A 140,062-nucleotide genomic window follows, 5' to 3' on the forward strand; every position below is an offset into this window, starting at 1 on the left:
CGTGGAATGTACCAAGTGTGCTTCTCCCCCCCTTCCTCCCTCTTCGCGCTGCTCTCATTCCAACCCTAGAGCTGGACCCTAGAGCTAGCAGGGCAGAGGAGCGCAGCAAGATGCACGTGGGGATGCCGCGGGTTCGATCCTGGACCTTGAGGCTGGAAGGGTTAAGGATCACGTGTTGTCCTTTTCTGCTTCTTTGGGGATTTCAGCAGATTCCCGGCGGGAGCCACAGAGGATGAAAGGCTTCAGTTCCTGCAGATGTGCAGGCTCTCTTTTATTTCGAGATGCTCCAAACTGGGCCTGGAGCTTCTGCAACGCGGTTGCCTTTCTTTGCCATCGACCGTCCTAAAGCAAGAAAAAGAAGTGGCTTAGGAATAGACAAGAGAAACAAGTTGCTATGCGATATTATAGAACTACTGGTTACACTGGATCTTGTGTAGTAGTAGTAGTAATAATTAATAATAATATATTTATACCCCGCCCATCTGGCTGGGTTTCCCCAGCTACTCTGGGCAGCTTCCAACAGAACACTAAAACACAACAACCTATTAAACATTAAAAACTTCCCTGAACAGGGCTGCCTTCAGATGTCTTCCAAAAGTCTGATAGTTGTTTTTCTCTTTGACATCTGGTGGGAGGGCATTCCATAATAATAATAATAATAATAATAATAATAATAATAATAATAATAATTTATTTGTACCCTGCCCATCTCGCTGGGTTTCCCCAGCTACTCTGGGCAGCTTCCAACAGGACACTAAAATACAATAACCTATTAAACATTAAAAACTTCCCTGAACAGGGCTGCCTTCAGATGTCTTCCAAAAGTCTGATAGTTGTTTTTCTCTTTGACATCTGGTGGGAGGACATTCCATAATATTATTATTATTATTATTATTATTATTATTATTAATTTATTTGTACCCTGCCCATCTCGCTGGGTCTCCCCAGCCACTTTGGGCGGCTTCCAACAAAGATTAAAAATACATTAAAATGTCACACATTTAAAACTTCCCTGAACAGGGCTGCCTTCAGATGTCTTCTAAAAGTCAGGTAGTTTTTTATTTCCTTGACATCTGATGGGATGGCGTTCCACAGGGCGGGTGCCAGCACCAAGAAAGCCCTCTGCCTGGTTCCCTCTAACCTCACTTGTCGCAGGGAGGGAACCGCCAGAAGGCCCTTGAAGTTGGACCTCAGTGTTTGGGCTGAGCAATGGGGGTGGAGACGTTCCTTCAGGTATACTGGGCCTTTGAGGCCATTTACGGTTTTCAAGGTCAGCACCAACACTCTGAATTGTGCTCGGAAACATACTGGGAGCCAATGTAGGTCTTTCAAGACCGGTGTTATGTGGTCTCGGTGGCCGCTCCCAGTCACCAGTCCTGCTGCCGCATTCTGGATTAGTTGTAGTTTCTGGGTCACCTTCAAAGGTAGCCCCAGGTAGAGCGCATTGCAGTAGTCCAAGTGGGAGATAATCAGAGCATGCACCACTCTGGCCAGACAGTCTGCAGGCAGGGAGGGTCTCATCCTGCGTCCCAGATGAAGCTGGTCCTTGAGAATAAGCCCAATTACACATAAACAGGGTCAGTTTGGCTTTAGGTCTTTATCTTTGCTCCTTTCAGGGTGTGTGGCAAAGGCCTCTGGGCATGCTGAGAGGTACTCTGCTTTTTAAAAATTTTTAATACATGCAGAGAGCATTTTGCTCAGGGCCCTTCTCTTTCCCCAGAGAAATGCAGAGCTTGCCAGCAAAACTCCATAAAGGGAGCCCACTGACTGAATTCCTATATTAAATGCTCTAAGCTACTTTTTGGTATGAGTAATTCACAACCGACCACTTCATTTATCAATGAAATGCTTGTTTTATGTTTAGGAAATACAACCGGACAGCTGTCGCTATTCAATGTACAGTGATACCTTGGGTTAAGTACTTAATTCGTTCCGGAGGTCCGTACTTAACCTGAAACTGTTCTTAACCTGAAGCACCACTTTAGCTAATGGGGCCTCCTGCTGCCGCTGCGCCGCTGGAGCACCATTTCTGTTCTCATCCTGAAGCAAAGTTCTTAACCTGAAGCACTATTTCTGGGTTAGCGGAGTGTGTAACCTGAAGCGTCTGTAACCTGAAGCACATGTAACCCGAGGTACCACTGTATCGTTCTTCTTACGAAGGTGCAGGAAGAAAATAGAGAAAGCATGTTGGTATCAGTGGATGTGAAAAATAAGCCTGTTTGGCTGACTTTGGTTAAACAGAGCACACATACAAGATATTCCCTTTGGGCTTTCCCCATTTCCTTCCTCCTTGCGAGGAATATTTGAGGTCAATTTGGGAGAGTCGAAATGGCTTCAGGATTGCTCTCCTGTTCTATTTCAGACACCTGGTTTATATACATATGTATGTGTTTGCCTTTTACTTTATGAGCATTTATATTTGAGACCTTAGAATTCTTACAACAGTACCCTCACCTTGAAACCCTAAAAGTGGCAGGTGGCTGTCCCCCCCCCCCCGCTCAGCCTCTCCTACAACCGCCCCCCCTCCATGGCAGCCATTTTGTGACCGGCACACATGGCACCCCCCCACCCCCTGGGGGACCTGCCTGGACCCCACCTCACCAGCCGGGAGCATATGGGGCAATGGCCCTGAGAGGGGAGGAAGAGACTTGCTAGGATAGACCGGGCCCAACAAAAGCAGCTTCCCATGAGGTCAACACTGTAACAGGGAACACTGGCGCCTCATGAATCCTGAGGTACGGGCCGAAGATAACCCCCCGGGCATGGCTAGAAATATACCCCCCATGACCATTTGCTAATCCCATAGCTGCTAGACAGTATCCCATCCCACGCCTAGCGGCAGAAGGGGTCCGGTTCCAGATTCTTCTTTGCTTTCCCCTTCGTTAACAAACAAACACAGTGCACCCCCACTGTCCCAGAAACTGGATAATCCTTTGCTGAATGGTTGGCAATACTTTGTCTCTAGTAATCATTTTGTGTGGGAAGACTACGGCCCTGATGCAACAATGGTTGTTCAGCATACGGAATAAGGTTTCTCCCAATGATTCAATCTCATCTGTTCTTGCTAAAGGCTGTTGCAGCAACAGCACAGGACGGCTTGTATCTTAAGACTGTTTCTCAATTCATGCAAGTAGTAGGACATCAGTTTTGCGTGCTTATCTCTTGGCTGCTATGTCATCATCCTGAACTGCTGGTCATACTGCCTGGAGCTAATTAGGAGCTACAGATGTTGTAAATTAAAAATATGCCCTTTGTTACCGGATAACTTGGAGCAAAATAGCAGCCTGTAGGCTTGGCCTTTATTGAACTGTTGCAACAGGGTGTTCCCCTCACTTGCGAGAGAGAGGAAAGACCCAGAAAGATGGTGTGCAAGACCTTATAAAAACTTTCGAAATTCCCATCCTCTAGGTCAAGCCCACCCCCAGAAACATCATGCATACATTACAGAAAGGAGGAGTTGACATCATGCATACATTACAGAAAGGAGGGGTTGAGGGAGGAGTTGTGGTGGTAACCTGAGTGTCCTGTCACCTGGCTGGTTCCTCCTTTCCCCCTCCCCATGAGTCACTTCCAGGAGACAAAGGGGAGTTGGCAGTTTCCTGCCCCCAGAGGGAAGATCTGATCATTGTCCTTTGTTCCAGTCCATGCTGAATCCACTCCCATATGCAAGTTCTTTGTGATCTTGATGGTCTTCTGTCTAGGACCATCAGGGTTGGCATAGCAACTGGGCAGGGCTCCTGTGGATGTGCTGGGATGGTGAAGGGATTATGGCTGACCAGAACCAAGCCACCCCCCTTTGATAGTCCTTGTCATATGGAGTAAAATAAAAATGGAACAGTGCAAATCCGATGTATGGTTGATTTTTCTATGAATTTATAACAGAAGTGTGGCGTATGTAGTGTGTGAGTGTGAGTGTGTGAAGTTTGTACAAACTGAATGATTGGGGTGGGGGGTTCCTGCTACACCTTTTCCCTTATGGGGTATCCAAGAGCCCATATAGAGTCCTTACATAGGTTCCCTATTGGTAGGCGAAAATAACAGAGGCCAAGTAGAGAATATTGAGAAGCAAAGCAGCTAGTAAGCTTGATCTTTATTGATCTGTTGCAACAGGGTGCTCCCCTCACCTGCAGGAGAGGAGGAGGACCCAGAACAGTGGCGCACAAGGCCTTATAAAGAATTTTGAAATTGCCACCCTGTAGATCAAGACCACCCCCAGAAACATTATACATACATCACACAAGGGGTGTAACCTAAGACCACCCCTCAGATACATCCCATCTACATCACAGAAATTTAAATGTTGTTTTTCTCTTGTCCTTGTTTATTTCCTGTCTGGCAGGTTACTTGATTGGATTGCCTTGGGAGCCTGGCCAGTCTTTTGTAATGATAAGGCTCACACCCTTATTCAAACACAGATTAAGACAGGATTTGTGAAGGAAGAGACAATGGGGAGGCTTTTCCATTTTGACTTTGCAGAGAAAACATTTGGTCAGTTTAGGAATCAAAATGGTTCCAGGTTGGTCTTCCTGTGTTGATCTAGGTATGTGCAGTTATGAATATTACCATATATCTAAGACCATAAAATTCCTATCACACAGCCCAACAACATAAACCCAGAAGACCAAAGTTTACCCACCCCATGCTCTAAGCAAGGACCTCAAGAGTAACTTCTTTTAAAAAAAGCAAGCGAAAGTTTCCTGGGAACTTTGTCAAAGTTTTATTTTCAGCTGCTGTTTCACTCTGGAAGGGACATGGCATGCTCACATCAAAAAGCTGCTCCAACATGAGATTTTGAAACCTTGCCAGTCACAATGGAACACCCAGTTGCTCCTGCAAGAACTAGACTTGCGCCACTCTTTCAGGGGAGGGTATTTGTGTGGGACATTCAATCAGGGAATTGCGCCCCAGCCCGATTCGTTATCTTGCCACCTGGTAGAGCTCCACCCGGAGCCTCCAGGAATCACCTAAAGCCTCCCCCTGGCCCAAATAACCTACTAGGTAATAGATAAATAGATCCCTGATCCCAAGTGGTGCAGATAGGGCTGTGGGTGACTATGGCTTTGGCCATGGTGGTATTTTTACTGCCTCTGGCCGTCAGCGTGCCCACACCCCTTCAGGTGACCAAGCAGCTAATGCGGGAGTGGGGTGCCCACAACACAAATAATAAATGGCTGAAATGGGGGCTTATTCTGCAAACCGAACCAATTGCACGGTCTGCACTCATAGAATCATGGAGTTGGAAGAGACCACCAGGGCCATCGAGTCCAACCCCCTGCCAAGCAGGAAACACCATCAGAGCACTCCTGACATATGGTTGTCAAGCCTCTGCTTAAAGACCTCCAAAGAAGGAGACTCCACCACACTCCTTGGCAGCAAATTCCACTGTTGAACAGCTCTTACTGTCAGGAAGTTCTTCCTAATGTTTAGGTGGAATCTTCTTTCTTGTAGTTTGGATCCATTGCTCCGTGTCCGCTTCTCTGGAGCAGCAGAAAACAGCCTTTCTCCCTCCTCTATGTGACATCCTTTTATATATTTGAACATGGCTATCATATCACCCCTTAACCTCCTCTTCTCCAGGCTAAACATGCCCAGCTCCCTTAGCCGTTCCTCATAAGGCATCGTTTCCAGGCCTTTGACCATTTTGGTTGCCCTCCTCTGGACACGTTCCAGTTTGTCAGTGTCCTTCTTGAACTGTGGTTCCCAGAACTGGACACAGTACTCCAGGTGAGGTCTGACCAGAGCAGAATACAGTGGCACTATTACTTCCCTTGATCTAGATGCTATACTCCTATTGATGCAGCCCAGAATTGCATTGGCTTTTTTAGCTGCCGCGTCACACTGTTGGCTCATGTCAAGTTTGTGGTCAACCAAGACTCCTAGATCCTTTTCACATGTACTGCTCTCAAGCCAGGTGTCCCCCATCTTGTATTTGTGCCTCTCATTTTTTTTGCCCAAGTGCAATACTTTACATTTCTCCCTGTTAAAATTCATCTTGTTTGTTTTGGCCCAGTTCTCTAATCTGTCAAGGTCGTTTTGAAGTGTGATCCTGTCCTCTGGGGTGTTAGCCACCCCTCCCAGTTTGGTGTCATCTGCAAATTTGATCAGGATGCCCTTGAGTCCATCATCCAAGTCGTTGATGAAGATGTTGAATAAGACCGGGCCCAAGACAGAACCCTGTGGCACCCCACTAGTCACTCTTCTCCAGGATGAAGAGGAACCATTGATGAGCACCCTTTGGGTTCGGTCAGTCAGCCAGTTACAAATCCACTGAGTGGTTGCATAGTCAAGACCGCATTTTACCAGCTTCTTTACAAGAATATCATGGGGCACCTTGTCAAATGCCTTGCTGAAATCAAGGTAGGCTACATCCACTGCGTTCCCTTCATCTACCAGGCTTGTAATTCTGTCAAAAAATGAGATCAGGTTAGTCTGACATGACTTATTTTTCAGAAATCCATGCTGACTATTGGTGCTCACAGCATTCCTTTCTAGGTGCTCACAGACTGTTTGCTTAATGATCTGCTCCAGAATCTTCCCTGGTATTGATGTCAGACTGACTGGGCGGTAATTATTTGGGTCCTCTCTTTTCCCCTTTTTGAAAATAGCGACAACATTTGCCCTCCCCCAGTCTGCCGGGACTTCGCCTGTTCTCCAGGAATTCTCAAAGATGACTGCCAGTGGTTCTGAGATCACATCTGCCAGTTCTTTTAATACTCTTGGATGCAGTTCATCTGGCCCTGGAGACTTGAATACATCTAAACTAGCCAAGTATTCTTGTACTATCTCCTTAGTTATTCTGGGCTGTGTTTCCTCTGCTGAATCATTTGCTCCAAATTCTTCAGGTCGGGCATTGTTTTCTTTATCGGAGAAGACTGAGGCAAAGAAGGCATTGAGGAGTTCAGCCCTTTCTGTGTCCCCTGTATGCATTTCACCATCTTCTCCTCTGAGTGACCCCACTGTTTCTTTGTTCTTCCTTTTGCTACGAACATACCCATAAAAGCCTTTTTTGTTGCTTTTAACCTCTCTAGCAAGCCTGAGCTCATTCTGTGCTTTAGCTTTTCTGACTTTGTGTCTACACGTGCTGGCTATTTGTTTGAATTCCTCTTTGGTGGTTTCCCCCCTTTTCCATTTTTTGTACACATCCTTTTTTAATCTTAACTAGTTAAAAGTTCTTTAGATAGCCACCCTGGCTCCTTTAGGCACCTTCCATGTTTCCGTCTCATTGGTATTGCCTGACGTTGTGCTTTTAGTATCTCCCTCTTAACAAACTCCCAGCCATCATGAACTCCCTTTCCTTTTAGTATTACTGTCCATGGGATCTCACCCAGCACTTCCCTAAGTTTTATGAAGTCGGCTTTCTTAAAGTCAAGAAATTGAGTCCTAGTATGCTTGGCTGCTCCTTTCCGCTGTATAGTAAACGTCAGAAGAGCATGATCACTCGCGCCTAATGATCCTTCCACTTCTACCCCACTAACCAGGTCATCAACATTGGTTAGGACCAGATCTAAAATGGCTGTTCCTCTTGTTGCTTCTCCCACTTTCTGGACAATGAAGTTGTCTGCAAGGCCAGTGAGGAATCTGTTTGACCTTATGCTCTTGGCTGAGTTTGACATCCAACAAATATCCGGGTAATTGAAGTCCCACATTACTACTATCTCCGTTCCTTTTGCATGCTTGGCCATCTGTTCCAGGAAGGCATCACCTATGTCCTCCGTTTGGCTTGGGGATCTATGGTAAACTCCCACAATGAGGTCACTGTTATTCTTCTCTCCCTTAATTTTGACCCAAATGCTCTCACTTTGGCTTTGAGGTTCTAAATCTTGGATCTCTTCACAGGTATACACATCCCTGACATATAACGCCACTCCTCCTCCTTTCTTGTCTGGTCTGTTTCTCTGAAATAGATTGTATCCCCCCATTATTACATTCCAATCGTGGGACTTATCCCACCAGGTTTCAGTGATGCCTATTATGTCATATTTAGTTTGCTGTACCAAGAGCTCAAGCTCATCTTATTTCCCATGCTTTGCGCATTAGTGTACAGACATTGAAGTCCATTAATCATTCCCCCGTGACTCTTATTTAAGGATTTCTGGGATTTCTGGGACCTACAGATGCTTTGGGAGGAATGCCCCTCCTCCCTGTGCCTTGGAATGAGTCCTCAGTTACGGCCCCAATTTTTGGCTTCCCCCCTCTGGGAAACAATTCTTTTTTATGGAACCATTCTATCCCTTTTCAGGTTCACCGAATTCCTGGATGGCTGTGTGTGAACCAGTCTGAGGGCGCCAGTAACAATCTGACGTATGTGGGGACCTCCCGTTGCAATCGTACCTTCCCAGCCAAGACAACCGTGACTGAGTCCGCACGAGGAACTCTTTCTGGCTGTACTCTAACTACGTGCCCGACGCACTTGGCAAGGGCTTCAGAAGCGGGAGGTAGTGTGTATGATGTGTATTGGGTGTGTGGAAATGCCACAACCACAGCCCTCCGGTTAATCGCCACCCAGTCCTTCAGCTCCGCTTAGGGCTGGACTTTCTCCTGGCGCGACAGGGCGGGTTTTGTGTGGCGTTAAATTTGACAGGAGGGGCCTGTTGCTTTAACATCTCTGACCATGCTGAAGCTATTCGAAATTTGGCAGCAGAAATTGAAAAAGTGGCCTAGGGTGGTTTTGAGGACTTTTAATGATGTTACTAGGCCCATTGATAATTTTGCTTCTTTTCTGCTCCTGTGTACCTTGCTTCTTGCAATGCTTGCAAAATATGATGCATAAAATGGTGTCACGAATGGTTCGGCCCCAGAATATAGCACTAGCCCAAGAATATCAGCCAGTGCCTCCATGGGGCAGAAGGCTGTCCAAAATAAAAGGGGAGGGGAATGAAGGGACAGGATACCCAAATCCTGACTGTGTGGTCACCCCAATTAGTGTGTAGTCACCCCAACTAGGCCTCAAGACTTCCCTAGGCCTCAAGACTTCCCAAATTCTTTCTTTGGGGATGCAAACCTAAAATGCATTAGCTCTGCTGTATAACACAAAGCTTAACACAAAGTAGCTGAAAGGAACAAAGCTTTCTCCTCTTCTCAGTAAAAGATGACCTAGCCGCCAGCAGCGCATCCAGCTGATCAGCCTTCTCGCAACTTTCTTGGCTCGCTGACAGGAGCAATGCACATCCGACCCGTGGGAAAGGCCTGAAAGGCTACAACCCAATGCAAAAATCCTGAGGATCCATGTGGATCTGTGCTTTGTAACCACGTTTTTGCCACATTGCGGCCCCACAGAACAGTGGGTGCGTGATTTTTGGGGTGCAGGCTGTAGTCACGGACATGCTATGTGATCTGGTGGTGAATTTGGGGTGACCCAATGCTAAAATCCTGAGGATCCATGGGCTTTTACCTCCCCCCTCCCAGGCAGCCTCCGCTAGCGTCCCTTATCTCGCTCCCGATCGCTTGCCGATCAGCGGCTTTGTTTCAACACCCCCTTCCCTCTTTCAAAAAAAGAAGCATGATCTGCTTTTTGCCCCTGGGCAATTCGGCTCCAGGGACCACACATTCGCTCCGTAAGACGCACAGACATTTCCCCTTACTTTTTAGGAAGAAAAAAGTGTGTCTTATGGAGCGAAAAATACGGTAAGTGGAAATCAGTCTTCCCCCTACTCCCCCCCTCTTCCTTAAAAACCCTGCTCTTCCTGGCTGGGGTCTCTTTCCTCTCTCTCCCCACCCCCAGCCAACCCACCTCCCCATTCCTGGGTTATGGGTTCGAGCCCCACGCTGAGCCAAATATTCCTGCATTGCACGGGGGGGGGTAGACTAATGACCCACCCCTTCCAGCTCTGCTATTCTATTATTGTATATATGGGCAACTTATGAACACTGATAGGATTGTAGAGCTGGAAGGGAAGCCGGGGGGTCATCTAGTCCAACCCCCCCCCCCCGCAATGCAGGATTCATCGGAAGAATCAGGAGCCAGGAAGAATCAAATTTCAATAAAGAATGGGGAGAGTTTAAAATGCATTTGAAAAAAATTATTGTAAATAACTACAATCCTTCTTAGGTTTGACAGAAAACGTGTAGTAAAAATTCAAATCATGGATTGGAGTAAGGACTTATAATAACTGGAGTCAGTGCGGAGATGCAGAACAAAAATTATAACCTAAGGGTCCACAAGGGGGGGGGGGATTCAAAGGAAATATGATGTTTGCGTTTTGATTCTTTGTAAAATTGAAAATGAAAAAATGAAAAAGAGGAACCTTTGGCCCAGCATGGGCTCGAACCCGCGACCTTGAGATTAAGAGTTTCCTGCCATACCCTCCAAGTGTCTTGATTTTCCAGGGACGGTCCCAGAATTTCGAAGGCCCTCCATGCGTCTGATGTTTATTTGTGGATTTTAATTGTGGATGTTCATGTTTTCATTGGATTGTTTTGATTTTTTGATATATATTTTTTGTAAACCACTGTTTTACCTTCTGTGGCTAATGTGCCATTAGATTATAAACTACCATATTTTTCGCCCTATAGGACGCACTTTTTCCCCTCCAAAAATGAAGGGGAAATGTGTGTGCGTCCTATGGGGCGAATGCAGGCTTTCGCTGAAGCCTGGAGAGCAAGAGGCATCGGTGCGCACTGACCCCTCTCGCTCTCCAGGCTTCAGGAAGCTATCCGCAAGCCTTGCGAGCCCGGCGGGAGTTCCCGCGGGCTCGCAAGGCTTGCGGATAGCAGCCTGTTCTGGGGGCTGGGATCAGGGGAAGCTCGGGCTTCCCCCACCCCAGCCCTGCGGCTGGGGGGGGGGAATATATATTTTTTATTCATTTTCCCCCAAAACCCCCAAGGTGCGTCCTATGGGCCAGTGCGCCCTATAGGGCGAAAAATACGGTACGTCTTATACAACCAAAAATAATATTGGGCTCCGATACAGCAGTATAGAAAGGGATGATCTACAAGGACGTCTTGCTGGAGGTGCCAAAACGAGAATGCCTCTTTGAAGCGTCTCCTTATGCAATGTCTGATGCTTACAGATTTCTGGAGGAAAATATTTGGATATATAAATGCTAATTTGTAGAGAGGCTGCCCTGCCCTGAGGCAGGAAGCAATGTCATTGCCAGGAAAGGTTTGCGTAATTTCTACCTTTGCCCCCCCCCCAGGGTCAGGTCATATTGGACCTCACTGCCCTGCCTGGCAGGAGACGGAGGAGGAGGAGGGGGCAACCTTTTAACTGCACCCAACACCCCCACCCACAGGGTGCTTCAGAAACCCTGTGATTTCTCACCCTGTCTTTCTTCCAGGGGCACCTAAAGGCCATCAGGAGGAGCTGCGCTTGGTCCCTTTGAAAGGTAGGCAGCTGCAACTGCGGATCCTCAGAGCACTCTTCACCTGCTCAGAGGCACTTTCTTCCCTAGAGCTACCGTGCCACCAAAGCTGCGATTCCTGCCTTGCAAGGGGTTGGGCTGGATGACCCCTGGGGGTCCCTTCCAACTATACCGCTTTATGGTTCTACCGTAAGTCCCACTGTTTTTGAAACGCATCAGTTGTTTTGAAAATGGTTCTTCCCTGCTTTTTATTGCATTTTATGCTGCTCTGAGCCCGGCTTTGGCTGGGGAGGGTGGGAAATAAATAAAATTTGATGATGATGATGATGATTATCTCCTCGAGAGCAGCTTCCTCCGTTCTCCGTGGTTTGGAGAAGGGAGGCAGGCAGATGGGGCAATCCATCCTGGCACCCCAACCTTTGTCTTGTGGGCCAAGAAGGCGGGGCGACCCTGGGATGAGGGCCAAGGGGAGGGAGCTGAGGGCCAGCAAGGCAGGTGCCAGGCAGGGCTGGGAGTCAAAAGAAAGGAATCTGACACCCCTTGTCTCCTTTCGGAGGAGAGCTCAGCCAGGTCCCCTTTGCCTCCCCTGGGTGACAGCAGCGTCCTTATTGCAGGCCCACCTGGGGTCCAAAGCTTCCTGAGACCCAGGGTCAGAAGATGGCGCTGCAGAAGTACCTGGAGGCTCTTAGCGTCTTCCAGTGGGTCCTCACCTTCTTCTTCTTTGGTAAGTTGGGTGGGTGGGAGAGGGGCAGGGGGTGCTCAGGGAAGAGGGGCAGCTTGGCCTCCATCTCTTCCTGGGGCCATGGCCCTTGGGAGGTCCTCTGGCAGGCCAGGCCCCTGTAATAAACTTAAATCTTCCCTTATTTCCTTATGGGGGACACAAGAGCCCATATAGAGTCCTTTGCAGGTTCTCCATCAGTCGGAGAAAAGAACAGAGGCCAAGTAGAGAATATTGAGAAGCAAAGCAGCTAGTAAGCCTGATCTTTATTGAACTGTTGCAACAGGGTGCCCCCTTCACACGCAGGAAAGGAGGAGGAGGACCCCGAATCAAGGTGTGCCCGCCCTTATATAGACATTTTAAATTGGCCGCCCTGGAGTCCAAGACCACCCCCAGATACATCATGCCTACATCACAGAAAGGGCGGTCTACAGCAGAAATCTGAGTGCGTTGTTTACCTCCTGTCTGGCAGGTTACCTGTTAATGCTCACTTGATTGGATACCCTGGGGAGCCTGGCCAGTCTTTCGTGGTGACAAATGCTTAGTTCCTGGGCCAGGTCACAGGCTCACACCCTATTCAAACACAGACATACCCTTAAGACAGGATTTGTGAAGGAAAAGACAATGGGGAGGTTTTTCCATCTTCCTTCGACCTTGCAGGGAAATCGTTTGGTCAGTTTGGGGGTCAAAATGGTTTCCGGGCTGTTTTCCTGTGCAGCTTCAGACATGTGATTCATATATTTATGTACGTGTTTGATTGGTACATTTATGAACATTTATTATATACAAAAGACCTTTTTTTTTTTTATTTCACATCCTTCCCCCAAAAGCCAAACCCCCTCTTTTTTTCAAAGCACCTTTCCGCCAGGTGAGTCTGGACTAGGGAGTCAGCACCGCAGGGGGTTGGGCTAGATGGCCCTGGGGTGCCCCTTCCAACCTAAAATGTCCTTCTAGGTTTAGGGGGGCTTCGGATCAAACCCTCGGGGGTCCCGTGAAATCGGGGTTGTGGTCCCAGGCAGGGCCTCTGAATCCCAGTGAGGGGGGAGCGCTGCTCTTGCGCTCAGAGTTGGGCGAAATATCGATATATCATCCAAAACCGGTTTGAAGTCCACATTGTGATATTGTTTTTTTAAAAAAATAAATTTATTTGGTTTTTCAAATCAGAATTTTGCAATGACATATGCAGCATACAACATAAAAACAAGAATCCACAGAATCTCCAGGACTTCTTCCCTCTCCCCCCCCCCCAGGTGCCTTCTTCTCCGTTCTCCTGGCCTACCTGCTCTTCACCTCCTTCTGGCCTATCAGCGCCCTGTATTTCGCCTGGTGGATATTCGACTGGGATACGCCACAGAGAGGTGAGTTCGATTGCCCCAACCAGGGCCAGATTGGGGTTTGATGAGGCCCTAAGCTACTGAAGGTGATGGGGCCCTTTATATGTCCAGCTGTCTTTTGTCCACAACAAACTGTCACTGTTTTTTGTGTTGAATATATGCTATAAGGTAATTGACGGGCCTAACACAATGGTGCCTCGCAAGACGAAATTAATCCGTTCCGCGAGTCTCTTCGTCTTGCGGTTTTTTCGTCTTGCGAAGCACGGCTATTAGCGGCTTAAACAAAAAGGAAACAAACTCGCAAGAACTCGCAAGACGTTTCATCTTGCGAAGCAAGCCCATAGGGAAATTCGTCTTGCGGAACAACTCAAAAAACGCAAAACCCTTTCGTCTAGCAAGTTTTTCGTCTTGCGAGGCATTCGTCTTGCGGGGCACCACTGTAGGTATCTAAAGCCATGCAAACAGTCCATGCAGATTATAAGGTAAAGGTAAAGGGACCCCTGACCATTAGGTCCAGTCGTGGCCGATTCTGGGGTTGTGGCGCTCATCTCGCTTTACTGGCCGAGGGAGCCGGCGTGCAGCTTCCGGGTCATGTGGCCAGCATGACTAAGCTGCTTCTGGCAAACCAGAGCAGCGCATGGAAATGGCGTTTACCTTCCCGCCAGAATGGTACCTATTTATCTACTTGCACTTTGACGTGCTTTCGAACTGCTAGGTGGGCTGGAGCTGAGACCGAGCAACAGGAGCTCACCCCGTCGCGGGGATTTGAACCGCCAACCTTCTGATCGGCAAGTCCTAGGCTCTGTGGTGTAACCCCCAGCGCCACCCGCGTCCCAGATGCAGATCGTAGGTACCCTATATATAGAAATGAGCAAACCAGGGATAATTAAGGGAACAGGCTAGCAGGCGGGGCCCGTGACTTACATCACAGGAGCCTACACAACACAAAACACTCTTCCTGTAGGTAGGTTTTATTTTATTTGTTTTTTATCTTACATTTCGGATATGTACATCCAGGTTTTTTCCCTTTAAATCTTTTTGGGGCCCCCAAGGGAGTGGGGCCCTAAGCTAGAGCTTGTTTAGCTTATAGGTAAATCCGGCACTGCCCCCAACCCTACCCGGAGGTCAGGTGAAAGGCGCCTCTCCTTGTCTGAGAAGGGTGCTGAGCCCCACACCCAGACCCACACAGCTGGAGCTGCTGCCTCGCCCTGCCCCTCCTCCTCCAGCTCACCCCCTTCCGCTGGGGCAGCTTGCAACCATCCCAAACCTGTTTTCCTCACTGCTATTTACTATTAGCTATTTTCCAAGACAGTTTCCAATAAATGACACAATGGCAGAAGGCATTTCATCTCTCTCTCTCTCTCTCTCTCTCTCTCTCTCTCTCTCTCTCTCTATGGAGGGCAGAAAAATCAGCTGCATTTATTTATGTATTTATCATTACTTATTAAATTTTGCTATAAAAACACACACGAAATCCTGTAATTGACACAAATCAAAAGAACCCTCCCCAAAATATAACATGGAATCAGAGTTGGAAGGGACACCAAGGAGCATCTTGCTCCTCATTATTGATTGATTATAATTTTATTTATAATCTGGCTGGGCTGCCCCAGCCACTGTGGGCAGCTTCCAACATACACACACAATAATAATAAAACATCAAGTATTAATAGTAACAATCAGATCCTACATAAAAAGTCACAATAACTTTGAAATAACTTACACCAAGTAAAGCAATATGCAATAATCCATTAGAATCTAATAATAAACACTAAAATTAAACATCAGCACGTCATAATTAAATGAATTTTTAAGCAGAGGTCGGGTTGTCACCTGCCAGGGATTCCTCAGCTGCGATTCCTGCATTGCAGAGGGTTGGGCTGGATGACCCCTGGGGGTCCCCTTCCAACCCCACAGTTCTCTGACTCCGTCCCCTGCCTGAACCTTTGCCTTTGCAGGTGGGCGCCGCAGCGACTGGGTGAGGCGCTGCAGAGTCTGTGAGTTCCACCGGGATTATTTCCCCATCAAGGTATGAGAAGGGGCTGGCAGGGCTCCTGAAGGATGCTCAGGGTCTCTGGAACACCCGGAGACCAGATCACAGAGAAGCAGGAGGCGGCGGCCGTCAAAGGCTGCTGGCCTCTGAATGTGACATTCAGCTGGGGGTCCAAATGCCAAAGGACTCGCCCCTCTTGCCTTGCAGCTGGTGAAAACGGCCGAGCTGCCCCCGACGCGGAACTACATCCTGGGCTCCCACCCCCACGGGATCATCTGCGCGGGTGCCTATTCCGCCTTCTGCACCGAGGCCACGGGCTTTTCCCGCACCTTCCCTGGCCTCCGCCCCAGCCTGGCCGCCCTCGCAGGGCTGTTCCGCATACCAGTCTACCGGGAGTACATGATGAGCTCAGGTGAGGCCAACGGGGCGAGGAATGGTGGGGGTGGGGAAGTGGGGTGACCCCTCCCCTAACGACCATCTTCAAGAACCCTGCCTGGCCCATCCAATGGGAGGAACCACCCCAGTCTCAGGAATGCCCTCCCAGAGCCCCTGGGAATAGAATTCCCCAGCAAAAATGTCTGTTTTTCCTGCAATTCTTGCTCCCTAAAGGGGCGTTTGTTTGTGCAAATGATGATGGTGATAATTATTATGTATACCCCCCCCCCATGGGGCTGAGTTTTCCCAGCCACTCTGGGTGGCTTCCAACAGAATATTAAAGACACGATAAAACACCAAACATTAAAAACTTCCCTAAACCTTCAGATGTCTCCTAAAAGTAAGATACCGTAGATTCTGGCATATAAGACGACTTTTTAACACCGGAAAATTCCCCAAAAAGTCAGAGGTCGTCTTATATGCTGGGTATGGGTTCACCGGGCAGCGGCAGCGAGTGGCAGGCTCTGCGCCGGGAGGAAGCTGCCCAGCAATGCTAAGCTGGCTTTGCTGGGGGGCTTCCTCCTGGTGTGGAGTGGAGCCCGCCGCCCACTGTTGCTGCCCAGCAAAGCTGCCGCGTATAAGACTGGCCATATAAGTCAACCCCCCGAATTGGCAGCTGCCCAGTCGCCTAATACACCGTAATCTACGCTAATTGTTTTTCTCTTTGACATCTGATGGGAGGTCGTTCCACAGGGCGGGCACCACTACTGAGAAGGCCCTCTGCCCTGTAGCTTCACTTCTGGCAGGGAGGGAACCGCCAGAAGGCCCTTGGCTCTGGACCTCAGTATCCAGGCTGAACGATGGGGCTGGAGAAGCTCCTTCAAGGTATCCTGGACCGAGGCCATTTAGGGCTTTCAAGGTCAGCACCAACACTTTGAATTGTGCTCAGAAACGTACTGGGAGCCAATGTAGGTCTTTCAAGACTGGTGTTATGTGGTCTCCCAGTCACCAGTCTGGCTGCTGCATTCTGCATTAGTTGTAGTTTCCGGGTCACCTTCAAAGGTAGCCCCATGTAGAGCGCATTGCAGTAGTCCCGGCGGGAGATAACCAGAGCATGCACCACTCTGGCAAGACAGTCTGCAGGCAGGGAGGGTCTCAGCCGGTGTACCACATGGAGCTGGTAGAAAGCCGCCCTGGACACAGAACTGACCTGCGCCTCCAGGGACAGCTGTGAGTCCAAAATGACTCCCAGGCTGCGCACCTGGTCCTTCAGGGGTACAGTTGCCCTATTCAGGACCAGGGAGTCCCCCACACCTGCCTGCCGCCTTTGCCCCCCAAAACAGTAGTTCTGTCTTGTCAGGATTCAACCTCAATCAGTTAGACACCGTGTCTCCTCCAACCACTTCCAGACGCGCTGATCCTTTGCCAGCGACCCTTTTGCCCTTTAACCAACTCGCAGAATTTCAGAGTTGTAGGAGAATCGTGAGGGTCCTCTAGTCCAACCCTCCGCAAAGCAGGGAACCCCTGGAGATGTTTCACACCCACAAGAATGTTTGCTTCCTCCCACTTCCAGGGATGGTCTCAGTCAACAAAAGGTCCCTGGACTTCCTCCTGAGTGGTCCCCCCGGGCACGCGGTGGCCATCGTGGTGGGGGGCGCGTCCGAGTCGCTGGACAGCGCCCCCGGAGAGCATTGTGTCCGCCTTCAGGGGAGGAAGGGCTTCGTGCGCTTGGCGCTGCAACACGGGTAGGGGCACCAAGGGGGCAAGGGGGGGTCCGGGGGGGCGTGTTAGGCGCAGGTCAGCAATATCTCGGGCCTAGTGAGCATGGCAGTGCTTCCTGGTGGATTTTGCCCCAATGAAGCAATTGCGAGAACAGAAGGTCCCTGTCCTTCCTATGGAAACTGCCAAATGACGTGACGTTGCATCTCTCTCAGTTCCCCTGGGACCTTTCCTTGCGTTCCCATGCCGGGCCGTTCCCTTAATCTGGTTGCCCGGGGCAACGGTCTTGGAGGCATTCTGTGCAGCTTCCTTGGGACTGTTTACGCAGGTGGGTTTCCGAGCCACAACGATAACGTCTCGTAGCAAAAGCCTTCACGGTGTCCTCTTTCACTGCCCCCCACTCTTGCAAGCAGGACTGCCTGGGCCAGCGCGTGCCCCTCTCTCTGCTGATGTTTCTCCTCATCGCATAGGCGACCTGAGACAAACTGCAACGTTAGGTCGGCAAGGGGAATGGCTTCTAGAGTTAGGCACGAATTGTCATAACTCTTGTCTAGTGAGCTCAGAAGAATGTAAACTTTCAAATCTTCTGGAAAATTCACGTTTAACTGTTTCAGTCGGTTAAACACAGCCACCATTTTTGTCACATGTTCTCTGATGCTGTCCCCCGGACGTAGCCTCAGCTCAAACAAACTTCTGGCGACATTGATTTTGGCTCCTGCTGTGGTTCTGTGATGGACCCTCTCAAGAGTTTGCCACATCGCCTGGGCGGCTGACTCCATAACCTGTGAGTTATGAGCCATAACCTGTTTTGTTGAACGTCTGTTTCGGCTGCAAACAGCTGAAGTGCTTTGGCGTCCAGCACTCTTCCGATACGCCGCTCTGCTCCTCCTGGCTTAAACAGAGCATAACAGATAGCAAGTGTGTGTGTAGGAATCTGAGGCATGCAGAGAAACCCTCATACACAGCTCCTTCTAATCTAAGAAGTGATTTATTGTACAGCAGCAAAATAAATCAACGACCCGGGAGAGCGCAGCGACATGCTGTCTCTCCCTCTCTCAAAACAGAAAGTAAATTCTTCCTCCTCGCAGGGCTGACCTGGTGCCCGTTTACACCTTTGGGGAGAACGACATTTACCGACAGATCCGGTTCCCTGAGGGCAGCTTCGTTCGCCGCCTCCAGCTCGGTTTCAAGCAGCTGACCGGCTTCGCCCCTTGTCTCTTCAGCGGGAGGGGCCTCTTCTCCAGCACCTCTTGGGGGATCCAGCCTATGGCTGCTCCCCTCACGGTGGTGGGTAAGGACCCACAAGGCTCCCCGTTCCTTCCTTAGCCTTCGCCCTGCACCCCAAAATCTCCCCAACTCACCAACCTGATTGCAAAGAGCCACAAACTCTTCAGCATCGTATAAAACAGCAGGTTCTGGTGCATCTCCCTTTCGCCCTCTCCTAGAACTGAATCGGAGACCTGTGGAGTTGAATGGGACCCCCAAGGGTCATCTAGTCCAACCCCTCTGCAATGCAGAAATCAAACGAGCCGCCTCGTTTTATGGGGCTTGCTATGGAGGGAGCTGCCATTGTGTGCGTGCGTGCACACACACACCGACTTCCTTCTCCCCTTCCTTGGAGGTTTCTAAGCAGAGGTTGGTTGGCCATTAATCAAGGGGTTGGGCTAAATGACCCTTGGGGTCCCCTCCATTCCTGCACCTAAGCCACCCTAAAACCCAAGGCCAGGGTGCAAAGCTGCTGGGGTGGGGAGGCCCTGGCTGCCATGGGGTGGGGGCGAGGGGCAGAGCAGACCCCCCCCAACCACCCATGTTTCCTCTCCCTCCTGCAGTGGGGAAGCCTATCCCAGTCCCGCTCCGCCCGCGCCCCACCGAGGACGAGGTGAACAGCTTCCACGCTCTCTACGTCGAGGCCCTGAAGGAGCTCTTCGATGCCCATAAAGAATCCTGCGGCCTCCCGGCCTCTCAGCAGCTCCTCATCACCTAGACGGACCCAGACTTGACCCGAAGCAGCATCAGGGGACGCAAGGTTGTGATGGGGGGAGACACACGGGAGACTTTGTTCCTCCCATCCCCGTCTGTATACACAGTTTCCAATAAAAGGTGCCGTGCCTGATGTCTGATCTTGGGTCCTTGGTGCGCAAACCCCCTTTTTGTGCCCGCCAAGGTTGGTTGTCTCATTCACATGTGCATTATTAACCCGAGGTTTGCAGAGCCCGGCAGCGAAAAAAGCAGGCCGTGGCCCTGGATCTGTGGTGCAGGTTTGAGGGGGCTGCCCACATGCCCCTCAGGTGAGTGGTCAGGAACTTGTCTGCCTGCAAGAGAAAAGATCATTCGGACATGAAGGCCCAGCTTACTCGGAAAATGGGGGCCCTGCTCTTATGGTCCAGGAAAAAGAGGGAGGGGAAGCAGGACTTGGGGATCTGTTTGCCCGAGTGGCTAGAGGACCCCCTTCTCTGACTGCAGGAGCAACACAGGACATGCCTGGGTTGGGTGGAGGCAGGGTGTGGGGGGGTGCCAGGAGTCTCAGGCCAAAGGGGGATGGGAGAGAGGGCCCGCGGTTCAGCATTCCCCTTTGCCCACCCATCGTGTGTACTCTGTGCATGCCCCAAGGCAACTCCCAGTTTGCACCCTGCTGAAGAATAGCTTTGGTTCCTTTTGGAATGGAAATCTGGGCATTGCTGGTTGCAGTGGACAAGTTATCCCCAGAGGTCCTCGTGCAGGTCAGAGAAATAAATGCCAGCAAAAAGCGGCTATTCAGCCCCATCGTCCTTTCGTGGTTGCAAAGGTGACTTGAAATCTGGGTATCCCTGGTTGCAGTGCGCCCCGCGAGGTCCTTTCACCGGTCAGGATAAATCAAGAAACCACAGCCAGGTATAGGAAAGCAAGAAGCAGCTATTAAGCCTTGTCTTTATTGTTGCGATAAGCTTTCAACCTCTAAGCCAGGAAAGAATAAGCCCCAAACAAAGGCATGTAACTCCTTTTAGAAGTTACATTTCCCCTCCACAATTCATTTCAGAGAAGCTTCATTCAAATCTCATGCCCTGCCATAAAACAGGTGGAGTGAGAGACAGTCCTTTGAGTCCATGACCTGTCACCTGTCAGTCAAGGTGTCAGTGTATTGCCTGCCTTTTCCTCTCGGAGCAAATATTTTACGTTCCTTTTGGCATTACAGTTACGTCAGCTCAGTTCTGCTCATCCAGTCTCTTGTGCCAATATTGTGATTATACAGTATGATTTTCTGTCTTTCCCTTTATCAGGTCTGGTGGCCCATTGACAGCTGAGAGGAAAAGGTCCGAGTTGGTGCCCTTCTGCTTCTGGGATTATGGCCACCCCTTCTCTGCCCATCACTGCGGCTCAGAAACACTTTATTTATGCTTTTGTATTTCTTGCTTTACCCTCCTGTACAAAATAAAACAGTTTGTTTGGATATTTACAGTGTTTTTCCATTGCTTTCCATTCATACAACAGGGTTTTATTGACTTAACTGATGATTTCCACAAACCTGGGAAGGCTCAGTCGGTAGAGAACGACGTTAAATAAGTTGGAGTTCTTGTTATTAAATATACCAAGAAAAAAGCACACCATGAACTCTGGCCAGTATAAGTTTCAGTAGTGGGAGTGGTCCCTACTCACAAGTCAACAGTCAATAGTAACAAAAACTAATCCATTCAAAAGTAAGTATTCTGACAAGGATTACAAACACAAATAGAGATTACGAACTGAAACAAAGATTACAAACTCAAACTCATAAGGATATGTATAATACAATGATTCGTTACAGTATTAGAGATAAGAATTTATGAGTAGAGAAAAGTTCACGTGAGTGCATAGTCAGATTCGACGTGAAGATCTTAGTTTCAATCACTGAGCAGAAGTCAGAAGTCAATTATGGATCAGAGACCAGGACAGGGCCGTGTTTCGACGTATTCACCTTCATCAGCTAATTTTTAAAGGGTCGCCTAAGTTTGAAGAATTCGTGTAAATATATCCTGTTATTTTCTACATTTCTCAGAGATAACAACTAAATGTGGGCAGATCAACCTGTATCTTGAGCTTTTCTGTAAAGCAAAAGATTCCCGTGTTGCACCGGGTTGGACTAGACGACCCTCGTGGTCCCTTCCAGCTCTACAGTTCTATGATTTTATGGTTCAGTTTTAAGCCCTGCTGTTTGATGGGTGAGATGTTGACCTGCTCTTTGCAGAGGGTTTTTCTGAGCGCTGCAGAGTTCGCCTGCTATTTACGCAGCTCTTCTTATAAAGGCCATTGTCCATTAAGGGGATTTGAAGTTTAAGGGGCTGCCAACACTGTTTCTGATTGGGTGGCTGTCAAACGAAGTGGCGCCTGATTGGTCAGTTTTCAGGTTACAAGGGAAATGGAGGTTTCTCGCCTTATTTTGGCAGAATGTTGTGAATGCACCTGTCTTTGTATTGTTGCAGGAATTTATGTATAGGTGGGGGGGGTGTTGCCCCTCCAGCAGATATCCTGCACATGCAGCCGACTACCAAAACCAGCACAATCACTTTGGTGACTTGTCCCAACAAAACACTTCATCACAGTTTCTTCCTATCTATTCAAAGAGCCTTTGCTGCACGATACCAAATGTAAGAATTCACTGATAAATGACAGGTGCACAGGCCTGGGCAGTGTGTCCGGAGGTCCTTGGCCTCCAAAGGAAAGTAGGGGAAGCTGTCTGGCACCAGCTGGGCTGCAACTCTCTGCACGCCACCCTGCCAAGGAGGGCACAGGGCACGCCAGGCCCTGTTGCAGGAATTTATGTATAGGTTGGGGGGTGGGGGTTGCCCCTCCAGCAGATATCCTGCACATGCAGCCCACTACCAAAATCAGCACAATCATTTTTGTGACTTTTGTGATTTGCCCCCATCACAGTTTCTTCCTGTCTATTCCAAGGGCCTTTGCTGCACGATACCAAATGTAAGAATTCACTGATAAATGTACCTATGTACTGGCTCCCTTGGAAAACTTCAGAAATTCATCTAGACCTGTGAGCTCAGCTACTCAGCAGCCCCTCTGCCTGAGCGATAATCCCTGGCCTCCCGATACCTGAGTGCCAGAGAGGTAGCCATTCCAGAAATAACAAACCCAGATGGAGACAAAAGGGTGGGATTAACTTGGCTGGGAAACAGGGAAATGTAAATGTCTCTTTTGCTACACTTGATGGGTGTTTGGTGGAGGGCAAGGGGAACCATGGGGCAGGGTCCAGGATGCTCAGATTACGGCCACCAGACCTTCCCTTTCATGATGTAACCATGATGTAGTTTGGGGGGGATGTAACATGGGGATTAAAGGTAAAGGGACCCCTGACCGTTAGGTCCAGTCGTGGACAACTCTGGGGTTGCGGCGCTCATCTCGCTTTACTGGCCGAGGGAGCCGGTGTACAGCTTCTAGGTCATATGGCTAGCAGGACTAAGCCGCCTCTGGCCAACCAGACCTCCCCTTTCATGATGTATGAGTGATGTAGTTGGGGGGGTGTAACATGGGGATTAGCAGCTAATAAAAGTTTGGGTTCTCTTTTGTTGGGGGCTTCCATCTTGTTCCACCTGGTGGCAGGTGGGAGTCCTGTGGCGACAGTCTTCAATCAAGCCCAAGCCGACTGGCTGCTGTTTGGCTCTGGGATTCCTGGCAGGGGTCCTTGTTTTTTGTCCAAGGAGCCCTCAGATTTCTCCGTTCACAATTACTCACTGTGTGCGTTTGCAACACATCCCTGCTCCCCATGGAAGAGTGACGGGGTGGAGGTTGTTGCTCCCCGCTCCCCGTTTCTGGCCTGCCCCCCCCCGCCTCCTCCCCCTCCGCGCCCCCCCAGACCACGCGGGAAGAGGCCCATTCTCGCGAGAGGACGGGCTCCCTCAGGTATTTCTCCTACCTCGGCGTCCCTGCGCTTCTCCGCGCGGAGCCCCCGCCCCCCCCGCCCCCCCCGCCGCCAGAGGCCTCCGAAGGAAGCGCTTTCTTCCCCCTCAGCGGCGGCGCCTTGAAAGGCCGGGACAGACCATCTCCGCGGAGGGGGGGGGAGACAGCGCGGAGCCCGGGATTCTTCCGAGGGAGAGACGAGCCGGCGGAGGCTGCGGGAACCCGGCTCCCTTCGCTCCCCCTCCGGGCCCGCGCCTCGCCTCGCCCGTCTGCTTCCCGCCTCCCCTCTCAGCCCCATCTCCCCCCCCCCCGCCTTACTCACTTGGTTGGCTCCGCCGCTCTTCCCGCGCTTTTCTCCCTCAACCGCCACTTCCCTCGCGCTCTTCCGCTTCCGGCCGCTTCTTACAGCCTCCGCTCCGGGCCAAACCATTGCTGGGGGTGCGGGGGGGGGAGAGAGAGGGAGAGAAGACCAGGCCAGGCCGCGCCATTCCTTGATTTCTTCAGGAACCCGTCGTAGCCCAGGCGGGCTTACAAGGCCTGGCATAGATACCGAAGGCGCACCCGGGTCACTGGTCGAAACAGGAGGACGTGGAATGTACCAAGTGTGCTTCTCCCCCCCTTCCTCCCTCTTCGCGCTGCTCTCATTCCAACCCTAGAGCTGGACCCTAGAGCTAGCAGGGCAGAGGAGCGCAGCAAGATGCACGTGGGGATGCCGCGGGTTCGATCCTGGACCTTGAGGCTGGAAGGGTTAAGGATCACGTGTTGTCCTTTTCTGCTTCTTTGGGGATTTCAGCAGATTCCCGGCGGGAGCCACAGAGGATGAAAGGCTTCAGTTCCTGCAGATGTGCAGGCTCTCTTTTATTTCGAGATGCTCCGTAACACACCAAACTGGGCCTGGAGCTTCTGCAACGCGGTTGCCTTTCTTTGCCATCGACCGTCCTAAAGCAAGAAAAAGAAGTGGCTTAGGAATAGACAAGAGAAACAAGTTGCTATGCGATATTATAGAACTACTGGTTACACTGGATCTTGTGTAGTAGTAGTAGTAGTAGTAGTAATAATAATAATAATTAATAATAATATATTTATACCCCGCCCATCTGGCTGGGTTTCCCCAGCTACTCTGGGCAGCTTCCAACAGAACACTAAAACACAACAACCTATTAAACATTAAAAACTTCCCTGAACAGGGCTGCCTTCAGATGTCTTCCAAAAGTCTGATAGTTGTTTTTCTCTTTGACATCTGGTGGGAGGGCATTCCATAATAATAATAATAATAATAATAATAATAATAATAATAATTTATTTGTACCCTGCCCATCACGCTGGGTCTCCCCAGCCCTCAGACAGGCTGCAATGCACTGCGAGTTCCGAGACTTAGACGATGCCCTGAAGGATCGAATCATCTGCGGGGTCCGGGACATCCATCTGCAGCGGCGTCTCCTCGCCAAGCCAGACCTCACGCTACAGAAGCCATTGACGAGGCTGTGGCCTCGGAAGGAGATCTGCAAATCCAGCAGCCCGCGTCTTGCTAGGAAGCCAGTTCCAGTGCATCATGAAGAGGCTGGCAGTGATGAGGCATCCTCCAGTGAAGACGATGACGTGCACCAGACAAAGCGGGAGCGCAGGAAGTTCCAACAGAAGTCCAAGGGCCAACCGGAATGTGCCGGCTGCGGAGGCAACCATTCCCGTGCCAAGTGTCGATTCAGAGACGCCATCTGTCGGAAGCGTTCCAGAAGGGGCCACATCGCTAAGGTCTGCCGATCGGCTCCGTCTGACACCCCCCCTTCACCGACTTGCAAGTCCAAGTCTTCACTCCAGTCCGCCAAGAAAAGCAGTTTTGCTCTCACCAACTGCTGCTGCCCGTCTGGAACCACGATTGGCCAAACCGACTTGCCTACGCGACGCAAGCTGAATGTCACGGTGCTCATTGAAGGAGCTCCATGTGACATGGAGATTGACACCGGGTCTGCCCTGTCCATCGTGTCTTGGAGCACCATCAAAAGACTGGTACCCAGAGTGTCCAAAAGGCAACTCGACTCTCACCGCGTACACCTGAGAGACTACCAGGGAAACGACATTCCCGTGGTAGGCGTTGGCCGGTTCCGGATCGCCTTCAAGGATTTTTCGGGCCTGCTCCGGTTGGTGGTGGTAGAAGGTCAGCGGCCAAGCCTCCTAGGGCTAGACTGGTTTGATGCCCTCGGCCTGGAAGTCACTGGCATCAACTGCATCTCTAACGCAGAGACTGAGGGTCTGATCAAAGACTTTGCCGAGGTTTTTGACGGCACTTTGGGGCAATATACAGGTACGCCTATCTCCTTTAGCCTTGATCCACAAGTCGCCCCCATCAAGCTAAAGCCACGCCGGCTTCCATTTGCTCTCAAGGCTAAGGTGGACGAAGAACTGGACAAGCTGATCGCCCAAGGAGTTTTGGAGCCGGTTGACCACGCCAAGTGGGAAACCCCCATCGTCACGCCTGTCAAGCCAGACGGGTCGATGAGAATCTGCGCTGACTACAAGTGCACGATCAACAAGGCACTTCAGCAGCACGCTTATCCGGTTCCTGTTGTCCAACACCTGCTGCATTCCCTGGGTGAGGGTAAGGTCTTCGCTAAGCTGGACCTTGCCCAAGCCTATCAACAACTGCCCGTCGATGATGCCACTGCTGAAGCCCAGACGATCGTCACCCACCGAGGGGCATTCCGTTGCTGCCGGTTGCAGTTTGGGGTGAGTGTGGCTCCTGGCATCTTCCAAAGCCTTATGGAGCGTCTCCTGCAAGGGCTTCCAGGCGTGGTACCATATTTTGATGACGTCTTGGTGTCCGCAGACTCACACCAGCAGCTGTTCGAGTGCCTCCGCACCGTGCTGACCAGGTTCCAAGATGCCGGGCTCAAGGTAAAGAGGGAGAAGTGCCAGATCGCCATTCCACAGGTGGAGTTCCTGGGCTATTTATCGATGCCTCCGGCCTTCACCCGACCACATCCAAGATCCACGCTATCCAGCAGGCCCCCATCCCAAAGAACAAGACGGAGTTGCAGGCGTTCCTGGGGCTGCTGAACTTTTATAACATGTTCCTTCCCCACAAAGCCACAGTGGCTGAGCCTCTTCACCGACTCCTCAGCACAAAGACGCCTTGGTCCTGGGGTCATCGGGAGACGGCGGCCTTCAACGCGGTCAAGGCTCTCCTTTCATCGGACAGTGTGCTGGTACAGTACAGTGAAGCCAGGCCGCTGGTCCTTGCCTGTGATGCCTCACCTTTTGGCATTGGCGCTTTCCTTAGTCACCGTTTTCCAGACGGAAGAGAAGCACCGCTCGCCTACTTTTCCAGGACGCTATCTCCGACGGAACGGAATTACAGCCAGCTCGACAAGGAGGCACTGGCACTTGTGGCTGGAGTGAAGAGGTTCCATGAATACCTCCACGGCAGGACTTTTGACCTCATCACTGACCACAAGCTGCTCCTGGGCCTCCTCGCCGGTGATCGTCCAACTCCACCGGTCCTCTCGCCACGCATGCTGCAATGGACTGTTTTCCTGGCTGCCTACCACTACCGGCTCGTCCATCGCCTGGGGAAATCGAAGGGCCATGCCGACGCCCTCAACCGTTGCCCTCTTCCAGCGTTTGTGGAAGACCCGGCTCCAGCTTCATCGCTCCTCTTGATTGAGGATCTTCCGGCAGCGCCTGTATCGGCTGCCACTGTGGCCTCCGCATCTGCCCAGGATTGCACCATCAGCCGTGTACTCAACTGGGTGTGGAGGGGGTGGCCACAAGGGCCTTTTGCACCGGAGTTCCAGCCCTTCACAACCAGACAACATGAACTCTCGGCTCATCGCGGCTGTCTGCTGTGGGGAGACCGCGTCGTGATTCCCCAAAGACTCCGTCAACGCGTCCTGGAGGCTCTGCATGTTGGCCACCCGGGAATCGTCAAAATGAAGGCGTTGGCTCGGTGTTACGTCTGGTGGCCTAACATGGACGATGCCATCACTGCCTGGGTGTCCGCCTGTCAAGCGTGCCAAGAATCGAGGCCTGCACCACCGGCAGCTAAGGGACACACCTGGGAGACGCCAAAGACACCCTGGTCAAGGGTGCACATTGATCTGGCTGGCCCCTTTCACGGCCGGACCTTTATGGTAGTGGTGGACGCCTATTCCAAATGGCTGGAGGTGGCCCTGATGCCCTCCACTACTACCGAAGCTGTCATCCAGGTGCTGCGAGGCCTCTTTGCGACGCATGGGGGTCCTGATGTCCTTGTCTCCGACAATGGACCGCAGTTCACGTCAGGCACTTTTGAGCGGTATCTTTTGGGACTGGGCATCCGCCATGCCCTAACGGCACCCTTTCATCCCTCCAGCAACGGGCAAGCGGAGAGAATGGTGCGCTCAGCAAAAGAGGCAGTGGGGCGCCTGGACTGGGGAGACTGGAACGAGCGGGTCACCGAATACTTGTTCGTGCAACACATCACCCCTCATGCGACCATAGGGCGGAGTCCTGCTGAACTGCTTATGGGCCGCCACCTCAGGTCACCGCTCGACCGGCTGCACCCGGACTTTGCCGTGGCCAAACCCCCAGGCTGTGCCAACGCGCCACGGTCATTTGTTCCAGGAAACCAGGTCTTTGCCCGGAACTATGTGGGGGACATTCCTTGGGTGCCAGCCACAGTAGTGGGAGTCACTGGACCTTGCTCGTACCAGGTGGCACTCGAAGACGGACGCTTGTGGCGCCGACACATAGACCAGCTTAGGCGCAGGGTTGGGGACTTGGACACTACCGTGGTGCCTCCAACTGCGCTTGTGGCTCCGGAAGAGACACTTACAGATGGCGAGGCTCCACCTACACCTCTCTCACAAACTGCGGGCGTGGAGCCGAACCAAGCCGCTTCAGAGGGTCTGCCAGACTTACCACAGACTCAGACCACTCCACTTGCGGAGGCTCCACCCACAGCAGCAGATCCAGGGGATTTGGTTTCAACGCCACCTAGGGTCGCACCACAGCCTCAGCAAGAATTGGGTGGGCCCCCAGACTTGGCTACCAGTCCCCGGCGGACTGACAGAGTTTCCAAGCGCCCAACTTATTTAAAGGACTATGTTGTTGGACATGTATCACTGTTGGTCTAAGTATGGGAAATGTAACCGATATGCTTTTGTGCCTAATTGAACCATTACGTGTAGTGCTGTATGTAAGGAAACCATTATGGTTGTAACTAACGCCTTATCTCGGTGGCGAGGGGTGTTATGTACTGAAGTTCTCACCCTGGCCACCAGGAGTATCGTGTAGATAGTTTTCACTCAGGTCCACGTCAGTTATTTTAGGCGGGAAACCCTGGGTTGTTGTTGCTACAATGTTGACAGCCGGCTGCCTATAAAATCAGGCCGGCTGAGCTGTTTGCTGTTCAGTTCTGTTCCAGCTTACAAATAAAGAGCTGCTTTGGAGAAATCGCTGTGTCGTCTGCCATGTCTACCCACTATTCTACAATATAGACATTTTAAATTCCCTGCCCTGGAGCACAAGACCACCCCTCCATAAATCATACATACATCACACAAGGGGTGTAACCTAAGACCACCCCTCAGATACATCCCATCTACATCACAGAAATTTAAATGTTGTTTTTCTCTTGTCCTTGTTTATTTCCTGTCTGGCAGGTTACTTGATTGGATTGCCTTGGGAGCCTGGCCAGTCTTTTGTAATGATAAGGCTCACACCCTTATTCAAACACAGATTAAGACAGGATTTGTGAAGGAAGAGACAATGGGGAGGCTTTTCCATTTTGACTTTGCAGAGAAAACATTTGGTCAGTTTAGGAATCAAAATGGTTCCAGGTTGGTCTTCCTGTGTTGATCTAGGTATGTGCGGTTATGAATATTACCATATATCTAAGACCATAAAATTCCTATCACACAGCCCAACAACATAAACCCAGAAGACCAAAGTTTACCCACCCCATGCTCTAAGCAAGGACCTCAAGAGTAACTTCTTTTAAAAAAAGCAAACGAAAGTTTCCTGGGAACTTTGTCAAAGTTTTATTTTCAGCTGCTGTTTCGCTCTGGAAGGGACACGGCACGCTCACATCAAAAAGCTGTTCCAACACGAGATTTTGAAACCTTGCCAGTCACAATGGAACACCCAGTTGCTCCTGCAAGAACTAGACTTGCGCCCCTCTTTCAGGGGAGGGTATTTGTGTGGGACATTCAATCAGGGAATTGCGCCCCAGCCCGACTCATTATCTTGCCACCTGGTAGAGCTCCACCCGGAGCCTCCAGGAATCACCTAAAGCCTTCCCCTGGCCCAAAGAACCTACTTGTTGAAATAAATATTTAATTGCCTCCCCAAGGGGCCCCTGCCTCAGAAGGAGGACCAGGGCCTTGGAAGGAGCGCAAATGAAGGCTCTGTACCGGTCGGGAAAAGACAGAGACCACACCAGGATTTGGAAAAAGCAAAGCCTGATCTTTATTGAAAGAACAGAAAAAAAAACACAAAAAAACTGTTGCAAAGGGTCTCGCTCACGCAATGACATGGAGTCAGAGACCCTGAACAAAAGGACTGCCTTGATTCTTATACCTTTTGATTTTCATTCAGATCAATAGCAAGGAGGTGGGGGGAAGCGACATGAGTGGTGTGAAGAGTGGATTAACATAATGTGAGCAGGATGTTGAAAGACTTTCTGGGGGTGTCAATTTGCTGAAGGGCTCAGGTGATATGTGTCGATCTTCGTGGTATTTAATTTTGGATCTGCTTAAAATGGCTTTTCCTTTATCTACAGGAAAACCTCCGCAACTGCTGATAATCAGCATGCAGATGTGAGGCTGGATGTTTGAGAAAATGTTCAGGAAATGACTTAAATGTTAATGTGAAATCCTATTCTGCATTGCTATCAATTCGGGTGTCATAGCCTGATGTTTGCATACTTTTTGGAAAATAGGACTGCTTTATTTTGAGCTCATATCTGTGTGTATTCATGGAATGGTTTGCAGACCCAGTAGGAGGCAGTGTGGTGGATTGAGTTTTGGCAGCCTTTTGGATACAATATTGAGTAAAAACTACATTTTGAAATATTTAGATTGTTACATTCTTTAAAAACTACATTTTGGATATATTCAGAAAAGTACAGCATAGTACAGCATTTCATTAAAGATACATCCACGAATACATTTTAAAAGGATAGCTTCATGGAGAAGGAGGTACTCAGGAATGGCAACAGGCACGTCACGTTAAGATGATGCATTAAAAAGGCACACATCATATTACACTCAATGATACGTGAAAAGACACAGTAAGATGGCATATTCCCAACAATGTGTTCTTTAAGGCACAGTTTATTATTGTTGTGGGACTTTGGGGTAGGATGATATCATTAGGATCATTTTTCCTTTATTCCCCTCTCTGACCCTGATTCTCTTATGACGTTGTTGTTTAGTCGTTTAGTCGTGTCCGACTCTTCGTGACCCCCTGGACCAGAGCACGCCAGGCACTCCTGTCTTCCACTGCCTCCCGCAGTTTGGTCAAACTCATGCTGGTAGGTTTGAGAACACTGTCCCACCATCTCGTCCTCTGTCGTCCCCTTCTCCTTGCGCCCTCCATCTTTCCCAACATCAGGGTCTTTTCCAGGGAGTCTTCTCTTCTCAGGAGATGGCCAAAGTCTTGGAGCCTCAGCTTCAGGATCTGTCCTTCCAGTGAGCACTCAGGGCTGATTTCCTTCAGAATGGAGAGGTTTGATCTTCTTGCAGTCCATGGGACTCTCAAGAGTCTCCTCCAGCACCATAATTCAAAAGCATCCATTCTTCGGCGACCAGCCTTCTTTATGGTCCAGCTCTCACTTCCATACATCACTACTGGGAAAACCAGAGCTTTTACTATACGGACTGTAGCAGGACCCCCCCCCCCCCATCATTCAGTTTGTAGAAACTTCACACACACTCACACACGACATACACTACGCTTCTGTTATAAATTCATAGAAAATCAACCATACATCGGATTGGCACTGTTCCACTTTTATTTTACTCCATGAAGGAAGGACTACAAAATGGGGAAGGTTTGATACAGGGCAGCCATAATCCTTGAGCATGCCAGTACATCCACAGGAGCCCTGCCCAGTTGCTATGCCAACCCTGATGGTCTCAGACAGAAGACCATCAACAACACAACGGACTGCATACACGAGTGGATTCAACACGGACTATAACAAAAGAACAGTGATTGGATTCCCCCTCAGGGGGCAGGAAACTGCAACTACCTTTTGTCTTCTGAAAATGACTCATGGGGAGGGGGAAAGGGGGAACCAGCCAGGGGACAGGACACTCAGGTTACCACCACAACTCCTCCCTCAACCTCTCCTTTCTGTGATGTATGCATGATGTTTCTGGGGGTGGTCCTGATCTACAGGGTGGGAATTTCAAAAGTTTTTATAAGGCCTTGCACACCATTTTTCTGGGTCCCTCCTCTCTCCTGCAAGTGAGGGGAGCACCCTGTTGCAACAGTTCAATAAAGGCCAAGCCTTTATTGAATTTGCTCCAATTTACTCTGGTTGGTGTCTTTGTTTTTGTCCAAGGGAGCCCTCGGATTTTTCTGGTAACAGGACCTTTGTTGGCAAGGTGATGTCTCTGCTTTTTAAGATGCTGTTAGGTTTGTCATTGCTTTTCTCCCAAGAAGCAGGCGTCTTTTAATTTCGTGACTGCTGTCACCATCTGCAGTGATCATGGAGCCCAAGAAAGTAAAATCTCTCACTGCCTCCATTTCTTCCCCTTCTGTTTGCCAGGAGGTGATGGGACCAGTGGCCATGATCTTCGTTTTTTTGATGTTGAGCTTCAGACCATATTTTGCGCTCTCCTCTTTCACCCTCATTAAAAGGTTCTTTAATTCCTCCTCACTTTCTACCATCAAGGTTGTAATATCTGCATATCTGAGGTTGTTGATATTTCTTCCGGCGATCTTAATTCCGACTTGGGATTCATCCAGCCCAGCCTTTCACATGATGAATTCTGCATATTATAATAATAATAATAATAATAATAATAATAATAATAATAAATTTTATTTATATCCCGCCCTCCCCAGCCGAAGCCAGGCTCAGGGCGGCTAACAACAATAAAACAGTACAAAAGTACAGCATAAACAACAGTCTAAAATCATTCATTGTAAAATTAATTAATTCAAGCCACTGGCAACCATTGGGCCAGAGCTCCGTGAAGATTGCCAAGGGAGGGAGTCAGGCTGTGCCCTGGCCAAAGGCCTGGTGGAACAGCTCTGTCTTGCAGGCCCTGCGGAAAGATGTCAAGTCCCGCAGGGCCCTGGTCTCTTGTGACAGAGTGTTCCACCAGATCGGAGCCACAGCCGAAAAAGCCCTGGCTCTAGTTGAGGCCAGCCTAACTTCTCTGTGGCCTGGGACCTTCAAGATGTTTTTATTTGAAGACCGTAAGTTTCTCTGTGGGGCATACCAGGAGAGGCGGTCCCGTAGGTACGAGGGTCCTAGGCCGTATAGGGCTTTAAAGGTTAAAACCAGCACCTTAAACCTGATCCTGTACTCCACCGGGAGCCAGTGCAGCTGGTATAGCACCGGATGAATGTGATCTCGCAGCGAAGACCCCGTAAGGAGTCTCGCTGCAGCATTCTGCACCCGCTGGAGTTTCTGGGTCAGTCTCAAGGGCAGCCCCACGTAGAGCAAGTTACAATAATCCAGTCTGGAGGTGACCGTCGCATGGATCACAGTGGCTAGGTCAGGGCGAGAGAGGTAAGGAGCCAACTGCTTAGCTTGGTGGAGATGGGAAAATGCCGCCTTTGTTATAGCTGCAATCTGCGCCTCCATGGAAAGGGAGGTGTCGAAGATTACACCCAAACTCTTAATGGACGGTGCTGGCACTAATTGCGCCCCCGCAAGAGATGGGAGTTGCCCCCCCAATCCCATATCGCCCCGTCCCAGCCACAGGACCTCTGTCTTCGAAGGATTTAGCTTCAACCGGCTCCCACGTAACCATCCAGCCACAGCTTCCAGACATCTGGTCAGTGTGTCTGGGGCCGAGTCAGGATGGCCATCCATCAACAGATAGAATCATAGAATCATAGAGTTGGAAGAGACCACAAGGGCCATCGAGTCCAACCCCCTGCCAAGCAGGAAACACCATCAGAGCACTCCTGACATATGGTTGTCAAGCCTCTGCTTAAAGACCTCCAAAGAAGGAGACTCCACCACACTCCTTGGCAGCAAATTCCACTGTCGAACAGCTCTTACTGTCAGGAAGTTCTTCCTAATGTTTAGGTGGAATCTTCTTTCTTGTAGTTTGGATCCATTGCTCCGTGTCCGCTTCTCTGGAGCAGCAGAAAACAACCTTTCTCCCTCCTCTATGTGACATCCTTTTATATATTGGAACATGGCTATCATATCACCCCTTAACCTCCTCTTCTCCAGGCTAAACATGCCCAGCTCTCTTAGCCGTTCCTCATAAGGCATCGTTTCCAGGCCTTTGACCATTTTGGTTGCCCTCCTCTGGACACGTTCCAGTTTGTCAATGTCCTTCTTGAACTGTGGTGCCCAGAACTGGACACAGTACTCCAGGTGAGGTCTGACCAGAGCAGAATACAGTGGCACTATTACTTCCCTTGATCTAGATGCTATACTCCTATTGATGCAGCCCAGAATTGCATTGGCTTTTTTAGCTGCCGCGTCACACTGTTGGTTCATGTCAAGTTTGTGGTCAACCAAGACTCCTAGATCCTTTTCACATGTACTGCTCTCAAGCCAGGTGTCCCCCATCTTGTATTTGTGCCTCTCATTTTTTTTGCCCAAGTGCAATACTTTACATTTCTCCCAGTTAAAATTCATCTTGTTTGTTTTGGCCCAGTTCTCTAATCTGTCAAGGTCGTTTTGAAGTGTGATCCTGTCCTCTGGGGTGTTAGCCACCCCTCCCAATTGGGTGTCATCGACATACTGATGGCAACCCAGCCTAAAACTCCGAACAAGCTGGGCGAGGGGGCGCATAAAGATGTTGAAAAGCATCGGGGAGAGTATCGCACCCTGAGGTACTCCACACACCAAGGAGTGGTGCGATGACAATTCCCTCCCAAGCGCCACCCTCTGTCCCCGACCAGAGAGAAACGAGCGCAGCCATTGAAGGACTGTGCCCTGGATCCCCACGTCGGCAAGGCGGTGGTCCAGAAGTTCGTGATCGACCATGTTGAAAGCTGCTGACAGATCTAGAAGAATCAGCAGCCCCGACCCGCCTCGATCCAGCTGTCTACGAAGATCATCTGTTAGGGCAACCAGAGCCGTCTCGGTCCCATGACCAACGCGGAAGCCGGACTGGAATGGATCCAGAGCCGATGTTTCATCCAGAAAACCACCAAGCTGTTCAGCAACCGCTCTCTCAATCACCTTACCCAGGAACGGAAGATTCGAAACCGGGCGGTAATTGGATAGATCTAAAGGATCTAATGATGTTTTCTTTAAGAGCGGGCGCACCACTGCCTCCTTCAGTTCCCCTGGGAATGTCCCCGTGCCAAGGGACAAATTGATGATACCCCCCAGGAGGGCCCGCACCTCGTCTGGACATGCTCTAATCAGCCAAGACGGGCACGGGTCGAGAGGACAGGTGGTGGGCTTTCCAGCTCGGAGGAGTCTGTCCACATCGGCTGGGGATATCCAGTCGAAGTGGTCCAATACTGGACCCGAGGACAGTCGAGGGGCCTCCAGTTCCTTTATTGTATCCAAATTGGCCGGGAGGTCATGGCGGAAGCAGGGAGACAATATACAGCCTTGCCGTACTCCTTTCCCAATTTTGAACCCATCAGTTGTTCCATATCCCGTTCTAACTGTAGCTTCTTGTCCCACATAGAGATTTCTCAGGAGACAGATGAGGTGATCAGGCACTCCCATTTCTTTAAGAACTTGCCATAGTTTGCTGTGGTCGACACAGTCAAAGGCTTTTGCATAGTCTTTTTTTTTATATATAAGATATTTATTAAAGTTTCAGCATATTACAAAAGTAAGAGAAAAGAGTAAAAGAAAATTAAAAAAACAAAAATAAAAGACAAGGTAAAAACAGTTAAAAGCAAGTCAGTCTTTCCATATCTTATCTTTCATTTGCTTGTTTCCCTGACCTCCTCACACCTCCCTTTTTTGTATTCCAGTTCAATTAGTTAATTCAGCAATTCCTTTCCCTCTTTGATTTTATCTTAATCTTTTATCTTAATATATTATAGCTTTAAATTATCACCTGTTAACAATCCATTTTTACATATTCCTTTATAACATTGCTGCTAAAAACCACTTAACTTCAATCCAACATCATTCTAACATTCATTAATTTTGCAGTATTTCTGTAGATAGTTTTTAAATTTCTTCCAATCTTCTTCCACCGACTCTTCTCCCTGGTCTCGGATTCTGCCAGTCATTTCCGCCAGTTCCATATAGTCCATCAACTTCATCTGCCATTCTTCCAGAGTGGGTAAATCTTGTGTCTTCCAATACTTTGCAATAAGTATTCTCGCTGCTGTTGTAAAATACATAAAGAAAGTTCTATCCTTCTTTAACACCAATTGGCCGACCATGTCCAGGAGAAAGGCCTCTGGTTTCTTCAAGAAGGTATATTTAAATACCTTTTTCATTTCATTATAAATCATCTCCCAGAAAGCCTTAATCCTTGGGCACGTCCACCAAAGGTGAAAGAATGTACCTTCAGTTTCTTTACATTTCCAACATTTATTATCGGGCAAATGATAGATTTTTGCAAGCTTGACTGGTGTCATGTACCACCTGTAAATCATTTTCATAATATTCTCTCTTAAGGCATTACATGCCGTGAACTTCATACCTGTGGTCCATAACTGTTCCCAGTCAGCCATCATTATGTTATGTCCAACATCTTGTGCCCATTTAATCATAGCAGATTTCACCGTTTCATCCTGAGTATTCCATTTCAACAGCAAGTTATACATTTTTGACAAAATCTTGGTTTTGGGTTCTAACAGTTCTGTTTCCAATTTTGATTTTTCCACCTGGAAGCCAATTTTCTTGTCCAAATTATATGACTCCATTATCTGATAATAATGAAGCCAATAGGCTTTTGCATAGTCAATGAAGCAGAAGAAGATGTCTTTCTGGAACTCTCTAGCTTTCTCAATAATGCAGCGCATGTTTGCAATTTGGTCTCTGGTTCCTCTGCCCCTTCGAAATCCAGCTTGCACTTCTGGGAGTTCTCGGTCCACATACTGCTTAAGCACCTACGAGGTAAGAACCTACTAGGTAATAGATAAATAGATCCCTGAGCCCAAGTGGTGCAGATAGGGCTGTGGGTGACTATGGCTTTGGCCATGGTGGTATTTTTACTGCCTCTGGCCGTCAGCGTGCCCACACCCCTTCAGGGGACCAAGCAGCTAATGCGGCAGTGGGGTGCCCACAACATGAATAATAAATGGCTGAAATGGGGGCTTATTCTGCAAACTGAACCAATTGCACGATCTGCATTCTGGGACCTACAGATGCTTTGGGAGGAATGCCCCTCCTCCCTGTGCCTTGGAATGAGTCCTCAGTTACGGCCCCAATTTTTGACTTCCGCCCAAATTGTTTCCCAAACAATTCTTTTTTATGGAACCATTCTATCCCTTTCCAGGTTCACCGAATTCCTGGATGGCTGTGTGTGAACCAGTCTGAGGGCGCCAGTAACAATCTGACGTATGTGGGGACCTCCCGTTGCAATCGCACCTTCCCAGCCCAGACAACCGTGACTGAGTCCGCACTAGGAACTCTGAAGGAGATTTATTGCTCAGATAAGTCTGGCGTCCGGCCCGCTTTCGCTGCGTAGCTACTGGCCAGGCCTCTGCATTCCAAACTCCACATTCCGATGCTCTGAGCAAAAGCAGAGATCAGCAGCGGTAAGAGAAAGCTGCAAAACTCCAGTGCATTCTTCAGTGTGCTTAAATAAAGTCCACTCAGGATATTAGCAGCTAGAAGCAGTTTTTATTTACAGCAGACTATCCATTGTCGAACAGCATCGTGAAAACACGTCCACTCTCCTCAAAAGCGAAAGTAGAGAGAAAGAACAAAGGCTGGAGGCTCTCGGATATGATGCAGAAGTTCCCCCCTCCCAACAGTAGGCAGGGCGTACACTCTGAGCTGTTTAACCCTGTAAGCTCATGTTCTCCTCACAGGAACTCTTTCTGGCTGTAATCTAACTACGTGCCTGACGCACTTGGCAAGGGTTTCAGAAGCGGGAGGTAGTGTCTCTGCTCAAGGACATGATGTGTATTGGGTGTGTGGAAAGCTGGCTTATCATATCCTGCCAAAGGGATGGTATGGAGTGTGCTTCCCAGCCTCTTTAATTCCTCCCATGTGGATTTATGAGCCAATTGCCACTGCACCCCGTAGGAGGAGACACTCGGTTGACCTAGTATCATTTGCAGGAGGCAGCTCCCAAAATTGGGGTAAGGATCAGTGGCCTCCAGAAATCACCCATTACGATCCAGCCTCATGGAATCGGGGAGAAAAAATCACAGGGGCAAGGGGGCCAATTTATAATTTAAACCGCATAATAAGACTCCAAGCGGTAGTAGAGATTGTCGCCAATGCCACGGCCACAGCCCTCCGGTTAATCGCCACCCAATTAGATGAGACACACACAGCAGTCCTTCAGCTCCGCTTTGGGCTGGACTTTCTCTTGGCGCGACAGGGCGGATTTTGTGTTGCGTTAAATTTGACAGGAGGGGCCTGTTGCTTTAACATCTCTGACCATGGTGAAGCTATTCGAAATTTGGCAGCAGAAATTGAAAAAGTGGCCCATGTCCCTGTCCCTACTTGGAACGGATGGGACATGTTCTGGTGGACTGATTGACTTCCAAACCTAGAGGACTTTTAATGATGTTACTAGGCCCATTGATAATTTTGCTTCTTTTCTGCTCCTGTGTACCTTGCTTCTTGCAATGCTTGCAAAATATGATGCATAAAATGGTGTCACGAATGGTTCGGCCCCAGAATATAGCACTAGCCCAAGAATATCAGCCAGTGCCTCCATGGGGCGGAAGGCTGTCCAAAATAAAAGGGGGGGGGGAAATGAAGGGACAGGATACCCAAATCCTGACTGTGTGGTCACCCCAATTAGTGTGTAGTCACCCCAACTAGGCCTCAAGACTTCCCAAATTCTTTCTTTGGGGATGCAAACCTAAAATGCATTAGCTCTGCTGTATAACACAAAGCTTAACACAAAGTAGCTGAAAGGAACAAAGCTTTCTCCTCTTCTCAGTAAAAGATGACCTAGCCGCCAGCAGCGCATCCAGCTGATCAGCCTTCTCGCAACTTTCTTGGCTCGCTGACAGGAGCAATGCACACCCGACCCGTGGGAAAGGCCTGAAAGGCTACAACCCAATGCAAAAATCCTGAGGATCCATGTGGATCTGTGCTTTGTAACCACGTTTTTGCCGCATTGCGGCCCCACAGAACAGTGGGTGCGTGATTTTTGGGGTGCAGGCTGTAGTCACGGACATGCTATGTGATCTGGTGGTGAATTTGGGGTGACCCAATGCTAAAATCCTGAGGATCCATGGGCTTTTACCTCCCCCCTCCCAGGCAGCCTCCGCTAGCGTCCCTTATCTCGCTCCCGATCGCTTGCCGATCAGCGGCTTTGTTTCAACACCCCCTTCCCTCTTTCAAAAAAAGAAGCATGATCTGCTTTTTGCCCCTGGGCAATTCGGCTCCAGGGACCACACATTCGCTCCGTAAGACGCACAGACCCTTACTTTTTAGGAAGAAAAAAGTGCGTCTTATGGAGAGAAAAATACGGTAAGTGGAAATCAGTCTTCCCCTCCTCCCCCCCCCTCCTTAAAAACCCTGCTCTTCCTGGCTGGGGTCTCTTTCCTCTCTCTCCCCACCCCCAGCCAACCCACCTCCCCATTCCTGGGTTATGGGTTCGAGCCCCACGCTGAGCCAAATATTCCTGCCTTGCACGGGGGGGGGTAGACTAATGACCCGCCCCTTCCAGCTCTGCTATTCTATTATTGTATATATGGGCAACTTATGAACACTGATAGGATTGTAGAGCAGGAAGGGAACCCGGGGGGTCATCTAGTCCAACTCCCCCCCCCCGCAATGCAGGATTCATCGGAAGAATCAGGAGCCAGGAAGAATCAAATTTCAATAAAGAATGGGGAGAGTTTAAAATGCATTTGAAAAAAATTATTGTAAACAATTACAATCCCTCGTAGGTTTGACAGAAAACATGTAGTAAAAATTCGAATCATGGATTGGAGTAAGGACTTATAATAACTGGAGTCAGTGAGGAGATGCAGAACAAAAATTATAACCTAAGGATCCACAAAGGGGGGGGGGGAGTCAAAGAAATATGATGTTTGCATTTTGATTCTTTGTAAAATTGAAAATGAAAAAATGAAAAAGAGGAACCTTTGGCCCAGCATGGGCTCGAACCCGCGACCTTGAGATTAAGAGTTTCCTGCCATACCCTCCAAGTGTCTTGATTTTCCAGGGACAGTCCCAGAATTTCGAAGGCCCTCCATGCGTCTGATGTTTATTTGTGGATTTTAATTGTGGGTGTTCATGTTTTCATTGGATTGTTTTGATTTTTTGATATATATATTTTGTAAACCACTGTTTTACCTTCCTAATGTGCCATTAGATTATAAACTATGTCTTATACAACCAAAAATAATATTGGGCTCCGATACAGCAGTATAGAAAGGGAGGATCTACAAGGACGTCTTGCTGGAGGTGCCAAAACGAGAATGCCTCTTTGAAGCGTCTGCTTATGCAATGAGGCTTACAGATTTCTGGAGGAAAGTATTTGGATATATAAATGCTAATTTGTAGAGAGGCTGCCCTGCCCTGAGGCAGGAAGCAATGTCATTGCCAGGAAAGGTTTGCGTAATTTCTACCTTTGCCCCCCCCCCCAGGGTCAGGTCATATTGGACCTCACTGCCCTGCCTGGCAGGAGACGGAGGAGGAGGAGGGGGCAACCTTTGAACTGCACCCAGCACCCCCACCCACAGGGTGCTTCAGAAACCCTGTGATTTCTCACCCTGTCTTTCTTCCAGGGGCACCTAAAGGCCATCAGGAGGAGCTGCGCTTGGTCCCTTTGAAAGGTAGGCAGCTGCAACTGCGGATCCTCAGAGCACTCTTCACCTGCTCAGAGGCACTCTTTCTTCCCTAGAGCTACAGTGCCACCAAAGCTGCGATTCCTGCCTTGCAAGGGGTTGGGCTGGATGACCCCTGGGGGTCCCTTCCAACTATACCGCTTTATGGTTCTACCGTAAGTCCCACTGTTTTTGAAATGCATCTGTTGTTTTGAAAACGGTTCTTCCCTGCTTTTTATTGCATTTTATGCTGCTCTGAGCCCGGCTTTGGCTGGGGAGGGTGGGAAATAAATAAAATTTGATGATGATGATGATGATGATGATCTCCTCGAGAGCAGCTTCCTCCGTGGTTTGGAGAAGGGAGGCAGGCAGATGGGGCAATCCATCCTGGCACCCAAACCTTTGTCTTGTGGGCCAAGAAGGCGGGGCGACCCTGGGATGAGGGCCAAGGGGAGGGAGCCGAGGGCCAGCCAGGCAGGTTCCAGGCAGGGCTGGGAGTCAAAAGAAAGGAATTTGACGCGCCTTGTCTCCTTTCGGAGGAGAGCTCAGCCAGGTCCCCTTTGCCTCACCTGGGTAACAGCAGCGTCCTTATTGCAGGCCCACCTGGGGACCAAAGTGCAGGCGGCAGAGAGAGACTTGTGCATTGCAGCCGCGGGCAAGACAACGTCTTCTCCTGGACAAGTGAGCCTCTTTCCTCCTCCTCCTCCTTCTTCCACCTCCTGCTGCCCCCTTCCCGAGGGCACGGCTGAAGGGGAGCAGCTGGGCTTTGGGATGCAGGTCAGAGGCCACCTGTGCTGAACACACCTGCGTCTTCACGCTCTCCCTTCTGCCAAGGCAGGGGCCCCTCCTGGCTGGAGTCCTGCTGCACATCCCCCCCCACAACTCCCCCCCCCGTGGATTTTCTCCCCAGGATCTCTTCCTCTTCCTCTTCCTGAGACCCAGGGTCAGAAGATGGCGCTGCAGAAGCACCTGGAGGCTCTTAGCGTCTTCCAGTGGGTCCTCACCTTCTTCTTCTTTGGTAAGTTGGGTGGGTGGGAGAGGGGCAGGGGGTGCTCAGGGAAGAGGGGCAGCTTGGCCTCCTCCTCTTCCTGGGGCCATGGCCCTTGGGAGGTCCTCTGGCAGGCCAGGCCCCTGTAATAAACTTAAATCTGCCCTTATTTCCTTATGGGGGACACAAGAGCCCATATAGAGTCCTTTGCAGGTTCTCCATCAGTCGGAGAAAAGAACAGAGGCCAAGTAGAGAATATTGAGAAGCAAAGCAGCTAGTAAGCCTGATCTTTATTGATCTGTTGCAACAGGGTGCCCCCTTCACACGCAGGAAAGGAGGAGGACCCCGAACCAAGGTGTGCCCGCCTTTATATAGACATTTTAAATTGGCCGCCCTGGAGTCCAAGATCACCCCCAGATACATCATGCCTACATCACAGAAAGGGCGGTCTACAGCAGAAATCTGAGTGCGTTGTTTACCTCCTGTCTGGCAGGTTACCTGTTAATGCTCACTTGATTGGATACCCTGGGGAGCCTGGCCAGTCTTTTGCAATGATAAATACTTACCGTAGTTCCTGGGCCAGGTCACAGGCTCACCCCCTATTCAAACACAGACATACCCTTAAGACAGGATTTGTGAAGGAAAAGACAGTGGGGAGGCTTTTCCATCTTCCTTCGACCTTGCAGAGAAATTGTTTGGTCAGTTTGGGCGTCAAAATGGTTTCCGGGCTGTTTTCCTGTGCAGCTTCAGACATGTGATTCATATATTTATGTACGTGTTTGATTGGTACATTTATGAACATTTATTATATATATAAGACCTTAATTTTTTTAATTTCACATCCTTCCCCCAAAAGCCAAACCCCCTCTTTTTTTCAGAGCACCTTTCCGCCAGGTGAGTCTGGACTAGGGAGTCAGCACCGCAGGGGGTTGGGCTAGATGGCCCTGGGGTGTCCCTTCCAACCTAAAATGTCCTTCTAGGTTTAGGGGGGCTTCAGATCAAACCCTCGGGGGTCCTGTGAAATCGGGGTTGTGGTCCCAGGCAGGGCCTCTGAATCCCAGTGAGGGGGGAGCGCTGCTCTTGCGCTCAGAGTTGGGCGATAAATCGATATATCATCCAAAACCGGTTTGAAGTCCACATTGTGATATTAGTTTTTTTAAAAAATAAATTAATTTATTTGGTTTTTCAAATCAGAATTTTGCAATGACATATGCAGCATACAACATAAAAACAAGAATCCACAGAATCTCCAGGACTTCTTCCCTCCCCCCCCCCCCCAGGTGCCTTCATCTCCGTTCTCCTGGCCTACCTGCTCTTCACCTCCTTCTGGCCTATCAGTGTCTTGTATTTCGCCTGGTGGATCTTTGACTGGGATACGCCACAGAGAGGTGAGTTCGATTCTCCCCAACGAGGGTCGGATTGGGGTTTGATGAGGCCCTAAGCTACTGAAGGTGATGGGGCCCTTTATATGTCCACAACAATTTGTCACTGTTTTTTGTGTTGAATATATGCTATAAGGTAATTGATGGACCTCATAGGTATCTAAAGCCATGCAAACAGTCCATGCAGATCGTAAGGTAAAGGGACCCCTGACCATTAGGTCCAGTCGTGGCCGATTCTGGGGTTGTGGCGCTCATCTCGCTTTACTGGCTGAGGGAGCCGGCGTACAGCTTCCGGGTCATGTGGCCAGCATGACTAAGCCGCGAACCAGAGCAGCACACAGAAATGCCGTTTACCTTCCCGCCGGAGTGGTACCTATTTATCTACTTGCACTTTGATGTGCTTTCAAACTGCTAGGTTGGCAGGAGCAGGGACCGAGCAACGGGAGCTCACCCCGTCACGGGGATTCGAACCGCCAACCTTCTGATCGGCAAGCCCTAGGCTCTGTGGTGTATCCCCCAGCGCCACCTGCGTCCCAGATGCAGATCGTAGGTACCCTATATATAGAAATGAGCAAACCAGGGATAATTAAGGGAACAGGCTAGCAGGCGGGGCCCGTGACTTACATCACAGGAGCCTACACAACACAAAACACTCTTCCTGTAGGTAGGTTTTATTTTATTTGTTTTTTATCTTATATTTCGGATATGTACATCCAGGTTTTTTCCCTTTAAATCTTTTTGGGGCCCCCAAGGGAGTGGGGCCCTAAGCTAGAGCTTGTTTAGCTTATAGGTAAATCCGGCACTGCCCCCAACCCTACCCGGAGGTCAGGTGAAAGGCGCCTCTCCTTGTCTGAGAAGGGTGCTGAGCCCCACACCCAGACCCACACAGCTGGAGCTGCTGCCTCGCCCTGCCCCTCCTCCTCCAGCTCACCCCCTTCCGCTGGGGCAGCTTGCAACCATCCCAAACCTGTTTTCCTCACTGCTATTTACTATTAGCTATTTTCCAAGACAGTTTCCAATAAATGACACAATGGCAGAAGGCATTTCATCTCTCTCTCTCTCTCTCTCTCTCTCTCTCTCTCTCTGTATGGAGGGCAGAAAAATCAGCCGCATTTATTTATGTATTTATCATTACTTAATAAATTTTGCTATAAAAACACACACGAAATCCTGTAATTGACACAAATCAAAAGAACCCTCCCCAAAATATAACATGGAATCAGAGTTGGAAGGGACCCCAAGGAGCATCTTGCTCCTCATTATTGATTGATTGATTGATTGATTGATTATAATTTTATTTAAACCCTGCCCATCTGGCTGGGCTGCCCCAGCCACTGTGGGCAGCTTCCAACATACACACACAATAATAATAAAACATCAAGTATTAATAGTAACAATCAGATCCTACATAAAAAGTCACAATAACTTTGAAATAACATACCAAGTAAAGCAATATGCAATAATCCATTGGAATCCAATAATAAACACTAAAATTAAACATCAGCACGTCATAATTAAATGAATTTTTAAGCAGAGGTTGGGTGGTCACCTGCCAGGGATGCCTCAGCTGCGATTCCTGCATTGCAGGGGGTTGGGCTGGATGACCCCTGGGGGTCCCCTTCCAACCCCACAGTTCTCTGACTCCGTCCCCTGCCTGAACCCTTGTCTTCGCAGGTGGGCGCCGCAGCGACTGGGTGAGGCGCTGGAGAGTCTGGGAGCTCCACCGGGATTATTTCCCCATCAAGGTATGAGAAGGGGGCTGGCAGGGTCTCTGGAACCCCCGGAGACCAGATCACGGACAAGGAGGAGGTGTGGCTGTCAAAGTCTGCAGGCCATGGAATCTGCGCATGCCCACCAATGGAAAGCGGGGCACGCCTCTGATTGTGACATTCAGGTGTGAGAAGGGGGCTGGCAGGGCGACGGAGGGTCTGCCTTCCTCCGAAGGATGCCCAGGGTCTCTGGAACCCCTGGAGACCAGATCACAGAGAAGGAGGAGGCGGCGGCCGTCAAAGGCTGCTGGCCATGGAATCTGCACACTGACATTCAGCTGGGGGTCCAAATGCCAAAGGCCTCGCCCCTCTTGCCTTGCAGCTGGTGAAGACGGCCGAGCTGCCCCCGACGCGGAACTACGTCCTGGGCTACCACCCCCACGGGATCATGTGCACGGGTGCCTTTTCCGCCTTTTGCACCGAGGCCACGGGCTTTTCCCGCACCTTCCCTGGCCTCCGTCCCAGCCTGGCCCTCCTCGCAGGGCTGTTTCGCATACCCGTCTTCCGGGACTACCTGATGAGCTCAGGTGAGGCCAACGGGGGGAGGAATGGAGAAGGGATTAGGGGCAGGGAGTCCACAGGGGGTCGAGACATCGGTTGGGGTGGGGGTGGGGAAGTGGGGTGACCCCTCCTCTAAGGACCATCTTCAAGAACCCTGCCTGGCCCATCCAATGGGAGGAACCACCCCAGTCTCAGGAATGCCTTCCCAGTGCCCCTGGGAATAGAATTCCCCAGCAAGAATGTCTGTTTTTCCTGCAATTTCCTGTGCAAATGAAAAGGGGCGTTTGTTTGTGCAAATGATGATGGTGATGATGATTATTATTATTATTATTATGATTACAGTGGTGCCCCGCAAGACGAATGCCTCACAAGACGGAAAACCCGCTAGACGAAAGGGTTTTCCGTTTTTGAGTTGCTTCGCAGGACGAATTTCCCTATGGGCTTGCTTCGCAAGACGAAAATGTCTTGCGAGTCTTGAGATTTTTTTTCCGCTTTCCCCCCCCTTTATCTAAGCCGCTAAGCCTTTAATAGCCTTTTAGCAGCTAATCCGCAAAGCCGATAAGCCTTTAATAGCCGCTAAACCGCTAATAGCGCTAATCCGTTAAGCCGCTAATAGGGTTGCTTCGCAAGACGAAAAAACGCTAGACGAAGACACTCGCGGAACGGATTAATTTCGTCTTGCGAGGCACCACTGTATTATTATTATTATTATTATTATTATTATTATTATTTATACCCCTCCCATCTGGCTGAGTTTTCCCAGCCACTCTGGGTGGCTTCCAACAGAATATTAAAAACACGATAAAACACCAAACATTAAAAACTTCCCTAAACCTTCAGATGTCTCCTAAAAGTCAGATACCGTAGATACCATATAAGACGACTTTTTAATCCTGGAAAATTCCCTAAAAAGTCAGAGGTCGTCTTATACGCTGGGTATGGGTTCGCTGGGCAGCGGCAGCGGGTGGCAGGCTCTGCGCCGGGAGGAAGCTGCCCAGCGATGTTAAGCCGGTTTTGCTGGGCGGCTTCCTCCCGGTGTGGAGTGGCCAATTTAGGGGGTCATCTTATATGCCCAGTTGCCTAATACGCCGTAATCTACGCTAATTGTTTTTCTCTTTGACATCTGATGGGAGGTTGTTCCACAGGGTGGGCGCCACTACTGAGAAGGCCCTCTGCCCTGTAGCTTCACTTCTCGCAGGGTGGGAACCGCCAGAAGGCCCTTGGCTCTGGACCTCAGTATCCAGGCTGAACGATGGGGGTGGAGACGCTCCTTCAGGTATTCTGGGCCTTTGAGGCCGTTTAGGGCTTTCAAGGTCAGCACCAACACTTTGAATTGTGCTCAGAAACATACTGGGAGCCAGTGTAGGTCTTTCAGGACTGGTGTTATGTGGTCTCCCAGTCACCAGTCTGGCTGCCGCATTCTACATTAGTTGTAGTTTCCGGGTTACCTTCAAAGGTAGCCCCACATAGAGTGCATTGCAGTAGTCCAAGTGGGAGATAACCAGAGCATGCACCACTCTGGCAAGACAGTCCAGGGGCAGGGAGGGTCTCATCCTGCGTCCCAGATGGAGCTGATAAACAGCTGCCCTGGACACAGAACTGACCTGTGCCTCCATGGACAGCGGTGAGTCCAGAATGACTCCCAGGCTGCGCACCTGGTCCTTCAGGGGCACAATTGTCCCATTCAGGACCAAGGAGTCCCCCACACCTGCCCGCCGCCTTTGCCCCCCAAAACAGTAGTTCTGTCTTGTCAGGATTCAACCTCAATCAGTTAGACACCGTGTCTCCTCCAACCACTTCCAGACGCGCTGATCCTTTGCCAGCGACCCTTTTGCCCTTTAACCAACTCGCAGAATTTCAGAGTTGTAGGAGAATCGTGAGGGTCCTCTAGTCCAACCCTCCGCAAAGCAGGGAACCCCTGGAGATGTTTCACACCCACAAGAATGTTTGCTTTCTCCCACTTCCAGGGATGGTCCCAGTCAACAAAAGGTCCCTGGACTTCCTCCTGAGTGCCCCCCCCGGGCACGCGGTGGCCATCGTGGTGGGGGGCGCGTCCGAGTCGCTGGACAGCGCCCCCGGAGAGCATCGTGTCCGCCTTCAGGGGAGGAAGGGCTTCGTGCGCTTGGCGCTGCAACACGGGTAGGGGCACCAAGGGGGCAAGGGGGGGTCCGGGGGGGGGCGTGTTGGGTGCAGGTCAGCAATATCTCGGGCCTAGTGAGCATGGCAGTGCTTCCTGGTGGATTTTGCCCCAATGAAGCAATTGCGAGAACAGAAGGTCCCTGCCCTTCCTTGTTGTATAATTTTTTATTACATTTTTCTTACGTTTTCACAATAACCTTCCTAACAAATAATTCCACTGTTCCATAAGTTGGCTTCCCACCTACACAGTGTTTTTACTCAAAGCTCTTCTACTGTGCTGTATCTTCATCTATTACAAAAAAATTAGTACAGTTATTTTGTCATTTTTCTTCTGCTGCTTTTATCTTGAAATCTGTCCGTGATTTCATTTGCCTGTAATATTTTTTAAGTAATCCACAAACGGCCTCCACCCTTCTGTAAAAAGTTCATCATTCTGATCATTTACTTTTGCTGTGAGCTTTGCTGTTTCTGCCTAATCCACTCCTTAGTTGGGACCTTCTCTTTTTCCCAATTAAGTTTTCTCTTAATGTATAACAGGCCGTGAATTCCATATGCTAAGGTCCCTGACTTCCCACAGCCTAGCCTACCTCGCAAGGTTCTTGGTTGGATTAAATGCTCTCCTTGACCCGACATTCCATCTGTGAGTTATGAGCCATAACCTGATCTGCTGAACGTCTGTTTCGACTGTGAACAGCTGAGTGCTTTGGCATCCAGCCCTCTTCTGATGTGCCACTCTGCTCCTCCCGGCTACACAGATAGCGTGTGTGTAGGAAACTGTTGTAGGAACGATTCAGAGTGAAATTCGCCATTTTCCAAGCTTCCGCCCAGAAGCGTTGTGGTAAGCCTGAGTCAGAAAGCATCGCTTCCACCGCTTCCTGGAGCATTCTGTTCCGCCTTTCTGCCATCCCGTTTTCCTGTGGTGAGTGCAGAACCGCCAACCTGTGACGTATCCCTTTCTGGCGAAAGTAATTCTGCAACGCAAACCCAGTGAACTCCCCACCGCGGTCTGATTGGAAACTGCAAACCCTCAGTGAGAATTGGAGTTCCACTGCGGTGACCCACTCCCTCAGCACGGTGGCAGCTTCACCCTTGTCCTTCAGAGGTATCACCCAGCTGTTTCTGGAGTAATCATCTGTCAAGGTTAAAACCCAGACTTGCAAAAAGGCATAGGGCCACAAATATCTACATGAACCAACTCAAAAGGTTTCTTGGTTACCCTGTCAGACCTAGAATAACTGCACGTTTTTACCTTTGCCTTCTTGCATGCTCTGCAATCCAGGAACTTGGCACATGACTTCATTTTGCATCCCTCAGTGCACCCTGGTATTTTTCTCACATATCCCCAATTGCAGGGGGACATCCTCCTGTGCCACAAATGATGACACATATTGTGAGTGGGAACATTTGCACACTGTGCCTGTGCTGACCCAGTGTTACCCTTACCTGCTTGAGATGTTTCCAGAATAGCCTGTTCTGACATTCAGCACTGACCAACTGGTTCCCACCCCTGGAACTAGAGCATACATTATTCTCAAAGCAAACCTTAAACCCATCTCTAACTAAAGAAGACACAGACCATAGACAGCATTTCATCCCTGGGACCACAAATGCTTCCAGTTCAGCCTGCAAAAAAGGAAGAAAAACAGAGCCAACAGTTGTCAGCTATCTCTTGGATCCATCGGCAAGCGTGACTGTTTTTCCTTTGGAAACAGCTCTGCAGTTCCGCATTTGGCCACCAGATGGCAGCAGATGATGACTGGCTCCACTGTTGATCACCCAGCGCTGTACGTTGCTCTGGTCGCTGTCCTTCACTGTTGCTATGGAAACTGCCAAATGATGTGATGTTGGACCAAGGCCATTGCCCCGGGCAACCAGATTAGGTGCAACTGCTGGGTGACCTTGGGCCAGTCACACTTCTTTGAAGTCTCTCAGCCCCACTCTTTTTTTTTTTAAAAAAATGATATTTATTAAAAGTTTAAGAATTACAGAAAAAAGAGAAAAAGAAAACAACAAAAAAATTAACAAAACATACATTACAATACATAAAAAGAAAAGCATAAAAAACAATACAACAATACAGCAAAAAAACAATAACATTAAAACACACATCCAATGTTCCATATCTTTATCTTTCGTTTACTTGTTTCATCGACCTCCTCACACCTCCCTTTTTGTATTCTAATTTAATTAATTGTTTCGGCAAATTCTTTCCATCTTTCTCAATTTTTGTTATATAATTTATCTTAACGATCTAACCTTTTAATTAACTCAACAAATCCTTTCCATCTTTCACTATATTCTGTCATTCAATTTACCTTAATTTATTTAACCTTATCTTACCATAAAAAAACACCTTAAAACTTAAAACTTAATACTTATTTGTACATAACTCCTTATATCATTTCTACTAAAGCCAAATAGTTTCATTCCAACATTTTTCCTAATACTCATTAATTTTACACTAATTCTCAAAATAATTTTTTAAAAAAAACTTTCTTCCAATCTTCATCCAACGTCTCTTCTTCCTGGTCTCGGGTATTGTCAGTCCTTCTTGTCCATTCCATCTAGTCCATCAACCTGGTGATCTTATGTCCAAGGCTCTTAAGTCTTTTCCATGTCCCTTCTGCAGGTCTTCTTCTTGTTTATACCTGCCTTTTACTTTGCCTTTTGTTGATCTTTTTCTTAATTTCTTTCCTTTCTCATTGGGGGGTAGGTCTCGGGAGGACTCCAATCCAAAAATATCTCCATCTCCCCTCAGCAGATCAGCCCATTCCCCACAGTCCCATTCCCCATAGTCAACATTGTAATCCAGGAAATATTTAAAAGCATGTTTCAAAGTCCTTCCAAAATTAAGAGCCCTCACAACTCCAGATCCCCCCCCCCCGGTCCACTCCAGATTCAAACTTCAAGAACAGCGGCTTATGCTCCTGCAAGGCCTCGGATCTCTCCATTTGTGTTACTTGAGGTTCAACAGCAACCTCCTCCATTATCTTCTGCACTTGCGCTTGCCCTGTCAAAACAAGTTCCTGGGCTGGTTCCTGAATGGTTTCTATATGAGTATTCGCCGTTTGTCCAAAGTTTTTAACTGCAGCAGTCATCAAATCCATCTTCTCATGCATCTGCTCCAGCAAAGCACTTGTCTTGCAAAAAGCAAGCACCAAAACTTCTTCTAAACACATTTTTATTCAAGGTCAGAGTCTGGTCTCACGATCCTAATCTTACAGCTGTGAAATCCCCAGATCAACTCCAGCAACAAATTAACAAGCTCCCTCTAGAGGAGACAATTTCTATTTGTATCCATCTTTTGAAAGCAGGACCAACAAAAGGAAATTACTTTCATTTTTCAAATATTTTGTTTCTTTTGAATGCAAGAGGCAACATTGGAGTCAATTTGTTTCTCTTTTTTTTACTATCTGTCAAAAGGCGTTCCATTCACAGTCGATGAACTTCCCCATAAATTTCTGTCTCTGACACCCCGTTCCCAGGTTTGAGACGGTAGAAATTTATCTTTCTTTACTCTCTCTCCTGCAGGCTTAAACAGTCAAAAATTCCCCCCCTTTTCTCCTGCTTCCAAGAGGGGTTTTGGTGGTGATAACTGACGGAAATTTAGACCTTTATATACGACTTTCCAGACTTTAGCTTACAAAGTTTTGCTTCAATCTATTTACAAAAATGGGAGGCGGACTTCCTGTTTTGAGCCTTCCCGCTTCAGTGCCAAATTAAAATGTTTCTGTTGGTACTAAAGGGTTAAGAGGTAACAAGTCGCTCTAATCACTGAGCAGCTGGAAGTCATTAAGCATCCAGGAATGTGAGTTAGTTTGTATAAATAGTCAGTTCACCCGTGTGTTCTCTCTCTCTCTCCCCCCCTTGACCTGACTCGCAGACTCAGTTTGTGGCCATGGGTGTGTTTGCTAATATTAAGAGTTAAGTTTAGAGTAAAGTTTTCTTTATGCCGGAGATAAAAGCATGTGTGCTTTATCACCAGGGTTTTTTCTTTTGTAAATAAAGTTTTTTTTCTGAGTTCCAAAGTGCTTGCTCCAGGATTCTTCATTGAAAGGTACTGACTCTCCTGCCTTCTTCAACCGCTGCACGAAATTCTCTGCTCAGATAAGACTTATGGCGTTGGAAGCGCACTGGACGTTTACTTAACATTAAACTAATTAAAGTTTAATGGACAGGTTATGGGTGTTTGTACGTCAAGAAGGAGATAAGGAGTGCAGTTCAGAGTGATTTATGAAAGGAATGGAGCAAAGACAGAAGCGGTTGCCGACAACGAAAGCCTTCAAAGCAGCTTGAGTCCTGCAACGTGCCTAGAAAAAGTTTTAAACAGGCACTGCGCAGTTTGTACTCGCTGGAAGACATCTTATTCCTCAAGGAGCCACCTCAGCAGCTGGGAGACGGTCTACAGGTGTGTGAGTATCGTTCCTAAGCCCCAGGGAGGATGGCAGAGTCCCAGGAAAGTTTTGCTGTCCCGTTTACGCGACTCAATGGGAAAAATTGGCAAGACTGGAAGGCTAGAGTAAGGGTTTGGCTGCAAGCAAAAGAGTTGTGGGGTTGTACTGAAGCACCGCCTTTACAGGCAGCTGCAGACGCGTCTGCAGAAGACAAAGCAGCAGCAGCAGCTTCACAGAAACGCGACAGGAAAGCCCAAGGTCTATTAGTTTTGGCAGTGGGACCAGAGCAAATGCCTTATGTTTCTGAGTTAAAGAACACGCATGAGGTCTGGACGGTTCTGCAGCGGCTAAATTCCAGAAACACTGCGGGGCTAAGATCCATGCTACAAGATGTTTGTTTGATTTACGTCTCCAACCGGGAGCGTGTGTGAAAGAACATATTGCCAAAATGGTGTCTGCCTTTAATCAACTAAGACAGCTGGACATTCCTTTCTCTATGGAGCAGCAGTCATACATATTGTTGTCTTCTCTTGATAAAAGCTATGAGACTCTAGCTTTAACTTTGGAAGCTATGCCTTCAGCTGAATTAACCCTTGAATACATTTCTTCTCGGCTTGCAGATGAACAGGATAAAAGGCAAAGAGAAAGAGGTTTGTCTTCAAAGGGGAGTTGTGCTGTGCCTAAGAGTGGGGATGCTGAGTTTGAGAACACATTAAATGCTTTTGCAGCTAGACACTGTTTTCGCTGTGGTTCCTCTTCCCATTTAATCAGGAACTGCACACGTGAACCTGGTCAAGACAGCACCAAGGCCGTTACCCCTAGTTACCAGACAAGCAGTTCCAGGGGACATCGAAGAAGAGGAGGAGGTCGTGGCTACTTCCACAGCACACAGCACATGGCTTCAGCAATGGCGTTGATGCAAGGGCGTGGCCAAGGCAGCAATCTACGCTGGTTGATCGACAGTGGTGCATCTCACCACCTGGTGGCGCCATCTAGTGTCCGTTTGCAGAATTGCAGGCATTTGCAAACCCTTAAAGTTGTGACAATGGCAGATTCAGCTAAACGTTCCTTAGAGACCGTAGGCACAGTGTTCTTGAATTGTTTGCATACAGAAATTGATCCCTATGTGCTAAAGGGAATGAAGGGGTGTATTTTGTCTGTGTCAGAACTTGATAGAGATGGGTTTAAAACTGTGTTTGAAAATGGGGTTTGCACTATTTCAAAGAATAACGTATCTCTTTTGCAGGTGGAATGCAGAAATGGGTTATATTATTTTGAGACAAGTCCAGATGAAGTTGAACAGGTTCATGCTGGTTGTGTGAACTCGCCTACCCATAATTCTTGTTGTCAGAGCTGGCTCCAGGTCCCAGCTCACAGAGGACCAACGCTAGCCGGCAGTAATGTACAAAAGTCTTTATTGAAGTACAGTTTCCATTTTCAAGCCGCAGCGCCCCAGCTCTACGTCTAGGGGTTAGATCGGCGAAGCTCCATCTGAGTCTCCGCCCCCTGTACACCAGTTTAAGATTCTAGCCTTACTCCACCTCTTCCGTCTCTCCTTTCTCCTCTGGGTCCTGCTACCCCCCGGGGTCCCTTCCTTCCTGGATTCTTCTGACGCTGACGTTGACCCCCCTGACTCCTCCCCCTCTTTTCGGCGGGCTTTGGGACCTGGCTCCCTATCCGGGCTGCCAACTGCGCCTCCCTCCTGTACATTTGAACTTGGCGCGCGCGCCCAGCCTTCAACCTTCCTCTCGACCGTTTCCTCACTCCCCGATGGAGGCGTGGCCAATCCTGACTCATGTCCTCCCACTGGCAGTGCGCCGCCTGATCCCGATGCCTGGGACTCCTCCCCCCTACTGCACTCTGGTGTGGACGCTGGTCCTGATTTCCAACTGCTGCTCTCTGAGTCCCCTCTGGCCCCTTCTTCCTGGGGTGTCCCCCTAGGCACCCCCCTTGCTCTGACCATGGGAGCCCCTTTCTGTGAATCTTCCGATTCGCTGGAAAGACTCAGAGACCTCGGACCGCTGTCATCGCTAACATTTCCTTCGGACTCCTCCCCCTCGCTCTCTATTTCCTCCCTTTCCTGTGCCTCTGCTCCTGAACCCCTGACATCCATCCCCCCCTCGAAGCCCCCCCTTCCCCCCTCCCCTCCTTCAGGTGTGGGTACTGGGTGCTCCGTCGTTGTGGGGGTGAGTGCCGGATACAGTTCGTCCCCCGTGGCGTGCATCCAGCCGGATAAGTCCGGCTCGTCCTCCGTGCTCTCGCCGACCTCAATTTCCTCTGCTTCCATCTCTTTGCCGCCGTGCTCGAACCCAAGGTCCTCCCCCAACACGTCCATGTCCGTCTCTCCCCCGGTCTCCTCCGGGGACGTTGCCTGCCAAGGACCCCCCAGCCACTTCCTACGCCACTGCTCCTCTGGTCGATCGTCCCACCAATAGGAACGGTCTGAGGCAGACCCCGAGGGTGATCCCTCCGGGGAACGTGTTTCTAGTGCCGGTTCCTCGGCCGAGGTGAACCCCTGGAATGTGCTGGCTGAAAATGTGGGTGTGAAAAGCCAGTCGTCGAAATACTCGGCTGGCATGGGCCTGTGTGGGAAAAGGGCATGAAACTCGTCCTTGAGAAGAGGTTCGTCCAAGGCATAGTCTGGCACCCAACTGTTGGCGCTGGCCGGGGTACCTTCTCTGGCGAGAAGATATTCTACTCCCTCTTCCCCCCATCTCGAGTCTAAAATCTCTGTGACCTCGTTGACGGGTTCCCGCCTTGGCGACCCCCCCCTTGTGGGCGTCTCCCTGAACGGGTCTGATGCCGTGCCTGGCTCCTGAAATCTATGAGGTGCTTTGTAGGGCGTGAGCACTGATCTATGGAAAACTGGGTGCATTCTGGATCCCTCCGGCAGTGTCAACCGGAAGGCCACTGGATTGACCTGTGCCTCGACTTGGTAAGGTCCTAGCTGCTTATGCCCTAGCTTCTTCTTCGCTAACGATCTGGCCGGTACTGCCTGGGCTGCTAACCAAACCCAGTCTCCCACCTGTATGTCTTCCCCAACCCTTCTGTGCTTGTCAGCCTGCAGTTTGTATGCGTGCTTTGCTAGTTCTAACTGCCTCCGAAGCTGTTCGTGAACCTCCTGCAACTCTGATGCTAAGGCTTCCGCTGCCTGTGGCTCCCCCTCCCCCGCTCTCGCTAATCCCGGGAAGGTTCTGGGATGCCTCCCGTTGTTGGCGAAGAACGGTGTCACCCCCGTGGACACGTGCTTCGTGTTGTTGTAGGCGAACTCAGCGAGCGGCAGGTAGTCCACCCATGTTGCCGGCTGCTGATTTGCGTAGCATCGCAGGTACTGCTGCATGATGGCGTTGACTCGCTCCGCTTGTCCGTTCGTCTGCGGGTGTCTCGCCGACGCTAGGTTGATCTTGACGTTCAGGAAACCCATCAGCTTCTGCCAGAAGTTCGAGATGAACTGTCGCCCCCGGTCGGACAGGATAGACCGTGGCAGACCGTGAACCCTGAACACGTGGTCTATGAACAGTTTGGCGGTCTGTTCCGCCGTGGCCACCTTCGCACACGGAATGAAGTGGGCCATTTTGGTGAACATGTCCACCACCACTAGCACTGCCGTCTTGCCCCTCGAGCTGGGTAGATCCGTGACAAAGTCCAGGGCCACCCTCTCCCACGGTTCGAGCGGTGTCTGCAGCGGTTCGAGCAGTCCCGCCGGCGGTTTGTGCACTGACTTGGCCCTTTGGCAGGTGTCGCACCTCGAGACGTAATCCGCGACTTCCCCCCGCATCTTGGGCCACCAAAAATCTCTGGCTACTAATTCTACCGTCTTCTCTTTGCCAAAGTGCCCGGCGGTGGGTGCGTCGTGCAACTGCTGCAGTACTTTCGCGCGGAGGTCGTCTCCCGGTACGTAGAGGGCCCCTCTGCGGATGAGCAATCCGTCGCGTATCTGGAACTCGTCGTCCTCCGCCGTGCCCCTGTGCACCTCCTCCATCTTGGCTTGTGCGAAGGGGTCCTCCTGCAGTGCTCGACGTACAGCATCCAGGTCCACGGTTGCTGAAGAGCACGTCCACACTTTTGGTGCGAAAATGTGCTTGGCCGCTGCTGGTGCCGCCTCCTCGAGGTATTGCGGCTTTCTGGACAGTGCATCCGCCATGATGTTGTTGTCGCCTGGGATGTACTCTATCCTGAAGTCGAAATCCGCAAAGAACTCCGCCCATCGTATGTGCCTCTGGTTCAGGAACCTTGCCGTGCGCCAGTACTCCAGGTTTTTATGGTCCGTGCGGACCTGCACTGTGTGTTTGGCTCCAATGAGGAAGTGCCGCCACGCCTTGAATGCTGCATGAATGGCCAGCAACTCCCTGTCCCAGATGGTGTAGTTCTGCTCTGACTTGCTGAGCTTCCTGGAGTAGAAGGCACACGGTCTCCAGTCCCCATGCGGGTCTTGCTGCAACAGTACTGCTCCCACGGCTCTGTCTGAGGCGTCCGTTTCAACCCTCATCGGTCTGCTGGGATTCACATGCAGTAGCTGCTCTTCGGACGAGAAGAGACGCTTGAGTTTCTGAAAGGACTGCTCCGCTTGCTCCGTCCAGATGAACTTCTTCTTCTTGGAGCTGAGCGTGTCGGTAATGGCCGCCGTCTGCATCGCGAACCCCTTGATGAACTTGCGGTAAAAGTTGGCGAAACCGACAAACCGCTGGACCTCCTTCCGATTGCGCGGGCTCTTCCAGTCCAACACTGAGCGAACCTTGGCGCTGTCCATGGCGAGCCCCTTGTCCGACAACTTGTAGCCCAGGAAATCTACCTCCTTCATGTCGAACTGGCACTTCTCCAGCTTGGCGTACAGCCTGTGCTCCTGCAGTCTCTGCAGAACTTCCTTGACGTCTCCCTCGTGGGTCTCCTCTGATTCTGAAAATATCAGGATGTCGTCCAGGAAGCAGACGCATTTCTTGTAGAGGAGACCCGCCAATACGTGATGCATGAAGGCTTGAAAACAGTGGGAGCCATTTTGTAATCCAAAGGGCATAACTCTGTATTCATAGGTGCCCAGGGGCGTGAACATGGCAGTCTTCCATTCGTCGCCCTCCCGTATGCGAATCAGGTTGTACGCCCCTCGCAGATCCAACTTTGTGAAAACGCGTCCTTTCCTCACCGTTGCGAGCAGGTCATCTATCTTGGGCATGGGAAAGGCTGTGGGCTTGGTTTTCGAGTTCAAAATTCTATAGTCCACCACAAGCCTTTTTTGGGGCGTGTCCTTCTTCTTCACAAAGAATACAGGACTGCCCCCCACTGCCTTCGACTCCTGGATGAAACCGCGCTTCAAGTTGAGGTCTATGAACTCCCTGAGTTCCTGCAGCTTGTCTTCAGACATGGAATACAGTTTCCCGGTTGGCAGCGTCGCCCCTGGCAGGAGGTCAATCTTGCAGTCATAGGACCTGTGGGGAGGCAGCTTGTCCGCTTCCTTCTCGCAGAAAACCTCCAAAAACGCTGCGTACTTGAGTGGCACTGCTTGCAGCGTGCCTAATTGTAGCTGCGGGTCATCCTCTTCCCCTTCCGGGCTAGGCAGAATGCAATGTTCCGCACAGTATGAGGAGCCGAAGGTCAGTTGTCGCTGGTACCACGCCAATGCTGGGCTGTGCCTGTGCAGCCAACTCATGCCTAATACTATAGGCGTGTCCGACAGTTGGGTGACATTGAAGCTGATGACTTCTCGGTGATTCCCAATTTGCATCACCATCGGAGGCGTTTGCTGCACCACCTGCCCCCCCAGCAATTCCCTGCCATCCACCGTGACAACCTTCAGAGGCAGCGTGGCTGGCAGGAGTGCTATGTTGTGCTCTTGAATGAAATCCAGTCCTATGAAGTCTGCGTTACTACCAGAGTCAATGGTAATCGGCACTTCCATAGTGAGTCCATTGGGTAGTTGGAGCGATGCTGTGAGCTGCACCACTGGTTTGGGCGGGAGGGGGTCTGTGGGCTGCAAAATCTCTGGGGACGGCTTCATTGACTTGTCTGGCTGGGCCCCAGTGCCTCTTCCTCCAACCAGACTCTGTCGTTTCCCTGCTGTGGTTCTCTCTGCTGAGTTGCGTCTGTTACTGTTGCTGAGGCTGCAGTGTGCTTGTGGAGCCTCTGGGGACACTCTTTCGCCACGTGCTGAGCACTGTCGCAGATGTAGCACTTCCTGTTCCCTCTAGGAGGCTTCGCTTTGACTGCTCCCGGTGTTAGGGCTCTGGTTGCTGACTGAGCCCTGGCGCCTCCAATTTCCATCGGTTCCTCTCCCCCTCCCTGCGGAGGTGTGGATTGCGCACGCGCTGCATCCTTGGGAAAGAGGGGAGGTGCTCTCACTGGCGTACGTCCCCAACGTCCTTCTTCTCTGTTCCATGGACGTTCTTCCAGACGCACCCCAATTTGCAGCGCCCGCCGGACAACCTCCTGAGTGCTCTTTGGTCTCTCCCCCCTTGCAATCTCATCTTTCACATTTGCATTCAAGCCTTCCCAAAAAAGGTCTCTGGCTGGGGCAGAATCCTTCTCCCATCCCAGCGCATGGACTAATGCAAAAAAGCGGGAATGGTACTGCCTTACACTGGCTCTGCCTTGTTTGAGCCCATGTATGTCTTTTCTGGCGATATCAATGTCTATATTTGATAAAAAACACGAATCCATCGCTTTAATGAATGCATCCGCATTTTGGAGCGCCGGATCCTTATCTCTCCACAGATTGCGCAGCCACGCTTTAGCTTCCCCATGCAAATGGGACAAGATAAACCCCACCTTCTCTTGCTCATCTCTAAAGTCTTTATCCAGCAGTTCCAGCGCAAACAGCACGTCTGCTCGGAAGTTAGGGTACTGCTGCAAATTCCCATCGAAATGAGATACCAGGCTGCCTCCTCTTTTCGCCAGCCCAATCCCCTCTGATTTGGGTCCCGGTTGCCCCTGCTTAGCAAGCACTTCCAACCTGGCTTGGAGATCCCTGCAGGCGGCAGCCGCTTCCTCTTCCCTTTTCCTGGATGCGAGTACCTCCGCGTTGAGTTGTGTCACTGCATCTTGCAGGGCTGCTAGTTGCTGTTCTGTAGTCATCTTGCCTGACTTTTGTGAGCTCGCGAAGCACCAATCTTCTTCCCTCGCTGCGTCCACTCACGTTACGAGGTTTTTGGTGCAAAACTTTTGGTGAGATGGAGCTTACTGTCAGAGCTGGCTCCAGGTCCCAGCTCACAGAGGACCAACGCTAGCCGGCAGTAATGTACAAAAGTCTTTATTGAAGTACAGTCTCCATTTTCAAGCCGCAGCGCCCCAGCTCTACGTCTAGGGGTTAGATCGGCGAAGCTCCATCTGAGTCTCCGCCCCCTGTACACCAGTTTAAGATTCTAGCCTTACTCCACCTCTTCCGTCTCTCCTTTCTCCTCTGGGTCCTGCTACCCCCCGGGGTCCCTTCCTTCCTGGATTCTTCTGACGCTGACGTTGACCCCCCTGACTCCTCCCCCTCTTTTCGGCGGGCTTTGGGACCTGGCTCCCTATCCGGGCTGCCAACTGCGCCTCCCTCCTGTACATTTGAACTTGGCGCGCGCGCCCAGCCTTCAACCTTCCTCTCGACCGTTTCCTCACTCCCCGATGGAGGCGTGGCCAATCCTGACTCATGTCCTCCCACTGGCAGTGCGCCGCCTGATCCCGATGCCTGGGAATCCTCCCCCCTACTGCACTCTGGTGTGGACGCTGGTCCTGATTTCCAACTGCTGCTCTCTGAGTCCCCTCTGGCCCCTTCTTCCTGGGGTGTCCCCCTAGGCACCCCCCTTGCTCTGACCATGGGAGCCCCTTTCTGTGAATCTTCCGATTCGCTGGAAAGACTCAGAGACCTCGGACCGCTGTCATCGCTAACATTTCCTTCGGACTCCTCCCCCTCGCTCTCTATTTCCTCCCTTTCCTGTGCCTCTGCTCCTGAACCCCTGACACTTGTGTTCATTTATGGCACCGCCGTTTGGGACATATTAATTTTCAGTATGTTAAAAGGCAACCTGAATTATCAGAAGGGTGCGAAATGAACAAATGTACTAAGTATTTGGATTGTACTGCATGCAAAAGGGCGAAGGTTCATAGATGCAGCTATCCCAGTTCAGATAGGAAATCTGACAAAGTATTCCAACTTGTGCATATGGACCTATGTGGCCCAATGCCTGTTGCTAGCATGGGAGGTTCGAGGTATGCACTGTGTCTCTCAGATGACAAAACAAAAGTCGCATGGTTTTTTCCTCTCAAAACAAAAGCAGATACTGCAGAAACAGTTAAAAATTGGGTTCATGCAGTAGAACTTGAATTCGGTACTAGAGCACTTGCTTTTCAGACAGACAGAGGGTTAGAATTTACCAGGTCTGTGTTGCAGAATTTCTTTAAGAAAAAGGGAATTAAGCATCGTCTGTCTACACCTTATTCCCCCCAAGAAGGAGGCGTGGCCGAACGCAAAAACAGGGTTCTGCAAGAGTTGACAAACTCTATGTTGTTTGATTCTAAACTCCCTCAAAGTTACTGGGCGGAAGCCTGGCAGACGGCTACTCATATTCTGAACCGAGTATATAATTCGGTAATTGATACTACGCCATATTTTGCGTTATACGGGAAGAAGCCCAAAGTTAATTACTTTTAGGTGTTTGGATCTCAAGCCTATGTACTTATCCCAAAAGCGTTAAGGAAAAAGGGAAGTCCAAGGGCTAGGAAACTCATCTTTTGTGGGTATGAACCACACGCCAAATCTTGGAGGTTCGTGAACCCAGATGGGGATACTACAAGAGTGGTCATCAGTAGGAGCGCTGAATTTTGTGAGCAATCCGGATGGACTCACTTACATGCTAACCCTGACATTTTGAGAGATGATTTAGGCATTTATGCTGAGAATGAAAGTCCAGAGGGTGGTGAGCCAGAAGGGGATGGTGCACATGGTTCAGATGCAGATTCTGACCAGGCACAAGGTTCTTCTCCTAAGGTAGAAAAGCCAGAATCTAGGAGTGTTCCAACATCGCCAGTCAGTAGGCCTAGCAGGACAGCAAAAGCGAAGCAGGTCGTCTGCAACACCAAGCCCAAGGGAGGTATCTAAACGGAGATCTTTATCCCTAGGGGCGCATCCAGATATAAAGTCTGAGACAGATTCTGACAGCCAACGGTCAGAGGGGGCACAAGAGGAACAATTGCGCAGATCAAAACGTGCCACAAAGGGCAAACCACCAGAGCGGTTTAAGGTGACAAGTGTATACGTAAATATGGCACAGTGTGAGCCAGATAGCTATATAGAGGTACAACAGCTTCCAAGCTCAGAAGCCGTAAAGTGGCAGGAAGCAATGGAAAAAGAGATGGCTTCAATGAAGTCTCTCGGTGTGTTTACAAGTACAGAGCTTCCGAAAGGGCAACAAGCTGTAGGTTGTCAATGGGTATATCATTTAAAGCCCACAACTACTGAGGAGTTGCAATATAAAGCCCGACTAGTTGCAAAGGGATTTTCGCAGCGCAAAGACGGTTTTCCAAAAGCTTTGAGTCCGCAATCTCATAAATGTTTCTGTTCAGGTTTAAATTTGAATTAATGTTGGTACAGCTCAGTGTTACGAGCGAGAGGGGGTGTTGGTACTAAAGGGTTAAGAGGTAACAAGTCGCTCTAATCACTGAGCAGCTGGAAGTCATTAAGCATCCAGGAATGTGAGTTAGTTTGTATAAATAGTCAGTTCACCCGTGTGTTCTCTCTCTCCCCCCCCCTTGACCTGACTCGCAGACTCAGTTTGTGGCCATGGGCGTGTTTGCTAATATTAAGAGTTAAGTTTAGAGTAAAGTTTTCTTTATGCCGGAGATAAAAGCATGTGTGCTTTATCACCAGGGTTTTTTCTTTTGTAAATAAAGTTTTTTTTCTGAGTTCCAAAGTGCTTGCTCCAGGATTCTTCATTGAAAGGTACTGACTCTCCTGCCTTCTTCAACCGCTGCACGAAATTCTCTGCTCAGATAAGACTTATGGCGTTGGAAGCGCACTGGACGTTTACTTAACATTAAACTAATTAAAGTTTAATGGACAGTTTCTTAATCCAATTTTCCGTTCTACTCACAGGTACTTGTTTAGAGTCCAATTGTCCACAGGAAAAAGTCAGCGCTCTCCGGCAACGGCTGTGCGGCTTCACTCCGTAAAAGTAGCGGTTGATTCAAAACACCGCGCCACTCACCCCACGTCGCTTCGTATCCCCGAAAAAGGGTTTCCCTGCGAGTAGGGGAGGCGCTCCTGGTGTCAGCCGAATCCCACGTTCCCAGGCTTCCTCCGCCTGGGATTTTTAGAGGGCCTCCGCCTTCGCCGCGGCGGCAAGACCCGATTTTCACAGAGCGGGTTCCTCTCGGTCAGAGGAACTCCGCCATTGCCGATGGCGCTAACCCCGGAAGTCCTCTCAGCCCCACTCACCTCACAGAGTGTTTGTTGTGGGGGAGGAAGGGAAAGGAGAATTTTAGCCGCTTTGAGACTCCTTAAAGGGAGTGAAAGGCGGGATATCAAATCCAAACTCTTCTTCTTCTTCTAAGAAGCGATTTATCGTACAGCAGCAAAATAAATCAACGACCCAGGAGAGCGTGGCGAAATGCTGTCTCTCCCTCTCTCAAAGCAGAAAGTAAATTCTTCCTTCTCTTCCTCCTCGCAGCGCTGACCTGGTGCCCGTTTACACCTTTGGGGAGAATGACATTTACCGACAGATCCGGTTCCCTGAGGGCAGCTTCGTTCGCCGCCTCCAGTTCGGTTTCAAGCAGCTGATCGGCTTCGCCCCTTGCCTCTTCAGTGGGAGGGGCCTCTTCTCCAGCAGCTCCTGGGGGATCCAGCCCATGGCTGCCCCCCTCACGGTGGTGGGTAAGGACCCACAAGGCTCCTCGTTCCTTCCTTAGCCTTTGCCCTGCACCCCAAAATCCTCACCAACCTGATTGCAAAGAGCCACAAACTCTTCAGCATCGTACAAAACAGCATGTTCTGGTGCATCTCCCTTTCGCCCCCTCCTAGAACTGAATCGGAGACCTGTGGAGTTGAATGGGACCCCCAAGGGTCATCTAGTCCAACCCCTCTGCAATGCAGAAATCAACGAGCCGCCTCGTTTTATGGGGCTTGCTATGGAGGGAGCTGCCATTGTGTGCGTGCGTGCACACACACACCGACTTCCTTCTCCCCTTCCTTGGAGGTTTCTAAGCAGAGGTTGGTTGGCCATTAATCAAGGGGTTGGGCTAAATGACCCTTGGGGTCCCCTCCATTCCTGCACCTAAGCCACCCTAAAACCCAAGGCCAGGGTGCAAAGCTGCTGGGGTGGGGAGGCCCTGGCTGCCATGGGGTGGGGGCGAGGGGCAGAGCAGACCCCCCCAACCACCCATGTTTCCTCTCCCTCCTGCAGTGGGGAAGCCTATCCCGGTCCCGCTCCGCCCGCGCCCCACCGAGGACGAGGTGAACAGCTTCCACGCTCTCTACGTCGAGGCCCTGAAGGAGCTCTTTGACGCCCATAAAGAATCCTGCGGCCTCCCGGCCTCCCAGCAGCTCCTCATCACCTAGAGGGACCCAGACTTGACCCGAAGCAGCATCAGGGGACGCAAGGTTGTGATGGGGGGAGACACGCGGGAGACTTTGTTCCTCCCATCCCCGTCTGTACACACTGATACGGAAGGGGGGCATATCTTCTTCACCCTTTCGCCGGTCACCAGAGGGTCCGAGGCGATGACCTCAAGGGCACCCAGCCCCACATGGACCCCTCAGCCCCCACACCATTGCACAAGCACCACACTTTACCCCAAGCCCCATAAATAAAGTGCCTTTCCCCCTTTTCCTACACTGATCCGCTATTACGGGCAAAATAAGCCCAAAGTCTTATGCCCTCCCTCCCGCTCTATTTTTGCTATGGGTAGACCATATAAAGTTGTACTTCCTATCTGTTGAATTGGTGCGTTCTACCCAATCAGAACCATGCATTCGCCTTGCAGAGCTAGTTCAGCGAGCTCCTGTACGCCTCATTTAACCCCTTGACAAGCTGCTGATGGCTCCCCGCTGGGAGAACAATGGAACCGAAACTTGTGAACTCATAAAACTGTCAAATCTCGCTACAATGTATCCACTTTGTTTCTGATTCCAATTGTCAATATAAAACGGGCTAAAAATCTCTAAAAATTCATATAAAATCAACCGCAACACCAATTTTCTTGCTTTTGGTGCCAATCGGCTCAATGTCTCTAGGACTCCATGACACCTCCCCTGTCCTCCATAATCCCTCAAGCGAGGGATTCTCAGGAAGTACTCAGGAAGACCCTAATCCTGTCAAATCACTCTGCCAAGCCTTTCCTCTGGTCAATGCCAGGTGGCAGACTATGGATACATGGACCATTGTCTTCTCATCACCGGTACTCAGGATATGCTTATCTGCGCATATCTCCAGCTCTGCATACTCCCCCTCCCTCTTCCATATGTTAATCCTGTGTAACCCAACCTCTTCTTAATGTATTCATGATGTAACCTGTGTAACCCAACCTCCTCTTAATGTATTCATGATGTAACTGTGATGTATTTTGCACTGTATTCTGGGACATGGAGGGAAGTTTTAAAAGTTCATGTCACCCCTTTCCCGCTGTTCAATCTCGCCTTGAACCTGTTGCGCAATAAACTTGGATCTTCTGCATCTTGCTCCTGTCTCCGGCTGAGCTCATTTTCCTCCGCAGGGACCCGCGGACTTAGTCCGACGAGCTGGGTGGCAGAGCAGCCTCGCACCCAGATTTTACCGTAACAACACCATTTCCAATAAAAGGCGCCGTGCCTGATGTCTGATCTTGGGTCCTTGGTGCCCGAACCCCCTTTTGGTGCTCGCCTGCGGAGCCCAAGGCTGGTTGTCTCATTCACACGTGCATTATGAAGGCAAGGTCTGCAGGGCCCGGCAGCCAGAGAAGCAGGCCGTGGCCCTGTTAGAATACCTGCTCCATGACTGCAGTCATGGGATTGTTGTCTTTCACATATGTTTTGACTCCACAGAGTGGGAAGTGACGGAGACAGGATGTTTGTGTTCTGTGAAGTGGGACTATTGTCCTTTGTTCTTTTTCTCTTTGCTGTCTGATGCTGGAGAGAGAGGGAGCCATGTTGCAGTGCTCCGTGTGTGTTTATATGTAAATAAAGTAGATTAGCCAAAATGCTGAGTTCTGTTACGCATGATGTGCATACTCTGCAGATCCCTAAGTGTGCCCTTGTCGGTTGGCATCGGTCCGGGCTGAAGAAAGCTTTTGAAGCTCCCGAACGATCGATCAGGAGGGAGAGAACATACCAGTCGGGCATGTTTCTCTGCCAGGGTCCTACTCGGGTGTAGGCGCTGGATCCATGGCGCTGGCTTGAGGGGGCTGCCCACATGCCCTCCGGGTGAGCAGCTAGGAGCTTGCCTGTCTGCAAGAGAAAAGATCATTTGGACATGCAGGCCTAGCTCTTACTCGGAAAATGGGGGCTGTTACAGAAATTATGGGGGGGCACATCTTTAAACTTAAATATTACAAATATTATGCCTGAATGTATCTTTTCAACTTGACAGCTCAGGGAAGTTACCTAGCTTTAAAATAATATAAAATCACCTCCTTTCCCAGTTTCCTCCATTCCAAAGCTATTTTCCCCTTGCAAAAGGACTCCAGGAAGTTCCCAGAGGTGACAATTGCTGGGCTCATTGTTAGCCAAGGGAAGCCAAATCTCATCACCTGACTCGCCTCAGCCTCCAGACATGCAAAGGAACTTCTATTGTACTTTTGTCTATGCTAATCTTATACCTGAGTCTTGCCCTGCCATGTCTGCTTATGCTAATCTGGTACCAAGGACTTGTCTGGGCACGTTTGCCAAGGTTAAGCCCTCCCCTTTTGTGACATGTCAGTGATGTAGCAATGATGCTGTACGAACTGTATTCTGGGATGTGGTGGGAAAGTTTTAAACGTCTTTGTCACCCCATCCTCGGGCTTCAAAATTTGCTCTTTGAACCTACTGCGCAATAAACTTTGGTCTACAGCTATTTGCTCTGGTTGGCTGGACTCCTTCCTTTATTTCCCAGGGACCCGCGGGCTCTGCCCGACCAGCTGGGGGACTGAGCAGCCTCGCACCCAGATTTTTCCTTAACAGGGGCCCTGCTCTTTGGCCAGGAAAAAGAGGGAGGGTAAGCAGGGCTTACTGCCAACCTAGCAGTTTGAAAGCACGTCAAAGTGCAAGTAGATAAATAGGTACCACTCCGGCGGGAAGGTAAACGGCGTTTCCATGCGCTGCTCTGGTTCGCCAGAAGCGGCTTAGTCCTGCTGGCCACATGACCCGGAAGCTGTACGCCGGCTCCCTCGGCCAGTAAAGCGAGATGAGCGCCGCAACCCCAGAGTCATCCGTGACTGGGCCTAATGGTCAGGGGTCCCTTTACCTTTAAGCTGGGCTTGGGGATCAGTTTTCCCAAGGGGCTAGAGGACTCTTCTCTGACTGCAGGAGCAACTCGGGACATGACCGGGTCGGGTGGAGGCAGGGCAGGGGGTGCCAGGAGTCTCAGGCCAAAGGGGGGTGGGAGAGAGGGCCCGCGGTTCAGCATTCCCCTTTGCCCACCCATCGTGTGCACTCTGTGCATGCCCCAAGGCAACTCCCAGTTTGCACCCTGGTTTTGAGTGGAAATCTGGGTACTGTTATCCCCAGAGGTCCTCACGCAGGTCAGAGAAGTAAATGCCAGCAAAAGGCGGCTATTCAGCCCCTTCGTCCTTTCGTGGTTGCCAAGGTGACTTGAAATCTGGGTATCCCTGGTTGCAGTGCGCCCCGCGAGGTCCTTTCACCGGTCAGGATAAATCAAGAAACCACAGCCAGGTATAGGAAAGCAAGAAGCAGCTATTAAGCCTTGTCTTTATTGTTGCGATAAGCTTTCAACCTCTAAGCCAGGAAAGAATAAGCCCCAAACAAAGGCATGTAACTCCTTTTAGAAGTTACATTTCCCCTCCACAATTCATTTCAGAGAAGCTTCATTCAAATCTCATGCCCTGCCATAAAACAGGTGGAGTGAGAGACAGTCCTTTGGGTCCATGACCTGTCACCTGTCAGTCAAGGTGTCAGTGTATTGCCTGCCTTTTCCTCTCGGAGCAAATATTTTACGTTCCTTTTGGCATTACAGTTACGTCAGCTCAGTTCTGCTCATCCAGTCTCTTGTGCCAATATTGTGAGTATACAGTATTATTTTTCTGTCTTTCCCTTTATCAGGTCTGGTGGCCCATTGACAGCTGAGAGGAAAAGGTCCGAGTTGGTGCCCTTCTGCTTCTGGGATTATGGCCACCCCTTCTCTGCCCATCACTGCGGCTCAGAAACACTTTATTTATGCTTTTGTATTTCTTGCTTTACCCTCCTGTACAAAATAAAACAGTTTGTTTGGATATTTACAGTGTTTTTCCATTGCTTTCCATTCATACAACAGGGTTTTACTGACTTAACTGATGATTTCCACAAACCTGGGAAGGCTCAGTCGGTAGAGAACGACGTTAAATAAGTTGGAGTTCTTGTTATTAAATATACCAAGAAAAAAGCACACCATGAACTCTGGCCAGTATAAGTTTCAGTAGTGGGAGTGGTCCCTACTCACAAGTCAACAGTCAATAGTAACAAAAACTAATCCATTCAAAAGTAAGTATTCTGACAAGGATTACAAACACAAATAGAGATTACGAACTGAAACAAAGGTTACAAACTCAAACTCATAAGGATATGTATAATACAATGATTCGTTACAGTATTAGAGATAAGAATTTATGAGTAGAGAAAAGTTCACGTGAGTGCATAGTCAGATTCGACGTGAAGATCTTAGTTTCAATCACTGAGCAGAAGTCAGAAGTCAATTATGGATCAGAGACCAGGACAGGGCCGTGTTTCGACGTATTCACCTTCATCAGCTAATTTTTAAAGGGTCGCCTAAGTTTGAAGAATTCGTGTAAATATATCCTGTTATTTTCTACGTTTCTCAGAGATAACAACTAAATGTGGGCAGATCAACCTGTATCTTGAGCTTTTTTGTAAAGCAAGAGATTCCCGTGTTGCACCGGGTTGGACTAGATGACCCTCGTGGTCCCTTCCAGCTCTACAGTTCTATGATTTTATGGTTCAGTTTTAAGCCCTGCTGTTTGATGGGTGAGATGTTGACCTGCTCTTTGCAGAGGGTTTTTCTGAGCGCTGCAGAGCTCGCCTGCTATTTACGCAGCTCTTCTTATAAAGGCCATTGTCCATTAAGGGGATTTGAAGTTTAAGGGGCTGCCAGCGCTGTTTCTGATTGGGTGGCTGTCAAACGAAGTGGCTCCTGATTGGTCAGTTTTCAGGTTACAAGGGAAATGGAGGTTTCTCGCCTTATTTTGGCAGAATGTTGTGAATGTACCTGTGTTTGTGTAGGGGGTTGAACTTATGTTCATGTGCACCTGGTTTGGGGAGGGGAGCGGATTAGATCTCCCTAGGGGTCCCTCCCAACTCTATAAATTTACAATTCCATGTGGAGGGAGGGCCTTCCGCAGACCTGGCTAAGAGGAGCAAGGATGGGTGGTGAGCCCCTTCCAGGCTCCACAGAGGAGAGCAAAGAGGGAGAGGCTGCCCTGCCCTGAGGCAGGAAGCAATGTCATTACCAGCAAAAGGTTTGTGTAATTTCTACCTTTGCTCCTCCAGGCTCAGGTCAGCTTGGACCTCCCTGCCCTGCCTGGCAGGAGACGGAGGAGGAGGAGGGGGCAACCTTTGAACTGCACCCAGCACCCCCACCCACAGGGTGCTTCAGAAACCCTGTGATTTCTCACCCTGTCTTTCTTCCAGGGGCACCTAAAGGCCATCAGGAGGAGCTGCGCTTGGTCCCTTTGAAAGGTAGGCAGCTGCAACTGCGGATCCTCAGAGCACTCTTCACCTGCTCAGAGGCACTCTTTCTTCCCTAGAGCTACCGTGCCACCAAAGCTGCATTAACTGCATTTCAGCGAGGCTGGGGGGGGGGGGTGTCTTGGATCTCCAGGCACACTTCCCAGGCTTGCGCCCCAGAGAGGCCACTTTGGTGCTTCTAACACAGTTGTTTCACTTCACCCCGGAAAGCACACTCCATTGTCTCTCCAGGCGGACAGTTGCCAAGCAAAGGGGTTGGGCCAGATGACTCTTTGGGTCCCTTCCAACTCTTCTGTTTTAGGACTCTACAAGGAGCGTCATGGTCTCTGCCGCTCTGTGCTCTGTCGACATTGTACTGTTTTTAAAAAATTATCTTTTTTAAAAATGGTTCTGAGCTGCATTTTACTGCATTTTGTGCATCTCCTTGAACCATGTGCATGGAAGGAGATTAATTTATTAATCATTATCATCATAATGATGATGGAATGGGACCAACTCTGAATTACAAAGATGTCTGCTAACGTGACCATAAAGCCACAGCAGGCACTGTGAACTTCCAAGAGTTTGACCTAACCCTTGTTGCAGGAATTTATGTATAGGTTGGGGGGCGGTTGCCCCTCCAGCAGATATCATGCACATGCAGCCCACTACCAAAATCAGCACAATCACTTTTGTGACTTTTGTGATTTGTCCCCACAAAACACTTCATCCTGTCTATTCAAAGGGCCTTTGCTGCACAATACCAAATGTAAGAATTCACTGATCAATGGATCTCTGTACTGGCTCACTGGGAAAACTTCAGAAATTCATCTAGACCTGTGAGCTCAGCTCCTCAACAGCCCCTCTGCCTGGGTGATAATCCCTGGCATCCTGATACCTGAGTGCCAGACAGGTAGCCATTCCAGAAATAACAAACCCAGATGAAGACAAAAAGGTGGGATTAACTTGGCTGGGAAACAGGGAAATGTAAATATCTATTTTGTTACACTTGATGGGTATTTGGTGGAGGGCAAGGGGAACCATGGGGCAGGGTCCAGGATGCTCAGATTACTGCCACCAGACCTCCCCTTTCATGATGTAACCGTGATGTATGAGTGACACATTTGGGGGGGTGTAACATGGGGATGAGCAGCTAATAAAAGTTTGGGTTCTCTTTTGTTCGGGGCTTCCATCTTGTTCCACCTGGTGGCAGGTGGGAGTCCTGTCACAACAGTCTTCAATCAAGACCAAGCCTACTGGCTGCTGTTTTGCTCTGGTATTCTGGGCTGGGGTCCTTGTTTTTTGTCCAAGGGAGCCCTCGGATTTCTCCGTTAACACCCTCAAAGGCAGCCTCCTCCATTGTCTCCCGAGACAGACAGGTGCCAACCTGGATTCAGCTAATCTGGAGTGCTAGCAGAAGCCAGTGTAGGGACTCCTCCTGGCATAATGGGACCCCCCTAAAAAAATCCACTCCAGGATGTCAGGGGAACCCCCAGAATAACATGCAGGAGGAGGGGAGAGGAGATTGTTCCAGTGGGCACACAGACATGCTTGCACTGACAGAACGAATAATAGAACAACATCATTGCAGAGTTGGAATGGACCCTCAAAGGTTCTCCAGCCCCACTGTCATCTAGGGGCCCATAAATCTGCCCAGCCAGCCCTCCCCCTGGGTTTACAGCTTCTGAAGGACCGTAGCAGGTAGGGGCACCTACCTGGCATACAGAAGGGCCCAGCTGCCAAGCCCCCAGGGCAGCATCTCCCGGCGAGGCAGGGAATTCCTCCCTGGAGAGGCACTGATGCCGCCGCCAGGCACAAGGTAGATGGGCAAAGGTCTCCGTCTGAGGCAGCTTGGAGAAGGGAGGCGGGCAGACAGGCCAATCAATCCTGGCACCCCAACCTTTGTCTCGTGGGCTGAGAGGGCAGGGTGGAACTGGGACGAGGGCCAAGGGGAAGGAGCCGAGGGCCAGCAAGGCAGCTACTGGTTGCTGGGGATGGAGCGATTGGCTCTAGTGCCCTGGCTGGGGGTCAAAATAAATGAATCTGAGGGTGCCTTTGGGCACACAGAGTTTGGGAGCCGCTGGGCTTGACTTTTCAAGTTTCCTGGAGCCCGGAGGAGAGCTCAGCCAGGTCCCCATTGCCTCACCTGGGTGCCAGCAGCGTCCTTATTGCCAACTCACCTGGGGACCAAAGTGCAGGCGGCAGAGAGAGAGAGACTTGTGCATTGCAGCCGCGGGCAAGACAACGTCTTCTCCTGGACAAGTGAGCCTCTTTCCTCCTCCTCCTCCTTCTTCCACCTCCTGCTGCCCCACATGCTGCCCCCTTCCTGAGGGCACGGCTGAAGGGGAGCAGGTGGGCTTTGGGATGCAGGTCAGAGGCCACCTGTGCTGAACACACCTGCGTCTTCACGCTCTCCCTTCTGCCAAGGCAGGGGCCCCTCCTGGCTGGAGTCCTGCTGCACATCCCCCCCCAACTCCTCCCCTCTGGAATTTCTCCCCAGGATCTCTTCCTCTTCCTCTTCCTGAGACCCAGCGTCAGAAGATGGCGCTGCAGAAACACCTGGAGGCTCTTAGCGTCTTCCAGTGGGTCCTCACTTACCTCTTCTTTGGTAAGTTGGGAGCTGGGGTGGGTGGGAAGGAGGGGCAGGGGGTGCTCAGGGAAGAGGGGCAGCTTGGCCTCCTCCCATAGCTGTCAACTTTTCCCTTTTCTTGCGAGGAATCCTATTCGGAATAAGGGAATTTCCCTTAAAAAAAGGAAAATGTTGACAGCTATGCCTCCTCCTCTTCCTGGGGCCATGGGCTTCAGGAAGTCCTCTGGCAGGCCAGGCCCCCCTCCCCCAAAAGCCAAACCCCCTCTTTTCAAAGCAGCTTTGGGCCAGGTGTGTCTGGACTAGGGAGTCAGCACCGTAGGGAGTTGGGCTAGATGACCCTGGGGTGCCCCTTCCAACTCTACAGTTCTGTGATCAACATCCCTGACCCCTGGCCATGCGGCAGCCTCTGGAGGTGGGCGGCTCGCCCCCCCCCCCAGCCATTGCCTAAAATGTCCTTCTGGATTTAGGGGGGCTTCAGATCACACCCTCGGGGGTCCCGTGAAATTGAGGTTGTGGTCCCAGGCAGGGCCTCTGAATCCCAGTGAGGGGGGAGCGCTGCTTGTGGGTAGAGTTGGAAGATATATTGATATATCATCCAAAACTGGTTTGAAGTCCACATTGTGATATTGGTTTCAATTTTTGTTGTTGTTTTAAAAAATAAATTTATTTATTTGGTTTTTCAAATTAGAATTTTGCAATCACATATCCAGCATAAAACATAAAAACAAGATTCCACAGAATCTCCTGGACTTTGTGGGTCCTACTGTTAATCATTTTCTCTTGCATCTCTTATACGAATCCAAATCTTTTACATCTCCATAATATCCAAAATTCACCATTAAACTACAAATGTTATTCCAATCCTACTAACGATTTTAACTGTTTACAATGGTTTTTAAGGTAAGTTATAAATTTCCCCATTCCTTATAAAAATCAATAAAGAGCATTTACAAAATGAATAAAAATAAAATGTTGGTCTTCCTGATTTCTGATTCTTCTGGTCATTTTTGCCATTTTGGCATAATCCTTCACCTTAATCTGCCATTCTTCTGTGGTTGAGACTTTGTCCTATTTTGGCTTCATAGTTTTTGAACCCGGCAATATATCATGAGCTATGATGTTTGTGTGTGCTATGCAAAGATCACGATGTGCGGGGAAAACCATGAGGCCGGCCGATGCCTCTACATCAGGAGTCAGCAACCTTTTTCAGCAGGGGGCCGGTCCACCGTCCCTCAGAGCATGTGGGGGGCCAGATTTTATTTTGGAAAAAAATAATGAACGAATTCCTTTGCCCCATAAATAACCCAGAGATGCATTTTAAATAAAAGGACACATTCTACTCATGTAAAAACACGCAGGCTGGATTGAGAAGGCGATTGGGCCGCATCCTGCCCACGGGCCTTAGTTTGCCTACTCCTGCTCTACATTCTCCCACCAACATTTCAGACATCACGATAGATGGGTATATCACGGTGTTTAGTGGGTGATATTTAGTGGGTGATGTTGGAAGCCAGAGATCACCCAGCCCTAGTTGTGGGTTTCCCTTCAAGGGCATCTGTTTGGCAACTGTGAGGGCAGGATCCTGGGCTGCAGGTGGTTGGCTGGCCTAATCCAGCCAGCTCTTCTTATGCTCCTATGGGAAGCATAGACCTGGGTGGACCAGCGTTTCCCCTGCCCTAGATGGACCCCTTCCGACAACTCCCCACCACCCAGGGAGCTTTCAGCCTGGAGGGCCGCCCTGCCCCTCACCTGCCTCTGGCCTCTCCCCCCCCCCAGGTCCCTTCTTCTCCATTCTCCTGGCCTACCTGCTCTTCACCTCCTACTGGTCTATCAGCGTCTTGTATTTCGCCTGGTGGATCTACGACTGGGATATGCCAGAGAGAGGTGAGTTCGATTTCCCCCAACCCTACCTGGAGGTCAGGTGAAAGGCACCTCTCCTTGTCTGAGAAGGGTGCTGAGCCCCACACCCAGACCCACACAGCTGGAGCTGCTGCCTCGCCCTGCCCCTGGTTTAAATTTCAAATTCGTTTTATTTTGTTGATGGGTAATGAAAGGTTTTGTAACTGCGTGCATCTTGGATAAATAGAAAACTGGTATAAATTGAATTAAAGAGACAAATGAACTGCCAGCCCAGATGCTCCTCTCTCACTGCCCAGCTGCCCAACCCAAAACTGTTAAGCTGCAGAGAAAGCCTTAAGGATCAGATTCCCTGGAGGCAATGTCTTCATTCCCTTGTGCGGCTTGGGGTGGGGGTCTTGCCCAGGGGGTCCCCTCTAGGGAAAAATGGTTGGTGAAGTGGTAGGTGGGTTCCCACGGGGCAAGACGCAGCAATAACAGCAAGAACCTTTATTGAACTACATGACTGGGAAACAGGGGCAAAAGAACTGCTTATATACCGTATCTTTCCATCTATAAGAAGACGCCCCCATGTATAAGACACCCCCTATTTCGGGGGACTCAGATTTAAGAAAATGGGGGGAGATGACCCCGTGTATAAGACGCCCCCTAATTTTTGACATTATTTTTTAGGGGGAAACCTAGTCTTATACACAGAAAAATATGATACATTCCTGAAAGTCTGGGCCACTCCCATTCCCAAAGTGATTGGCTGTCTAAACTTCCAAGCTGCGAATCACGACTCAGAGTTCAAGGGCCAATGGCAGAGGCCCAAATCCTGAAATGTTCTGTGATTGGACATCATGTATCAAATCAGAACACAGGAGCTCAGAATCCTTAGTTCAGACTCAAGCTCAGGCAAACACAGACCCCTGAATACATAACCATTGGTATTCGTTGAAATACAAAAATGTCTCCGTGGCTTACATTCCAAGCGGTGTACAAACTCATAAAATCCAAGAACTTAAAATTGCATTGCTGTTCCTAAAAATAAAACAAAATACACACATTCAGACAGCAACAATGGCAAGGGTTTTGTAGGAAGGGAGGTCTTGTGGGGCGCGGGGGGGGGGGGTCCAGCCTCAGCCAGACCTCCTTCCCTCAAGGGCAGCACAGGACCACCAAAGGGCTGTCACGTGGAAGGTGGAGCTAGCAGGTATCCTGCGGCAGGATCTGAAGCCATGACTTCACATGGCAAGAAAGGAGATTCCGACTCCACATCAGGAAGTACTTTTTGAGGGTTAGGGCTGTTCCTCAGTGAAGCGGACTCCCTCGGAAAGTCGCAGGCTCTCCTGCTGTGGAGGTTTTTAAGCAGAGGTCGGGTTGTCACCTGCCAGGGATGCCTCAGCTGCGATTCCTGCATTGCAGGGGGTTGGGCTGGATGACCCCTGGGGGTCCCCTTCCAACCCCACAATTCTCTGACTCCGTCCCCTGCCTGAACCCTTGTCTTCGCAGGTGGGCGCCGCTGTGACTGGATGAGGCGCTGGAGAGTCTGGGAGCTCCACCGGGATTATTTCCCCATCAAGGTATGAGAAGGGGGCTGGCAGGGCTCCTGAAGGATGCGCAGGGTCTCTGGAACCCCTGGAGACCAGATCACAGAGAAGGAGGAGGCGGCGGCCGTCAAAGGCTGCTGGCCATGGAATCTGCACACTGACATTCAGCTGGGGGTCCAAATGCCAAAGGCCTCGCCCCTCTTGCCTTGCAGCTGGTGAAGACGGCCGAGCTGCCCCCGACGCGGAACTACGTCCTGGGCTCCCACCCCCACGGGATCATCTGCGCGGGTGCCTTTTCCGCCTTCTGCACCGAGGCCACGGGCTTCCCCCGCGCCTTCCCTGGCCTCCGTCCCAGCCTGGCCGCCCTCGCAGGGCTGTTCCGCATACCCGTCTACCGGGACTACCTGATGAGCTTAGGTGAGGCCAACGGGGCGAGGAATGGAGAAGGGATTAGGGGCAGGGAGTCCACAGGGGGTCGAGACATCTGTCGGGGTGGGGGTGGGGAAGTGGGGTGACCCCTCCTCTAAGGACCATCTTCAAGAACCCTGGCCTGGCCCATCAAATGGGAGGAACCACCCCAGTCTCAGGAATGCCTTCCCAGTGCCCCTGGGAATAGAATTCCCCGGCAAGAATGTCTGTTTTTCCTGCCATTCTTTGCTCCTGTGCAAAAGAAAAGGGTGTTTGTTTGCGCAAATAATACACAGAACTGACCTGCGCCTCCATGGACAGCTGTGAGTCCAAAATGACTCCCAGGCTGCGCACCTGGTCCTTCAGGGGCACAGTTGCCCCATTCAGGACCAGGGAGTCCCCCACACCTGCCCGTCCCCTGTTTCCCCAAAACAGTACTTCTGTCTGGTCAGGATTCATCCTCAATCTGTTAGCTGCCATCCACCCTTCAACCGCTTCCAGACGCACTGATCCTTTGCCAGCGACACTTTTGCGCTTTAATAGACTCGCAGAATTTAAGTGTTGGAGGAGAATCGCCAGGGTCCTCTAGTCCAACCCCCTGAAAAGCAAGGAACCTTTGCTTTCTCCCACTTACAGGGGGTGTCCCGGTCAACAAAAGGTCCCTGGACTTCCTCCTGAGTGGCCCCCCCGGGCACGCGGTGGCCATCGTGGTGGGGGGCGCGTCCGAGTCGCTGGACAGCGCCCCCGGAGAGCAGCGCGTCCGCCTTCAGGGGAGGAAGGGCTTCGTGCGCTTGGCGCTGCAACACGGGTAGGGGCACCGAGGGGGCAAGCGGGGGTCCGGGGGGGGGCGCGTGTTGGGTGCAGGTCGGGCCTAGTGAGCATGGCAGTGCTTCCCGGTGGATTTTGCCCCAATGAAGCAAGTGCGAGAACAGAAGGTCCCTGCCCTTCCTTGTCGTATAATTTTTCATTACATCTTTCTTACGTTTTCACAGTAACCTTCCTAACAAATAATTCCACTGTTCCATAAGTTGGCTTCCCACTTACACCGTGTTTTTACTCAAACCTTTTCTACTGTGCTGTATCTTTATTTATTACAAAAAAAATAGTACAATTATTTTGTCATTTTTCTTCTGCTGCTTTTATCTCGAATCCTGTCCGCGATTTCATTTGACTGTAATGTTTTTTAAGTAATCCACAAATGGCCTCCACCCTTCTGTAAAAAGTTCATCATTCTGATCTCTTAATTTTGCTGTGATCTTTGCCATTTCTGCCTAGTCCATTTCCTTCAAAGGCCACTCCTCCTTCGCTTTCCCCCCAATTAATTAATTAATAGCCTATAAGAAAAGCTCCTGGTCTTTTGGGAATAGACCACTTAAACATTTTCTCCATTTCATTATATATCTTTCCCCAAAAGCCTTTCGCTTCCCTAGGTCTCCACCACATACGGAAGAGAGACCCATCTATCTATTTCTAGCATTTACCGGTACTTGACACATTTTTATAAATCTTGGCCAGTTTATTTGGCATTACGGTAAATACCACCTGTACAGCATTTTAAGATAGTTTTCTCTTGGCGTGAATTCCATGCGCCAAGCTCCCTGCCTTCCCCCAGCCTAGCCTCCCTCGCGAGGTTCTGGGTTGGATTAAAGGCTCTCCCTGACGCGGCATTCCTTCTTCCTCCTCTTCCTCCTCGCAGCGCTGACCTGGTGCCCGTTTACACCTTCGGGGAGAACGACATTTACCGACAGATCCGGTTCCCTGAGGGCAGCTTCGCTCGCCGCTTCCAGCTCGGTTTCAAGCAGCTGATCGGCTTCGCCCCTTGTCTCTTCAGCGGGAGGGGCCTCTACTCCAGCAGCTCCTGGGGGATCCAGCCCATGGCTGCCCCCCTCACGGTGGTGGGTAAGGACCCAGCAGGCTCCCCGTCCCTTCCTTAGCCTCCGCCTCCTGCCCCACAAACACCCCCGACTCACCAACTTGCTTGCAAAGAGCCACAAACTCTTCAGCATCGTACAATGCGGCAGGTTCTGGTGCATCTCCCTTTCGCCCCCTCCTAGAACTGAATCGGAGACCTGTGGAGTTGAATGGGACCCCCAAGGGTCATCGAGCCCAACCCCTCTGCAATGCAGAAATCAAACGAGCCGCCTCGTTTTATGGGGCTTGCTATAGAGGGAGCTGCGATTGCGTGCGTGCGTGCACACACACACCGACTTCCTTCTCCCCTTCCTTGGAGGTTTCTAAGCAGAGGTTGGGTGGCCATTAATCAAGGGGTTGGGCTAAATGACCCTTGGGGTCCCCTCCATTCCTGCACCTAAGCCACCCCTAAAACCCAAGGCCAGGGTGCAAAGCTGCTGGGGTGGGGAGGCCCTGGCTGCCATGGGTGGGGGCGAGGGGCAGAGCAGACCCCCCAACCGCCCATGCTTCCTCTCCTTCCTGCAGTGGGGAAGCCTATCCCGGTCCCGCTCCGCCCGCGCCCCACCGAGGACGAGGTGAACAGCTTCCACGCTCTCTACGTCGAGGCCCTGAAGGAGCTCTTTGATGCCCATAAAGAATCCTGCGGCCTCCCGGCCTCCCAGCAGCTCCTCATCACCTAGACTGAGGGACCCAGAGTTGACCCGAAGCAGCATCAGGGGACGCAAGGTTGTGATGGGGGGAGACACACGGGAGACTTTGTTCCTCCCATCCCCGTCTGTATACACCGTTTCCAATAAAAGGCGCCGTGCCTGATGTCTGATCTTAGGTCCTTGGTGCCCGAACCCCCCTTTTTGTGCTCGCCTGCGGAGCCCAAGGCTGGTTGTCTCATTCACACGTGCATTATTAAGACGAGGTTTGCAGAGCGCGGCAGCAAGAGAAGCAGGCCGTGGTGCTGGCTTGAGGAGGCTGCCCACATGCCCTCCGGGTGATCGGCCAGGAGCTCGCCTGCCTGCAAGAGAAAAGACCAATCGGACATGCAGGCCCAGCTCTTACTTTGAAAACGGGGGCCCTGCTCTTCTTCTTGTCGTTTAGTCCTTTAGTCGTGTCCGCCTCTTTGTGACCCCCTGGACCAGAGCACACCAGGCCCTCCTGTCTTCCACTGCCTCCCGCAGTTTGGTCAAACTCATGCTGGTAGCTTCGAGAACACTGTCCCACCATCTCGTCCTCTGCCGTCCCCTTCTCCTTGTGCCCTCCATCTTTCCCAACATCAGGGTCTTTTCCAGGGAGTCTTCTCCTCTCAGGAGGTGGCCAGAGTATTTGAGCCTCAGCTTCAGGATCTGTCCTTCCAGGGAGCACTCAGGGCTGATTTCCTTCAGAATGGAGAGGTTGGATCTCCTTGCAGTCAACGGGGCTCTCAAGAAGCCCTGCTCTTATGGGCCGGGAAAAAGAGGGAGGGGGAGCTGGGCTTGGGGATCAGTTTTCCCAAGGGGCTAGAGGACTCTTCTCTGACTGCAGGAGCAACTCAGGACATGACCGGGTCGGGGCGAGGCAGGGCAGGGGGTGCCAAAGGGGGGTGGGAGAGAGGGCCCGCGGTTCAGCATTCCCCTTTGCCCACCCGTAGACGTACACACATCGTGTGCCCTCTGTGCATGCCCTGAGGCAACCCCCAGCTTGCACCCTGTTGTCGTGAAGAATAGCTTTGGTTCCTCGAGGAATGGAAATCTGGGCATTGCTGGTTGCAGTGAGCAAGTTATCCCCAGAGGTCCTCCTGCCGGTCAGAGAAATAAATACAAGCAAAAAGCGGATATTCAGCCCGATCGTCCTTTCATGGTTTCCAAGGTGACTTGAAATCTGGGTATCCCTGGTTGCAGCGCGCCCCGCGCGGGAGAAACCGGACACGTGCTCTGGCAGGTTACAGAGACCAGTGTTCCCCAAGCTGGCGCCCTCCGGAATTTTTGGACTACAACTCCCATCAGCGCCCTGCTCTGGCACTGGGAACAGGAACTGTGGTAGCCACAAAGGCTGGGGCAAGATTGGCAGAGGGCAATGGGGTCAGCACAAGGGGGGAGGTTGACCTGGGCCAAAACCCTGAGCTTCCATGGGGACACTGGGCTAACCATACACACTCAGCCAGCAGGAATGGTTTTGAATAGGCGTGCAAATTAATTTCTGCTGTTCTGAATTTCATCAGAATTTAATCAGTCTTCCTTAGTGGGCCCCACACTCCGACTTAATGAAAGATGCTATTCTGTAGGGCAGGGGGCACGCGGGATTTGTTTGTGGAATCGAGTTTGGGAGATGCTAACTTTGACCTTCTTAAGCTCCCCGGAAGAGAGCCAGGGTGAAAAGAGACCGGGAATGAAATAACACGCCTTGTCTCCTTTCGGAGGAGAGCTCAGACAGGTACCCCTTGCCTCACCTGCCTGACAGCAGCCTCCTTATCGCAGACTCACCTGGGGACCAAAGTGCAGGCGGCAGAGGGAGACATCTGCGCTGGAGCCGCTGGCAGGACAACATTTTGTTCAGGGAACCTTTTACAGTATTTTAATATTCTGTTGGAAGCCGCCCAGAGCGGCAGGGGAAACCCAGCCAGATGGGCGGGGTATAAATTATTATTATTATTATTATTATTATTTATTTGAGACAAGTCACCCCAACTGCTGCTTCCCTCCCGAGGAGGGATGGGCTGAAGGGGAGCAGGTGGGCTTTGGGGCGCAGGTCAGAGGTCACTTGTGCTGGACACACCTGCAGGTGCAGCTCTTGGCTGGAGCCCCGTTGCAAAGACCCTGCTGCCCCCCCAGCTCCCCCCACCCCAGGAGGCTGGTCAGGTAGGGAGGCGGCAGAGGCAGCCCCGCCCCAGGCAGGACAACATTGTCACTTGCGACAAGCGACGCTGTTTCCTTCTCCCTTTCCCTCCGCGCAGGGCTGACCTGGCGCCCCTTTACGCCTTCGGGGAGAACCACACTTACCCGCGTCTCCGCTTCCGCGACAGCAGCTTCGTCCGCAGACTCCAGGTCCGCTTCATCTTCTCCAGCTAGGGCTGGTGGATCGTGGCCCATGCCGCCCCCATCACGGTGCTGGGCAAGGACCCACCAGGCTCCCCATCCCTTCCTCAGCCTCCCGTCTGCCGCCCCGACTCACCCACCTGCCTGCAAAGAGCCGCAAACTCCAGCCTCGGGCAAAGCGGCAGCTTCGGGCGCGCCTCTCTCGCGCACGCTGCCTGCACCAAGCCCCCTGCAACGGAACGGGAGACCCGTGGAGTTGGAAGGGTCCCCCGAGGGTCATCTAGCCCAACCCCCCTGCGAGGCAGGAATCAAACGAGCCGCCTCGTTTTATGGGGCTTGCTATGGAGGGAGCTGCGATTGCACCCCCCCACAGGCCCAGACTGGGGGGGGGGGGCATATGGGCCACTCGGCCCGGGCCTCCGATTCCAAAGGGGGGCCTCGGTCACCATATTCACAATCGCTAGGAAAGCATTTTTAAATGTAAATACTTAAAATAATCCTTTTCCCTACGTATTTTTAAAAAGCACTATTGTATATCTGTTTTCCATTTTGTCTTTATATGCAGATACGGTTCAAGCCTTGAAATAAAATTATTTGTCAGCATAACTTTTGTGAAAATTATTTATAGATTTACTTATTTACAAGACTTCAGTTATCCCCAGGGTAAAAAAAGGGAGGGCACATTATTTACCTGGCCCGGGCCTCTGCCTGGCTCTGCAAGACCCTGTACACACACACACACACACACACACACACACACCCCGACTTCCTTCTCCCCTTCTTTGGAGGTTTCTAAGCAGAGGTTGGTTGGCCATTAATCAAGGGGTTGGGCTAAATGACCCCTGGGGTCCCCTCCATTCCTGCACTTAGGCCACCCCTGAAACCCAAGCCAGGGTGCAAAGGCCGCTGAGGTGGGGGTGAGGTCTTGGGAGATGCAGGGGGTGCAATGGTTACAGCAGACCCCTCCAAACCACCCCCTTTCTCTCCCTCCTGCAGTGGGGAAGCCTATCCCGGTCCCGCTCCGCCCGCGCCCCACCGAGGACGAGGTGAACAGCTTCCACGCTCTCTACGTCCAGGCCCTGAAGGAGCTCTTCGATGCCCATAAAGAATCCTGCGGCCTCCCGGCCTCCCAGCAGCTCCTCATCACCTAGACTGAGGGACCCAGACTTGACCCGAAGCAGCATCAGGGGACGCAAGGTTGTGATGGGGGGAGACACGCATCCCCAACTGCGCACACCATTTCCAATAATCAATCAATCAGTCAGTCAGTCAGTCAGTCAGTCAATCAATCTCCTTAACTGGCATGCATAGAGTACAAAAGTATATAAGTCAAAGCATAAAACTGGAATCTGCTTATAAAACGATATTCTTTAAGATAAAACTAAAGCAATAAGGTTAAAAAGTGCCTCTCCGTTTATAGCGACGTAGTTCCACAGCATCTCTCAGAAATTCTGCTGCCTTTATACTTTCGCCTAAGGCTGTTCCGCAGAAAGGAAACCCCGGAGAAGTCAGAGCAATTTGACCTTTTCCCTTCTGCACGGGGTTTAGATATTTGCCGTGTGAAAGGCGCAGGGTAAGAAAGCGCGTGGGACCCTGCTTTCCACCTGCCTTTGTGCCACAACTAAAACGAAGCCTTTCCGGGTGTGGAGTTTGCGGGAATATTCCTTGCAGGGTCGCGGGTGGCGTGAGGTCAAGTCTTGCAAGGGAAAAAGCTCTGCGCTGGTGGGGACGTAAATATGGGTGGGCAACGGGGTGAGGGGTGTGCCAGGAGCCTCTGGCCGAAAGGGCACGGGGGAGCGGGACTGCGGCTCAGCATTCCCCTTTGGTCATCCGTGCGCGGCGTGTGCACTCTGGGCATGCCCCGAAGCAATCACCTTCCGAGCTTGCACCATAATAATAATAATAATAATAATAATAATAATAATAATAATAACAACAACTTATTTATAACCCACCCTCCCCTGCCAGAGCCAGGCTCAGGGTGGCTAACACCAGTAAAATTACAGTAAACGCATAATTGGGGGGGGGGGGGGCAGTTTAAAATACAGCTTAAAATGCATTTTAAAATACAGTCTCGTTTTAAAAGCAGCCCATAGATCAAAACCATAAGGGGAGGGAAACATAAGGGTCAGACTGAGTCCAAACCAAAGGCCAGGCAGAACACCTCTGTCTTGCAGGCCCTGCGGAAAGATGTCAAGTCCCGCAGGGCCCTAGTCTCTTGTGGCAGAGCGTTCCACCAAGTCGGGGCCAGTACTGAAAAGGCCCTGGCCCTAGTTGAGACCAATCTAACCACCTTGTGACCTGGGACCTTCAAAATGTCATTTGTGGACCTTAGGTTCCTCTGCTGGGCATACCGGGAGAGGCGGTCCCGTAGGTACGAGGGTCCTAGGCCGTGAAGGGCTTTAAAGGTCAAAAGCAGCACCTTAAACCTGATCCTGTACTCCACCGGGAGCCAGTGCAGCTGGAAAAGCGCTGGGTGAATATGCTCCCATGGCAGAGACCCCGTGAGGAGCCTCGCTGCAGCATTCTGCACCCGCTGGAGTTTCTGGGGCAGCTTCAAGGGCAGCCCCACGTAGAGTGAATTACAGTAGTCAAGCCTGGAGATGACCGTCGCATGGATCACTGTGGCCAGGTCGGGGCGGGAAAGGTAAGGGACCAACTGCTTGATGCGGCGAAGGTGGAAAAATGTCGCCTTGGCTGTTGCTGTAACCTGCGCCTCCATGGAAAGGGAAGCGTCGAAGGTTGCACCCGAACTCTTGCCTGAACAATTCCTTTGGTTCCGTGGCTAGACCGAGACCCACGTGGAGCCCCTAACCACCCCACCCGCGATGCATGCACAAAGCAGCAGAGGGCGCCGATATGGGTGGAGTGTGCGTGTGAACGGGGAGACACGTGTATTGTGGTGGTGCGCTGCATTCTGCAGCCGCGCACATCCACGCGCTCTCGGCCGGCTTGGCAGGAGGCGCTCAGTCCCCGCGCAGGATTTCTGGAGGGTTAGGATACGAGAGCCGCCTTCCTTCCTTCCTTCCTTCCTTCCTTCCCCGGCGCGCAAAAGCGAGACGATGCGGTTAAAAGAGGCGAGGCTGCTTCGCTCCGGGGGGAAAATGCGGGACGCTTCCTCTCGCTCCGGGCAGCATCAGGCACCGCTGGGATTCGAACCCAGGATCTCCTGTTTACTAGACAGGCGCTTTAACCAACTAAGCCACGGCGCCGCGCGTTGCCTTCCCTCTCGGCGGCCGGAGCTGTTCATGGCAAGGGCGGAGGGGGAGCCGGAAGACCCGGCGCGGATCGCCCTCGGAGGGAACGGAAGGCGGGAGAGCGAAATCCCGGACTGGAGTGCTTTCTTCTTGTTTCGTTTTGCGCAGAAACGCCAGATCGAGAGAGAGAGAGAGAGAGAGAGAGAGAGAGAGAGAGAGAGAGAGAGAGAGAGAGAGAGAAAGGATCTATTCCGGGGGTCCAACAACGAAAGAAGAGGCGGGATGGCGGGAGGGGGGTGCAGAGGCGAGAGGGACCCCACCCCCGGCTCCAAATCCAGCTCCTCCTCCTCCTCCTCCTCCTCCTTCTTCTTCTTATTTATACCAAGCCCATCTGGCTGGGCTTCCCCAGCCACTCTGGGCGGCTTCCCAAAAAATATTAAAATACTGTAATACATCAAACATTATAAGCAATAGATGAGATGTCAAAAGGAGTGCCTGCCCCGATGAGGCTGCAATCGGAATATTGGGGGCAACGGAGGGAATGCAGGGGAAATGCCAGACCTCACCTCACCTCCCCCCCCATACACCCCCGACCTGCCTTTTGCTTTGCCAGGGAACAATCTCAAAGGGATCCTTTAGCTGCGACCCCTGTCCTGCCGGGGGTTGGGCTGGATGACCTTTGGGTGTCCCTTCTGCGATTCGCGGCCCGCGGGGCTGCGAGGTGGGGGGGGGGATGCTGCCCGCTGGGTTAATTGACGTCCCCTTCTTTCCCCCCCACTCCCGCGCACCCCAATCCCCCCTTGCCAGCCCCCCACCCCCGACCTCCTCCTTCCACTCCGTTGCATCATTTTAACGAGCGGGAGGACCCGTGCCAGGCCACACGGGGTGATGCAATGGGGCGCTTGGCGTGGAGGGATGCTTTGTGTGCGCGCAGGGGGGTGGGGGGGGGAGGAGAGGAATGTTCCTGGCTGCTCTTGCCCCCCCCCCCGCTAATGACCTGCCTGCCATCGCCTGCCAAGGGTTGGTTAAGGGGCCACCCACAGGGCACGGGGGTGGGAGGCGCGCCGGCTGCCAGCACCCAACATCCAGTCGGTTGCCATCCTCCAACGGGGGGGGGGGCACAGCACACGCAAGTCCAAGCCCCGAAGGAAGCTGTGGGGTAGAAGATCTCTTGCGGTTCTGTTCCTTCTCAGCTCCGCAAGGTTGCAACTTGGTTGCAAGGTTGCAAAGGAGAGGGCGAGAGAAATCTGGACATGTGCAGAGTGCTTCCTTTCCATGCATAGGCTTCGAGAGGAGAAGGAGCGCCTCTGACCATGTGCAGAGTGCTCCCTTTCCATGCATAGGCTCCGAGGCAGCTGCGAAGGGCGCAGAGCGCTTCCTCTTGCGTTTCCTTCTCGGCTCCCAGCAGAGGAGAAGGAGCGCTTCTGACCATGTGCAGAGACGTCCTCCTCTCGCGCGCAAAGGCTTCGAGGCAGGCAGCGCACGCGCTTCCGGGCTGAAAAGGAGCAGCGCCTCGGCCGCGTGTCCCCCCCCCCCCCCAGCCGCGCAAAAGGAGCCCCCGCTGGGCGCCCGCTGCTCTTGACCCCGACGTGATTCGAACACGCAGCCTTCTGATCTGGAGTCAGACGCGCTACCGTTGCGCCACGAGGTCGGCCGTGCCAGGCGCTCCGGGCAGGCCCTTGCAAGGCGGCGGCGGCGGCGGCGGCGGCGGCGGCGGCGGCGGCGCTTCTCTTCCGGAGGCTGCCCAGCCTCTCTCCTCCTCCTCCGGAGCTGGACTCGCCTTCCTTGAGGCGGCAGGAGGCAGAGAGAAGAAGAGAATTGCGGAGTTGGAAGGGACCCCTAGGGTCATCTAGTCCAACCCCCTTCCATGCAGGAATCTCGACCAGATCATACATGACAGGTGGCCATCCAGCCTCCAAGGAAGGAGAGTCCAGCGCCTCTCGTGGCAGTCTGTTCCACCGTCGAACAGCTCTCACGTCTCATTCCTTGTACTTTGACTCCATTGGTTCTGGTCCTTCCCCAGCAGGGAAAAACCAAGTTTGCGCCCTCTTCTATGGGGCAGCCCTTTAGATATCTGAAGATGGCTCTTATCTCTCCTTTCAGTCTCCTCTTCCCCAGGCTAAACATCCCCAGCTCCTTCAACCGTTCCTCATCAGGCTTGGTTCACAGCCCCCCTCCCAGCTTGTCAATATCCTTCTTAAAATGTGGAACCCAGAACTGGACACAGGACTCCAGTTTGGGTCGTCTGACCAAGGCAAAACCATCCTTTCAGAGGGAGGTATCCGACAGGCAGACTGTTTCAGTTTATCAGTCGATTCAACCCCTGATATGTATCCACTATCGATCAACTTCCTGTCATTGTTAGATCTGTTTCTCCTCGTGATGATGGATTACCAGTTGAATGCTTTCTGAGTTTCATCGCGCTAAAAGATCACACCAGTGAAAGTACCGCTGAGCAGCTAATACTACATCAGTGAACTTGAAATAGATTTCAGTAAATGTAGAGTACAATATTTTGATTGGAAAACATGAGGGCATTCAACAACAAAAAACTGGGAAGGAACAAGCTTGCAAAGTTTATTCCATGTTCTGGACAATCCCCCTAAATCTAGTTGGACGAACCGCAGTTGACCCATGCCTGGATGCAGTGATTGATTGATTGATTGATTTGCAACAATACATGAGCTTTATTGTTTTTTTTCTCAGCTGGGGGGAAAAATTTGCTTGTTGAGTTAGAAGTTCCTAAACATTTAATCAGACACAAAATGGGAGGTTCAAGCCAACTCTGCAATTGTATGGTTTCTGTTATTGTTGAAGCCCTCAAGCGTATTTACTGTGATCAAATGTGATGGCAGGCGGAAAATCTTCTGTAAAAAAAATGGAAGAATTTGAATTCATTTCCATGCTTCAGATTTCATAAAGTTAGCAAGGCCCTTTTTGCAAATTTTGCAAATTTCACGGAGCGCATGTGCAAATATTTACAGCTCACTCTTGCAGTTCGTATCAGTCAGGCTAAGTTTGATGAAGTTGAACAGCAAGCGACATTTACTCTACCGGATATAGAATACGAAACTGTCAAAAGAAGGCAGAGAGTACGAAAAAAACCCCAAAAGAAAGCTGAGACAAGCTTTGAAGCCTCAGACGAACTTTCAGCAAGAGGCAAGTTTAGGGTAAATTCATTTATCTCTGTCATGGATGCTCTTGTATCCAACCGAGACAGAAGTGCAACGGTGTGTAGGAGTGAAGCTGGCAATTTTTCATTTTTGGTGAACCTGCGAGCAACCAAGGATCGGATTCACAATGGCGTCAAGATGTTAAAGCAAGAATATCCAAAGGCTGTTGACCTTAGTCTAGCCGATGAACTTTTGCACTTCCGCCTGCAGGTCAAACAAGCTCACCTTGAGAAAGAAAATTTCAGCTACCAAGAGGTGTATCCAATAATATTCCTGGAGAAAATTCGGGTGGCGTTTCCAAATGTGGAATTGACATACTGTTCCCGTGTGTTGGTGTCAGACAGTTTTGTAGCAGACTAAAAAAGCATAAAAAAATGATCTGCGGCCTCATCAAGATCAGTTTTCTGATCTAAGCCTTCTCTGCATAGAAAAGGATAAACTGAATTTAATTAAATAATTGATAAGTCTGCATCCAAAAGAGCTCGAAAGAACTTTGAATATAGGGTAGGATTATAATATAGCTGTGATTCCCCTATGAATGTTCTGTGTGGATGTCTTTATTAATTCCATACTTTTATATCGTTATTAAAGGTTGCATATTCATAAACAATCTTTTTATCCACGCTAAAATCTGCTTTCACTGAGTAGATAAAGAAGAGGACGAGGTCCTGCTCAGCGGCTTCCCGGAAGAGGACCTGCTCGCGGACGGGTGGGGGGGGGGGACAGAAAGGGGAGAGGGAACGTGGATGCGTAGAGACTCTGAAGGAGAGCAAGTCTCGAGGTGGAGAGGGAAGGGCCCCGCAAGGGCCATCTAGTCCAACCCCTGCCGTGTGACAGTGGTCGGGAAGGGAGGAAGGAAGGAAGGAAGGAAGGAAGAGGACAAGGCCGGCACGTCAAAGGGCCAAAGTCATCGAGCGAGGAAAGAAGAGCAGGAAAAAAGAGAGGAAATAAGAGCCCGTAGAGGAATGATACGCCAGGTGAGGGCAGAATCAGGCTCAAGCAGACGAGGAAGGCAGAAGCGGAGGGCAGAGGAGTGGAAGAGGAAGCAGAAAGGAGATCTAGGAATCCCCAGTCAGCCGGGGGTCCCGTGTGGTGCTGGCTGGAGAAGGGGCACCTCCATGCTGCCCCACTTGGGATCGCTGGGGTAGTCGGGAAAGGGGCGCCCCTGGAGGCTGGTCTGGAAGTTGCTGGGGGAGCGCTTCTGGATGATGCCTTCGGCCAACGCACCGCGCCAGTCCTGGCCTGACCCAGAGGCAGCGCAGGTCCTGCATGGGAGGGTGCGCGTGCAGAAACGCGCGCGCGCGCGTGTGTGTGAACCTACAAGTCACCTGGGAGGGCGCTGGGCTCCCTTCGGATCTGCGGGTTTCGAGTCCCGCACCTCCCGCGAGTTTGTCTAAGACTAACGGTTTGAAAAAATTAATTTATTCAATTTGTATACCGCCCTCCCTCCGCAGATCTCAGGGCGGTTTACAACATAAGAATGCAAGATGAAAAACCCACACAAAATGCAATACCCCCCCTTCAAAACCCCTCCCCATCATTTAAAAGGGATGTCAAAGGCTTGGAAGAAGAGGAACTTTTCCGCCTGGCGCCTAAAGGTTGTACAATGAACCTCACTTTTAATTTAAAAGAAAAAGCAGAGGCGATAAAAAAATCCGCACCCAGACCGGACAGGGAAGAGAGTGAGTTTTCAGCTGCGGGGTCTGAGAGGTCTGGCTCAGGAGAAGCTTCTGAAGGCGACGCCCTCGCTGGGTGGCCAGTCCAAAGCGGCCTCTCCCTCCTGCATTGCAGCGGGTTGGTCTGGATGACCCCTGGGGGTCCCTTCCAACTCGACAGTCCCGCGATTCCGTCGCGGCTCGTGAGCCTGGCTGCGCGCCTGCTTGTTGCTGTTGGGGGACTCCTCTCTTGCGCGACCTGCCAGGTGCGCTCTGGAGGGGGGGCGCATAACAGGTGCCATGGGGGGGTCTTCTGTCTCCGGCGCTAATTCGGGTGGGGTGGGGGCGCCGTCCTTCCAGCGAAGCCTGCGCGGGAGCATGGGGGGAAGGAGGGTCGTGAGCACCGTCTCCTTTCTGGGTCCTCCCCCCGCCCTGCGCCCTTGTCCCCAAATGCCCTCTCTCCCCACTTTCGCCTCCTCCATCCTCGTCTCTGACGTCGGGAGAGGAGGGAGAGAGCCCCCCCCCCCACCGCGCCGGAGTGATGAACCCCCCGCCGCCCCGGAGGCCAGGAGAGGGCGGGGCTTCCCGGCGGTGGGCGGGGCTTCTCTCCATCTTTATAGGGGGAGGCGGAGGAGGCTTCTCCGCGCGCAGCCTGGGCGAAAAGGGACCGAGGAAGAAGAGGAGGAGGAGGAGAAGACCCACCGACCCAGCCTCGGCTCCCGGCGTCCGCCCGGCTCTCCTCTCCTTGCGCGCAGCAGGTACTGCGGGTTGGGTGGGGGGGGCGCAGCTCACCTCCACCAGCCCAGAATCTCCGCGTTCTTTTTCATTCCGGGAGGGGGAATGAGTTTCTATAGGGCCACCCATTTTACGGAAATCGGTCTCAGGGAGGATTTTCGGGAAGGTGCGCGAAGCGGGTCGCCTGGGGAGAATAGATGGGAGGGGGCCTGGGAGCCGCCCTGATCTTTGAGAGGGAGGGGGGCTGAGCGAGGACTTCCTTCCGTATTTCTCTCCCCCACCCCCAGTCTTGCAGGACCCTCCCGGCATTGTCTTCTTCCCGGCTGCCGATGGGAGTCCCCCCCCCCGTCGAAGTGAGCGACGCCCCCATCACTTCCCCACTGCAAAATCTCTTGGGGAGCCGCTCCTGGCTATGCCCTCCCCCGCCCCTCTTCTGCCAATTAATGCCCCTCCCGGGAATGGCCAGAGATAAGAGGGGGTCCATTTCCGGCCACCGCCTCCCATCTCCTCCGAGAGAAGCCCCTCCCCGCAGGGGGCCCGTGGCTTTGCCTGGGGAGGGGGCCTGTGGTTCGTCCTGTGGGGGGTGGGGGGAAGCGGCGAACAGCCGGCTCGCCCAGAGATGCGCGGCGGCGGCGTGGATCCCCATTGAATTCTCAGGTGCCCCCCTCCCGCTCCGCTTTCTCTCTCCCCCCCTCCCGCCCCACTTCCAGGGGAGGGGTGGTGTTACATTTCCTTTCTTCGTGCCTGCTATTTATAGGGCTGGACATGTGACTTGGGGAGGGGGGGCGTCATCGGCACAGATGGAGCCCAGAGGGGGGGCGAGGGAGGGAGGGATGGGAGATGGAGGGAGGGCGGCCAGGAAAGATGAAGGAGGAGGAGGAGGAGGAGCAGGGCCTCATTGCTACCCCCCCTGCCTCTCCCCCCCCCACTTCAGATCTTTGGGGGGTGGGGAGGGCGATCAGGGATCTCTCTGCGTTGCTGCAAAGCTCCTTGCTCCCTCCCCGCGCCCCCCCCCCCAGCGCCATCTGCTTTATATGGAACTGGTTCAATGCTGGGGAATCGGGGGCGGAGTCTGGTGAGGTGATCGTTTTAATTGGCCCCCCTGGTTAATTTCCATTCCCGTCAGTCTTGGCAGTTCCTGATTAATCCTCGTGAAGATCGATGGGGATTGATTGTGGGGGGTTGGGGAGCGCGGCGCCAGAGGTCACGCCAAGGGTATGGGGGGCGCAGCTTCCCCTCTCTCCCCCCCCCCCGTGCAGGTGGAGGGGGTGCCTCTCCCCACACGTCCTCCCCACACATATCTCTGCCCCATCCCAGCGTAACCCCACAGGGTCATCCGATAGCCAGGGCGCACAACAGGCGGCAGCTCTTCTTCAGATAAACTGCGGAACTCCCTCCGGCAGGAAGCGACCTCGCTGGCTGCGAAAGAGGACCAGGCAAATTCAGGGAAGAGGCTGCGTGTTTCCTGCTTCTCCCTCTGCTGCCGGAATCAGATAACGCAGCGAAAGTCTCTGCGCCAAAGCAGTTTCTAGGAATCGCAAGGCGCTGGGGGGAGAGCGCCCTGAGGGGGCGGGTAGTTGGCCATCCTGAGGATAGGATGCCGCTGGGCCAGACGGGAGCCCTTTGGCCAGTCCAGCTGCGAAGCTCTATTTACTCATTTGTTCATGGAAAGCAGGTCTCCTCCTAGACGCCTTTTGAGGACAGAGTGCCACAAAGGGGGTCCATAGTTGTGGGTAGACACATATAATCAAAGTGGGGCGTGTGGGGTGTTAGGCGAGAGAAAAGGCCTCTGCTGAGGGACATCATTCTGGGGGTAGTTTGTCCACCTTCGGTCCATGAGACCAAGAAGGGGTCCAGCGGTCAAGAAGGCAGTTTCTGCACCTGCTGTGTAGGGAAGTGAGGGGCAAGTGGGCCTGATCCACCTGGGAAGGGAGCCCATGTAGGAGAAGGAAAACTCGGATCCTCAACCTCCGCTGCCGTGTGGGATATCTTCGGGAGAAGAAACGACTAGGGAGTAAACCGTGCACAAATCCACAGTGATGGTTGGAATGTTCCTTGTTCGCCTCCTAGCAGCTCCTGCGGCCAAATCGGTGCCCAATGTCTTGCTCTGCTTTCCTTTGGACCACAACAATGAGGCTGAGAGGGGGGGTCTTGTCATCTGGGCAGCCCAGGACCCCCAGACGCACGACACACGTTTAGCCCCAGAGAGGTCATTTCAGGGCTGCTAATGCAGCCGTTTGACTTCACCCCTGGAGGCAAACTCCATTGTCTCTCGAGACAGACGGGTGCCAGCTGTCGATGACGGTCAAAATCCAAGCCCCAGTGGTGTGCCACTGAGGAGGGGGTGAGGGCTCAGTCCAGGCCAGGGTCAGCAAGAGAGGGGAGATCTCTGTGTGGGTTCAGGACCACCAGCGGAGGCCAAACGGCCAAGTTGCCCTCAGAAGATTCTGCAGAGAGAATGGCTGAGTTTCATAAGAGGCCTGGACATTCATTGCCTGGAGGGCCTGTCCCCCCCCCCCTTTAAAAAGTGTTGCCTCCTGGCAGTTGGAAGGCCAGGTCCACCTTTGGCAGCCATTGCCTCCTTAGGGGCAAAGGGGTTCCCAGCTGTGGAGATGCCACTCTCAGGGCTCACTCGATCCCATCGGCACAAAGGAGCCTCTGTGGACCAGCCGTGGAGGTGGAGGTGTCCCTGTGGGGCTCAGGGGAGAAGAGGTAGACAGGCTCCTCCTCAGGAACTGAATTCGTTTGCTTAGCTTATTGTTAGTCACTGTGGGGCCATCGCTGAGAAGGCCCTGCTGTGTGGCTGGCCTCTCCGCTGAATCTCCTTCACTGGCGGGGGCACTTAAGCAGGCCTGTGATGCAGCTCTCTGGGGGTGTGGTGGGGGCAGGCCTGCATGGGTGCAAGTGCCCCTATAAGTAGCCCATTCCCAAAGCAGACAGCTTTGCCCCTGACGCCCAGAACTGCACAGAGGCCCCTCCTCTGTGTGCCCTTTGCAGGTGAGCAGAAATTCTTCCTTCTTGCCGTGTGTCACATGATTCCTTCCAAGGCCAAGACCTGGCAATGAACGCGGTTCTTTGCCTGGTGGCGTTGGAGATGAGAGCATGGGGGGGGGGGGGAGAACTTGAGATCTCCCTCATGTGAAGCCCCTCCTGCTGCGGGAGCAAACGGATCCCTCTGACCCACCTGCAGGGAGATGGAAAATATGGGTATTTCGAGTGTTTCCGCCTGGTTTTATATTCCAGGCCTCGTTTCTCCCGGGGCCTCTTTCGTCTCCCGGCTGAAGAGGCCTCGAGTTCCGCAGCATGGAATATTCATGATCAGTTGCTGAGGAAACGCGATCCCAGCGTCTCAGGTGCGAGTCCTTACCTGGGTCAAGGGCTTCTGGAGCTCAGGTCCTGCAAGCCAAGGCTGAGCTTGGGTTTCCAGTGTCCCTTGTGGTCACAGGGTGTGTGTGTCCTTGCCACAACCCCACAAAATCAGCCCCTCTTCTGCTTGCTGAGATCCTGCTGTCTTCCTCCATGACCCCTTCACTCACCACCCCCCTGCCAGCCCCAGAGGTCACAATTTGAGGAGAGAGCGAAGCTGCAGTTCCTATTAGAACGACGAATTGTAAAGCTGGAAGGGTCTATGACAGGTGGCACCCCCAACCTCTCTGCTTCCAAACCTCCAAGGAAGGAGAGTCCACCATCTTCTGAGGGAGTTCCTTCGACTGTCGGACAGTTCTTACCATCAGAAAGTTCTTCCTGATGTTTATTCGGAATCTCCCTTCTTATAGTTTGAACCCCTTGATTCAGGGGTTCCTGAAGCAGCAGGAGACAAGCTTGCTCCATCTTCCACGAGAAAAGTCCTCCAGATGTTTGAGCATGGCTCTCATATCACCTCTTAGTCTTCTCTTCTCCAGCCTAAACAGACCCAACTCAACCGTTCCTCTTCAGGCGTGGGAGATTCTCTTGAGTTCCTCTGGCAGAGAGAGGATGGTGTCCGTCAGTAAGGGAAGGCATAGTGCTGCTCTCTTCTGCCTCGGTCAGACCCCACCTGGATTCTTGTGTCTGGTTCTGGGCACCCCAGTTGAAGGATGTTGACAAGCTGGAAGGAGCGCAGAAAAGGGCAAGCAAGACGACGAAAGGCCTGGAAACCAAGCTTTGTGAGGAATGGTTGAAGGAGCTGGGGATGTTTAACTTGGAGAAGAGAAGATGGAGAGTGTGGGATGTGAAACACAAGAGCAGTCAAGTACAACGTTCCTAGAGAGAACATGTTTACACATGGGGAGGAATGTTTGTCCCACCAGCAGGTAAACTTCCTGTTTCCTCCTGGGCTGGGACAGACTTCCTCTGCATGTGACTAGAGGTGGGCATGGCCTCACCTGTGTAGGACAAAAGCACAGGGCAGGGCAGCCATACATGCATCGAAGAAGCAACATCTGCTTAGCCAAAGATGCCCTTTTGGCTTCCAGCCAAGAGAGGACAAAGGGACTGTCTCCTTGTGAGATATGGATCCTCTTGTGAACAGAATGATGTGTGAGTAACCCTTTTTTATACTTTTGTAGAAGACTGTGTCGTGTCTTACCTTTTATGAGGGAATAAGGGGGAAATACCATAATAGTTATTATAGAGGCTTTAGCGAGCCTGAGCAAACGCATCCGCTGCAAGTTTAAAAAGGGGAATGTTACTCTGCTAAAATGCGAACTTGTTAATGCAAGTTGGAAAGGCTATAATCAATCAGTATATCCTCTCCTGCATCCCTGAACATTCCCACAGAGAGGTCATCTGAAGGGATGGCACATGGGAAAAGGAGCCAGCTTGCTTTCTCCTGCTCTGGACTGTAGGACTCAAATCCATGGCTTCAAGTTACAAGAAAGGTGATTCTGACTCAACATCTGGAAGAACTTGGAAGACATTAAGAGCCGTTTTGACAGTGGAACGGTCTCCCCTGGAAGGTGGTGGGCTCTCCTTCCCTGGAGGTTTTTAAGCAGAGGTTGGAGGGCCACCTGGGAGGGATTCTTTGGTGAGGATTTCTGCATTGTGGGGGGGTTGGACTGGATGACCCTTGGGGTGTCCCAACTGTACAATCAACTATATGAGGGGATTGGGAGCTTACATGCCCCCAAGGCATCATCCCATGGCAGAGTGGTGAAATTGTGCGTGTGTGCTTGTGAGAGAGAGAGAGATTGGTCTTATGGAAGCACAGACCTTTTTTGTGTTTTTAAGGTCAGCTAGGAACACTGCTTGCTCCCCAACCCGCTCACCCCAAGCCCGACTGAATCAAAATCCCTTCCCTCATTGTCCTGATTTTGTCTCCAAAGCGCCTGGGTTGAGGCCAGAGGCTGCCAGAGCCAGGAGCACCGCCGCCACCACCACCAGTACAACCAGTACCACCCGTTCCCCACCAGTGAGAGCGTCCCTGGGAGCAGATCAGCCAAGTAACAACGACCCGTAAAGCAGAGGTTTCCTTTGTTTTTGTTTCCATCTGGTGTCGAACTTCTCACAAGTGCCTGTAGCGGCGGCGGGAACAGGGGGTTCAAGGCACAGCGGCTGACTCTGGGAGGGGGGGCTGTGGGGAAGGGCAGGGGGGCCAGTTCTGGATTTGGGGGGAGGGACAGCGAACAGCAGTAGGGCCACATCAACGGGGCTTTTTCTGCAAGAGTCAGGATTGTAATTTGCTGTGCCTTCAAGAAGAGGCTCCCCTGTGGGGGGGAGGCGTTTCCCCCGGCTGCATGTTTTGCTTCCTAATAACATACCTGGGGGACAAACTGTCTAGTTGTAAGCCCCTTCTGGGAAAAGGGAAGCCTGGGGGCACCCCGCTTTCTTAATGCACAACATGGAATGGAACCACCCCCCGACAGTTATCATGGATTTGGCCCACTGGGCACCTTCATTTTTGAGGTGCCAGCGGCAAAATGGGTGGTCTGATAGGACTCAGGTACTGTCTGGAACAAATGGGGTGGGGGACCCTCTCCTAAGTGCAGGAGCTCCGACTTGGTCCCCAGGTTATGGGGATCATGATGTCATACGCCCCACAGCCTCAGAACCCGGCTTCGGGTGGCACCAAAGTTTTGTGCGTGCGCTTTAGTTGGCACCCTCTTCCTAAGCACTTCTTTGATGGGGGGCTGGAGGGCTCTGAAGACATTTTTCAATTTCTCTTAAGTTCCCACGCTTGGCAAATGTGGGGTGGGGTTGGGGGAGCAAGTTCCTAACCTGCAGCTGACAATGCACCTACTTCTGAGTAAACCCACTGGAGTTAAGCAAGGGGGGTCGGGCTGTGGCCGGGACACGATAGGATAGGAGCTGTTTGTTCCCTTGACTTAATACTGCTTCCACCAGAAAATTGGGGTGCAGACCAGGCTTTTCCTGGATGAGAAAAGGCTCCCCCAATTTTTTCCTGTGGATCGATGCTCATTTTGTGGTGGAACAAGGGCTGGGGCCATTGCTTCAACTCCCAAAACAAGGGGGAAGGCTGCCTAAATCAACAAGCTGGGCCTTTTCTCCTTCCCACACCCACTCAGGACAGTCCGAAAACTCACTCTGCCCACCCACCTCTGGGCTTTGCAGCCTTCGCCCCCTTTCAGATAACACAGAACCCTTCAGATTACGACATTCTCGCTTCCTCTGGTCTGGCTGCAGTTACAGCTGCCCACTTAACCAGCCGGTGTGTCAGAACATTAGAAGATTCAGGGCGGGGAAAAGGTTCAGGCAGCACGTAGCCGAACTATATTTCGGCATAGCTGACAGGCCAACGGAAGAGAAAGTGTTGTCATTTAGAACTTGTGGCTCCCAGTAAGTTTCTGAGCATAATTCAAAGGGTTGGTGCTGACCTTGAAAGCCCTAAACGGCCTCAAAGGACCAGTAGACCTGAAGGAGCGTCTCCACCCCCATCGCTCAGCCCGGACACTGAGGTCCAGCTCCAAGGGCCTTCTGGCAGTTCCCTCCCTGCGAGAAGTCAAGTTACAGGGAACCAGGCAGAGGGCCTTCTCGGTGGTGGCGCCCGCCCTGTGGAATGCCCTCCCACCAGATGTCAAAGAGAACAACTACCAGACTTTTAGAAGACATCTGAAGGCAGCCCTGTTCAGGGAAGCTTTTAATGTTTAATAGGTTATTGTATTTTAGTGTTTTGTTGGAAGCCGCCCAGAGTGGCCTGGGAAACCCAGCCAGATGGGCGGGGTATAAATAATAAATTATTATTATTATTGTGGACGTCCAATGTTGGATGATTCAGGACAGAGAAAAGCAAGCCCTTCTCCACGCAACTGCGGAACTCCCTGCCACAAGAGGCAATGGGCACCACCAACTTGGATGGCTGCGAAAGAGGAGGAAGCAAATTTACGGAGGAGGAAAGGTCTGTTTCCTCTCTCCACAGTCGGAGGCTGAATACCAGTGGCTGAAAACCACCTTGGGAGGGGCGGAGAGTGCGGCTCTTGCACTCGGGTCCTGGCTTGGGGGCTTCCCAGTTGAGGCATTGAGTTGTCCCCTGTGAGGGCAGGATGCGGCCGCTTTGGGCCTGATCCAGCAGGTTGTGTTGACATTCTTCTGAAGGTACCCTTCCCCACCTCTCCCTGGGGGTGGGAAGCTTGCAGGAACACAGAGAGGCTAGTTCTGCCCTGGTTAGATCAGGAGAGTGGCCCCCAGGTTATGGGGGGGGGCTCCATGTGGGACGCAGGCTCAGCACACCTGATTTGGGGAGGGTTTTCTGTTGTGACACTTCAGGTAAAATGGACCTTGTTGCCCTGGTGGAGCTTCCAGGGTTACCTGGATTTCTCACCTGACGGGACAATTGGCAGGGAGAGTTTGTGGGGAGGGTGAGAAGGACCAGGAAGAGCACATCTCCATATCCCAGCTGAGTCCTGTTCACACAGTTTGAGTCTCGTTATTCTGGAAAATCAGAAACATGTGATGTCCCATCTTAGTTTCCCCAGTAATCCCAGTTTCTGGAGTGGGTGGGTGTCAATGGATGAACATTATACCTCCGTGAAGAGACCTTACCTTTGCTGACCTCACCTTTCGGAAAAACACACTTTCCCCCCTTTCCTTTTACTTTTTTCTTTTGCCTTGAAACGTTTGTTTTTCCTGCAAACATGATTTGGATGAAGCGGCAACAGCGAAGGGTTTGGCTTTGACACACCGGCCTTAAGGAACAAAGGCAGCCCATAATAAGACGTCTGCTTGTTTGTATTTTGTATGCGCCCTAAAAAACATTCCGGTCCGGAATGGCATCTTAAGGTGTGGCTCTGTGGAGGGGGGGAAACGCGTCTCAAAACAACCAGGTAGAAAGAAGAGCCACAGAGAGGAACTGTAAACAAGAATTTTTTGGGTGGGTGGGGAGGAATCATACTCTAGAAGCTAACCCTCCCCATCACCTCCAAAAGCCCTGTGCACAAGAAATATTTTTGCAGTGTGTGTGTGTCTGTGTGTCTGTGTGTGTGTGTGAGAGAGAGAGACAGACAGACCAACTGACCCCAGGCAGTGGTGGGCAGAAGCCCAGAGCCTGGGATGTGTGCAGTGCTAAACATGGCCTGCCCCACATTCCCCTCTTCTTGATCTCCCAAGGGGGGAGATTCAGAACGGATACCAGGAAGATTCCTCACGCAGCACTAATTAGACTGTGGAACTCCCTCCCACAAGAGCCACCAACTTGGAAAGAGGATCGGACAAATTCACGGAGGAGGAGAAGAAGCCCATCATGGGCTCTGGGCCTCAACGGTCTCCCTCCTGGGTCAGAGGCAGCAGATGCCAGTCTCTGGATGGGGCGAGCTCAGCTCTCACACTCGAATCCCATAACAGGCACCCAGGAGAACAGGAGGCTGGACAGTTCCTGCCTCGCAGGAATTGCACTAGACGACCATCGGGGTCCCTTCCGACTCTCCAATTCTAGATGGGCCATTTGCCTGATCCGGCAGGGATCACAGAACTGTGGAAGTGGAAGGGACCCAAGGGTCATCTATCCCAACCCCCTCCAGGGCAGGGACCGGACCTAAATGCCCCACTGCCAGGCCGGTCCCTTTTGGATTTGGGACCTGTGGGTTTCGGTGGGCGGGGGCCACGTCTCCCCCTCCCTCCCCAGGCAGCAAAGCGCCTGGAGTGCTGCCCCCTTCCTTGCCCTTCTGTGTCTGTCTAACCGGCTTGTTTTCAGAGGCCCCTGGCGCTTGGGGACCCCCGGCCAGCGCAGAGACCCCCCAGGGTGGTTTTCATGGAGGTTTATCTCCCTGCAGCCGCACAAGTCTGTAGCCTCGCGTGTAGACATGAAGCTGGAGAGACCCAGTGCCGATTCGCAGCTGGAGTTTGTGGTTGCCACCGAGAAGGAGTTTGAGGAGATCCTGGCCATGTCGAAGGGCATCTACGGGGGGCTGGACTACCTCCCCAGCCGCTACCATGCCTGGATCCGGGAGCCCAACCGCACCGTCGTGCTGGCCAAGAAGAACGGAGCTGTGGTGAGAGCGGTGGGGGGGCGGGCCGGCCAGATGCATCCTCTCCCCCCTCCCAGGGCCCCCACGGTGGTCCCTGGGAGGCTGGGGGGAGAGGACCTCTGCCACCTGGGGGGCTGAAATGGGTGGGGGGGTCGTCTTGGTGGGTGCTGCTATGGAGCAACTCGGACTAAGTCGCTGCCTGACAGGATCCTTGCATTGCAGCGGGTTGGGCTGGATGACCACATGGGGTCCCTTGCAACTCTTATGGTTCTAGCCTTACTGTTGTTGATTTCCTGCATGGGAAATAGGAACGGCAGTAAGCAGAAGCAAAACCCCTCAGAGCCTGCAAATGAAATTTAGCAGAGGCTCCTTGCAGGGAGGGTTGAGCAAGATGACCTTTGGGGGTCCCTTCCAATTCTACAGTTCCCACGATTCATTGCAGGTTTTTAAGGAGAGGCCAGGTGCTTCAGTTGTGATTCCTGCGTCTCCAGGCTTGGGCTGGATGACCTTTAGGGGTCCCTCTCTATGATTCTGCAAAGAAAAAAAAGGAAAAAGGTGATCTATAACCACAAAACCACCATGGAGGTGATTCAAATGATATAGTATCTCTGGCAGGCTAGGGATCAATAGGAAAAGAGCCATTGCGCAACCACATTTGAAATAATAGGATGTGCCGTTCTGGATGCCTCACCCCAAAATGGATATCGCAGAGTTGGAGAAAGAAGAGAGCAGCCAAAGCGATCGAGGGAGATGAGCGACTCCCCTGTACAGGGAAGGTTGCTGCGTTTGGGACTTTAGAGAGCAGGTGAAATTATGCAGAGCGAGGAGAAAGGGGAGCGAAAAAGGCTTTCCTCCCTCTCTCCTAACGCAGGAACCCGTGATCACCCGGGGGAGCTGGTGCTGGCGATTCAGGGCAGAGAGAAGGAAGCCGCTTTTCATACAGGACACAGATAACCTATGGCTGCCAACTCGGATGGCTTTAAAAGAGGACTGGAGAAATTCATGCCTAGGCATCTGGATCCCAGCTGCTGGAATCTGCAAGAGGGCATTCGGAACCTGGGTTCGAATCCTGATTGTGGGTTTCCTTTTGGGGCACCTGTTTGGCCCCCGGATGCTGGACTAGTGGGGCCCCCACTGGCCTGATCCAGCTTCCTCAGGGGTCTCCTGGCCTCCTTACGCTTGGGGGAGGCAAACTGCATTTCCACGGCCCCGATCCAGGCAGATCTTCCGAGGAAGCGCTTGCTCCCGCGATCTTCCGTGCCTTTTGCTCCATAGCAGGGTCCTGAGCAGCCCGAGACCTCCTGGCGCCCCCTCCCACTTCTGTGTCCCTGGTGCCAGCTTCAGGGGGGGCAGAGAAAAGGGGTCCTTTGTGGCCCACCCCCCAGGTCGCACTCTTCACACACGTTGGGTTTGGGGTGGGGAAATTGGGGGAGCCTGGAGCTTATGGGTAAGTCTGTCGCACACGCGTGTGTAACGCCGGCACCGCAACTGGACGTGGCTTTCACACTCACCCCCTCCTCGTCCGGGGGGGGGGTTCCAGGAAAGGGGGGGGGGAAGCGGCTGAGAAAGGGAGCCAAACTCCATTCAAAATCTGCCGCCAGCCGATTCTGCCAATTTAAGCGGGAGCCTAAATGCTACAGGATGGATGCGATTGGACCCCCCTAGCCTTAATTGCATTTGGTAAGGGCAATGTGTGTGGGGGAGCACACCCCCTCCAAATTATGGGATGTTTCCCAAAATCTGCAAATCTCAAACACCTACAGGTCATCCTGCACGAAATCTTAGTCTGGACTGTTTGGGGGAGAGACTATTTGGGGGAGAGAAAGGCTTATAGCCTTTCTCTCTGTGGGCCGTTAGATGGTCCAATTATTATTATTATTATTATTATTATTATTATTATTATTAGGTCCTGAGGAGGCTGTATCCCTCCAAGGCAAGGGTTGGGCATTAAAGCCCTCGCTTGCTGGGGTCACCTGCGGATGGAAAGAGGTTGGCACGCCTTCCATCGCCCCTCCCTCAGCCCAAACCCACAGGCCCGCTTAACGGTGACTCCTGGGCTGGGCTAGATGACCTTGGGGAACCCCTCCCAACTGCAATTCCTCCAGTTCCGGTGCCTGGGCGTTCCTCACCCTCTTTCTCTCTCTCTCTTTCTCTCTCTCCCGTCTACTGATGATTTAATGGGATTCTGTTTCCAGCTTCATTCTGGACTTTTCCTTTCTCTCTCTCTCTCTCTCTCTCTGCCTCTCTCTCTCTTTCTCTCTCTCTCTATTATTTTTTTAAATAATTTTTTTTTAAAAGAAAAAAAAAGCAATGGATAAAAACCGAATGATTTTCGCTGGATTTTATTCACGTAGGTGTGTGGGGGATCAGGCCCCCCGTCCAGGAAGGTGGCGGGGCTCCCTCGGAGGAAGCGTGGAGGGGCTGCTGCGGCGCGGATCCTAAATCCTTACAGTTCGGCCTCAGGACCCAAGTTTCCAAAATAAATGTCTCCCTCTTTCTGTGTCTCTGCTCTTGAGACCCCCGTAGCGTAAAGGGCCCCGTCCAATGGTACTAGTATGATCAGCTTACTCTGTGATCTTCCCTATATATGAATATATATCTATATATATAAACCCCTCTATATGCCTGTATATTTTTGTTGTTGTTCTCTTTTCATGTAATTGCTTAAAAATGTGTGCCAACGCTTGGCATTTGAACAGCGGTCTCCCCCCACCCCAGACCTCTCTCTCTGCCTCCCTCCTTGCCCAACCCCCCTCTAGCCCAACCCCACCTGCCCTCCTCCCTCACCTAACTTTGTTTAATTAACGCCACCATTTTTTTCCAATTACAGATTTTTTCAAGATTGTAGGTGACTTGGTGCAGCGCACTAAGGGTTAAACTCTCTGCTCTCTCCCCTTCCCCCTCCTCCTCCCCCCCACCGTATATCTCCCCCTCCCCATCCCTCCCATTTCCTCCCCCCAACCCAACCCAACCCAACCCAACCCAACAACCAGATTGGGCTCCAGTCGGTCTACATCATCGACGCCGGGGAGACGGCTCTGGTGGAGGGTCTCCGCGTGGCCCCCTGGGAGCGAGGGAAAGGGGTGGCTGGAGTCCTCCAGCGCTTCTGCTCAGAGATGGTCAAGGAGAAGCACCCCGAGGTCAAGGTGTCGCGCTTGACCCGGGACGACAAGCTGGGACCCAAAGACTTCAAGAAGTACCGTGTCATTGCCAAGCAGGTGAGGGAGCCGCGTGGACAGAGGTACGCCGTCCCCGTGACAGAGCACAGGGAGGGAGGGAGGAACTCTGCGCATGCACAGAGTCACTGGGGATCAAGCCTGGCTGGCAGGGGAGCTCCCAGGGCTTGGACTGGGCGACCCAATGCAGTGTTACCTCGGGTTACAGATGCTTCAGGTTACAGATGCTTCAGGTTACAGACTCTGCTAACCCAGAAATAGTGCTTCAGGTTAAGAACTTTGCTTCAGGATGAGAACAGAAATCGTGCTCCAGCGGCACGGCGGCAGCAGGAGGCCCCATTAGCTAAAGTGGTGCTTCAGGTTAAGAACAGTTTCAGGTTAAGTACAGACCTCCGGAACAAAGTACGTACCCAGTGGTACCACTGTACTAAGAGATCACAGAATTGTAAAGTTGTGATTGTAGGGATGTGAATAGATGCTGAGAGCGCGTTAGAGATTATCTTTCCTTCCTTGTGAGTTCAGCAGAGAGCATCCCTTTGCAGCTTAGAGAGGCAGGTTTTAAGCCAGGGGTCAGAAAACCTTTTTGACAGGGGGCTGGTCCACTGTCCCTCAGACCTTGTGGGGGGCCGGACTATATTTTTTTAGGGGGGATGGATGAATTCCTATGCCCCACAAATAACCCAGAGATGCATTTTAAATAAAGGACACCTTCTACTCATGTAAAAACGCGCAGATTCCTGGACCACCCGCAGGCCAGATTTAGAAGGCGATTGGGCCCTGATCCAGCCCCTGGGCCTTAGGTTGCCTACCCATGTTTTAGGCTTTCGGTTTAAGCGATCCTGGATTGCTTTAAGGCGGACTGGTTTTTCCTGGTATTTGCCCCTTTTCTCCCCTTAAAATAATATTGCACACAAACAATCTTGTAAAAAGAGCATTTACAGTCGTACCTTGGTTCTCAAACGCCTTGGTACTCATCTGTTTTGGCTCCTGAACGCCGCAAACCTGGAAGTGAGTGTTCCAGTTTCCAAACTTTTTTTGGAAGCTGAACCTACGATGCGTCTTCCATGGCTTCCAATTTAGTGCAAGAAGCTCCTGCAAAAAAATGGAAGCCATACCTTGGTTTTCGAACATTTTCCAGATGTTCGAATGGATTCCGTTCAAGAAGCAAGGTACGACTGTACTCTTGTTGAAGAGTAAATGATACAGCAGCTTTGTTCAGGCCGGCTTAAAATGCTAATTCAGTTTCCAAGACATCCTTCAGTCCAGCTTAAAGCGATGTCTGAGCTCTGGAGCTCAGACATGCAGATGTTCTCAAGTTGTTGACTTGTTGGGAAGAGAGAAGAAAGAGGATATGCCCAGGCAGGTGGGAGAAGATACATGGCTTTGCCCCCCACCCTGTCAGGGCACAGAGGGGGTGTCCCTCACAGAGTCCTCTCTACCAAACCTACAGGAAAACTCTGTGAGCTTCAGCGCCCACCATGTGCCTATCTAGCAAACCTGAATCACTGGTTTGACTGCATTGCATTGTGTCCTTTCCTACTGCATCAAGGTGTGGTGTGCTGGTTTGACATCAACTAATAGGAAGTGCCTACAGAGGGTGGTGAATACAGCACAATATATTATGGGCTGTCCTGTGAATCCGCTGGTTGACATCGCGGAAGAACGTTGCCTCAGGAGAGTGAGGAAAACCCTCAGGGACGATTCACACCCTGGCCGGCACTTTCTGGATCTCCTGCCCTCGGGCAGAAGATACAGAAGCATGATTAGTTGCGCCAACAGGGTAAAGAACAGCTTCTATCCGTGGGCTGTTAGGCTGCTGAATGAAAAGATAACAACAGGGCAACGGACTTTCGGGTTTGGTGGGTGTGCATCAGTAAACGAGGGGAATTAAGACAAAGAGAGCTGAGTGTGGGGGTGCTTATGTAATCTCACTGTATACAAGTTGTAAAAGTGACAATCAAGTATTTCAATACCCCACAGGAAGGGAACCCCAGGATCATCTAGTCCAACCCCCTGCAATGCAGAAATGTGCAGCTGGCCAATATGGGGATTGAACCCACAGCCTTGGCATTATTGGCACCAGGCTCTAACCCACACAGCTATCCTGCAGTTCTATGACTCCAGGGGCCCGTCCCAGAGTGGAGCGAGGGGTGGTGCTTTCTGAAGAGGCTGAGGCAGCCTTCTGGGTCTTTGAACCTGTGTCAAATAGGTTCTGGGGAGCAGCTGCCAGCTGCCCCCCATCCCAAGTGGGGGACTCTGGGCTTTCAAATTTCAGTGGTGCCAAAATTTGGCACATCTTGCCTTCCATCGTGAGAGCCCTTTGTTGTGGCAGCCTCTCAGCTTAAGAACCCGGTTTGGGCAAACCAGCCGTGTCCCCTCTTCCCATGCGTGTTTCAGGACTGAGGTCAGGCCCCAAGTGGGTGGGGTGGGGAGACTGCAAGGAGAGAGCTGTGGGGTGAGGCTGTCTCTGTCTCTGCAGATAGAGCTGCCTTCAGTTGGCCTATGGTCCTGGGTTGCTTGTGGTCAGATCCCGAGAAAGAACTCTCTGATTCCATCTCAGGACCTTTCCAGGTGAGGAGACTGCCTTCTCCTCCATCACAACGTGGTGGAACTTCTCCTCCTTCTCCTGCTCTGAATTCTCCTTCTCCTCCTCCCCTTCCTCTTCCTTCCTCTCTCCAGGGGATCCTGCTGGTGCGCTTCGATGCCCAAGAGCTCCTCTCCCGCCTTGACGCTGTGGTGCTGGCTCTGGCTGAGGGCGGCTTCTGCCCAGAGCCGTCCGAGCTCCTCCTGGAGAGCGAGGTCCCCGAGGTGGTCCTGCAGGAGTCCTTCCAGAGGGAGGTTCTGCCCAACCAGACCATCATCCAAGACTGGCAACCCTTCAAGGCCACCGCCAGCAACCTGGGCCTGCTGATGAAGAAGGACCTCTGCTGGGTGGTCGACCAGAAGGCCCGCCCCACTGTGGCCACCCTCAGCACCCGGCCCTTCCCCATCCCGCTGGGAGAGGACTGGTTCTACCTCAACATCGACGCCTTCGGGCGCGACCTGGCGCACGTCAAGAGCCAGCTGCTACACCACCTGCGCCTCCAGGTGCCGGCCGCCCAGCAGGGGAAGGTCATGTGCCAGCTCTTCCTGGAGCCGGCCCTGTGGTTAGACATGGCCACCTTCTGCCAATCGGCCCTGGGCCTCGAGCTGGCCAAGGACTACACCGAACAGTACCTGCTGGAGTCCGACATCTGAGGGGTTGGGGGAGGCCAAGGGGGCAGCGGTGGGGGGCTCAGGGGTGGGGGGGAGATGGAGGAGCGGTGGGGCCCCCTCCTCCCCTCCCTCCCTCCCTCCCTCCCTCCCCCCTCCCCCCTCCCCTGCAACGCAGCACTTTCTGAGCCTTTTAACATTTTATCCTGGAAATACTTGGTTACCCTGACCCAAACCCAGTGCCCCCCCCACCTCCACGTAGAGGATGAAACCCCAGTTCTCCCTTCCTTCCCTGGGCAGCAGTTAGCAATGTGGGGGGTTCCGTCCAGGGAGCTGGATGGGGCAGCAGCAGAGAAATTGGGGGTGGCAGGCTTGGAGGAGGTTCTCGCCGGAGCAGCTGGCTGGTCCTTGGCAAAGCCTTGCCCACCCCCCACCCTGAGCAGAGGGCACCCCTGGGTGGGCGAGAGAGCAGGGGGCCTCTGCGGCTGCCTCTGTTTTGAGATAATCAAACAATCCAGGTCTTAGCGCTGTGGGGAAACCAAGAGGCGTTTGGCCTAGATTCCATCTGCTCTTTGCAGCCCTCGGCTCCGATGATCATGAGCCGCTGAGATTTCACCTGGAACAGATCTCATCACTGCAAGCTTATCTCTAGGTCCATGAGGGCCAGAAAACTGGCTTTTTTAAAAATGGAGGCTGGGGTTCTCCTGGACGTTGTGGTGCAACAGACACTTTTAAGGGAAGCCCATATGAGGTCCTGGGGCGGGGACCACCAGAGAGCCACTGACTCCTCCCAGACTTTAGTGTGTGTTTTCGGGTGGGGGGCAGCGATAGTCGCACAGCAATAGCCCCTTCCACTTGTGCAGCCCCCCCGCCCCTTCCTCCCCCCCCCCAGCCAGGCGCTTAGCAACAGCTGACATGGTGACGGAGGAGCCCCCCCTTGCAACGGTTGACATGGCAGCGGCTGAGGGAGCCTAGCAACGAGGCTGACGCACGGGGCGGCGCCTGGCAACGGTTGACGTGGCGATGGAGGCCGGTGATGTGATGACTGATGGCAGAAGGCACCAAGGTCGCCGCGACCTCCCTGGCCCCTGCAGAAGGGACCTTGCGGGGCTTGGCGGACACCCCCCCCCCCACTGTCCCCTCCCCGTGATCTTGCCTTGCACTCCCCCCAGCCCCCCAGCCCTTTCCCCCTAGCGCCGCTTTCAGACTGACTAACGTGCAATATTAGATTCTTGTAAATGGAGATATATTTATAAATCTATGGTGTGCAAAATGTGTGGGGAGCTTTCTTGCGCTGCGCGTGGCGGCCTGCCTGCCGCATCCCTTGGGGGTTGGAGCTGAAGGGTGATCCCAGAACACACACAACACCCCCCCCAAAAAAAAATACACACCTGCCTGCCTTTCCTCTGGTTTATAGGAAACTGGTATCCTGCTCTCTGTCTGTGACATGTCTGGAGGTGATGCCAAATTTTGAGTAGAGACACGGTGGAGGGGGGGCTTCTATTCTGCCTTGCAGGTGGGCTTAGATGATGATGATGATGATTATCAGCTAGCCAGTCACTCCTGGTGGGAGACCGTCCTCTAACCACCTGCCCCTACTAAACGCCTTTGCTTGGCTGTTCTGCCCCATTAGAAATAACGATTAGCAGGTTCTTCAGAAGGGAATTTTCACTCTCTCTCACACGCACATTCACGGAATCATAGAACTGGAAAGGGATCCCCAGGGTAATCTAGCCCAACCCTCTGCAATGCAGGAATCTTTCGCCCAACGTGGAACTCGAACCCCTGACCCAGAATTCAAGAGTCGCCTTCTCTGTCAATTGAGCTCTTTATAATAAGACATATTTATTTATACACTGCATTTTCCGCAAACGCATCCTTGCACATGGGACAGTTAACACAAAAGAAATACAACAGCCTAAAGATAGACGCTCCATATCTACGCATTACAAAAAGTATGCACATTTGCCACCATTTTCTCTGCTTAAGATTTGCGGTTTCGTTTGAAACGTCTTTGGAAGATACAGGACAGTATATCTTGCAACCGCCTTTGGAATATTGTGTTCAGCTCTGGCGGCCAAAGGAGGGGAGACTTGCTCTTGGGCCCCGATCCTGCTTGTGAGTTACCCATAATGGGCATCTGGTTGGCCCAGGAAAAGAAATTAGAGACTATGGTATTGTTGTTATGGTACGAGAGGCCACTGCGAGAACGGAAGGCTGGCCTTGGTGGGCCCTGGGCCTGCTTCTGCAAGCCCTTCTTAATGTCCTGACGCTTTTGAGCGGTTGTGGGCATGCGTATGTCTCCAGAGACGATGACGTGTCCCTCCAGGAGTGAAACCAAACCAAGGCATTGGCAGCATCAAAGTGGCATCTCTGGGGTGCAAGCCTGGGCTGTGTGCCTGGAGGTCCTGGGCTTCCCAGATGACAATACCCCCCTCTTGGCCTCACTGATGTGGTCCAAAGGAAAGCGGAGCAATCCAGTTTGGCTGCCAGAGTTGCTGGAAGGAGACAGTCCAACTACCTTAGGGACTCGGCTCACGATTTGTATAGAGTTTGTACCTGAGCCCAGGGTACCTCTAAACACAGTTCTTGAATGCAAGTGAAAATACACAGCTCTCATGGAAGGTCAGGGGGTAAACCCCTCCTCATTTGTGTGTTTCTTTGTCCTGAAATCTTAGCAGACTGAAGAACCTAGCAAAGAAAGGGGTCGGGTGGGGGGGGAAGAGTGGAGGGAATGGCTGAAGGACAAATGGCACCCCATTTCCCCCAAAAAAGCTTTGGTCACCATACTGCTTGGATTGTCATATTGTATTTCTTTTTAACCATCATGCTTTAGAAGACACCTTTAAAGCTCTGTATAGGGAAGTTTTAAGATGTTAGATGTTTTTAAATATGTTGGAAGCCGCCCAGAGTTGCTGGGGGAACCCAGTTAGATGGGAAGAGTACACTGATGATGATGATGATGATGATGGAATAGGACAGGGGTAGGCAGCCAAAAAAGCAGAGACATCACCTTGCCGACAAAGGTCGTATAGTTAAAGCTCTGGTTTTCCCAGTAGTGATGTATGGAAGTGAGAGCTGGACCATCAAGAAGGCTGATCAACGAAGAATGGATGCTTTTGAATTATGGTGCTGGAGGAGACTCTTGAGAGTCCTGTGGACTGCAAGATCAAACTGATCCATTCTGAAGGAAATCAGCCCTGAGAGCTCACTGGAAGGACAGATCCTGAAGCTGAGGCTCCAAGACTTTGGCCACCTCATGAGAAGAGAAGACTCCCTGGAAAAGACCCTGATGTTGGGAAAGATGGAGGGCCCAAGGAGAAGGGGACAGCAGAGGACGAGATGGTGGGACAGTGTTCTCGAAGCTACCAGCATGAGTTTGACCAAACTGCGGGAGGCAGCGGAAGACAGGAGGGCCTGGCGTGCTCTGGTCCAGGGGGTCACAAAGAGGCGGACACGACTAAACCACTAAACAACAAAGGCAACCTAAGGCGCGGGGTCAGATAAATTGTCCAGTAGCACCTTAGAGACCAACTAAGTTTGTTCTTGGTATAAGCTTTCGTGTTCATGCACACTTCTTCAGATACACAGGTACTTTGGACCTAATTGTTATTTTCAAACATATTCAACTGGGCCTGTTATGAAAGCCCTTGGCTCTGCTGCTGATGAGCAGCAAGGTTTGGATGCTGAGATTTCACCTGTTATGGATCCCATCTTTGCAAGCTCCATCTCTAGGTCCATGACGGCTTATTTGGCGATCACTCTAGTCAAGTGACTACGGTTTTAACAGGGAGTCCGTAAGTGGCTGTGGAGGCCAGTTCTGGATCCACACATCCTTCCACAGTGGGGACATGGGTTTCTGGGCAAGAGTTGATCACGCTGTGGATTTGCCAAGTGTGCCTTCCTCTTAGCTCATTTCTCCCTTGTGTCCTGAGTTAGAGTGTCTTCAAAGCCCAGGACACCTTTGGTCAAGGCTGTTCTCCAGTTGGTGCACTTGCAGGCCAGTGTTTCCCAGTTGTCAGTGTTCATACTACTTTTTGGGGGGTTTGCCCTGAGAGAGGCTTTAAACCTCTTTTGTTGACCACCAGCACTACGCTTTCCATTTTAAAGTTCTGAATAGACTAGTTGCATTGGAAGACGATCATCAGGCATCCGCACAACATGACCAGCCCAACAGAGTTGATGTTGAAGAATCATTGCTTCAACACTGGGGATCTTTGCTTCTTCCAGTACACTGGAATTAGTTCTCCTGGACGTTGTGGTGCAACAGACACTTTTAAGGGAAGCCCATATGAGGTCCTGGGGCGGGGACCACCAGAGAGCCACTGGCTCCTCCCAGACTTTAGTGTGTGTTTTCGGGTGGGGGGCAGCGATAGTCGCACAGCAATAGCCCCTTCCACTTGTGCAGCCCCCCCGCCCCTTCCTCCCCCCCCCCAGCCAGGCGCTTAGCAACAGCTGACATGGTGACGGAGGAGGCCCCCCCTTGCAACGGTTGACATGGCAGCGGCTGAGGGAGCCTAGCAATGAGGCTGACGCACGGGGCGGCGCCTGGCAACGGTTGACGTGGCGATGGAGGCCGGTGATGTGATGACTGATGGCGGAAGGCACCAAGGTCGTCGCGACCTCCCCGGCCCCTGCAGAAGGGACCTTGCGGGGCTTGGCGGACACCCCCCCCCCACTGTCCCCTCCCCGTGATCTTGCCTTGCACTCCCCCCAGCCCCCCAGCCCTTTCCCCCTAGCGCCGCTTTCAGACTGACTAACGTGCAATATTAGATTCTTGTAAATGGAGATATATTTATAAATCTATGGTGTGCAAAATGTGTGGGGAGCTTTCTTGTGCTGCGCGTGGCGGCCTGCCTGCCGCATCCCTTGGGGGTTGGAGCTGACGGGTGACCCCAGAACACACACAACACCCCCCCCCAAAAAAATACACACCTGCCTGCCTTTCCTCTGGTTTGTGGGAAACTGGTATCCTGCTCTCTGTGTGTGAGAGAGACAGGTGGCTGCTATTCTGCCTTGCAGGTGGTCTTAGGTGCACTTAGATGTACTTTAAGCTGCTCATAGTAGCTGGGAAAACCCAGCCAGATGTGCAGGGTATAAATAATGGGTAGGCAAACTAAGGCCCGGGGCCAGGATCCAGCTCAATCGCCTTCTCAATCTGGCCCGCGGACGGTCCAGGAATCACCGTGTTTTTACATGAGTAGAATGTGTCCTTTTTTTAAAAAAAAAAAAAAACATCTCTAGATTATTTGTGGGGCATAGGAATTTGTTCATTATTTTTTTCAAAATATAGTCTGGCCCCCCCACAAGGTTTGAGGGACAGTGGACCGGCCCCCTGATGAAAAAGTTTGCTGAACCCTGGTATAAATAATAAAATTACTGTATTTTTCCGTGTATAAGATGCCCCCATGTATAAGACGGCCCCTACTTTTGGGGAGCCCAAATTTAGAAAATAGGCAAATGCATTATCCATGTACAAGACGCTCCCAGATTTTTAACCTTAATCTGGTGGGAGACCGTCCTCTAACTAACCGCCCCTACTAAATGCCTTTGCTTGGCTGTTCCGCCCCATTAGGAATAATGATTAGCAGGTTCTTTAGGAGGGAATTCTCACTCGCTCTCTCACACACGTTCATAGAATCATAGAACTGGAGAGTCGGAAGGGACCTCAGAGGTCATCTAGTCCAACCCCGTACAATGCAGGAATCTTTTGCCCAACGTGGGGCTCAAACCATCAACCCTGAGATGAAGAGTCTCGTGCTCTATCGACTGAGCTCTCCATCATGAGTCATCATGGGGCAAATTTATTTATACATTGCATTTTCTGCAAGCGCATGGGGCGGTTAACATAAAGAAACACAACATCCTAAAAATAGAAGCTCTATATCTATGCATGACAAAAAGTATATTATTATTGTTACTTATTAAACTTGCATAACGCTCTTCTTGGGGTGGTTCCCAAGCAGAAATCAGGATAAGAACACAAAATAAGTAATGAAAACAAGAGCAACAGAAACCAATGACCCCCTTGCTCCCACAAACACGTTTTAAAAGGACATAGGATGTTAAGGTATCATTTCACTGCAACATCGTACTTTAAAAAAAAAATAAAGCAGCACCAAACCTCCAGCTATTAGCAATTAATTTAACACAAACTCTCGCCCCTCTTTCCCTCCTCCTACCCCTGTAATAAAAGCCTGGCCTGAAACAGCGGCAGCTCAGCGCTTGCATCTCGCGGAAGTTTCTCTCTAAAGCACGGGTAGGCAACCTAAGGCCCGGTGGCCAAATCTGGCCCAATCGCCTTCTCAATCCGGCCCGTGGACGGTCTGGGAATCAGGGTGTTTTTACACGAGTAGAATGTGTCCTTTTATTTAAAATGCATCTCTGGGTTATTTGTGGGACATAGGAATTCGTTCATATTCTTTTTTCAAAATATAGCCTGGCCCCCTACATGGTCTGAAGGACGGTGGACCGGCCCCCTGCTGAAAAAGGTTGCTGACCCCTGGCCTAAAGCATCCAGGGGTGCTCAGACTTCAGGCGTGTCTGTGTGTGTGTGTGTGTGTGTGTGTGTGATTCCTCTCCCACAGAACCATTTCAGGCATTCTTAAGATTTATACCCTCCGGGTTATTCCCACATCCCCACAGAGGGCTGTTCCTTGATTTCCATCCTCTGGGAAACAAACCAAGCACCAAAGTGTCAAAGGTTCTCTGAAAGGAGTTCTCTGAAATCCTCCTTGCCTGGTGGGTGGGGAGGAGAGCCCTTGTTTCACTTGGATCTCTGGGAATCTGCTCAGGACCCAGATGCCGGCAGAATAGCTGGCCTCTCCTCTGATGTCCTGGGCGACTCACCTCCTTGCGTCCTGTTGCACCTGCAGATTCAACCTGAGCTCCGTCCCACCTGTGTAAGAAAGGAAGCCTGTGCCACAGAGACCTGGGCACCTTTCCATCTGGTTTAGCCCAGAGCCTGCCAGGGGAGGAAACCGCAGTTCAGCAGCGGATAAGGGCATTGGGTTTCCACACAGGGAGGGAGTGCCAGAATCGATCCCTGGCAGAACCCCCAGACAAAATCAGGGCTGGGTGGGAAGTGGAGAGAGAAACAAAACAACACCACCACAAACTGGCTTATAAGTATAAAACCAAATTTACTAGAATAATAACTAGAATATAGACTTGTAACCATTCAAGCAACAAACATACTAAGGCGCCATGTGCAAAACAAAGCCTGGAGATACTGTAAACATGGAATGGATAAATGCACAACTGCATCTTAACAAGATACATGTGCAATAAACGTTATACAGACTGGATGGATGAACCGTTCAACAAGTCCAGTCACAGAACGGCAACCCCGTGCCGCTACAACAGCAAGGGTAGCACACTGGAGAATATGAAAAAGTTTTTCAAAGCTGTCTTTCAAAGATTGAACTGGATGAGATGTTCTTCAACAGGTCTTGAGTTGGAAACACAAAGCAATTGGGCATTATTATTAGTGTCGCCACATTTGATACTTGGTGTATATACTGGGAAGTGGATAGTGACACAGAACTGATGATTTGGAAGGGACATCCAGGGGTCATCTAGCACAACCCCCTGAGAGCGAGGGATCTCACGTAAGGAAAGGCATTTCTCTGGGCCGGATTCTGGGGCGCCTCTGCTGGCAGCCTGCCAGTCAGGGCAGGCAACGCTTCCCTGGGCATCCCAATTGGTTTGGCCCAGCATCAAAAAGGCCCTGCCTTTCTAGTGAGACCGGGTTAGAGTGCCTCTGAGCATGTGGCAGAAAGACCTTTCAGCAAGTGGGCCTTCCTGGAAGGGTACAGGCCTGGCACCTCCCGTTTCTTAAAAACAAAGCCCATAGCCTCCCCCCAAATGGGACCGACGGGAGCTGGTCTCCAACTACAGAGTCCAGAACTGAACACACGACTTATGCCCTGGCCAGACCCCACCCCAAAGAAGGTGTCAATTGTTATTATATATGTGTATATATATATATATATATATATATATATATATATATATATTCATAAATGTACCAAGCAAACACATATATAAATGTAATAAACCACATGTCCAAAACCCACAGGAAAAGTCCTAAAGCCATTTTGACTCTTTCAGTCGCCTCAAATATTTCTCTACGAGGTCGTAGGAAACCTCCCCATTGTCTCTGTCCTCACAAATCCTGCCTTAAGGGCGCATTTAAGATGTGAATAGGGGAGCCTGTGACCTGGCTCAGGAATTACGTATTATCATTACAAAAGAATGGCTAGGCTCCCCAGGCAATCCAGTCAAGTGACCATAAACAGGTAACCTTCCAGACAGAAGGTAAACAATGCACTCAGATTTCTGTTGTAGACCACATTTTCTGTGATGTAGGTATGATGTTTCTGGGGGTGGTCTTGAGCTCCAGGGCAGGGAATTTAAAATGTCTATATAAGGGCGTGCACACCTGGGTTCTGGGTCCTCCTCCTTTCCTGCGTGTGAAGGGGGCACCCTGTTGCAACAGTTCAATAAAGATCAGGCTTACTAGCTGCTTTGCTTCTCAATATTCTCTGGTTGTCCTCTGTTATTTTCTCCTACCAATAGAGGACCTACAAAAGGACGCTATATGGACTCTTGGGTACCCCGTAAGGGAAAAGGAGCAGTTTTTTTACTTATATCACCAGTTTGGGGCACCTGCGTTTAAGATGGGTATTGACAAGCTGGAAGGTGTGCAAAGGTAGGTGACCAAGATCATACTCCCCCAACACTTCTCAGGTGAAAATAGGGACATCCCATTACAATCTCCTCCAACATTTCTCCAATGAAAAGAGGGGTGTCCTATACCATGCCCCCCCATATTTATCCAGTGAAAATAGAAACATCGAAAAGCAGCACCTTCCAAGATCAACTCAGAAAATAGAACAGCTTCTGTAATTCTGGGACTCTCCCTGGAAAATCGCGACACATTAAGGGTCTGCGAGATGATAAACAGTCTGGAAATGAGGCCTGATGAGGAACAGTTGAGGCCGTTGCAGTGTTTAGCCTGGATGAGATGAGACCGAGAGAAGATATGATAGCTGTCAGGGCCTGGCTGGATGAAGAGGAGGAGGAGGAAGGCTCAGAGCTCAGGGATTGGTGGTGGGACACTGTTGCAGGAATTTATGTATAGGTTGGGGGGTGTTGCCCCTCCAGCAGATATCCTGCACATGCAGCCCACTACCAAAACCAGCACAATCACTTTTGTGACTTTTGTGATTTGTCCCCACAAAACACTTCATCACAGTTTCTTCCTATCTATTCAAAGGGCCTTTGCTGCACGATACCAAATGTAAGAATTCATTGATAAATGTATCTATGTACTGGCTCACTGGGAAAACTCCAGATCTGTGAGCTCAGCTCCTCAGCAGCCCCTCTGCCTGAGTGATAACTCCTGGCCTCCTGATACCTGAGTGCCAGACAGGTAGCCATTCCAGAAATAACAAACCCAGATGAAGACAAAAGGGTGTGATGAACTGGGCTGGGAAACAGGGAAATGTAAAGATCTTTTTTGTACCACTTGGTGGGTGTTTGGTGGAGGGCAAGGGGAACCATGGGGCAGGGTCCAGGATGCTCAGATTCCTGCCACCAGACCTTCCCTTTCATGATGTAACCGTGATGTAGTTTGGGGGGGATGTAACATGGGGATTAAAGGTAAAGGGACCCCTGACCATTAGGTCCAGTCGTGGCCGACTCTGGGGTTGCGGTGCTCATCTCGCTTTATTGGCCGAGGGAGCCGGTGTACAGCTTCCAGGCCATATGGCTAGCATGACTAAGCCACTTCTGGCGAACCAGACCTCCCCTTTCATGATGTAACCGTGATGTAGTTGGGGGGTGTAACATGGGGATGAGCAGCTAATAAAAGTTTGGGGACTCTTTTGTTGGGGGCTTCCATCTTGTTCCACCTGGTGGCAGGTGGGAGTCCTGTAGCGACAGTCTTCAATTAAGACCAAGCCGACTGGCTGCTGTTTTGCTCTGGTATGCCTGGCTGGTGTCCTTGTTTTTTGTCCAAGGGGGCCCTCAGATTTCTCCGTTCACAACACTGAGGTCAGAGGGAAGAGATTGGGAAGAGGTGATGGATGCTGAAGGGGCAAAGGGGTTTAGTGAGCAGGAAGAGCTTGTGACAGGGAGCTGTTCAGTCTCCGGGGATGAAGCAGAGGAGGGGGCTCAAGAGGCTGCTGGAGAATCCCAGGAGTCTCCCTCTCCCTCCTCCTCCCCCCCCCCCCCCGTCTCCAAGAATGCGCAGAGTAATGAGGGCAAAACAGAAGGCAGAGGTGTGCAGATGCAGTTTGGGAATGTATGGGCAATCTATCTAAAAGATAATTGCATTTGGAGGAGTGATGTGATCTAGCATGGTTATGTCTTCCTGGCTCTGTTTACTTCCCCTTCTCTATCTCTTGTTCTGCTCTTTGATGGCTGAGAACAGCCTTTTAATGTCCTAATCTGTGGAAGGAAGTGATAGGGCTGGGTACCTTCCCCTTTGAAGTGAGACATTGGGAGAGGTAGGTAGCTAATGAATAATCTGTACGTTGGCAGTCAGGCAAACCACACAGGTTAGCGATCTATGAATCCGATGGTGTTGGGCATAGTTTTGGGAGAAGCTCCTGCACGAACTGATGGCCACAGGGGGGAGGTCACTTTGCCACTTCTTGAGGGCTTCCCAGTGGCAGATCAAAGTGCTTGCTTGGTGATGTATGTAATGCTTGCTGTTTAGAACGGAATCTTTAATCTTCTCACTCACTTGTGTTTTGTATTACTTCTCAATCTCGTTAAAAGAGCCGCCTTGCATTTGGCAAGACAGGGACTGCTTGTCTCAAACATCTAGGAGAGAAGGACCCTTAGGAGGAGTGGAAGGCAAGGAACTTCAGTCCTGGCAACTGCTCCATTGGGGGCAAGACCTGCTGGAAAGGGTTGCCAAGACCACCAGGCCGGGATATACCGTATTTTTCGCTCCCAAAAAGTAAGGGGAAATGTTTGTGCGTCTTATGGAGCAAATGCGTGGTCCCTGGAGCCGAATTGCCCAGGGGCAAAAAGCAGATCATGGTGTGTGTGTTTTTTGAAAGAAGGAAGTGGGTGTTGAAACAAAGCCACTGATTGTTTACGATCAGGGAGAGAGATAAGGGAGGCTAGAGGTAAAGGAGGCTGCCTGGGAGGGGGGAGGTAAAGACAGGAAACTTGCAAAGGGGGGAAACAGGAAGACTAAATCAATAAGGAGAGAAATTAGAAGAAAAGGAGGAGCAAAAAACTGCTCCAGCTAAGGAAAAGACACTAAGGCAAACAAGAGGGAAGGGAGTGTTGAAAGGAAACAGCTGATCGGTGGGATTGGGAGAGAGATAAGGGAGGCTAGCGATAAAGGAGGCTGCCTGGGAGGGGGGAGGTAAAAGCCCCTCAGGATAAAGGAGGCTGCCTGGGAGGGGGAGGTAAAAGCCCCTCAGGATAAAGGAGGCTGCCTGGGAGGGGGAGGTAAAAGCCCCCCTCAGGATTTTTGCATTGGGTCACCCCAAATTTACCATCAGACCACACAGCATGTCCATGGCTACAGTCTGCACCAAAAAACCCCACGCATCCACTGTTTTGTGGGGCCACAATGGTGCAAAAATGTGGTTAAAAAGCACAGATCCACATGGATCCTCAGGATTTTTGCATTGGGCTACCCCAAACTCACCGTCAAATCACATATCATGTCTGTGACCACAGCATGAACCACAAAAATCATACATCCACTGTTTCGTTCAGAATATATTTTTCCTTAATTTTCTCCTTTAAAAACAAGGTGCGTCTTATGGAGCGAAAAAGATGGTAACTTCACTGAAAACAGAGACCTGCTTCCTTTACTGCTGACTCCAGCCCTGACTAGGGTGGGGGAAGCTACTCTGAAGCGGTGGAAGAGCCCTCCCTGCATGAGACACACACCTGGCTTGGGAACTTTTGGGGGTCCACCTAAAGCTCAGTATTGTCCGCACTGGCTGGCAGCAGTGACCTTCCAAGGTTTCAGGGACATGACATTTCGCAGTCCTGCCTGGAGAGGCCACCTTGGGGCTGAACCTGGGACCTTCTGCTGCATGGAGAATCGCAGAGGTGTAGAGTTGAAGGGGACCCCAAGGGTAATAATAATACTATAATAATAATAATTCGTTATTCATACCCCACTGATCTGGCCGGGTTTCCCCAGCCACTCTGGGTGGCTCCCACCAGAATATTAAAAACACGATAAAACATTAAAAGCTTCCCTGAACAGGGCTGCCTTCAGATGTCTTCTAAAAGTCAGATAGTTGTTTATTTCCTTGACATCTGTTGGTAGGGCGTTCCACAGGGCGGGCGCCACTACCGAGAAGGCCCTTTGCCTGGTTCCATGCAACCTCACTTCTTGCAGGGAGCGAACTGCCAGAAGGCCCTCGGAGCTGGACCTCAGTGTCCGGGTTGAACGATGGGGGTGGAGACGCTCTTTCAGGTATACTGGACCGAGGCCGTTTAGGGCTTTCAAGGTCGGCACCAACACTCTGAATTGTGCTCGGAAACGTACTGGGAGCCAGTGTAGGTCTTTCAATACTGTTGTTATTTGGTCTCGGCGGCTGCTCCCAGTCACCAGTCTGGCTGCCGCATTCTGGATTAGTTGTAGTTTCTGGGTCACCTTCAAAGGTAGCCCCACGTAGAGCACATGGCAGTAGTCCAAGCTGGAGATAACCAGAGCATGCACCGCTCTGGAGAGACAACGCAGGAATCCCTGCCTTCAGCCCTTTAACGACCAACTCTTCTTAAATCCAGAAAGCAGGTGACACACCAGATGTAAATTTACACCGGCAGACAGAGAAACCTCTCTCAGTCATAGATTACAACCGTCTCAGAGATAATTAAGAAAAGGCGGCTTTTGCAGACCCTGTGCCCTTCAGGGTTCTTACGTGGCTTTTGGGCAAAGTGTCCCCCCCTCATAAGTCACTCACCCCCATCTGGGTTCCCAGCAGCTGACAGCTTCTCAGTCTCCAGATGTAGAAAGTGACTTTTTCAGAGCATCAGAGGTTAACTCCATATCTCCAGAGTAAATCTGATAGCCAAGATTTATGCCTGGCTATCACCAATCACCACAAATACCAGATAGCTCAGTTGGTTAGAGCGCGGTGCTGATAACGCCAAGGATGGAGGTTCAATCCCTGTATGGGGCAGCTGCATATTCCTACATTGCAGGGGGTTGGTCTAGATGACCCTCAGGATCCCTCCCACCTCAGCAATTCTATGATTCCATGATAATTGCCTCTGTTGGCAACCTGCAAGCAAAAGACCTTCAGTCCACTGCGTTCCTCAGCTGGAAGCGTGCCGGAATTGCTTGAGTCAAGAAAGTTTTAAATTATCAAGGGAGTTCTGAGTGCTAAGAATTTTTGTTTCCTTATAAAAACCAAAACGTTTTCTCGACAAAAGTGTGGGAGAGGAATGTGTTTTGATAAGAGGTAATGCTGCGAAGATCTTAAGGTATGGCAAATATATCATTGGACATTCCACTCACTGTTGGCATTCTTCAGCAGATGTTTGATGAGCAAACACAGTGGATTAGATTTAAGATTTGATGAAATGGGGAATGAAAGCAGACCAGAGAAGGGTGGAAAGTGGAACTAGAGGACACAGAGACTTTGGAGAACAATATGGGTGAAGGACTGCCAGAAGAGGAGGGTGACATGATAAGAGTTGGAATCAACAGAGGGTGAAATGGACAAATCAGGGGTCAGCAAACTTTTTCAGCTGTGGTCCGGTCCACTGTCCCTCAGACCTTTGGGGGGCTGGACTATATTTAAAAAAAAAAAAAAGAACAAATTCCTTTGCCCCACAAATAACCCAGAGATGCATTTTAAATAAAAGGACACATTCTACTCATGTAAAAACACGCTGATTCCAGGATTGTCCGTAGGCCGGATTTACAAGGTGATTGGGCCGGATCCAGCCCCGGGGCCTTAGTTTGCCTACCCATGGGATAAATCCTGCACACAGATGTTTAGAGGAATGAAACAGCCAAATGGCAGAGCTGTGATGTTGGAGGAGTGGAATGAAGCCATGGATGGGGAGGTGAAGGAATAGAGGTGAGAGAGAAAGGACTGTGCGTACAATTTGGGGTGAATCCAGAGGAAAAAGCTATCACACCTCTGGCGCTTTTCTCACAAAAAGAATGGAAGAAGCGTAAACGGAAGGAGAAATTCTTTTTTTAAAAATTAGGGTGAAAAACCACCGCAAATACAACAAGCAATTGGATCGGACGATACGGAACTGGGGTGCAAATTAATGAATACATAACAAGAAAGGAACTATGGGGTAATTTCTCAATATACAGTCACAGCGGAGAGACTCTTGAGCAGACAAAGATGGAAAGACTTGCTAGTGTTTAATATGGAGGGATGGCTGATGAAGCTGTATGTTTGATGAGAGGAAAAACTCTTCACAACATCAGCTGCTTCATCCTTGCAATCCAGCACCCACATTCCATTCTGTTTGTTTCCACATTATTTTTCATGACCAGGAAGCCTTCCTACCTCCATCCCCCCCTTAAAATTAACTCCCCATCCTTCTCCAGTCACTCTGGGGACGGACAAAAGGTCATTTGTGAGTCAGGGCAAATGTATACTGTATCATGTGCTATTGTCTTTGTCCATGGGGTTTTCTTGGCAGGGATACTGGAGTGGCTCGCCGGTTCCTGCTCCAGGTGGATCATGTTTGGTCAAAACTCTCCACTATGACCTGTTCATCTTGGGTGGTGCTGCACGGCATAGCTCATAGCTTCTCTGAGTTATTCAAGCCCCTTTGCCACGGCAAGGCAGTGATCCATGAAGGATCACTGCTTTTTGGGAGAAAAGCAATGACAAACCTAGACAGCATCTTAAACAGCAGAGACGTCGCCTTGCCAACAAAGGTCCGTATAGTTAAAGCTCTGGCTTTCCTAGTAGTGATGTATGGAAGTGAGAGCTGGACCATAAAGAAGGCTGATCGCCGAAGAATGGATGCTTTTGAATGGATGCTTAACAGCGAGAATGGATGCTTAACAGGGAGAAATGTAAAGTATTGCACTTGGGCAAAAAAAATGAGAGGCACAAATACAAGATGGGTGACACCTGGCTTGAGAGCAGTACATGTGAAAAGGATCTAGGAGTCTTGGTTGACCACAAACTTGACATGAGCCAACAGTGTGACGCGGCAGCTAAAAAAGCCAATGCAATTCTGGGCTGCATCAATAGGAGTATAGCATCTAGATCAAGGGAAGTAATAGTGCCACTGTATTCTGCTCTGGTCAGACCTCACCTGGAGTACTGTGTCCAGTTCTGGGCACCACAGTTCAAGAAGGACACTGACAAACTGGAACGTGTCCAGAGGAGGGCAACCAAAATGGTCAAAGGCCTGGAAACAATGCCTTATGAGGAACGGCTAAGGGAGCTGGGCATGTTTAGCCTGGAGAAGAGGAGGTTAAGGGGTGATATGATAGCCATGTTCAAATATATAAAAGGATGTCACATAGAGGAGGGAGAAAGGTTGTTTTCTGCTGCTCCAGAGAAGCGGACACGGAGCAATGGATCCAAACTACAAGAAAGAAGATTCCACCTAAACATTAGGAAGAACTTCCTGACAGTAAGAGCTGTTCGACAGTGGAATTTGCTGCCAAGGAGTGTGGTGGAGTCTCCTTCTTTGGAGGTCTTTAAGCAGAGGCTTGACAACCATATGTCAGGAGTGCTCTGATGGTGTTTCCTGCTTGGCAGGGGGTTGGACTCGATGGCCCTTGTGGTCTCTTCCAACTCTATGATTCTATGATTCTAAGATTCTATGAATTCTGGTGCTGGAGGAGACTCTGGAGAGTCCCATGGACTGTAAGAAGATCAAACCGATCCATTCGGAAGGAAATCAGCCCTGAGTGCTCACTGGAAGGACAGATCCTGAAGCTGAGGCTCCAAGACTTTGGCCACCTCATGAGAAGAGAAGACTCCTTGGAAAAGACCCTGATGTTGGGAAAGATGGGCACAAGAAGAAGGGGGCGACAGAGGACGAGATGGTGGGACAGTGTCCTCGAAGCGACCAGCATGAGTTTGACCAAACTGCGGGAGGCAGTGGAAGACAGGAGGGCCTGGCCTGCTCTGGTCCAGGGGGTCACGAAGACACGACTAAACGACTAAACAATCATGTGCGGCATTACCCTTCCATCGCCACTAGGTGTCGCACAAGCCACAATTCCAGATGCTCTTCAGCTTGAAGAGGAGACCTTTCTGCTAAAATCACGGAATCAGCCTTAAAACTATAATTCCAGTTACAGATGGGTAGCCGTGTTGGTCTGCCATAGTCGAAATAAAAAAATTCCTTCCTGTAGCACCTTAAAGACCAACTAAGTTAGTTCTTGGTATAAGCTTTCGTGTGCATGCACACTTCTTCAGATACATGGGAGGAAAGGTTGCAGCGTTTGGGCATTGTTAGTTTAGAAAAAAGGCGAGTGAGAGGCACGATGACAGAAGTTTCTAAAATTATTACTGTCATGGAGAAAGTGGAGAGAGGAAAGTTTTCCTCCCTCTCTCATAGCACTGGAACTCGTGGGCTGAATGATGGAAGCTTTGGGATAGATAAAAGGAAGGGCTTCTTCACTCAACAGCCAGTTAATCTGTGGAACTCCCCGCCACAGGAGGAGGCAGTGATGGTGTCAGGAGTGTCAGGAGTTCAGCCTACACTCGAGTAGGACCCTGGCAGAGACACATGCCCAACTGGCATGTTCTCTCCCTCCTGGTCAATCGTTCAGGAGCTTCAGAAGCTTTCTTCTGCCTGAACATCACAGCGACCGATGCCAACAGACACCGGCACACTTAGGGATCCACAGAGTTTGCCCAGTTTGCATAACAAACCTCAGCAACTCAGCATTTTGGCTAATCTACTTTATTTACATATAAACACTCACGGAGCACTGCAACATGGCTCCCTCTCTCTCTAGCATCAGACAGCAAAGAGAAAGAAGAAAGGACAATAGTCCCACTTCACGGAACGCAGGAACACAAACATCCTGTCTCCGTCACTACCCACTCAGTGGAGTCAAAACATACACCGTCATGTGATAGACAACAATCCCATGACTGCAATCACGGAGCAGGAATTCTAACATCCTCCCCCAAGTCATGATCTGTGTTGCCCGACCGGCATGTTCCCTCTGCCAGGGTCCTACTCAAATGTAGGCTGAACTCCTGCAAACCGTATACAGTGGTAGCTCGGTTTAAGAACAGTCTTGTTTACGAACGATTCGGTTTACGAACTCTGCAAAACTGGAAGTAGTGTCCCGGTTTGAGAACATTACCTCGGTCTAAGAATGGAATCCGAATGGTGGAAGGGCACCGGCGGCGGGAGGCCTCATTAGGGAAAGCGCGCCTTGGTTTAAGAACGGTTTTGGTTTAAGAACGGACCTCCGGAACAGATTAAGTTTGTAAACTGAGGTACCACTGTATGTGTTTTTACTCTGTTAGAAAAAGGCTTCACAGCCTGCTAATTTTTTTATTTCTCCCACACACATGCGGTAGGAGGTTTAAATGTTTAAATTTAACCCTCAATCTGTCTCCCATATAATGTGGCTATCCAGTTCCATAGAATTCTAGAGTCTGGAGGGACCCCTAGAGATCATCTAGGCCAACCCTCTGCAACAGCTAAATAATTCTGGACAGATGGCCATCTAGCCTCTGCTTAAAAACCTTCAAAGTAGGAGAGTCCCACCACCTTCTGAGATGTCTTCTTTCCTGCTTGGGCCAGACTCAGAAACTTACTCAAATGATCTTCATTTCATTTCACTTTTAATTTGTGTTATAAGAATTCTAAGGTCTCAAATATAAATTAAATGCTCATAAATGTACAAGGCAAACTTGTACGTAAGTATATAAACCACGTGTCTGAAATGGTGCAGGAGAGCAATCCTGAAGCAATTTTGACTCTCCCAAATTGACCTCAAATATTTCTCTGCAAGGAGGAAGGAACTGGGAAAAAGCTTCTCCATTGTCTTTTGCTTATGTGTCCTGTGGGCTTATTTGTGTATGAATAGGGTGAGCCTGTGACCTGGATTCAGGAACTAAAGTATTTACCATCACAAAAGAATGGCTGGGCTGCCCAGGTAAAGCAATCAGTGACCATTGTCAGGTATCCTGGCAGACAGAATTTCTGCTGTAGATGCCTCCTTCTGTGATGTATGTATGATGTTTTGGGAGGTGGTCTTGGGCTACAGGGTGGGCAATCTTAAAAGCCTATATAGGGGCTTGTGCACCATTGTTTGGGGTCTTCCTCCTTCTCCTGCGTGTGAGGGGAGCACCCTGTTGCAACAGTTTAATAAAGATCAGGCTTACTTTGCTTCTCAATATTCTCTGGTTGGCCTCTTATTTTCTCCGACCGATGGAGAATCTGCAAAGGACTCTATACAGGTTCTTGGGTACCCATAAGGGACAAAGGAGCAGGTTTTTCCCTATAACATTTGCATACCGTCTTTCTGCATTACCACAGGCAAGGCGACTTACAAGAACAATCAGATCTTCTACTAGGGGATGTATCTATTTCATTTTTAAAGCTGACAGTTCTTGGGAAGTAGACGTTTTTACAGGCACCACTGGATTCCTCCTGCACAGTCTTAAACTGCTCCCATTTCGCTGGTCCTGAGTCACAGGAGAGCAGTTTAAAGGTTACTGCAATATGGAGGATAATAATCCGCCATCTCCTTCTGGGGTCTGTCTCCTGCCATGCCTCCCTCCCTCGCAGCCTCCTCTTCTTCGTCTTGGGAAATTATCTCAGGAAGATTCCTCCTTTTGCGCAGGGAGCCTGGCATCTGGGCTGGCCAGAAAGGATAATTCAACTCCCAGTAGCTGAGTCATCGTCTCAGCCCTTTGCTGCCATTGTTTCCTGGGCTCTGACTTTCCCTAATCTCTGCCTTTTGTGCAAAGCCTTTTCCAATCTCATGTTCGCAGCTCCAGAACCTGTTGACTGATATGCAAAGTTTGGGGGGGGGGGGGTTGCGGAAGTGATCAAATAGCAGCACAGGAAAAAGGCGGCGGTGGGGGGTGGAGAGATTGGATGTTCACTCCTCTGTCTCGTTGTTGTTGTTTTGTTACTTTCCATTTGTGAATGAATTAGCTATTAAAAAAGAGAACATGAAAACAATAACATCAACAATGACAACAACAGGTTGGTAAGAGCCGGAGACTCTTATTAATTTCAGGGTTTTGGGTTCAAGCCACGCTTTGGGCAAAAAGATTCCTGCACTGCAGGAGGCTGGACTAGATGACCCCATGGGACCCCTTCCAACTCTACAGTTCTCTGATTCTGTCACCAAAACAGGGGGAAATAACCCCATGTTAAAGCTATGGTTTTCCCAGTAGTGATGTATGGAAGTGAGAGCTGGACCATAAAGAAGGCTGATCAACAAAGAATGGATGCTTTTGAATTCTGGTGCTGGAGGAGACTCTGGAGAGTCCCATGGACTGCAAGAAGATCAAAGCTCTCCATTCTGAAGGAAATCAGCCCTGAGTGCTCACTGGAAGGACAGATCCTGAAGCTGAGGCTCCAAGACTTTGGCCACCTCATGAGAAGAGAAGACTCCCTGGAAAAGACCCTGATGTTGGGAAAGATGGAGGGCACAAGGAGAAGGGGACGACAGAGGACGAGATGGTGGGACAGTGTTCTCAAAGCTACCAGCATGAGTCTGACCAAACTGCGGGAGGCAGTGGAAGACAGGAGTGCCTGGCATGCTCTGGTCCAGGGGGTCACGAAGAGGTGGACACAACTGAACGACTAAACAACAAACCCTTCTCAGCAAGCTGTGTGGCTGGACCAATGGTGGTGTAGTGGTTAGAACGCTGGACTATGACCTGGGAAGGACCAGGGTTTGAATCGCCACTGAGCCATGAAGCTCACTGGGTGAATTTGGGGGGCTGGCCCCCTGTATCGCAGCCTAACCTCTACACCACAGGGGTCTTGTGGGGATTAAATGAGGAGGAACCAGGAGCCAGGAAGAACTTTCTGACGGTAAGAGTTGTTTGACAGTGGAAAGGACTCCCTTCCTTGGAGGTTTTTAAGCAGAGGTTGAGGGGGCATCTGTCATAGATGCTTTAGCTGAGATTCTTGCACTGGAGATGGTTGAGCGAGAGGACCCTCAGGTCATCTAGACCAGGGTTTCCCAAACTGGGGCCACAGGATATTCCAAGGGGACCACATGTGAAAATTGTGTGAATGAGGGGCCATAGAATGAGGTGAGGGAAGTGAGAAGTGAAGAAGAAAAAACCCTTAAAGTCTTGGCCAATCCCAAGTGGATAAGGGGGCCTAATGCTCCTTTTTGCCACATGCGTTTCCCTGGAGCAGTCTTGGTTTGTGTCCCATGGGAGAGGATGATCGCTGAGGCTCCCGTTTCGACCAGTGGAGCCCGTGATCCAGGACCCCCAGGTCAGGTAAGTGTGGTGGTGGGTGGCAATGGGTAGAGCTGGAGCTTCTTGTTGCTGCCGCCAGTGCTGGGCCCGGTGGCAGCCTGGGCCTGAATCTGCAATCCACCCCAGCGCCTAGTGGATCAAGGCCTTCGGATGTTGTTGAGGGGCACAGGGCCTAGCTGATTGGGGTCGTCTGGTTAGGGAGCAGGCTTTCATTAGGAGGGGGGGAACCTCATATCTGTGTTGATTTTTACTTATTTCGGGGGGCAGCTGCCCCCCCTTCCCACGCCCATGGGGGGGCCACAGGAAGGAAACGAGGTCGGAAGGGAGCCATGGAGGGGGAGAGCTCCCGTTCAACCATCAAGCCCAGTGTCTAAAATGACCTTGATTTCTACACTGCCTTTGGGCTGCATGACCCCTAAGGGAACCTTTTCAACTCTGCAAACCCAAGTCTACGATTCCAAGCCCTCGGAAGGCAGTGGACGCGCCTTCACTGGAGATTTCCAAGCCACCTGCCAGGTAAGATCCTCACAGAACTCTAGCCCAATGGTTGCCATTAATTTGATTTGAATTGATTTTAGAATGAATTGATTTTAGAATGAATTGATTTTAGAATGCTGTGTTACTTTTATCGTTGTTAGCCGCTCTGAGCCCGGCTTCGGCTGGGGAAGGCGCGATATAAATAAAATATTATTATTATTATTATTATTATTATTATTATTATTATTATTATTTAACTGCGATTCCTGCATTGCTTGGGGGGGGGGTTTGGATTAGATGATCCTTGGAGGTGTCCCTTCAAACTCCCCACATTCTTTGACCTGAGTGACCTACGGGTGGAGCCCGCCTGCCTCACCGGGGCTGCTTCCATCCTGCTGTCTCTTCTCAGCGTATTTCCCCCCGCCGCCCCGCTTTTAAAATAAACAAGCAAACATGGTCCGAGCACAACAGGCCCCTGCAAAGGACGCCCCCGCCCCCGCCTCGCACGAAGAAGGATCCTGCAAAGGCAGTTCGGGAGTGATAAGAAGTTATTCGTCACGGAGCGAAAACCGCCGCGTCTGACGGTGTGTCCCTTTGAACTAGGCGCTGGGAGGCGAGAGGATGAAGCGAGGGCCGGGGGGGCGGCATCTGCGCAGGAGCAACGGGGCACCGCGCTGCCCCCCCCCCCCGCTTTGAAGAGACTCCTCCGAGTCGGGAGGGGGGGACGCGCGGAGAGGCTTTCGCGGAAGGTGCCTGCGATGGCGTCATAGAGGGCAGGGAGATTAATTGCCAATCAAAGCCCCGGGATGAGCTCAGCATGACAGCCCAAAGGGAGGCAGAGAGAAAGAAGGGGGGGGGGAGAGAGAGAGACAGAAAGACCCGTCGCTGCCTCTGCTGCTGAGAGTAGGGGGCACCCAGAGGACAGCAGCAGGACCCCAGCAAAGTCTCCTGACTAAAGGAGGAGGAGGAGACAAGATGTCTCTGCAGTGATGCTTCTAGGTACCAGTTGCTAGAAGCCTCAGGAGGGGAGAAAGGGCTCTTGCGCTCGGATCCTGCCCCAGGGTTTCCCCATTTGTGGCATCTACAGTAAGGTTGCCAGACGTCCCCGTTTCCCAGGGACAGTCACCGGATTTACAAATCAGTCCCCATACAAAATCCATTGAAGTTGAAAAGTGTTCCCGGATTCATTGACAAAAATCTGGTAACCTTAATCTACAGGATACTGGACTAGGTGGGTGTTTCCCCCCCCCGGGGGGGGGGCTGATGCAGCAGGCTGGACCCAGCTAGGGTCGCCCGGATTCAGGCAAGAGAGGAAGTCAGGCAGTGCAAAGTTAATCTCTGGAACGCCCTTCCACAGCAGGCAGGTGGGCAACCAGCCCCAGGGGGCTTCGCAAGGGGGTTAGACAAATGCAGAAAGCAGGGGAGGGCTATGAATGGGCAATTAATGGTTGCTAGCCATTGACAAAGGGCCGTATAAAGCTATGGCTTTCCAAGTCATGATGTATGGAAGTGAGAGCTGGACCATCAAGAAGGCTGATCGCCGAAGAATTGAGGCTTTTGAATTCTTGTGCTGGAGGAGACTCTTGAGAGTCCCATGGACTGCAAGAAGATCCAACTGATCCATTCTGAAGGAAATCAGCCCTGAGTGCTCACTGGAAGGACAGATCCTGAAGCTGAGACTCCAATACTTTGGCCACCTCATGAGAAGAGAAGACTCCCTGGAAAAGACCCTGATGCTGGGAAAGATGGAGGGCACAAGGAGAAGGGGACGGCAGAGGACGAGATGGTTGGACAGTGTTCTCAAAGCTACCAGCATGAGTCTGACCAAACTGCGGGAAGCAGTGGAAGACAGGAGGGCCTGGCGTGCTCTAGGGGGTCACGAAGAGGCGGACACGACTCAACGACTAAACAAGAGCCATTGATGGTGATGTCTCCTACAAGGAGCAGGAGGAAGACTGGTGCGCTCAGAACCTCCTTCTGGGAGGCCTCTGGCTGGTGTTGCTGGGAGCAGGCTTTGAAAGCCACGGTCTCTTTTCTTTCTTAACAAATTAGGTTTTATTAAAGATTTTTTTGGGTGATCATAGAATCATAGAGGGACCACGAGGGTCATCTAGTATAGTCCAACCTCCTGCAATGCCCAACCTTTTGCCCAGTGTGGGGCTTGAACCCACAGCCCTCAGATTAAGAACCTCATGAGCCATCCCAGAACACAACCCAAACAAATAAACAAGGAAAAGTACATGCAGCACCTCCACTTTCAGTTAACGAGACACTATTGTCATAGGCATTGGTGCGGAAGAGGGGGGGGGGGAGAGGGGGGAGGGGTAATGATCTTTTCACTCTGTCACATAGTGTTTGTGCAGGGTTTTCGTGTGGGCGACTTGTGGGCAGGTCCTCATTTATACGGTCATTTGTTTTTACTGACAGCAGCGCACAGTAGGAGCTGACAAGCCAGCTACTCTCAGCAGCCGGGAGCATGAAAACTAGACACCGGAAGGACCTATCAGGAGTGGACACAGCCAACTGGTACCCAAATGTGCAGGGAAACTGCCCTGACAGAAAGGTTGACCAACCTTACAGGGACCAGCAAAGGAACCATAGAACTGTAGAGCTGGAAGGGGTCACGAGGGTCATCTAGTCCAACCCCCTGCAGTGCTCGAACCCATGACCCTGGGATTAAGCTTCTCATGCTCTATCAATGGAGGCTATTTGCATGGTTCCCCTTTATCACATACACAGCACAACAGGACAGTGACCTGTCCGCCCCCCTCAACAGCATGCAATTAACATGGCTAATCTGACCCAACAACAAAAACAATAATAATAATAATAATATAATTTATTATTTGTACCCCACCCATCTGGCTGGGTTTCCCCAGCCACTTTGGGCAGCTTCCAACAAAAATTAAAAATACATTAAAATGTCACACCTTAAAAACTTCCCTGAACAGGGCTGGCTTCAGATGTCTTCTAAATGTCAGGTTTATCTCTTTGACATCTGATGGGAGGGCATTCCACAGGGCGGGTGCCACCACCGAGAAGGCCCTCTGCCTGGTTCCCTGTAACCTCACTCCTCGCAGGGAGGGAACCGCCAGAAGGCCCTTGGAGCTGGACCTCCGTGTCCGGGCAGAACGATGGGGGTGGAGACGCTCCTTCAGGTCTACTGGGCCTTTGAGGCCGTTTAGGGCTTTCTAGGTCAACACCAACCCTTTGAATTGTGCTTGGAAACATACTGTTTCCCAGCGCCTGTCACTCTTGGGGTTAAGCCCTGGGGGCCCCGTCCCAGAGAAGGAAGTGCCACAGGTGAGTCTTTTGCTTGCCTGCTCATGAGGCTGCTCACGAGAGGCAGTGCGACTCTGTGGTTAGAGTGTTGAATTAGGACTAGGGGTCGAATCTCCGTTCAGCCATGAAGCTCACCTTGGGCCAGTCACTGCCTCTCGGCTCCACCTACCTCACAGGGTGGTTGTGGGGGTTAAATGAGGGGGGGGGACCATGTGGGCTGCCTTGAGCTCCTTGGAGGAAAAGGTGAGATATGAATGCAATAAGAAAAGAAAATAGGCCACAGGGCTGAGGGGCTTTGCTGAACCCACCGGACTCCCCATTTCTCTTGCAATTCTCTCACCGCCATAGAAGGGGAGGGGTTGTTTGCCATCTCCCCACACGGCCAAAGCAGCATCAATGCTTCCCCTGCCACAAAGCCATTAGAGACAGCAATACTTTCTCATCTTGGGAGTTGCCAGTCAAGCCTGTGCTTGTGCTGTGGGATTTCCAGTCAAACTCACAAATGCACGATTGCAAGGCAGGCACATGAGGAGCTGACGCTCATAGAGCTCCTGAATCAATATAGAAAGGACTGTGTGAGGTCACCTCCTTAATTCTTTGGTGGGAGATAATTTTATGTACTTCCTTCCTGCCTGAACTCTCTCTCTCTTCTTTCAAGCCAGCGATGTGAGCAGACACACACGTTCTACTCAGAGCCCAGACTCCATTTTGGAAGCTAATTTTGTCTTTTGTAACTATTTTCGCCAACATACTACATTCCTGCATTTGCTGCCTGCACTGAAATGTAAATAAAAACTTTGTTTAACTTACAAAAATGTGTCCTTCATTCTTAGCAACAAGGACAAGAGGACCACAAATAAATGGGGATAAAATGTGTAATTTCTAGCTTCCAGCAAGCTGCAAAAGGGCATAAGTGTTCTTACTCTGCTACAAGGGCGTCATAGTCTGTTTACTCTCCTTCCTTGGAAGTTTTTAAGCAGAGGTTGGATGGCCATCTGTCATGGGAACGTTAGCTGTGATTCCTGCATCTAGAGAGAAGTTTTTCTCCGCCTCACATAACACAAAACCCCGTGGACATCCAGCTCAGCTGAATGCTGGAGGATTCTGTGGGAGAGGTTTTAATGGGTAGGATTAATTGCAATTAATTGAAACAGAGTTTCAAAATCCCACCCTTGACAGTAAAAATTAAAAGCATGGGAACTGGGCTGCAAAGCCTACTTATGAGCAAGTCCAGCTATGAAGCTTCCCCCTTTTTACCCCACTTAACAAAGAATCAGGTAACAATTTATAAAGTAAGTTTAAAAGTAAGGTTGACTTCCTTCATAATCAGGCTCTGGTTCATAGCAAACAGTAGCTGTAAAAACTATGCAGGCAAAACACATTTACAGCATAACCAGCTTCAGGCAAGTACAGTGGACGCTTGGGTTGCACGTTCACAACCCGCAGCGTTCACAACCCACAGCGGTGCATCTGCGCAAGCACGGGTTGCGATTCGGTGTTTCTGCACATGCACAAAGTGTGATTTAGCGCTTCTGCACATGTGCAACTGCCAAAACCCGGAAGTAACCCATTCCGGTACTTCTGGGTTTTGGCGCCTCCATGACCCGAAGAAAACGCAACCTGAAGCGTCTGTAACCCAAGGTATGACTGTACTTAAAGCTGGAGCAATGCTGGTCAAACGAAGGAAGAGAGAGAGGAACAGGAAGTACAACATGCTCCTTCCTCTCTAGAAGAGGAGGGGAAATGACATCACAAGGAGCCCTCTCTACCAATTGTATTTCTATCGTCTGAGTATCTGCCCATCTGCAGCACAGCTCTGTGGACTTAGCCCTTTCTCATGCTAACTTGCAAAAATATGCATTTGTTAGGTTTGGCGTCTAATCTCCCACAGAACAGGGGCCAAACGGATGTCCAAATGCGAAACCCGTAAGCAGCAACTCTCACCACCTGTGGCATCCAAAAGTATCGCTGCCTCTGATTGTAGATGAATTATCGAATCATAGAGTTGGAAGGGACGATGTGGGCCATCTTGTCCAACCCCCTGCAATTCAGGAATCTTTTGCCCAACGTGGGGCTCGAACCCACAACCCTGAGATTAATGCTCTACTGACAGAGCCATCCCAGCAGACAGTTGTGTTTGTTTGGCAGCTTGACACCAGCCTAGTGCATGCTCCATGTGGCTATTTGGGTTGTGGGTGTGCAAGGAGGCTGCAGGGGAGTGGGGTTCCTGCCACACTGTGGCCTCCTTCACCGCAGAACTTACTGTCAGCGTCCGACCCTGAAAGGCTGAGAGTGCGAACCACCACCCTGTGGAGCCCAGAGCAGAGGCGGATTTAGGAGAGTGCGGCCAGTTCTCCTGCACTGGGCGCTGAGCCAAGAGGACATTGCAACCACAAGAAGCAAGAAACCAGCAGCGTCAACAGAGATTCATGAAGTATACACACTCAGCATAAACTGTTGCCCAGAGTGTCTTGCTCCTTGCACCTAGTCTATGTGGGATGTGAAACGCAAGAGCAGTCAAGTACAACATTCCTAGAGTGAACATGCTTAAACATGGGGAGGAATGTTTGTCCCCCCAGCAGGTAAACTTCCTGTTTCCTTCTGGGCTGGGACAGACTTCCTCTGCAAGTGACTAGAGGTGGGCGTGGCCTCACCTGTGCAGGTAATGACAAAAGCACAGGGCAGGGCAGCGGTCTCTCTCTCCTTGACTACATGCATCGAAGAAGCAACATCTGCTTAGCCAAAGATGCTCTCTTGGCAAAGGGACTGTCTCCTTATGAGATAGTTTCCAGGTATATGTTACTTTTCTAAGCTAAGTCTGCCTTCTGGGATCCTATTGTGAACAGAATGATGCGTGAGTAAACCTTTTATACTTTTTTAGAAGACTGTGTTGTGTCTTCTCTTTTATGAGGGAATAAGGGGAAATACCAGAACATTTATTACAGAGGCTTTAGCAAGCCTGAGTAAACGCATCCGCTGTGAGTTTAAAAAGGGGAATGTTACTTTGCTAAATTGTGGAACTTGTTAACACAAGTTGGAAAGGCTATAATCAGACAATATATCCTCCCTTGCATCCCTGAACATTCCCACAGTCTATTTTCTAAGTCTCAGGTCCCTCCCTCGGCCTATGGCGAGTCCCAAGGAACCCTCTCTGTTTCTGCTTGGTTTTCTGTTACATTGACTAACCATCCTTTCTTTAAGGGATGGAAGCTGGGGCTGGCAAGTTTTCAACAGCCACACTGTTAGCTGGTGCTGGTGTTCCGTCTATTAAGTCTGACTCTAGTCTTTGCTCAGGGCTGGGACCTTTGTTATCTGCCCCCGTTCCTCTCCCTCCAGCCTCCCAGACTCCAGTATTTCCCAGCTCTCCTCCTCTGGGGTGTATCCAGTCTCCCACCACCATAAACCTGGGTCCAAACAGTCATCTCCTGCACTTTCTCCAGAGGCCTCTTAGCCTCTCCTCCTCACTCAGCCAGACCCTGACAAACGGAAGGGGTGTGTGTGTGTGTGTGTGTGTGTGTGCGTGCCGATTTTTGGCACCACTGAAATTTCAAAGCCCAAAGTCTGCCCCTGCCCAGCGGCTTCGTGGCCCTCTGCCCGCCTGCCTCATCTTCCCAGAGCGCCATCAGGGGAACCCGTTTCCCAGAAGGCCAGCCCTGCTTGCTGACGAGAACCGCCCATCCATTAAAGGAGGCTGGAGTGCGTCAGCTCCAGGCACCTGCCCAATGGGTTGCTGGCAGCCTGATGAGATGGCTCATAGCCCATGTGCCCGTCTGCTCCCTCCACACCCTGCCCAACTAGGGGAGCTGGGTGCAAGTCTCCCAACAGCTGGGGGGGCACAGAAGGGGAGAGTTGCTCTTGCACCCGGTTTCTGCTTGTAGGTTTCTTCCCTTTGGGCCAGGGGTCGGCAAACTTTTTCAGCAGGGGGCTGATCCACTGTCCCTCAGACCTTGTGGGGGGCCGGACTATATTTTGAAGAAAAAATATGAACGGATTCCTATGCCCCACAAATAACCCAGAGATGCATTTTAAATAAAAGGGCACATTCTACTCATGTAAAAACTCGCTGATTCCGAGACCGTCCGTGGGCCAGATTTAGAAGGTGATTGGGCCTCATCCGGCCCCCGGGCCTTAGTTTGCTTACCCATGCTTTGGGGTGTTTGGAGGGGAGGACTCGAACCCATGGCTTCAAGTTACGAGAAAGGAGATTCCGACTCAGCATCAGGAAGAACTTTTGACATTGGAAGGTGATGGGCTCTCCTTCCTTGGAGGTTTTTAAGCAGAGGTTGGGTGGCCGTCCGTCAGGGATGCTTTAGCTGAGATTCCTGCATCACAGGGGGTTGGACTAGATGACCCCAGGGGATCCCTTCCAACTCTACCATTCCATGATTAATAATAATATTTATGCCCCGCCCATCTGGCTGGGTATCCCCAGCCATTCTGGGCGGCTTACAGCATATATTAAAACATAATAAAATATCAAACATCAAAAACTTCCCGAAACAGGGCTGCCTTCAAATGTCTTCTAAAAGTTGTATAGTTATTTATCTCCTTGACATCGGAAGTGAGGGCGTTCCACAGGGCGGGCACCACCACCGAGAAGGCCCTCTGCCTCGTTCCCTGTAACTTCGCTTCTCGCAGGGAGGGAACCAGATTCTGTGATTTGGCTGCCCACTGGGGGGACAGGATGCTGGGCTAGGAGGCACCCCTGGGGCCTGATCCAGTAGGTTGTGATTAGCTCTCCCTCTCCCAGCCTCAGCCACCCAGCCCTTTCTTTCAGGGAACAGCAAAGACCCTCCTTCCATGGTGGTTGTGAAAACTAGCAGGAGATCAAGCTGCAAAGCAGAGTACAGTTTGCTTGTTATACAGGCCTGCTGCACTTCCTGGTCTAGCCCCCAGGCCTGTTTGGAGTAAAGGGAAAGAGCTTGCATTCACAGTTTCTCCACTATGTCTCCCCCCCCCCCACCGCTCCCCCCACCCCCAGACGCTGTGAGGGGTTGCCTGTAGCTACTGAGAACGATGGAAAGGGGTTTTTTTTCTGCACATGCTCAGAGGTAGAGCTCTGTTAGGCTCCCACCTCGTTGTCCCCTTCCAGGGAAGCCCTGGATGATTCTCTAAAGTTCTGTGCTGGGGGGGGGAGGCTCCCAAGACCCTCCCACCTCCCCACAAGTGATTCAGAGTCTCAGGTGGGAGACGGGAGGGAGGTCTACTGCTGACCTCTCCCACCCTTGCCAGATCTCACCCCTCCTAGCTGCCCTTCTCTATGGGGCGCCTCTGGTGGGTGGGATTGAGGGGCTTTCGTAGCCCCCCAGCCTTCCTCCTCTCCGCCGCCCTATATTTAGCTGCCGCTGGTCTCTGAAGCGCTCTCGGAGCGGCGTGACTCACTCTCTGCAGCCGCTTCCTGCGTCACCGGAGCGGGAGGAGGAAGAGGAGGAGGCTGGGGGGGGGGGGCTGTGCTGACCGGCGGGTGGGAGCAGCTTTCAGATGCAAACCCCTCACCCCAGGAGTGCACCCCAGGCCCGAAGCCTGATCATCACTCTGCTGTCCCCGGTCGAAAACCTATTCCGGGGCTCACAGCCTCACTGAACCCAGTTCCCAATACAACCCAGTGCCCGGCGCTGCACGCCTCTTTCTGTGAAGGGGGGGGGAGGAAGTCAATTGCTGCCTTTTGCCCCCCTACTCCATTCATGGAGGAGCGAGTTGCCTCCTCCACCTTTCCTTAGAGCATGTACAGACTCCCTTTCCCTCGCCCCCACTAAGTGCAAGGGGTTGTCGCCGGGCTTAAGAACCACGTGCCCTTTGCTAAGAACCAGGACCCGGCCCTCGGTACACCCCCCCCCCTCGCCGCATCCCAGCGAGGTAAGGGTCGATTGGTCCGCGCCGGTTCCGCCACACAGTGAGGCTGGCGAGGTTTGTGTGGAGGGATCGTTTTTTGCCATTTAATCCTGACCACATCGGCACGCGGCTCTTTCAACCTTTGACGGCGCGGGGGAGGGGAGTGAGTGTTTGCTTCTCGCGCTCCTGAAATGGCCCCCGGCACCTCTTCTGAGAAATTAATCGCTTCCTTTCCCCCCGCCCGCCCCCCCCCCCGCACTCCAAGGTGGCAGCGAAAGGCCGAGGCGACACCGGAAAAGCGGTTCATCCTTCGCAAACCTTCATTAACTGTGACTCATCCGTCCGTCTTCGCCCCCACCTTCGCCCCCACCCCACCCGAGATACCTGCAGTGAGCCTGTTTGCATGTGGATATTTGTGGGGAGGGAGGGGGGACGAGAGAGAGAGTGGAAAGAGGCCAATACTCCTTTGCAGGGATTGGAGCTCGCTCACGTGTGCCTTCCGCCCCCCGCCCCATCCTGTAATGGCATTCATTTCTCCTGCCTGCCCCCCCCCCGATCCCCGCCTCAGGACGAAAGCGAAGTGGCAAGCAGCTGATAACACTTCGGAGCGCGCGCGGCCGCGTGATTCATCGCTTCCTAAAGCCCTAAACGGAGATCGGAGCGTAACAGCAGCGAGGGAGAGAGCGCGGCTCTCCAGATCACACGCAAACTCCCCCCCCCCGCCCCATCCACTATACACGCGTCCACGCAACGCCACCGCCGGCACGCTTCGTTTCATTCACACCACCCATTCAGAGGTTCGTTTCACGCTTTCCTGAGTACCCCTGAGCAGCTGCAAAGTACTTTTCCGGAATAACTGCAAACAACCTTATTCTGTGTTTCGTATTTCTGACTTCTTTGCATGCCAATAAATGCTGGTTGGTTGATTGATTGATTGATTGATTGAACTGCAACCAGCCCCTCCACCGCTGTCTGTAGCAGCTGGGGCTTCCAAAGGGGGGCAGGTTCCAAGTTTGAGCCCCCACATCCCCTCTCTTGAGCCCCGCCAGCGCTTGAGAGGAAGCCGGGAATGGCCAGGGAGAACCGCCAGGGGCAGCTGTCCGAGGTCCTGAAGGAAGCCGCTCCCCGGAGCCAGAAGCCGGCACAGGCGCCGGGTGACCCCGTTTTCCTAGGCCCCGATTTCCCCATGAAGGCAGCCCGCCTGACCGAGAGGCCGAGCCCGCCGAGCCCCACGCCCTGCCTGCTTCTCGCGGGTTCGTTCCCTGCCGGCCACGCGGCGAAGAGAGAGATTTATAAAGGGCAGCAAGCGACGCCGGAATGCGCAAAACTCGGGCAGGCTCCTTCTAGTCCCAGGCACAAAACGCAAAGTTTATTTACACCCCGGCGAAACACTTTATGCGCCGCTCATGGGATCGAGGCCTCTCCGTGGTTCCCAGGCGCAAAGAAACCGTGATCCTAAACGGGTTGGATCCTGCCGGAGAGCGCAAAACTGGCACCTTTCCCGTGCAGGCGCTTGGCACTAGCTCAGCCGTTTAAAGGTACTGATAGATCAGCGCCCCCTCCCCTTGAATTTGGACGGCCGGCTCTTCCACCTGCGCTCAGATCCTAACAGATTTTCAAGCGGGGTGGGGGGCACATCGGAGCTGTTGGATAATGGGGCGGATGACCTCGGAAGGTGGTGGGTCTCCTTCCTCGGAGTTTTATAAACAGAAGTTGGAGGGGGCGCACCTGACAGGGGCTCTGTGACTCCCGCATTGCAGGGAGGTCTGGCTCGATGACCTTTGGGGGTCCCCTCTCCAACCCTTTGGTTCTGCGCTTTCAGTAAGATTTGAAGCACACCGGCCGTATAAGAGGAGAGCGCGCAAATATTGCAGCAACAGGCTCTAAATGGAGTGTGAGACTTTTGTAGGGCAGATATGGCTCTTGCGCTTGGAGTGGGAGCGGGGTGGGTCTGTTGCAAAGAGCAGGGGTCCTGCATTGTAGGGGAGAGCGGGGGGCGCGCACCAGGGACGGGGAGCGAAGCACCCCAGGAGTAGCAGCGTCTAGAGGCGGCGGAGAAGGAGCTTCGCCTGGTGGGCTGCGGCAGCGCTGGTGTAGCGTGACACGTCTCTCTCTCCGCTGGCACGTGCTGCGCCACAGCCGCCCACTCCCCCACCGGGACACACACACACACACACACACACACACACACACAAGGCCCGCGCTGGGCCCCCCATCTCGGGCTATTTCCAGCTCCCTCTTTTGCCATCACGTGCCCCACCAGCTGGAAGGAGAGTGACGGGGAGGAGAGACAGGCAGGATGACTCTTCTGCAGCGTGTGTGTGTGTTGGGGGGGGGGTCTCTTTGCCTCTCACCTTGACAAGGATGGGGGGGGGAGGTGCTTCGCCGCTTTATTTCGAGGCATCCTCCTCCTCATCATCACCCCTGGAATTTCTGCCACCGGAGAGGCAAGTTGGCAAGATCTGCCCTTTCCGTGCGCGTCAGCCTTTCACACGACCCAGCCAGCACTCTGGTGAAACTCAGAAGGCATGATGCGGGGGGGGGGGGGGCAAGAGCGCCACTCTCTCTCGCACGCCTGTCAACATGGGGGTTCTCTTGAGCCCCGAACAGAGCCCCCCCCCCGCCCCATGGATCTGTCCCTCTTAAAGCCTCCTTCGCCCGATGGCAGCGAGCCAAACCCTGGCCGGCACGAAGCAGGCGCCTCCTTTGCCCCACCCTGAATCCGATTCCACTCCGTCCCAGTGGGAAGCCTGCAGATTGGGATCCTCAGGGATCATCTCCGTCCGAGTGGAAAGCCTGCAGTTGGGATGGATCCTAAGGGATCATCTAGTCCAGCCCCTCTGCAGTGCAGGAACCCCACCGCGAAATCGCAGCCTGTGTGGTCTGGGGGCTCTAAGAAAGAGAGTGGGGGGACGACTCCCTCTCCTGCTTCTTAATATATAAAACCCCCCACCCCCGCCATAGCCTGCTCTTCCTGGGGGAGGCGCCTCCTCCTCAGTCAAGTCAGTTGCCTCTTACAGGAAGTTTCCCGGAGCTCCGATCCGGCCTTTCCCTCTCCCTCGCCCTTAGAAGGGGTCCCCAGGGTCGTTCTAGCCCAGGGGGCAGCAAAAGTTTTCAGCAGGGGGCCGGTCCACTGTCCCTGAGACCTTGTGGGGGGCCGGACTATCTTTTGAAATAATAATAGTAACGAACGAATTCCTATGCCCCACAAATAACCCAGAGATGCATTTTAAATAAAAGGACACCTTCCACTCATGTAAAAACACGCTGATTCCGGGTTGAGAAGGCGATTGGGCCAGATCCGGCCCCCGGGCCTTAGTTTGCCTACCCATGCTTTGGTCCAACCCGGGAAGAAGCTCCACTGATTTCCCCCAATTTCTTTTCACCAAGCCCCCAAGGCCCACGCCCTCACATCCCTTCCATCCCTTTCCTGCCCCATCCTCTCTCTCCTGAGCTGGGGCCAAGGGCGAAGCCCACCCGCCACGGAGCTCCCCCGACGCGAGAGGGAAGCGCCAGCCGAGGATGAGTATCCCTCTCAGCCTCTCCCCCCCCCCCCGCCTTGCTCTTTTCGCTGTTGGCAGCAGCAGCAGCAGCAGGCACTCACAACACGCGCTACACACGCAGACACACAACTAGCTCCGGCTGCTGCCTTCCTCCTCCTCCCTACAAATCCCCCCGAGTCGAGGCAGTGGGGGGGGGGGTCCGCCTCCCTCCTGCCCCTCCCACCCCAGAGCTATAAACTGTGCCTAATTAACCAGAAAGGATGTCTCATCATCATCATCACCGCCATCATCATCTCCTCCTCAATGGCTTGGCTCGGCTGCTGCCCGCCTGTGACTCACACGCTCAGCCTCCCGCCCCGCGGAGAGAGAGGGGGGGGCGGCTCCAGAAGCAGCAGCAACGCAAGAACATCAGGAGGGCCTGGCTGCTGGATGAGGCCAAAGGGGACCCATCGAGGCCAGTATCCTGTCTTTACAGTGGCCAGTCAGGTGCCCCAAAGGGAAAGCAGGCTAGTGGCCATTGATAGTCTCCTCCATGGATTTGCCCCCATCGTCTTTTAAAGCCATCCAGCCTGTGGCTGTCCTGTCTCCAGTGGCAGAGAGTTCCTCAGTTCAACTCTGCGCTGCATGAGGAAGTAGAAAAAGCGGCAGCAGCACCATACCAGGCCCCCCCCCCAGCTGACCCTGATATCACCCCTCCAACACACACAGCACTAACAGGCAGCAGGGGCACACACCCCGCCCCCCAGGCGTTGTTAAAGCAAGAGCATTAAAAGCCTCACACCGGGCTAAATTGGAGCCTCCTGGCCCAGCAATGCTTACCTGAGGAGCCAGCCCTGACCTGCAGCCAGCCTTGCTCCACATGCTAGAGACAGCTCCTCTCACCCTGATGTGCGCTGCCAATCAGTGCAGGCAGTACTGAACTGGGTGGACCACTGTGCATAAGCCAGTTCCCGACCTACACTGCAGGGGTTGGGCTAGATGACCCTTGTGGGCCCCTTCCAAAGCCACAATTCTAGGATTCTACACATGGTGGGTGTCGGAGGATGTGCGACCAAATCACGAACGGGACTCTGTGAGGTCATATCCTCTAAACTTTTGTGGCGGGAACAACAGAAAACTTAATATTCTTTCTGCCACCGCACACTCTGATTCTGACCAACAGTGGAGTAGTATCTCTGCAAGTTCCATTTTGAACTGGACTATGGACTTTTGTAACTTATCAGGATTATTGCCTGCGTGCTTTTCATCACTGTCATTGTTGAAACATGGCAAGACTTTTAATGTGAGTAAACCACATCTTTTTCTTGTTTACTTTAACAGTCTGAGAGTGGTTTCTTTGTTAAGATGGAAACATAAAGGGAGGACATAATCCCAGGCCTGGCTAATGTATCCTTGGATATCATCATTTGTTCCAGAAGCTTGTACAACCTTCTCCTAAAAGCTTCTAGAGATGAGCTGTGCACAGATGGTGATATCACTCTGCTGAAATAGGTATTTGCATTCTTCACACAAAGTGAGAAAGAGGGAGGGTAATAAATGGATAAAATATCCTCGCCAGCTCATCAAAATCCACCCAGCAGTGCGAAAGAGACCTCTGGGCCTTGAGAAGCCGGAGTGATGCTGCCGGCCAGATGCAGGAACACAAGAGGGTCAGGTGGACGGACAGTCTCTGTCCTGGCAAGGCAGCTCCCTTAGTTGCGTCTGGGAAAGCGTAGTGGGGCTTGCCCTGAACCCATGGCCACTCCACACACCAAGAGGGCATCCCCACCTCACCTCTGAGGACGATGCAAACATCTGCACATGGCAGGCTGCAGTTGGATCCTGCTCCAGACCTGCCCCCTCAGTCATCTGTGGGTGGGAGAAGTGTTCCCAGATTTGCAGCTGACCCACACGCCTCTCTTCCTCCCTCCCTGGCAACCTGGTGAGGCTCCAAGTCCGAATGGAACCTCTTTGTAGAGATGGATCAGAAGCAGGTGCCCCACATGCAAATTACCAGACCAAAATATTGCCGCAAGATTGGGTCAGTGGGGTGTCACTTGCACCCGGGACTCGGCTCTGCAACCTGTTTCGAATCAGCACAGCAATGACCTGCAGCCTCTCTCTCTCGCCCTCCAACCTCTGCTTATGCTGCCCAGCAACAGAGAACCACCCCCAAACCTGGGATCGGGGCAAGCGGGGCAGAAGCCCCACCATCTCCCCTGCTCTAAACTGGGTTGGGGGGCTGGGGGACCAGCAAACTGAATCCCTGGTTGTGCCTCTGCCTTCTCTTTCCTCTCTGCTCAACGAACAGAGGAGCGCCCCAGGCCTCTGACTCATGACTTCTGATTTCTCGCAGAGAGTGTTTAGTGCCATAAATAATCTTCGCAGGAGTCTGTTA

General features: G+C 51.4%; 3 protein-coding genes and 2 long non-coding RNA genes across 13 annotated transcripts; 3 read left to right on the forward strand and 2 right to left on the reverse strand.

Moving 5' to 3' along the window:
* Nucleotides 1-11,879: 11,879 nt before the first annotated feature.
* On the forward strand, nt 11,880-20,868 carry LOC308462309 (2-acylglycerol O-acyltransferase 3-like). 2 transcript variants are annotated; one of them, XM_080979940.1, is made up of 8 exons: nt 11,880-12,024; nt 13,269-13,376; nt 15,311-15,381; nt 15,553-15,757; nt 17,294-17,465; nt 18,528-18,730; nt 19,269-19,465; nt 20,697-20,868. In XM_080979940.1, exons 1-7 carry the CDS (start codon nt 11,958-11,960, stop codon nt 19,421-19,423), a joined length of 981 nt encoding a protein of 326 aa, XP_080836066.1. In that variant the 5' UTR covers nt 11,880-11,957; the 3' UTR covers nt 19,424-19,465; nt 20,697-20,868. The 2 variants fall into 2 exon arrangements, with proteins under 2 accessions (XP_080836066.1, XP_080836065.1); XM_080979939.1 differs by lacking the exon at nt 20,697-20,868 and having other exon boundaries at nt 19,269-19,552.
* LOC308462401 lies at nt 20,314-23,663 on the reverse strand. 2 transcript variants are annotated; one of them, XR_013979104.1, is made up of 2 exons: nt 23,627-23,663; nt 20,314-20,838 (listed from the first exon to the last, which is right to left on the reverse strand). It is a non-coding gene; the product is annotated as an uncharacterized lncRNA (long non-coding RNA). The 2 variants fall into 2 exon arrangements; XR_013979105.1 differs by lacking the exon at nt 23,627-23,663 and adding an exon at nt 23,321-23,362.
* A 17,607-nt stretch (nt 23,664-41,270) lies between these two features.
* Nucleotides 41,271-77,479, forward strand: LOC308462311 (2-acylglycerol O-acyltransferase 3-like). Of its 3 annotated transcripts, none has more exons than XM_080979942.1 (7): nt 41,271-41,386; nt 42,637-42,744; nt 44,413-44,483; nt 44,830-45,034; nt 46,976-47,147; nt 62,179-62,381; nt 62,911-64,681. In XM_080979942.1, exons 1-7 carry the CDS (start codon nt 41,320-41,322, stop codon nt 63,063-63,065), a joined length of 981 nt encoding a protein of 326 aa, XP_080836068.1. In that variant the 5' UTR covers nt 41,271-41,319; the 3' UTR covers nt 63,066-64,681. The 3 variants fall into 3 exon arrangements, with proteins under 3 accessions (XP_080836068.1, XP_080836070.1, XP_080836069.1); XM_080979944.1 differs by lacking the exons at nt 42,637-42,744; nt 44,413-44,483; nt 44,830-45,034; ... (1 more) ...; nt 62,179-62,381; nt 62,911-64,681 and adding exons at nt 72,724-72,831; nt 74,299-74,369; nt 74,549-74,753; ... (1 more) ...; nt 76,441-76,643; nt 77,181-77,479 and having other exon boundaries at nt 41,295-41,386; XM_080979943.1 differs by lacking the exons at nt 41,271-41,386; nt 42,637-42,744; nt 44,413-44,483; ... (2 more) ...; nt 62,179-62,381; nt 62,911-64,681 and adding exons at nt 70,075-70,965; nt 72,724-72,831; nt 74,299-74,369; ... (2 more) ...; nt 76,441-76,643; nt 77,181-77,479.
* Nucleotides 76,931-80,626, reverse strand: LOC308462425. Of its 3 annotated transcripts, none has more exons than XR_013979142.1 (2): nt 80,413-80,626; nt 76,931-76,958 (listed from the first exon to the last, which is right to left on the reverse strand). It is a non-coding gene; the product is annotated as an uncharacterized lncRNA (long non-coding RNA). The 3 variants fall into 3 exon arrangements; XR_013979143.1 differs by having other exon boundaries at nt 80,409-80,626; XR_013979144.1 differs by having other exon boundaries at nt 80,403-80,626.
* Nucleotides 80,627-88,290: 7,664 nt separating this feature from the next.
* On the forward strand, nt 88,291-104,289 carry NAT16 (N-acetyltransferase 16 (putative)). Of its 3 annotated transcripts, XM_080979945.1 has the most exons (5): nt 88,293-88,443; nt 93,724-93,864; nt 97,624-97,842; nt 100,812-101,036; nt 103,674-104,287. In XM_080979945.1, exons 3-5 carry the CDS (start codon nt 97,654-97,656, stop codon nt 104,229-104,231), a joined length of 972 nt encoding a protein of 323 aa, XP_080836071.1. In that variant the 5' UTR covers nt 88,293-88,443; nt 93,724-93,864; nt 97,624-97,653; the 3' UTR covers nt 104,232-104,287. The 3 variants fall into 3 exon arrangements, with proteins under 3 accessions (XP_080836072.1, XP_080836071.1, XP_080836073.1); XM_080979946.1 differs by lacking the exon at nt 93,724-93,864 and having other exon boundaries at nt 88,291-88,443; nt 103,674-104,288; XM_080979947.1 differs by lacking the exons at nt 88,293-88,443; nt 93,724-93,864 and adding an exon at nt 100,173-100,365 and having other exon boundaries at nt 97,706-97,842; nt 103,674-104,289.
* Nucleotides 104,290-140,062: the final 35,773 nt, after the last annotated feature.

The sequence above is a fragment of the Podarcis pityusensis genome (genome assembly GCF_964106645.2).
Source record: "Podarcis pityusensis genome assembly, chromosome: 13".
In the NCBI taxonomy this organism is placed as follows: Eukaryota; Metazoa; Chordata; class Lepidosauria; order Squamata; family Lacertidae; genus Podarcis; species Podarcis pityusensis.

Coding starts and splice junctions, on each gene's coding strand:
- LOC308462309 (XM_080979940.1), top strand. CDS start 11,958: ATGGCGCTGCAGAAGTACCTGGAGGCTCTTAGCGTCTTCCAGTGGGTC. Junction 12,025..13,268: donor CCTCACCTTCTTCTTCTTTG/GTAAGTTGGGTG, acceptor CCCCCCCCCCAG/GTGCCTTCTTCTCCGTTCTC. Junction 15,382..15,552: donor GGGATTATTTCCCCATCAAG/GTATGAGAAGGG, acceptor CTTGCCTTGCAG/CTGGTGAAAACGGCCGAGCT.
- LOC308462311 (XM_080979942.1), top strand. CDS start 41,320: ATGGCGCTGCAGAAGCACCTGGAGGCTCTTAGCGTCTTCCAGTGGGTC. Junction 45,035..46,975: donor GGACTACCTGATGAGCTCAG/GTGAGGCCAACG, acceptor TCCCACTTCCAG/GGATGGTCCCAGTCAACAAA. Junction 62,382..62,910: donor TGCCCCCCTCACGGTGGTGG/GTAAGGACCCAC, acceptor TCCCTCCTGCAG/TGGGGAAGCCTATCCCGGTC.
- NAT16 (XM_080979946.1), top strand. CDS start 97,654: ATGAAGCTGGAGAGACCCAGTGCCGATTCGCAGCTGGAGTTTGTGGTT. Junction 97,843..100,811: donor CCAAGAAGAACGGAGCTGTG/GTGAGAGCGGTG, acceptor CCCAACAACCAG/ATTGGGCTCCAGTCGGTCTA. Junction 101,037..103,673: donor ACCGTGTCATTGCCAAGCAG/GTGAGGGAGCCG, acceptor TCCTCTCTCCAG/GGGATCCTGCTGGTGCGCTT.